A 144179-nucleotide genomic window follows, 5' to 3' on the forward strand; every position below is an offset into this window, starting at 1 on the left:
GTGAAGTGGATGGAGAAGAGTGTCAGTAGTGATTTGCGACAGCAGGGTACCAGCAACAGTTAAAAGGAAGGTTTATAAGTTAGTTGTGAGACCAGCTACGTTATATGTATGGTTTGGAGACAGTGGCACTGACGAAAAGACAGGAGGTGGAGCTGGAGGTGGCAGAGTTGAAGATGCTAAGATTTTCACTGGGAGTGATGAAGAAGGACAGGATTAGGAATGATTATATTAGAGGGACAGCTATGGTTGGACGGTTTGGAGACAAAGCAAGGGAGGTAAGATTGAGATGGCTTGGACATGTGTGGAGGAGAGATGCTGGGTATATTGTGAGAAGGATGCTGAATATGGAGCTGCCAGGAAAGAGGAAAAGAGGAGGGCTAAAGAGGAGGTTTATGGATGTGGTGAGGGAAGACATGCAGGTGGCTGGTGTGACAGAGGAAGATGCAGAAGACAGAAAGAGATGGAAACGGATGATCCGCTTTGACGACCCCTAACAGGAGCAGCCAAAAGCTATATAGACATATACATATATACCTACACACACACACACACACACACACACACACACACACACACACACACACACACACACACACACACACACATATACATATATATATATATACACTACCGTTCAAAAGTTTGGGATCACATTGAAATGTCCATATTTTTGAAGGAAAAGTACTGTACTGTTCAATGAAGATAACTTTAAACTAGTCTTAACTTTAAAGAAATACACTCTATACATTGCTAATGTGGTAAATGACTATTCTAGCTGCAAATGTCTGGTTTTTGGTGCAATATCTACATAGGTGTATAGAGGCCCATTTCAAGCAACTATCACTCCAGTGTTCTAATGGTACAATGTGTTTGCTCATTGGCTCAGAAGGCTAATTGATGATTAGAAAACCCTTGTGCAATCATGTTCACACATCTGAAAACAGTTTAGCTCGTTACAGAAGCTACAAAACTGACCTTCCTTTGAGCAGATTGAGTTTCTGGAGCATCACATTTGTGGGGTCAATTAAACGCTCAAAATGGCCAGAAAAAGAGAACTTTCATCTGAAACTCGACAGTCTATTCTTGTTCTTAGAAATGAAGGCTATTCCATGCGAGAAATTGCTAAGAAATTGAAGATTTCCTACACCAGTGTGTACTACTCCCTTCAGGAGGACAGCACAAACAGGCTCTAACCAGAGTAGAAAAAGAAGTGGGAGGCCGCGTTGCACAACTGAGCAAGAAGATAAGTACATTAGAGTCTCTAGTTTGAGAAACAGACGCCTCACAGGTCCCCAACTGGCATCTTCATTAAATAGTACCCGCAAAACACCAGTGTCAACATCTACAGTGAAGAGGCGGCTGCGGGATTCTGGGCTTCAGGACAGAGTGGCAAAGAAAAAGCCATATCTGAGACTGACCAATAAAAGAAAAAGATTAAGATGGGCAAAAGAACACAGACATTGGACAGAGGAAGACTGGAAAAAAGTGTTGTGGACGGATGAATCCAAGTTTGAGGTGTTTGGATCACAAAGAAGAACGTTTGTGAGACGCAGAACAAATGAAAAGATGCTGGAAGAATGCCTGACGCCATCTGTTAAGCATGGTGGAGGTAATGTGATGGTCTGGGGTTGCTTTGGTGCTGGTAAGGTGGGAGATTTGTACAGGGTAAAAGGGATTCTGAATAAGGAAGGCTATCACTCCATTTTGCAACGCCATGCCATACCCAGTGGACAGCGCTTGATTGGAGCCAATTTCATCCTACAACAGGACAATGACCCTAAACTCACCTCCAAATTGTGCAAGAACTATTTAGAGCAGAAGCAGGCAGCTGGTATTCTATCGGTAATGGAGTGGCCAGCGCAGTCACCAGATCTGAACCCCATTGAGCTGTTGTGGGAGCAGCTTGACCGTATGGTACGCAAGAAGTGCCCATCCAACCAATCCAACTTGTGAGAGCTGCTTCTGGAAGCGTGGGGTGCAATTTCTCCAGATTACCTCAACAAATTAACAGCTAGAATGCCAAAGGTCTGCAATGCTGTAATTGCTGCAAATGGAGGATTCTTTGACGAAAGCAAAGTTTGATGTAAAAAAAATCTTATTTCAAATACAAATCATTATTTCTAACCTTGTCAATGTCTTGACTCTATTTTCTATTCATTTCACAACATATGGTGGTGAATAAGTGTGACTTTTCATGGAAAACACAAAATTGTTTGGGTGATCCCAAACTTTTGAACGGTAGTGTATATACTATACATGTATATAATTATCCCTTGGAAGAACTACTTCGACGAAGATTCAACTTTGATCACAATAACTATATTCTGTAATGGAGAAATAGAGACCACAGATCGCTTATTTTTCTTTTGTCTTTATAGCAATACTTTTTGGTGTGACATGTATGATTGGCTTGACACAAGAATCCTTTCTATTTCCCAGTTTAACAGAAATGAGATTACGTTTGGAATTATAATGGAGGATAAGAAAATTGAACTTTTGTTAAATACTTTTTTTTATATTTTAGGTAAATGTTTCATTCATAAATGTAAACGCATTAAGACACAACCCTTATTGGTGGTCTTTAAAAGAGAACTAAAACTGTCTTGCAAATCACTGAAATTAATGGAAAAGAAAATCGCAAAGAAATGAATGAACATTATTGATGTCTTACACTTATTAGAAGAGACCCCTTAGCTTTTTTCCTTTTTCCTTCTTATTTTGCTTAGGTTGTAATTGTGTTTGCACTGTGTGCTCATTTCTCCTATACGTGATGTATCAGTTGGGGGGGGGGGGAATTATTAATAGAAAAAAATAAAAAAAAATAAAAAAAACTGGCACAGGGAAGTGACGTTACCATGACGTAGTATTACCGTCTCTAAAGCAGACGGCAGCCGGTACCTCCCTCTTGCACAGAGCGGTAGTAGCTGCTGACTTTCGGACGGCAAGTCAGCTCCGTCTCTGCCCGTAGCCAGCTAGCCTCATAGCCAGGCCACTGGAAGATGGCGACGGATAAGTCGAAGCATGAAGGAAGAGTCAAAATTGGCCATTACATCCTCGGAGACACTCTCGGCGTCGGGACATTCGGCAAGGTTAAAGGTAAGCTCCCAGGTGTTGATGGTGACACCATGGCAGCTCAGAGATAGCGGAGATGATAAGGAACTAGCCTTAGTGCTAATCCAGCAGGCTAAGGGTATTGCTAAGGCTAACTCGTCGCAACGCTGGGTATGGCTAACACACTTGTTGGTCTCATTACGTTGCGGACAGTGTTACAGCTGATGATTTCCGGACACAAACGTTAAACGACGAGAGCTTCTATAAGGCAACGTGTTTTAAGACGAGCAGTGAGTTTGTTTACAACCGTATGACACCCAAGCGAGTTGGAATTGTTTTGGTAAGAAAGCTGTCGGGAAGTAAAGCCTCTCGGTAGATGTGTTTAATGGGTAACTAGCGTTACTAAACCAGACCTAACCTGAACCCCAATCCGAGGCGGTCCAGTCTTTTTTTTTAGTTTTAAGAGTAGTGACGCTGAGGTCAGTGGATAATGCGAATCAGAAGCCGGGGCTATGCATTTTTGCCCATCGACGCATACTCTCATTTTCATTTCAGATTTTTGTATCAGTCGCTATATATAACTTTGTTAAAAGGAACACTTAACGGTAGGCAAAGTGCTCAACAAACGAGGAGCAAAATAATCCAGTGAGTCAAGTAAATTCTTTATGAGACAGTCTCATAAAGAATTTACTTGACTCACTGGATTTTATACACACACACGCACACACACACACACACACACATCTGACGGAGCGTACGGTGTAGATTTAGTTTGAAAGGTGATTTTTATAAGCTAAATAGTCTACATAACTTAATCAGCTAAGACAAGCTTCTACTTATCAACATTGCGATTCTTACACATTTTTTTCCCACATGAACCTCCTTTGTTGGACGCAGTCTTGCTAGTGACTGAAAACTTAGAAAACACTTGTGCTTTACCCTCATGAAGAGACGACTTGTCTGTCTCAATTCTCTTTGGACACAGGAGCGCGTGAGGCGATCTGATGAAACCAAACGAATTGTTGATTCTGAAAAATAGGATATTCTGAACAACTCCTGTCTCCTATAATGTTTTAAGAACCGATGGGCCAATCCTATAGTTTTTGTCTTAGTTAAAGCTGAATCGGACACTGGTCTTGATCACCAAGGGCTAGGTTAGTACTTTACCCCCAGCCTCAGTTAAATCGATAGCAGGTATTTGATTCTACCGCGCAAGCTCTCTTATACCAATTGTCCAGATTGAGTTTCTCACTCACTTTATTGTCATCAATGTAATGCTTGATAATTGTCATTGGCCCCTCTCTATGGCCCCTGCTATTGCATACATTTACATTATTTTGTTAGGCTTTTCTTTGTATTATTACCTCTGAGTCATCTTGATGGCATACATGGTCATTTTTGTTCTCTGCCATTTATGTTGTAAATCTCTCTTTAACATGCAGTTGGGCAGCATGAGCTGACCAAACACCAGGTAGCTGTGAAGATCCTCAACAGGCAGAAGATCCGCAGTTTGGACGTGGTGGGAAAGATCCGTAGGGAGATCCAGAACCTCAAGCTTTTCAGGCACCCTCACATAATTAAATTGTAAGTCCTAGATTACACCCTGCTAGCTCACTCCATAATCCCCCTGCTGCCACATTAGTGCCACCCACTGTGCTATTTCAGGGTTGGAATGATGTGTTTTAGAGTACATCCATGTAGGACGATATCCGCTTGACCCAGTCTACTTTTCTCGAAGGTATTTACCCACCCTGCCTTTTTGTTTTTGTTTTAAATCCCCATTGTTGGCAGGTTTATGTGCATTAAACATATAATTCAATACTAGAATGATTTTTGTTGTTTAACATTATGCGTTGCTTTGAAAAATGTTTGCTTAAAAATCCCAGTCCCTTCCATTATAATTTATGCCAACTTTTTAATTACACTAACCTTGCTCCACGTTAGTTTGTACTTGATCAGGGTTTTATTAGTTTCAGTTGTTTTAGTCAGAACTGTTGTAGATCGATTGTAAAAAGAAGACATAAATAATTGAGGGCTTTGTTATTTGCATCAGTTCATGTAGAGGAATAGCATTTCATGAACGGCATTCCATAATTGGCAAGCTTGCAAAAGGTACACCTAAACTAAGCTACCAACGGCATATATTAAACTGCTTTTCACACCAAAAATCTACGATTTCCTTGGCTTTTGTACCCAGGGTTTCTTGCTAAGATCCCCTTTCAGACCGCTTTGTCAAGACCCCATTTTGTCTTTTTAATCACCTCCATAATATCAAATTATAAAACAGAAAAAAACTTTAAAAAAAAGAAAAAGAGAAATTTATATCTGAGGGTGCATTTTGCTTTTAGCACCCAGTGTTTTGGATGGCTGGACCACATCTTTTGGCTTTCGTAATATTACTTAATGTGCCTCACTTTAAGATTATAGAAGAGATTACTTGTATTTCTACCACCAGCAAAGGCCGTTGTATGACAGTTTGCTGAGTATATTTTTCTGTTCGATGTTGTATTTTCTAAACCTGAACCATGTCATAAAGCAGTATTAAGTTTTTGCCCAATTACTCCAGATCATGTATATTTTTACTCCCAACCATTTTCCAAAGCATACCACTTTGTTTTAGAAAGGTTCTTAATGATAATAATAATAAATTAAACTTATATAGCGCTTTTCTAACACTCAAAGTCGCTTTACAATAAACGGGGTGAAACAAGACAACAGATAAACATAGCGCAAACATACAGGGGTGGATGGAGAGGGGGGCTACAAGAGGGAGAAGCGGCAGCCACACACGATGCCAGCAGTACTCTCCCATTTAAACAGATACAAAAGGGTAAGAAAAAAACAACAAACCCCCCCCCCCCCAAAAAAAAAAAAACAGCACTGTAGACATTGATTTTCTGTAGGGGTTTACTCCCGTAGCCCATTCCTCCCCCGAGGTATCCACTAGGCAGTGGCACTATTTAACCCATAGCATTCTTAATGAAATTTTCTTCCATTCACAGCCAATCGTTTCCATTCACTGAAGTACAGTATGAAAACCGACTTGAAATTTATTTGAGATGTGTACTCCATCACAGTGAAGTTTTTTGGTCAAAATTATGTTATTGCGGGATATGAAAGTACAGATTGATTTGAGAAGTTTGAATGCAGCTCAGCTGTGTTATCCCACAATGATAAAATTGTTGTCCTGGAAGATTGACAAAAATTATGGGTGACGAAATGTTCACTGTGATGGATTACCTAGCTCAAGGACTTTTCCGGTCTGTGCAATTTGATTGTCATACTACACTGAAATTAATGGAAACCAGTGGCTGCCTGGAAGGTAGAATAAACACATTAAAACATGTTAAAACACTATGGCAGGTTATTCTTTGGAAAGTGGTTGCGAGTAATGTAAGTACTTGTTGGGAACAGGCTGAGAACATGCCAAATACTGGTATGATCCCGTGGCAGAGGAAACAAAAGCCCATAATTATAAGATTATGTATTTCTATTTTGTCACCAAATTATCTTCTGAGAAAATTTGCAGCAGGAAATCAGCAGTGTAGATTTCCAATATTTGCCCACTGCATAATACCAGCAAGTTGTTCATCTCAAATTGTAAATTGAGTTTCTACGTGCTGTGATCTTGAGTTTGTACTCCCAAGTTCAACTTGCCAAGTGCATACTCCTGAAGAACACATGTTCACACTTGGTACTAAGAAATGCCCATACTAAATGGAACTACTGTGGTAGAAACGTCATAGCAAAAACTCGACTGGTGGACAAATTTCTACTGTCACACAGTATATAGGGCCTACTATCATACTGCCCACACCTAGCCCATAATCATGGAACTAGCTCTATAAGCTTGCGATATTTAGAGTTTGTGGTGATGCCATGGTAGATGTGACTATAATGTACGAAAATACCTAAAATAAAGGAGGTAGTGATTTGTTTGTATTTGGAGAGGTGATGTGAGTTAGCTCTCTGTGTAGCACAACAGTGGATTTCAAAAGCAAGAAAAATGGTGAAGATCCCACCTGAGTTCAAATTGCACAGTATGAGTTTGGAACATACAGTTGTAACTTGTCAGAAATGGACCCAGAAAGAAGCATTTGAGCAAGCTTCATCAGCCCTAAGACATAGGAATATCATAGGGCAACTGCAGCAGGGTAATGGAGCCTTTGGCACAAATAAACCCATGTAGAACAAAGCGTTGCTATTAGAAAAGACCAAGTTGGCAGCAGAGCAAAAACATTGCTAGGAGGAAAAGGAAAGTTGTGCCAAAGCAGTTTCTCCGTCTCAGCTTGGACAAACTTGGATAAACAGTGAATACCTTGGAGTTGCTTACTTGGAGCCAAGTGCTGGCGTGTCCAGCAACAGCCATTGAGATTAAAAATACAAAAATGAATTCTTTACCGCTTTACTTGGGAAGTTCAGGATCAGGCTTTGTAGCTTTTGTCAGGTGCTGAATGATGTTTCAGAACTAACTGAAAATATGTCAGTGGCTCCTGAACTGTTATAAAACATAAGAAACCCATTTGGCTCATTTGTATTTGGTAGTTACAGCCCTTTTTACACTATAATTGTTTGCTGGAATGATGCAGTGTCTTAATTTTTAAGGAAGACTTTTTAAGCCAGAAAGAACAGCTATCATTTCAGTTTTCATTTTACAGTAGTAGGTACAGTGTCTGTTTAGAACTGGTGTGTCCAAGCCTGCTGGGGTAAATTTTTGTCATTAGCCTGGTCTTTCACACAAAGTAAAGATTTTGTGTTGCATAGTGGAATTTAAAGCCAGAACAGTCGACTGGCTTATCAGCCTTTTGTTAATGATATTGATGAGTATTGATCATTATTAGATAAGTTGTCATGGTCTATCTAAGCCAAAGTGAAGTTACTTTTATTTGTACTGTTGATGAGTCTAATCTGATATATGATGTGTAGTCTGGATATTGAAGCAGTCATTACTGAGAACCAGAACTAACTGTTGAACCTTGAACTCACAGTGTTATTTGTAGTTCTACTTGAATCCTGTCTTCTGTTGTTCAACCATATGAGTGACAACAATAAATCACAGCAAGCAACACTAGCAAATTCAAGTGGAAAAGTAGCAGATTCATGCATGTTTCCTGACATATGCTGTTTTCAACTGCCCATGGTACATATAATTTGCTGCAACCACTGCATACTTTGCTCAGGGCTACAGGTTTGAGCCAGGTCTTTTGAGGGGTGTACCCTTAGATGGCAGCAAAAACAACTCAGCCAGCCTAGCTCCTATTTTGAATGCGGAAATCTTGGGCGTTGGGAAGCGGCATGAATCATTTCCTTCATTTCACTCGGTACCATTCAGCATCCCCTGCTGATATTTACCTGCCCAACACAACTCTTACTCCAATTATAGCCAGGATTCACAATGGGGTCGAGTATGCTAGGCTGCATATTTTTGGGCAGACAGAATGGACCGTTGGCACAGAAAATCGATAAGTGTGTGATGGGTACAGACTCTAACTTCTGGCTCCCAGTCCAGTTTTAGGCGAGTTGGAACGACTATGATTATATCAGACATGTTTGATATTTATGACTGGAATCTTGATGTAATCAAGTAGTGTATGCTTGTCAACGATCCAAATCTAAACAGATTATGTGGATAGCCAGTATAACGGAGAGCAAGGGGAAAAAAATAAATGCAGGAAATAGTAAAGGAAAGTTGGCAAACAGATGGGCAATCCATGGGTACATTTCAGTGCACAGATGGAAGAAAATTAATAGAGTTGTGGCAGGAACAAATGTTTGTACCACATGAATTACAAAACCTATCTTAGCCACACTGACTAAGAAAGAAACATGTCTTGTGTCTGTTGTGCTACCAGCATCTCATTATGTGAGAGCTAATGTTTTCATGTGAGTTTAGTGTGTAAAAGGTTGGTTTGGTTACAAGTGACAAGTTGGGTTGTGTGTGATCCCTTGTCTTATGCAGTCATTAAGTGTGAGCCCCAATTTTTAAGCATTCGTTAAAAAAAATCAACAAAAATCAGTTAGTGTGGGATGCCCAGTATTTTTATAATATGTTAGGATTGTAAAAGTCATATAGTGTATCCATAATTAATGTTATCCAGTCAGTATCTTTATATTGGGTTGCTTAGAAAGTATCGAATTACATTTGTTTCTCAAGTATCGAACGAAAAATTAATTCAGAAGGAATATAAAAATCTTTGAAACGGGGAAAATGATCTCAAGCAAAACTTAACGTGGCTGTACCCCCCCCCCCCCCCCCGCGTGCGCGCGTTTCCAAGTGTTTTTATTGATTGTACCGGTGTCGCAAAGACAACCAGATTGCTTTCCATTTATTAGCAGCCTGGCTACTGTCCAAAGCAAGAAACAACCATAAGAATCCCAATATGAACTAGGAACCCAGATCTTGGTGCTATTATAAAGGTCAAGTAAAACATCCGGTTCTGTATGGGACACGCCGCGGGGCAGGGGGAACCGACCCGCAATTTATTTATATATTTTTTTGCCCTCTGGACTGGGACTGGGGTTTTCAGTGAAACAAGGCCGATGAGGCCCCAACAGGCGGGTAAACTTGGTTGAAAGGATCCCCTTTTTAGTTTTTTTCCGCTGATCATGACTGCCTTCCTTGTCAGCTTTTGCATTTACGCTGCGGGAGTTTAAACTTACAATTCTGACACAAGCTTCTTGTGTGGCCAGGTTTAACAGGGACATGTCCCCATTTGCTATTGAGTTTTGGAGTGACAGCTAAATTAACTGGAAGTAGAAAGTGCAACAGTGGCTCTAGTTTTGGACAGTTAAAGGCCAAGCCATAGGAGGCACCTCGTAGCCTGTTTTCCTGCTACAGTGGACACAGGCAGTGCATCAATGGTCTACATTTCCTGTCTTTTAATCACCATCCCCCAATTATTTTGCCAAATTTAAATGTAGGGGAGGGGCATCTGTAGGGTTTGTGGTTGTGTCAGGGAGGGCATCCAATATAAAATTTTGCCAAATCACAGGTAGAGAACCCCCCCCCTTTTTTTTTTTGGTTGTCTGTTTATTTTCCTTTTTCTTTGTTCTATATATGTGTGTATTATGAATAATATGTATGCCAAGATATATGTGCAATCTGTGTACTAATCTATGTATATGGGTTAGGTATAATGCATTTATTGTTATGTAGTACCATATATATTCATGTGTGTGTGCATAAAAATGTATTGTGAAAATCAATAAAAATTGTTAAAGAGAAATTCCATGTAATGTGTTTTTTGAGACGTTTACTCTGTTGACTGCTGCTGATGAAAGTTTGTTTTTGTGGTTTCTGCAGGTATCAGGTCATCAGCACCCCTACAGATATCTTCATGGTAATGGAGTATGTCTCAGGAGGAGAGCTCTTTGACTACATCTGCAAAAATGGAAAGGTAATTCGATACTTGTTCTGGATGGTAACATTTATGCTGTGTTGTAGGCTGCAGTATGATGATGATGATACACCCCCTATCATTCTATGTCTTTGTTTTTGTCATACTATGTGCTGTATTGTGCATTAAGGGCTCTCAGGTTATAAGTGAGGTTGCATTGGTGTGATAGAGCAAAACAACCCAAGCTCAAAAAATGCCACCATGAATGAAACATGAAGTAGTGTTAAGTCAACTGAATTGGATTGGTGGAGCCACAAAATAAATCACACCTAATACACTGCTAATGAGTAATTTCTCACCTCATTTAAGCGTGTTTGTGCTTGTGTTTCTGCTTTGACAGTTGGATGAGAAAGAGAGTCGTCGGCTATTTCAGCAGATTATCTCAGCAGTAGACTATTGTCACAGGCACATGGTGGTACATCGAGACCTCAAGCCAGAGAATGTCTTGCTTGATGCCCAGATGAATGCCAAGATTGCAGATTTTGGTATGTCACCCCCTACTCTCCAATGCACCGTGTTGACTTCTTTTGGCTGTGGCTAAACATTGATATTGCATCTTTGAAGGCATTTCAGATGTTAATATTTTTAAAACAAAAATGGCTTGCAAAAATATAAAGTAGTAAGAGCATACTGGTGAAATGGTTTTCTACAACTCATTGCACATATAATTAATACCAACCATCTATGTATGCTGTAATCACTTTTTACAGTTGTATTGTTTACAACAATGTGAATATAGTCTACAACAATAAGAAAAGATAAATTGTGAGTTATAAAAGATCAAACAGTAACATGAGAATTTGTTCATGCAGCTCATGTATTTGAACTCTATTCCACTGTTATTTCATATCTATTATATTAATTGTATACACCATACAGCCACTGAGGATGCACAAGCAAGTGCATTCTTAGAGCCGGTTCCAAGCCTGGATAAATGGGGAGGGTTGTGTCAGGAAGGGCATCCGGCTTAAAATCTTTGCCAAATCAAATATGCGGATCATAAATCAGATTTCAATACTGGATCGGTCGAGGCCTGGGTTACCAACGACCGCCACCGGTACTGTTGGCCAGCAGGGTGCCGGTGGAAACCTAGCTACTGTTGGATGAAGGAGAAGGAGAGGGGGAAGGCATGTCCAGAGGCAGTGGGAGAGGAGGAAGGGTAGGAGTGTGGCGGTGAGAGTCGGAACTTTGAATGTTGGCACTATGACTAGTAAAGGGAGAGAGCTGGCTGATATGATGGAGAGAAGAAAGGTAGGTATACTGTGTGTGCAAGAAACCAGTTGACCAGGTGGAAGGGGAGTAAGGCCAGGAGCATTGGAGGTGGGTTCAAACTCTTCTACCAATGTACGAATGGGAGGAGAAATGGGATCAGGGTAATTCTGAAGGAAGAGTATGTCAAGAATGTACTGGAGGTGAAGAGTGTTGGACAGTGATGAGTATGAAGCTGGAAATCGAAGGTGTATTGATGAATGTTATCAGCAGACATGCCCCACAAGTTGGATGTGAGATGGAAGAGAAATAATAATTCTGGAATGAGTTGGTTGAAGTGTACTCAAGGGGGAGAGAGTGGTGATTGGAGTGGACTTCAATTGGCATGTTGGTGAAGAGAGCAGAGGTGATGAGGAGGTATGGTGTCAACGAGAGAAATGTGGAAGGACAGATAGTGATGGAGTTTCTGAAAAAGATGAAAGTGGCTGTGGTGAATACATATTTCAAGAAGAGGGAGGAACACAGGGTAACATATAAGAGTGGAGGAAAATGCACACAAGTGGGCTATATCTTGTATAGAAGGCATGATCTGAAAGGGATTGGAGATTGCAAGGTGGTGACGGGAGAACGTAGCTAGGCAGCATTGGATGGTGGTCTGTCGGATGACTTTGGAGACCAAGTAAAGGAGGCGAGTGAAGGCAAAGCCAAGGATAAAATGGTGGAAGTTGAAGAAGGAAGACTGTTGTGTGGAGTTCAGGGAGGAGTCAAGACAGGCACTGGGTGGTAGTGAAGAGTTGCCTGATGGCTGGGCAACAATTGCATAAATAGTGAGGGAGACAGCTAGGAAGGTACGTGGTGTGTCATCAGGACAGAGGAAGGAAGAGACGGAGACTTGGTGGTGGAACTAGGAAGTACAGCAACATATACAGAGGAAGAGGTTGGCAAAGAAGAAGTGGGATAGTCAGAGAGATAAAGAAAGTAGACAGGAGTACAAGGAGATGCAACGTAAAGTGAAGAGAGAGGTGGCAAAGGAAAAGGCGTATGGTAAGGTGCACAAGAGTTAGACACTAAGGAAGGAGAAAAGGACTTGTACCGATTGGCTAGACAGAGGGACCGAGCTGGGAAGGGTGTGCAGCAGGTTAGGATGATCAGGATAGAGATGGAAATGTGCTGACAAGCGAGCAGAGTGTGTTGAGAAGGTGGAAGGAGTACTTTGAGGGGCTGATGAATGAAGAAAAGAGAGCGAGAGAAGGTTGAGTGATGTGGGGGATAGTGGATTAGCAAGGAGGAAGTGAGGTCAGCTATGAAGAGGATGAAGAGTGGAAAGGCAGGTGGTCCTGGTGACATACCTGTGGATACATTGAGCTATTTAGGAGAGATGGCAGTGGCGTTTTTAAATAGAATGTTTAACACAATCTTGGAAAGTGAGAGGATGCCTGTGGAGTGGAAAAATATACTGGTACCGATTTTCAAGAATAAGGGTGATGCGCAGAACTGTAGCAACTACAGAGGTATAAAGTTGATCAACCACAGCATGAAGATATGGAAAAGAGTAATAGAAGCTAGGTTAAGAGGAGTGGTGACTATTAGCAAGCAACAGTATGGTTTCATGCCACAAAAGAGCACTACAGATGCAGTGTTTGCTTTGAGAATGTTGATGGAGGAGTATAGAGAACGCCAGAAGGAGGTATATTGTGTCTTTGTGGATTTAGAGAAAGCATATGACAGGGTGCCAAGAGAGGAGGTGTGGTATTGTATGAGGAAGTCGGGAGTTGCAGAGAAGTATGTAGCAGTGGTGCAGGATATGTATGAGGGAAGTGTGACAATGGTGAGGCGTGCGGTTGGAATGACAGATGGGTTCAAGGTGGAAGTAGGATTACATCAAGGATCGGCTCTGAGTCCTTTGTTGTTTGCAATGGTGATGGACAGGTTGACGGACAAGATCAGGCAGGAGTTTCCGTGGACTATGATGTTTGTGGATGACATTGTGATCTGTAGCGAGAGTAAGGTGCAGGTTGAGGAGAGCCTGGAGAGGTGGAGGTATGCACTGGAGAGAAGAGGAATGAAAGTCAGTAGGAGCAAGACGGAATACATATGCCTGAATGAGAGGGAGGACAGTGGAATGATTAGGTTGCAAGGAGTAGAGGTGACGAAGGCGTATGAGTTTAAATACTTGGGGTCAACTGTCCAAAGTAATGGGGAGCGCAGAAGAGAGGTGGAGAAGAGAGTGCAGGTAGGGTGGAGTGGGTGGAGAATAGTGTCAGGAGTGATTTGCGACAGAAGGGTACCAGCAAGAGTTAAAGGGAAGGTTTACAAGATGGTTGTGAGACCAGCTATGTTATAGCTATATGGTTTGGAGACAGTGGCACTGACAAAAAGACAGGAGGTGGAGCTGGACATGGCAGAGTTGAAATGCTAAGATTTCGATTGGGAGTGATGAAGGACAGGATTAGGAATGAGTATATTAGAGGGAAGGCTCAGGTTGGACAGTTTGGAGACAAAGCAAGAGAGGCAAGATTGAGATGGCTTGGACATGTGTGGAGGAGAAATGCTGGGTATATTGGGAGAAGGATACTGAATATGGAGCTGCTAGGGAAGAGGAAAAGAGGAAGGCCAAAGAGGAGGTTTATGGATGTGGTGAGAGGACATGCAGGTGGCTGGTGTGACAGAGGAAGATGCAGAGGACAGGAAGAGATGGAAACGGATGATCCGCTGTGGCGACCCCTAACGGGAGCAGCCGAAAGTAGTAGTAGTAGTAGTAGATATTAGCTGTATACAAATACTGTTGCATACACTCTTAGGTGTTGCAACAGAAATTCCACTTTGAAGGAGAGGCCTGACGGTCCACTAATATAAGCCACTAGCAAGCACATGAACTTAACTTTATTACTGTTATTACTGAGAGTATACTTTGTGATATTCTCACTTGTATACAGTGGTGGGAAAATATACATGTAATTCATAGATGTTTAGAAGAGTGCGGGCATATTGCTGTAACCTACAGTTTAGTCAGTCTGAAATTCGGATTACTTATATTTGAGATATGACTGTACAATGTTTTGCAGGTTTGTCAAACATGATGTCAGATGGCGAATTTCTGCGAACAAGCTGTGGTTCTCCAAACTACGCTGCCCCTGAAGTCATCTCAGGAAGGTAGGGTCTTTGTCCTCATTGGAATTTGAATATTTTTGCTGCCACAGTGCTGAAAGTTGTGCTGATAAACCTGCAGGCTGTATGCTGGACCAGAGGTGGATATCTGGAGCAGTGGGGTTATCCTTTATGCCTTGTTATGTGGGACACTCCCCTTTGATGATGATCATGTGCCAACACTCTTCAAGAAGATCTGTGATGGGATCTTCTTCACACCACAGTATCTGAACCCCTCTGTTATAAGTCTTCTTAAACACATGCTGCAAGTGGACCCAATGAAGAGAGCCACCATAAAAGAGATCAGGTGAGCCACAGATTCACATTTTAAGGTAAATGCTGCTTGAATCATGAAGTACTTCTGGTTGGATTGTAGTGTAATATCTTTTCTAAAAACAAGCAGATATAAGTATATAGAAGACTGTAGTCCAGACTTCTTCATTCATGATCAGTGGTTTTCTGTATCCATATTAAGGAGCTTAATTTGTGTCTTGCATTCATACAGGGAGGATCGATGGTTCAAAGAGGACCTACCCAAGTACCTATTCCCAGAGGACCCCTCCTACAGTAACAACATGATTGATGATGAAGCCCTGAAGGAAGTATGTGAAAAGTTTGAGTGCACTGAAGAGGAGGTCCTGACCTGCCTGTATAGTCGTAACCACCAGGACCCATTGGCTGTTGCCTACCACCTCATTATTGACAACCGTCGCATTATGAGTGAGGCCAAGGACTTCTACCTGGCATCCAGCCCTCCTGACTCATTCTTGGACGACCAGCACCTGACCGCCTCTGGAGCAGCTGTCGCAGGCCATCTCAAGCCCCACCCTGAGCGTGTACCCTTCCTGGTGGCAGAAATTCCTCCCAGGCCTCGCCATACACTGGATGAGCTGAACCCACAGAAGTCTAAGCACCAGGGTGTTAGAAGGGCCAAGTGGCACCTGGGTATCCGTAGTCAGAGCAGGCCTAATGACATTATGTCCGAGGTGTGCCGTGCCATGAAACAACTGGACTATGAGTGGAAGGTGAGAACACATGCTTATCGTTTACATTTTTATGCCTAGTTTTTCATTTTGTTTGCTAATGTCTGGTGTTTTTCTTTGTATCACTTTCCTGGGAGCAACAAACTCACCTTTCTCAGTACTTGTACACAGTGCAGTGAAGATGACTTCAACTGAATAATAGTTGATGACAGAGGCCCAAAGGATAGAATACAGACAAGTGTAAACTGGTATTCCTTGCATGATCTGAAAAGGCAATTAAGATTTTTATTTGTTTAAAAAAAATGCCATTGGGTGTGTTTTTAATGCCAATCCTGTCTTCTTGCAAGTAGTATCAGCATCTAAAGGCCAGAGGATGAATTTAGATCAAGCAAAACTGCTGTTTTTGAAGATTAGGCGACTGCAGAGGTATCTCAGTGAAGGATCGAAGACTTGAATTTTAACTGGAAGTTGGTCTCTTTCCTTTTTTTTTTTTAAGCTGGTATAGTTCGAGCTGACCTAGAATGCTATGTTCTCTTATAAACCAATATTGATTTGTTTTTAGATAACATAAAGATAGTAAGAACATTGCAGTTGTCTAACATGTTAACAGTGCAGTTGTCTAACATGTTAACAGTCTAGTGGAAGAATAAAAATGCAAATTCCAAGGGACATGTTGTATTTCCTGTTTTTCTCCTGGCTACAGTGCAACAGAACTATTATGTGTTTGTGTCTGTAGATACTACACTGTGGGAAGGCTGATATGGCATAGTAATTTTGATTACATTAAGCTCACCGCTCTACATTATCACCGTTAGTTTAATCCTTGCTTGAAATGTGAAAGTGACATTCTTTGACCACCTGACTTGTTTCCTTTGGTCATAAGTGGTCAGGTTGTTAAGTATTTCTTCTCACTTTTATAACACTGTCTGAGAATTAATTTAAAGATTTTATCCCAAAACAAATCACCCTTTCAGGTCTTCAATCTATGTAATATGTATTGATAGAATAGTGGTGAATAGGCTTTGTTTCATCCCCTTTGGTAACTCTTTCAGGTTGTGAACCCATACTACTTGCGTGTGAGGAGGAAGAACCCAATTACGGGTATGCAAACCAAGATGAGTCTCCAGCTCTACCAGGTGGACAGCAGAACCTACCTCCTTGATTTCCGTAGCATAGACGGTAAGTCCAAACTGTGTTGCAGACGACATCTTGTTGCCATTTCTCAGTGCAACTTAAAACTTCATACTGGCAGATTATTTCTTTTTGGTCTTCAATTAGGGTTGGTGAGTAGTTACTTTTTTGTAGGAGTTATTTATTGACATCCAACATCTCTAAGTTTCTGGTATCTATTCTTAACCTGTTGGTAGGCAGTAATGAACATCACATTCAGAACACTATGGATTTTGTGGATAAGGTGAGGGACATCATTGTGGAGGTGGTTGAAACAATATTCTCTTCTTATGTTACATCCCTTTTCATGTGCATTCTGGTTGATGAAGCAGTGGAGGTGGTCTGTATGACATTACAGGATGACCCCACCCTTAGCGATAGGGCCACCCTTAACACTGACCAAGTGTGTCTGATCCTGAAGCTGTCTTCAGTCCATGTACTTCACATACAGGGGGCAGTACTATAGGTGGAAGCATGGGTGTGCTATGGGTTTCCAAGTTTCACCTATAGTGGCCAACTTGTATGTGGAGGAAATGGAAAAGAGGGCTCTGTCCTATCCAGGGACACCAACGAGCCATTGGTTCAGATTTCTGGATGACACCTGGATTAAAATTAAATCTCAGGACATACCACATTTCACTGACCACATTAACTCAGTTGACAACCACATCAAGTTCACCAGGGAGGATGTGGAAAATGACAGGTTAGCTTCTTAGACTGAAACTGCAACTGGTGATGCGGGACATTTGATTGTTGTTTACCGTAAAGCAACACCTACTGATCAGTACATCCACTGGAGCACAAACTAGGTGTCATCAGGACGCTGTACCACTGAGCCGACAATGACCCCACCTACACAGCAGCCGGGCAAGGGGAGAAATCCCATATTAAACAGGCCGTGGTTAAGGTTGGTTATCCTAACTGCATTTGTCAAAGCCAATAAGACATCCAAGCAGTGCACCAGCTGATCAAAGAGAGCTAGACAGCTGCTGGTTAAGTGTAAACCAGTGGTGATTCCATATGTAGTGGGAGTGTCAGAACACTTGAGACATGTATTTTCCAAACATTGCGTCTCTGTTGCTTTCAAACCCCAAAACCCGCTGTGCCAGAAATTGGTCTACCCCAAGGTTTGGGTCCCCCAGCACAAACGGAGCAATATAGTGTATGCTGTTATGTGCCAAGAAGATTGCCTTGACTAGTATTGGGGGGGGGGGTGGCATCTGGCATTGCAACTATTCCCCAATCCTCTGAATAGTACACATGGCCATTGTAACTCTAACTCATTGTAACCCCCCCCCCCCCATCGCAAGTGGGGCAGATATCAGATGTCCCAAATGAACGAACCAGGAGCACCATGCAGGGTGGGTGGATGGGGTCTCGGGGAGGGTTGCCAGGACCAAGTGGTCTGGGATTGGAAGAATGGGGCCAGGGATCTCAGGTGGATGGCCTGATGGGTGCAAGACTGAAAGGCAGAGCAGCTCTGGCGGATGGGCAGGAGGATGACCTGGAGACCGGCAACGTGGACGGGACAGCCACTCGAGAGGTTGGTGATGTGGACGAGACAACTCCTCGGGGGCGGGCAATGTAGATGGGACAGCCGCTCGGGGCGGAAGATGTGGACGGGAAGCCGTTCAGGGGGCGGGCCACGTGGATGGGATAGCCACTCGGGGGGCGGGCAATGTGGACAGGACAGCTGCTCGGGGGGCGGGCGACGTGGACGGCACAGCTGCTTGGGACATGGGGAACTGAGAGCTGGGACCGGGCAACCTCAAAAGCCACAGGTAACAGCAAACCAGGAACCCAAAGGCCAAGGACCCCCAATACTTTGGATAGCTGGAGGTCGGGTTTGGCGGTGGCAAAGACAATCCTCTGATAATCTGAGAGCTCTGGGTCGGTGTAGACAGCCAACTGCTGGAGATCAGGCAGGGCGTCGGCAGGTGTGGCCGATGGCTTGAGGTCCGACTGGTCGTTGGCAAAGATGACCGGTGGCTTAAGGTTAGGCTAGGCATTGGCAAGGGCAACTGACACCTCAAGAACAGGCTGAGTGTCGGCAAAGGCGGGTAGTGGATCGAGATTAGGCCAGGCGTCAGCAAGGTCGGCTGGAAGCTCGGGAACAGGATCAGCCTGGATGTCAGCAGAGACAGCTGACAGCTCTGGAGCAGGAACAGGCTGGGTGTCGGCAGGGACAGGCTGATCACACTGGAACAGGAAGGATCTCCATAGTGCTGGGCAGCGGCGATGGACATGTCAGCCGGGGCAGCCGATGGCTTGTAGATGGACAGGGTGCTGGCTGGCGGCTGGGGGACAGAAGGCTGGCTGGAGCTGACTGAACGGGCTCCTGAACAGACTGGTCTGGTGGCAACATCACCCAGTAAAACGCTGCGTTTCCTGCCATGAAGCCCGGGAGGCTGGCGGAAACTACGGGGACCTCCTCAGGCCAGGCAGGTTCCCCCGAACGGGTTGAGGGCTCCATCATGTCAGCCAGCTCTCTCCAGTCATAGTGCCAACATTCAAAGTTCCGACTCTTACCCTTCCCCCTCCCCCACTGCCTCTGGACTTGCCTTCCCCCTTTTTCTCCTTTGCCCAACAGTAGCATAGTTGCCACTGGTACCCTGCTGGCCAACAGTACCGGTGGTGGTCCTTGGTAACCCAGGCTTCGACCGATCCGGTATGGAAATCTGATTATTATCCGCATATTTGATTTGGCAAAGGTTTTATTCGGATGCCCTTCCTGATGCAGCCCTCCCCATTTATCTGGGCTTGGGACCAGCACTAAGAATGCACTAGCTTGTGCATCTTCAGTGGCTGGCTAATCATGCTAAACTCACTATTCAACATACCCTCAAAATGCATGTACATACATAAAAAAGATAACCCAATCAGCCAAAAAATTAAAACCACACCTGCCTAATATTTTGTAGGTCCCTGTCGTGCCGCCAAAAAAAGCTCCGACCAATCGAGGCATGGACTCCACAAGACCTCTGAAGTCCTCTGGTATATGGCGCTAAGACATGAGCAGCAGATCCTTTAAGTCGCAAGATGGGCTGCATGGATCAGACTTTTTTTTCCCCAGCACATTCCACAAATGCTTGATAGGATTGAGATTTGGAGGCCAAGGCAACACCTTGAAGTAAACAATTTTTGTGGTGTAGCAGGGCACATTATCCTGCTGAAAGAGGTATACCTGATTTGCAATGTTTAGGTAGGTGGCACATATCAAAGTAACACCCAAATGAATGCCAGGACCCAAGGTTTCCCAACAGAACATTACTCAGAGCATCACACTGCCTCCGTCAGCTTGCCTTCTTCCCATAGTGCGTCCTGGTGGCATCTCTTCCCCAGGTAAACGACGCACATGCACCCGGCTGTCCACATGATCTAAAAGAAAACATGATTCATCAGACCAGGCCACCTTCTTCACTGTTCCATGGTCCAGTTCTGACGCTCACGTGCCCATTGTAGGTGCCTTCGGTGATAGACAGGGGTCAGCAGGGGCACTCCAACTTGTTTGCGGCTACACATCCCCATATACAGCAAGCTCTGATGCACTGTGTTCTGACATCTATCATGGCCAGCATAAACTTTTTCAGCTATTTGAGATACAGTAGCTCTACTGTTGGAGCCTTCACTAGCCTTCACTCCCCAAGCTCATCAGTGAGCTTCTTGCGCCCATGACCCTGTCGTCGGTTCACTGGTTGTCCTTCTTTGGACCACTTTGGGTAGGTACTGACCACAGCATACTGGGAACACCCCACAAGACCTGCCGTTTTTGGAGATGCTGTGACCCAGCCATCTAGCCAACACAATTTAGCCCTATTCAGAGTTGGTCAGATCAATACGCTAACACATTTTTCCTGCTTCCAACACATCAACTTCAAGAACTGACTGTTCACTTGCTGCCTCATATTCGTCCCCTTGACAGGTGCCATTGTAACAAGATAATCAATGTTATTCACTTACCTGACGGTGGTTTCAGTGTTTTTGCTGATCAGTGTATAAGTAGAACACATAAAAATCCCAGAAACCTATGACATTAAGAAACACCGGGAAGCCCCAAATTCAGTCTCACTCGGTTATTTACTTGGGTTTGTCCTTTTATTACTCTTTCAATGTAGAATGCACGAATAGCCTAATTAAACAGCTATGAGACTCTGAGCTTGCACAGAGATAGTATATAATCATTTTGCATTTATAGATAACCAGTGTCTCAAAGGAAGATATGAGATAGGAATCTGTTGATCGGTCATTGACATCTGGTTAACTGGTCATTAATGTCAGATAGGCAATAAATATAAAGGTGATAGACATTGACCATAGCTTATTATTATTTAGATGTGTGGCCCTGTTAGTCCCTGTATTGGTGTTTAGTGAATTAAGTATCACCTGTACTCATGCTGAGTGTGTTTGTTTTCCTCAGATGACATGTTGGAGACTAAATCTGGAACGGCCACCCCACATCGATCTGGGTCTGTAGGCAACTACCGCACAACCATTAAGAACGATATTGATGGAGGAGAGGGAAAGGGGGACGCTCCGGCTATACCCACTCCTGTGCACCCCACCAAGGCCTCAGAAGGTTCCCTAGCTTCATCATTGACTTCATCCGTTGACTCGACAGGAGGGGTAGACAGTACATCTTACCCTAGGCCGGGTAGCCACACTATTGAGTTCTTTGAGATGTGCGCCAATCTTATCAAACTACTTGCACGATAGCTCGTAAAACAATCTCTAGCCTCTTTTTCCTCTTCAAGTGTCTTTTATAGCAATAAGCATGCAGCCGATTCATGGCCCAGTTCATCCCCTGTGAAGATGAGCTGATTGTTCCATGGCACTGATGAAGGTTGGCATCCCCCAGGGATGGGCAGTATGATCCAGAAAGGGCTGGTGTGGGTGCAGGTCTTTGTTCCAACCAAGCAGTTAGACAACTGAGTCTACAAATCAAGGTCCTTAGCAAATACTGTTGGTTGACTAATAGAATCAGGTGTGTAAGTGCTTGGTTAGAACAAGAATATTGGTTGACTAATGGAATCAGGTGTGTAACTGCTTGCTGGGAACAAAGATCTGCCCCCACACCAGCCCTTTCTGGATCATGTTGCCCATCCCTGCCCTAAGCTGATGGCACAGCTATGAAGCTGACAGGGAATGATTGGGGTATAGAGAGAGATTACAAGCTACTTAATAGCTATGACATAACATCATGTAAGAGATGGTTTTTCTCATTTTTCATCATCAATTTTGTTAGCTGATTTAACAGCCTCCCCCACCCCCAACACACCCTACCCCTTACATATGCAGTCAGGTCCATAAATATTTTGGACACTGAAAAAGTTATTATTTTAGCTGTCTAGCACAGCATTTCGGAGTTGAAATTAAATGTTGAATATGAGCTCAAAGTGCAGACTTTCACCTTTAGAATACCCTCTTCACTTTCCCTCAAATGGGTCCTCATTAAAGGATTTAAAGTGTACTCTTCTTCTTCTCCTTCTTCCTTTTCTTCTTTATCTTCTTCATCTTCTTCTGTTTCGAGTTATTTGTAATCCAAGTGAGAAAAAGAGTTGTATAATGCATCTGAAAGAATGCATAAACACAGTAGAGCGAACAAACACCAAACATTAAAAAATAATTTTAAAAAAAAGATTTCTAGTAAAAAAAAAAAAAGCGTAGCTAAAAAACCGGCTGAAGTAAACAGCATTTCCTTCAATTGTCATCCCTCATACTACTACTGTGTTTTCTTTGTCCTCTTTACTTGCCCTCCAATGGGTCCTCGTTAAAGGATTGAAAGTATTCATCATTCCGGTTTCCCCACCATCAAAAAGACATGCATGTTAGGGTTTATGCTCCTGTCTGTGACCCTGACCGAGGCATGGCAAGATGAACTGGAGTTGGTCCCCGGGTGCTGCACGGCGGCTGCCCACTGCTCCTAGCTACACAGCTAGGATGGGTTAAATGCAGAGCGTAATTTCCCCACGGTGATCAATATAGCATATCAAAAGAAAAAAAAGAAAAAAAATCCAATTACAGGGCCTCGAAAGAGTGCTGTATTTTTCGTCACTACATCCCCGAGTCAGGAGTGGGTAATTTGCGCGCTTGCTGCCTTCCTTAGATGTGGTAGCCGTTTCTTGGGCTCCATCTCCGGAATCGAACCCTGATTCCCTGTTACCTGTGGTCACCATGGTAGGCACAGAAAGTACCATCGAAAGTTGATAGGGCAGACATTCAAACGAGATGTTGCTGCTGCGGAGGGCAGGCGATCGGCCCGAGGTTATTTAGAGTTAGCCAAGTGGTCCATGGCGCTGTGTTACAGGGCGCCCCGCGAGGGTACTACTTCTACTTCTTCTTCAAGTAAGCAGATAAAAGGTCTAGATTTGATTTCAAGTGTGACATTTGCACTTGGGATCTGTTATTAACTCTCAACATGATGAAGTCCGAAGAGCTGTCACTGCAATTCAAGTAATCCGTCATTAAACAAACCCGTCACAGAGACACAATATTTTTGACAAAAACCTTAAAGCTGAAAGTCTACACTTAAAGAATGTCTTGATTGTTTCATTTTAAATCAATTGTGGCGGTGTACAGAGCCAAAGTGATGAAAATTATCACTGTCCAAATACTTAATGGACCTGACTGCATATATGTCTTGGGTGATTACACTGAAATTTCTGTGCTGGACCCAGTGCACATTGTGCATTTTCAGTACACAGAATAGAAGCAAATATGTTGAGGCTGGGTTACTGAGGCGACCATGTTGTAGAATCCAGGAAGCACTTTTGCACAGTTTGTTTTATTTCCTGCTGCTCTGTTTTTTCTCTCAGTGGAGATCAGAGAAGGGGTACAGATGTTGTGGCACACTGTACTAGCTCCTATAATGAGGCTGATCATCCCAGTTATGCTTTTTAGACTCTGAAGAAGTGCAATGACCCCTGTAATTTGTACAGTGTGTGTCGGGAAGGGAAAAAAAAGAGCTTCATTGGAATTGTTTGTTTTTTTATTTTTTGAATAGATTTCCATGCTATTACCCTTGTTTGTAAACTTTTTCCGTTTGAATTTGTCCCGTACCTTCATATATATATATATATATATATATATATATATATATATACACACACACACACACACACATATATATATATATATACATACACACACACACACACACACACACACACATATATATATATATATATATATATATACACATACATACACACACACACACACACACATATATATATATATATATATATATATAAAAGAATTGAGTATATTTATCAGTGCTTTAAGTGGGGGGGGGGGGTGTAGGTTGTATTGGAAACAGAATTTCTATCTGGTATCTTTTTTGCATTAAGAAATATTGCTGGATGATGTTTTCAAATCAATATCACGGTTTTCATTTATCTTCAATCAGTTATTCTTATGAGCTTGATTTTCTTTCCAGATGAACATACAGTTATGCCTACTTAAATACTTGAGATAGAGGTATTTGCCATGACAGTCAAATTATGGCTATATATCATTTTCAGTGTCTCATATTGAAATGACAAATTGATATTACTGTTTTATTAATTTACTTTTTTTTTCTTTTTATGAATGGTAAGGATTAGAGATAAATTACTGAGTGACATGCCTTTTTACCTACATTCACTTTGTGTATGCCAATCCATAACAAACGTATAGGGCTCAGGGCTCAATTTGATAGTGATGAGTAGTGGTGACATGCAGTGCATGTGTTTTGGCAGGTGAAAACATAACATCGTACAAAGCATATGAAATATTGTCATTGCAGAGTTTGTTAGTTGTTCACTCACATTCCCCTGTGGGGTAACTCAGAATAAAGGTTTACATAATTGTCTAAACCTGAAACATTATAGGACAAAAAAAAAAGTGTTTAATATGTCTTGTAATCATGAATATGAGCTGTTGCCCTCAAGTTCCTATCCGGACAATACTTTTGTAAGTCTTAAGTTGTGTTTTTCATTTGGCTGCCTTATTTTAAGTACTGTTCATCTATTATATATCAGTAAAAACAAAGACAGTCTTGGACAAAATTATTGACATCCTTTGCAATTGTATGTTTTACTTGGCAATTTTGTTAATGATATGATGTCTCTGTGAAATAAAGCTTACTATCTGCACATTTTTTATTCTAATTTTCAACTTTGGATACCTATAACCAAAAACTATTGTGACCAAGAAATATCTTGGACGGAAATATTGCCACAGTAGACGTTAGTTAAAGCTGCTATTTCCTACTGTTCGTAATACAGTATTGCTCAATGCTTTTTAACAGGTTCTCATTCTACTTTGAGATCTTCATGGTTACAGACTTGTTTTTTTTTCAAGTACAAGTTTGCCCATTATCTGGTTTAGTTGCTGAAACCCATTGTGGAGACCTAGTATCTGTATTTTCGGATTAAATCAGGATAAAACAAAATTTGCTTTGAGTTACCACATCTATAAAAGACAATTTTGTGTTTATGCCGCTATTAAGATGTTTCAAGAGTCTAGCGAGTTGATAATGTCTTGAGTATATATGAAAAAGAAATGGTGGTGGCTATTTTATGGATTACACAGAAATCTTTTATTCACAAACAAGGAATTAATAAAGGAATATTAATTTAACCATGACTGTTCACCATGGTCTTTGGTTTTTAGGGCAGGTATCAACTGAAATCTTTTGTGTCAAAATCCAATTGCTTGGTTTCCGTTTTGAGCTATGGTCAGCTATTATAATGATCATAACAAAATACAATATGGCCTTGTTAGATCGAAATGTGAATGGCAGGTAATGATTACTTTTATTTCATAATGTAAAATCATAGGCTTATTTGGAAAACGAATGTATGTGTGGAACCATGATATTTGATCAGCTTATGATGTTATGAGTGGTATGTCGTCAGAGTGGACTGTGTAGGAAATTGTAATTTATCTGTCTGAAAGAAATAATGTTCTATTTTTGTTTGGGGTGTAAGGGTACCTTCCAGAATGACCAACATAAATTTTGTGGACATTGTTAAATAATTTGTATACACAACTGCCTAATAAATAGCTTAATTACACACCTATATGCACTTAATCAGTTATTTTTGTTTATTTAGTTATTTATTTTTACCTACTGCGCAGCTATTGAATAAAAACCTAGCTAAAATCAGCATGTCCGCCCATCCTGAGCCTATCTCACGTGAGGCGAAAGTTGAAACCACTAAACCGCTGTACCACCTGAGCCCTCAAGTATAGTAATTAAAGTGATAGTAAATGTAAAATAGTCGAAGAGCCTTTCCCCGCGGCAACTCACAGTCTTGTAGAGGCGACCCTCTCATTGCCCGGGGAGAACTTCACCATGGTGGTGGTCAACCAGGGACTTGTGAGTATCCCCACACCCGCCCGGCGCTTGTCACCTTGGCCAGCTCCGGAAAAGTAAAGAGTCCAGCCCCTCTCCAGGAATTTGATACCACGCATGCTATGTCTGGAGGTCAGCCCAACTGTATCTCGGTGGTACCGCTCCACCTCCCGCACCAGCTCAGGCACCTTCCCTGCCAGAGAGGTGACATTTGATGTCCCGATGACAAGTCTGCGATGCCGGAAGTCGGCATGCCCTGGTCCCCGCCTTTGCCTGCTGCCCGGCCTGCATTGCACCCTACCCCAATGCTCATCCCCGTGGGTGTGCTCTAATTATCGGGGCATCACACTCCTCAGCCTCCCTGGGAAAGTCTACTCGAGGGTGCTGGAAAGGAGACTCTGACTGATTGTCGAACATCGGATCCAAGAGGAATAATGCGGGTTCCGTTCAGGCCGTGGAACAACGGACCAACTCTACCCTTGCAGAACTGCTGAGGGGGGCATTGGAATTTGACCAGCCAATCTGGGTATGTGTTTTGTGGACTTGGAGAAGGCTTACGACCGTGTACTCCGGGGCACTCTGTGGGGGGTACTGCGGGAGTATGGGGTACCGGGGCAGTTGCTACAAGCCACCTGGTCCTTGTATAACCATAACCGCATTCTTGGCACAAAATCAAACATGTTTTCGGTGGGTGTCGAACTCTGCCAAGGTTGTCCCTTGTCTCCGATCCTATTTGTGATATTCATGGATAGGATCTCAAGGTGCAGCCAAGGTGAGGCGTGTGTCCGTTTTGGGAACATCAGAATTGCATCTCTGCTCTTCGCAGATGATGTGGTTTTGTTGGCTTCATCAGAACACAACCTCCAGCATGCACTGGGGCGGTTTGCAGCTGAGTATGAAATGGCTGGGATGAGAGTCCATCCATCCATCCATTAGCTTAACCGCTTATCCTGCTCTCAGGGTCGCGGGGATGCTGGAGCCTATTCCAGTAGTCATTGGGCAGCAGGCGGGGAGACACCCTGGACAGGCCGAGTCAGCATCTCCAAGTCTGACGCCATAGTTCTCTACCGGAAAATGGTGGATTGCTCCCTCCGGGTTGGGGATGAGTTGTTGCCTCAAGTGAAGGAGTTCAAGTATCTCGGGGTCTTTTTCATGAGTGAGGGTAGGATGGAGCGGGAGACTGACAGGCAGATTGGTGCAGCATAAACAGTAATGCGGACGTTGTACTGGACCGTTGTGAAGAGGGAGCTGAGCCGCAAGGCAAAGCTTTCAATTTACCAGTCAATCTTCGTTCCAACCCTCAGCTATGGTCATAAGCTTTGGGTAGTGACTGAAAGGGTGAGATCCCCGATACAAGCGGCTGAAATGAGTTTCCTCTGTAGGGTGTCTGGGCTCAGCCTCAGAGATAGGGTGAGGAGCTCGGACATCCGGAAGGAGCTCGGAGTAGAGCCGCTGCTCCTTCGCGTCGAAAGGAGCCAGTTGAGGTGGTTCGAGCATCTAATTAGGATGCCTCCTGGGCGCCTTCCTTTGGAAGTTTTCCGGGCACGTCCAACTGGGTGGAGACCCCGGGGTAGACCCAGAACTCGCTGGAGGGACTACATGTCCAATCTGGCCTGGGAACGCCTTGGGATCCCCCAGGAGGAGCTGGAGGGCATTGCTGGGGAGAGGGACATCTGCCCTACTTAGCTTGGTGCCACCGAGACCCGACCCCGGAGAAGCGGCTGATGATGAGATGAGATGACATGAATACATCCGGGTTCTTCCACCTACGGATAGCAAAATTGTAAAATACACTACAGTGCACATAATGATACCAAACAGCACAGCGACTACTTTTCTCCATTTATGTATGCTGAACGACTGATTACAAAATTGGAGACATGTTTGATGCTAATTAAAGAAACTAATTAGTTTGAAATATCACTGTAATCTAAATACCTGTTAATTTTTCTAAGGGGTACCAACAAATATGTCCGGGCCATTTTAGAACATCTTGGTAGAATCAGCAATAATTCCTCTCTTTTCACTGCTTCTTTGCTTTATTATATGACATATCAAAGGCATACAAGTATACAGGACCAAATAGCTTTTCATTTCTTCCCTTTTCAGAGGGAATGACGCATTATTTCAATGAGCTGTAAGAGCGCCAACAAATTTGAGCATGTCTGTTCAAACAATGCGAGCGCAGCTCGTAGCGAGTTGCCGTAGTACGGCGCCATCTTCCCTGCAGATGAAAAGCATTTATTTTATTCAACACGTTTGCAGAACTTTACTATGTGCTAATTTAAGAGGATGCACGAGCCACATGCGTTTTTCCAGGTACAAACCCCCTGTGTTCAGTATGCCACAGTTAATAATCTAAAAATATTGAAATAAAAATGACCTGCATGTTGCCATTTTCCCATTTCCTTATGTGAAATAAAAAAAATGTATTGAGGTACGTATTTATTATAATGTGCATATTCTTTTGGAGATACAAATTTGGCATGGCAATTATGTGCACCTTTAAAACGTGTGCTTAAGTTGTGCCAAATTTCCTTGTGTTTTCTCGGTACTTGTGAATAGAGAAAACCATCTGTTTTTGGTGCTCTCTGCTAGTTATAGCTGTGGCATTCTGTTATGGCGGCACTTGTCATGAACAGAGATGAAGATGATGGCCCAACGGTAAAATTGCTTCGGTGACCTGATAGGCTTCTATGTTTACCTGAGAGTATGACATAGGTCAGTGGTTCTCAACCTTTTTGGGGTCCTGGACCCCCTGCGTATTTTTGATCTACCCTGAGGACCCCTCCACCTGATCTTGGGGGAGGGGGGTTGCAATTTGATAGAAACAGTAGAAACTGCATTTTAAATTGCATTATAGCATTTATTCACTCTTTGGGGCAAAAATAAGAGCTTTCATTTGTAACTTAGATATAGTTAACGAAACAGAATTCTTATGCAGTAACTTTCAGATATATGTAACAACAGAATTTTTATGCAGTAACTTTTAACAATGCAAACGGGAGCGAGATCTCTTATTAAAATACAATAAATTACACTTGTGAAACAGATGTAATTAGAGAAAAAAAGTCCTGTTACCCTTTATAGTTTAGGTAGATAAAGGTCTCAGTCACATTTGAGTAAAATAATCCTATTTCTATAAATGTCATAGGATCTTTTTTTTAAAGATATTTTATTTTCACGGACCCCTTGCAATTACACCACGGACCACTAGGGGTCCGCGGACCCCCGGTTGAGAAACACTGATAGGTCAACCCTAATGGGAGCGCAAGCTTCTTCTTTTTTTCCAACAATAAAAATATAAACCGCAGGCTTATCTTTTCCCCCCTTTTATTTTTTGGAAGTGCAATTCTTTTGCTTAGGTTTTAAAGTAGCGTCATGAAACGCAACTTCTTCAGAAAATTAATATGAAGTAAATATCCGTTCGTGTTCATGTCAATGGTAAAGTCATGCGGTTGTCGGCGCTGTTGTCAGATATTGAAATAACGCGTTCCTTTAACGGACGTTGTCAATATACTCATGACTTCCGGGTCAGAGGTCAGAGGCTGCACCAAAACATAGCTACTGGTATTTGCAACGCAGGTATCGGCCGTTGGTAGCGCATATACGTATGTATACGCAGTGGTCCTAATATCATATGGTGTATATTTTCGAATATTAACCGGAAAGAGATTCGTCAGCATCGATTGCAGTTTTCGCTCATCGACTCGAAATGACCATAAACGACTCTTCCGAGCAACCCAGCGTTAACGTAGTTGCCAAAAACGGTTAAACTTTAATTACCTTACTTTGTGCTCTTGAAGAGGATATACTTGTCAAGCAGTCGCAAATAATTATTGTGTAACAGACTTAGCCATACATTTTACCTCACTCCTCTCAGTTGATTTGCTGCTTATAATAGCACGGCAGATTTGTGTACGAGCTTTGTAGGTCTCATCCCTGTTCACCGTCCGATAACAATGTTGTGTATATTTATATGTATGTATGTATGTATGTATGTATGTATGTATGTATGTATGTATGTATGTATGTATGTATGTATATGTTGTCAGTGCTCAATTACAATTCTCTTTCCCACACAGGATGGCCTCATTTGGTTGGAAGAGGAAAGTCGGTGAGAAGGTCTCAAAATCAACAATACAGCAGTTTGAGGCTGAAGCAGAAGGTGCCGATGATAGGGCTTACAAGGACGATGAGGTGGACTGGCTCCATGCAATCAAAAGACGTCGGGAGGTGTTGCTGGGAGATTGTGCACATAAGAGCAAGAGACTCAAGGATGAGGGTGCATTGCTGGCTGAACAAGGCAGGTAAGGGAGGAATCACAGTTTGATCGGATGAAAATATGTGCATGTGAATCTGATTTTCACAGTGCAGCACTGTAACCCTATTCTGACATCCTGACCACACACACAAGATGTAAACACAATGCTTACACGGAGGCAAGCGTTTGAATCTTTTTATTAATACCTGATAACATATAGGTAGAATGTATTTTTTTCGAGGTTGGTTTTTATTTAGAGTGGCACTATTTTTCTGGCGGTAAATGTGGATGCAGTTAAATTTCACAATGGGCTCTCTCTGACATGACCACAGTGAAAACAGGTAAGTGAATGATTTCCCATTAGATCAGGCGAGGGCAATCTTATCCAGACAGGGCTAGTGTGGGTGCAGGTCTTTGTTCCAACCAAGCAGTTACACACCTGATCCCACTAATCAACCAGCAGAGTCTTTGCTGAGGAACTTGATTAGAAGACACAAGTGTGTAACTGCTTGGTTGGAACAAAGACCTGCACCCACACCGGCCCTTTCTGGATAAGATTGCCCATCCCTGCATTAGACCCTTGATCTGAATGAAGAAAAACATCCACTCTCATACTGTGTGTGATAGAATCTTTGTTTATAATTGTCATAATTGTATTTAAAAGGATGGTGGCACAGTGGTGCAGTGGGGCGGCATGTTGGCGCAGTGGTTGGCGCGGTCGTCTCACAGCAAGAAGGTCCTGGGTTCGATCTGCGGGGTAGTCCAACCTTGGGGGTCCAACCTTGGGGGTGTGTACTTGCCCTCGTTTATACCATCCAGCGCCCAGGCGACACAGTAACTAGCCAATTAGCATTATAGCTAGTCATGGTGAATGTAAAGAAACGGAAAGGTCGTGTCGTAATTGACTCTGACTCAGAGGACAGTGCTAGCGATGATAACTTAGACCAGGAACTTTTGTCTTTGGCAAAGAGGAAGAGGGTAGACTTTGGTGAGCAGGAAGAGCCAGTTAGTAAACCTGCTGCCTCCACAGACTCTGAAACATCTGACAGTGATGATAAGTGGACTGTTGGGGGCACCGAAGGCAAAAAGAAGGTTAAACAAGGGAAGGGGTCCGACAAAAGAATACACAAAAAAGAGGGTCACCAAAGCAGCGGCTTCTGGTAGCTCTGATGGAGACAGTTCAGCTGAGAGCTCTGCTCCAGAGGAAGGCGAGGTGTCAGACTCGGAGAGCAACAGCTCCTCTTCCAGCTCAGACTCGGATTCCTCCTCTGAAGACGATGTGTTCCGGGACGGCTATGATGACGACCTGATGGGGGATGAGGAGGATCGAGCTCAGCTGGAGCAGATGACAGAGAAGGAGGAGGAACAAGAGCTGTTCAACAGGATTGAGAAGAGAGAGGTGCTGACGAGACGGTTTTTACTTAATTGTAGGCTACTGACGTTGAATGTCTGTGGAACCGTTTTTACTCCTGACGTGTCCGTGTCGTGTCTCTTCTTATACAAAATACTGGAGTTAAGATATAATTTCACTATTAACAAGTATACAATCAAATCAAAGTCTTAAAATCTATTTGTTTCAAGTCTTTTTGCTTTCACGGACACATTCATGCTAAAAACCGTGTGTTGCTCCATTGTCTCTCCAGCATGAACTGAACGCGTGCACTCCTCACGTCCTGTGGCAGCTCCTAAGTTTGTCAAAATAAAAGTTCTCATGGGACAACGTCCGTACACCATAACAAACTGGCATTTATACTAACCAGAAATATTACCAAATATGGCTCTTACACTAGGTGTGAATGTGTGTGTGTGTGTGTGTGTGTGTGTGTGGGGGGGGGGGGGGGCCCGTGATGGCCTGGCGGCCTGTCCAGGGTGTCTCCCCACCTGCTGCCCAATGACTGGTGGGATAGGCTCGAGCATCCCCAGGATCCTGAGAGCAGGATAAACGGTTTGGATAATGGATGGATGGATGTATTTAAAAAGATACTATGTGATGGTATGATATGATGTGTTGCTATATGTGTAGTGTTTGCTGTGAAAATAGAGCTGAAACCTGTCAGATGTGAAAGACATATTTCACCTGTAACACGTCAGTGTATTTCTGTCATTAGGTTGGCTAATAACCGAAGTCTGTGTACATTGAGGCAAATGGCATGCCACTGCAAACTGAGCAATAGGCATTGTAATCAATCACTTTAAACAAGTGAATGGCTTTATTTTCAACTTTTATCATGAGTAAATGATGGAACGTTCCCCAAGAAATTGATGAAGGCAGAATTCACAAATATATTAGACTGCAAAGAATCTTGGTTTTCATCGTATATACTGCTCTAGATGCCATAGTGCTTTTACACCAAGGTATTATTATTATGAATGGGCGTTTGTCCAAACGTTAATATTTGAATATTCTAACAAAATACTGAAATGTAATCAAATATTTATTTTGCAGTTAATGACTGAATGAGTAAAAATTATTAACAGTTAAAAGGTTAATGAGTAACAATTATTGAGGATTGGCATGGGAAAAGGTGTATTTCCTTACCTTTGAATGAAACTTAAAAATCCCTGTAGATATCCAGTAATTGAGCTAAGCTAGGTTAAATTCAGTTTACCTTTAAACACATAGGCATTAAAAAGGTATCCACGAGTTTGTCTGACTCTGTGTAAGTAACATGCAAAGTAAAAACCCGGGACATCGGATCATCCCTTTAAAGATACAGTTCCATACGTCACCACGAGACTCTTATCAATAAATTATCGTTCAACTCCTGAAAATTAATCAAGTAGACAGTCAGGAGGAGCATATGCAACTAATTTCAATTTTTGTTCGGTTTTGTCTTCCTTGCTTTCAATGATTTTATGATATATACGACATAACACATTTAATTCGTTATGTAATTGAGTTTGCCATTGGGTTTGAAAGGCCTATGAACTGTCAGGATTTGTCCAGCAGGTGGTGCCGTTGTAAAGAATGCAAAGCTCGGTGCTAATATTGTGCCCTTTGGTGGTAATAAAGAGGAATATTCTGAAAAAGGTAACGAGGTTGGGAAGACTCATATTATTTAATGACATTTAACATTTATTAATGTAAAAGTCATTGGTAAATGATGGATGATATCGCAAGGTCGGCCTTTTGTGCCAGATACCTGTCACCCTTTCTGACATGTTTCTTCATAGTATATGGCATTTATTTCTCTTTAGATCAGATGTTGTGTGTCTCAGTTGACATAAAAGTAATGCAGTCTTCTCTGACTGCAATATGATATTATGCAACATTATAACAAAATAACACCTCTTAACATGTCTGTCAATCCTATAAATCAGATGGTGCTAATGGATTATAGATATAGCAACCCTGACATCTTTTCATTCTACACAGCCTGGATAGTGTACTCTTAGTGCTCAATAGTGCAAGACCTATTGAAGTGTCCTCCTATGGATGGTCTATGTATTGAAAAATGACTTTATGAACAACATGCATTTTAGATATAAAGACTTATACTAATCTTTTGTGTCCGCATTTGATCTGCCAGCATACCAGGATGCTAAACAGATTGAGTCTCACATATATGTCTATTTCTTCTATAGACAGAAATTGGAGAAATAACTTACTATAGAAGCTGTTATTTATTATTTCTCCCATGATGGTGAGCGCCTCCATAGCTGAATGGTTACTGTGCATACCACATGGCCACACAGTCGCAACTGTGGTCGGTTCCAATCAAGCTGGTGACCTTTGTTGCATGGCATACCTCTCTCTCTCTCTCTCTCTCTCTCTCTCTCTCTCTCTCTCTCTCTCTCTCTCTCTCTCTCTCTCTCTCTCTCTTTTTCCCCATTTCCTGTCTGCCTCCACTTTCACTTTCTAATAAAGTATAAAAATACAAAAAAAGAAAAAAGAAAAAAAAAGAAATTCTCCCATGATAATTGACCTTCAAATCACAATCATTTTTAAAGACCCTACATCGTTGGAAGTAATGCTGTTGACCAGGGTCGTCATCTTCTTTCAGCTTGTTCCCCGTTTCTCAGGGGTTGCCACAGCAGATTTTGTAGTTTCTATTGGTACCCTGTGAGGGTACAGCACTTACTGGGGCGGTCGTTGTTAACCCGGGCCTCGATCGATCTGGTAGTGAACCTCGACCGATCATTCTATGGTCCGCATAAGGATTTGGCAACAGTTTTATGTCGGATGCCTTTCCTGACACAACCACCAACATTATGGATGGGGGCACAGGTAAAGCACTGGTTGCCATCCCAATATTCATGGACTTGCGCCCATGCCTGTTGCATGTATGCTGGTGACCAGAGTAACTGGCCATAATTGTGTTTGTGAGATATAAGTGGATTGTACTACGGAAATGTTGTCTTTCTGGTTCAGAGCGGCTGTTGAGGGGTTTGAAAGGACAAGGATGTTAGACAGTGCCTCTTTGCACTCCCCTAACCACATTGACCTGTGATGTCAATCTGCTATTGCCGTTGCTGATATAATTGGAGATTCAGTTCAATTCAATTCGATTCAATTCAGTTCAGTTCAATTCAATTCAATGTATTGTCATTAAAAACAATGTGCAGGCACATGTTAAAATGAAATAAGGGCTGTGGCTTTGCCAAACAGTGCAAGACAGACATAGACAAACACAGCAAACACAGTATAAGATATACATAGATGAAGACCAAAAGCTAAAAATAAGTTAAAAAAGAGCAGGAGTACAAAATATGTAAAAATATCCACAAGATATTTAGTGGGTAGCCAGGTTCAGGTGGGCAACAGCTTGGGGAAAGAAGCTGGTAGTGCAGGCTCTGAGGCTCCTGTCGTGCCTCCCAGAGCGCAGGGGGGAGAACAGTCCATGGTTGGGGTGGGTGGGATCTCTGCTGATACTGAGACCCCTTCAAAGGCAGCGTTTGTGATAAATGTCTTTTACGGCTGGGAGCTGGGTACCGGTGATATGCTGGGCAGCCTTGATGACCCGCTGCAGAGCTTTCTGGTCTACTGATGTGCATTTGCTGTACCACATTGAGATGCAGCTGGTCAGGATGCTCTCTATGGTGCAGTGGTAGAAGTTGGTGAGAATTTTGGGGGGTAGATGGGCGTTTCGCAGCCTCCTCAGGAAATGCAGGCATTGTTGGGCCTTTTTCACAAGGGCTTGGGTGTTTGATGGAGATACGTGCCACTTCCACCCCATTGATGTGTATGGGGGAGTGTCTGCAGCTTCTAGACCTCCTGAAGTCCACAATCAGCTCCTTCGTGTTCTGCACATTGAGAACAAGATTGTTGGCCGTCTCGTCATTGCTAGTGACATGGCCAATGACTGTGGTGTCATCTGCAAACTTAACTATTACATTTGAAGGTTGAGTTGACAGGCAGTTGTCGGTAAAGAGGGAGAAAAGGAAGGGGCTCAGAACACAGCCTTGAGGGGCACCTGTGCTGAGGGTCAGGGTGGAGGAGGTGTGGTCACCTAACCTTTGGCAGGCAGTCGTGGGTAAAGAGGAAGAAAAGAAGGGGCTCAGAACACAGCCTTGAGGGGCACCTGTGCTGAGGGTCAGGGTGGAGGAGGTGTGGTCACCTAACCTAACAAACTGAGGTTTGTTGGTCAGGAAGTCCAGCATCCAGTTACAGAGGTAGGGGTTGAGGTCAAGGGAGAGGAGTTTGGTTGTTAGTTTGGCGGGGATGATAGTGTTGAAGGCAGAGCTATAATCTATAAACACCATTCGGATGTATGTGTTGTTAAGTTCAAGGTGGGTCAGAGCAAAGTGCAGGGCAGTGGCATTGGCATCCTCTGTAGACCTTTTGGGACGGTAGGCGAACTGATGTGGGTCGAATGTGGGGGGATAACGTTTTTGATGTGAGCCAGAACCAGTCTCTCAAAGCACTTCATGGCAATGGGGGTGAGTGCTATGGGTCGGTGGTCATTCAGACATGTGGGTGTTGATTTCTTGGGGACAGGAATGATAGAGGTGGTCTTAAAGTATGCCGGGACTATGGATTGGCACAGTGAGAGGTTAGATAAAGTTGTGAAGACCTCAGCCAGCTGGTTGGAGCATTCCTGGAGGACCTGACCAGGTATGCCGTCTGGTCCGACAGCCTTCCGTGTGTTCACTCTTTGCAGTGATTCCCTGACTTCTGCGATCGATAGAGTTAGCACCTGGATTTCTGTGTGGCTGGGGATTTTTGTGGCTGGGTCAGTATTGTTCTTGTTGAAGCGGGCGTAGAAATGATTTAGCTCGTCTGGCAGGGAGGCATCATGGACAGTGGGACTGCTATTGGAGCTTTTGTAGTTTGTGATGGACTGAATGCCTTGCCACATTCGCCGGGGATCGGAGTTATTGTGAAAGTGGTACTCTATTCGTAGGGAATATTTATGTTTGGCTGTTCTGATGCCCTTTTGGAGGTTGGATCTGGCTGCGCTGTAGGCCTCGCAGTTACCTGATTTGAACGCTGCATCCTGGGCTTTCAGCAGCTGCCGAACCTCACTGGTCATCCAAGGTTTCTGGTTTGGAAAGGTGCGGATTGATTTTTTTGTTGTGACACTCCCAGTGCAAAAGTTAATATAGAACAGTATGGCACATGTCTGTTCATTAATGTCTATATGGGAGCCAGCCTGTGTTGTCAAAACAGTCCTGGAGTCCAGAGTCTGCTCCTTCTGGCCAGACAGTGATTGTCTCTACTACTGGCTTTATCCGTTTTATGAGGGGTTTGTAGGCTGGGACCAGGAACAGGTAGAGGTGGTCAGACTGCCCCAGGTGGGGACAGGGAGTAGCTTTGTATGAGTCCTTAATGTTTGTATAGAGATGGTCTAGGGTGTTTTGTCCCCTAGTGGGGCAGGAGACATGCTGATGGAATTTGGGCAATACAGCCCTGAGGTTAGCCTGATTAAAATCATCACTTATGATAAAGGCATTGTCTGGGTGTTTGGTCTGTTGTCTGCTGATGGCACATTGTCGCTGTTTAAGTGCTACCTTAGCATTAGCATGTGGGGGGATGTATACAGCTGCAATGGTAATGGCCGTTAGCTCCCTAGGCAGGTAAAAAGGCCTGCACCGAATCATAAGGAGCTCGAGATCAGCAGAGCAATGCCTTTCAACGACGTTTATATGGTTGCACCAAGAGCTTTTGACATAAATACTCAAACCTCTGGCTCTTGCCGGAGTCCGCTCTCCTGTCGGCACGGAAGGCTGTGCAGCCCGCTAGCTCGACTGCCAAGTCGGCTATGTTGCTGTTGAGCCAAGTCGCTGTAAACATCAGCAGACGGCAGTTCTCCAGCCTTTTCTGGGAGGCTAGCCTGAGTCTTAGCTCACCCATTTTGTTAGCTAACGATTGGACATTAGCCATGAAGATACTGGGGAAGGAAACTTTGAAGGGAGCGCTACTTAGCTTAGTATGTAGCCCGCCTAGTTTCCCCCTCTTCTGTTTACATTGCCGATGGGAGCAGCATTTCCACTACGAGACCGGTGCGCAGATAATGTCGATGGGGTAATTGTCCGTGTTGGTAGAGGGAAGTGAGTAGTCCGTTCTGAGGTTTAAAAGTTTCTGACGGCTGTAGAAGAGTGCATGACATACACTTGTAAATAAACTTATACTAACATGGAAATAACACAGAAAACATAGCACTGAACAGGGAGCCGCAGTAGCCACTGCATCCAGCGCGCCGCCATCTTGGTCAGATCTACCCCATTCCCTGTTTATGAGCCCACACTTGAACTATGCATCTTAGAGAGGAGGAGTCTATGAAAGGGTAGAGCATTATGTTATCAAGATACTGAATTGCAGTTATATGGGTCACATTTATCTATTTGTGGTGTGGCCCTATGGCAGTGGTATTCTGTCATGTACCATGGAGAGCCATGAGTATGCAGGTTTTCTTTCCAATCCAACACTACACTAGCTGATCTTACTGATTAACACATCCTCAACCAGACTAGTTAGTGAAATCGCATGGTGTAGTATCGGATTGAAAAGAAAACCTGAATATACTTGGGTCTCATTGGCATATGGTTGAATATCACTGCCTTATGGCAATGTCAGTTACAGTCAACATTTAGCAGCCATGGTCTTGATGGTTCAGAACTGGAGGAACGCTGGATGAACCAAAAATAATTTGCCTTATTCACCATACCGCAGACACGGAAGTGCCATAGTCTCTGGTATTTCGAATCCCCGTGTTACCGCCAGCTTGGTCAGGCCTCTACAGACACAATAGGCCGTGTCTGTGGGTGGGAAGTTGGATGTGGGTATGATTCCTGGTCGGTCACTAGTGTCTGGTCTGGTCGGTCGGGGCACCTGTTCTATGGGGGGAATAGCGTGATCCTCCCACGCGCTACGTCCCCCTGGTGAAACTTCTCACTGTCAGATGAAAAGAAGCGGCTGGCAACTCCACATGTGTCAGAGGAGGCATGTGGTAGTCTGCAGCCCTCCCCGGATTGGCAGAGGGGGTGGAGCAGTGACCGGGACGGCTCAGAAGAGTAGGGTAATTAGCCGGCTACAATTGGGGGGGAAAAGGGGGGGGGGCAACTCTGCTATAAAAATACAGTTTCAAGAGTAGGATTAATTACAGTCACAGCCAGAAATCATCTCAGTAGCAACCATAAAACATTTCCCATGACTAAGCTATGTTTTCTTACCATTGCTTTATGAATGAAAGTTAATCAGCAGAGCAGCCATTTACCTTCATTCATTTTATATCATGAAAATGGCGACGGTTAAACACATTTGAAGTCATTTAATTAGGGCTTTGAAATTATGATAGCCTGATCTATGACATTTCATGTCAGACTTGATCGCATCTGTGCAAGGTTCCGCCTAGGAGGCTGTACATCCACAGACTGACGGGCAAAACGTTCTTGTCAGGTAGATTTTTTTTAGCTTGGGCACTGCATAGCAAAAATTTTTTTTTTGTTTTTTTCATATTTCCCATTCAATCAACTTGGATTCTTATAATGGCAGTAAAAACACTTTTAGGAGAGAATTAATGTTCTTCAGTGATATAAATAATCATATGAGTAAATGCAGCATATATACACTCACCGGCCACTTTATTAGGCACACCTGTCCAACTGCTCGTCAACGCAAATTTCTAATCAGCCAATCACATGGCAGCAACTCAATGCATTTAGGCATGTAGACATGGTCAAGACGATCTGCTGCAGTTCAAACCGAGCATCAGAATGGGGAAGAAAGGTGATTTAAGTGACTTTGAACGTGGCATGGTTGTTGGTGCCAGACGGGCTGGTCTGAGTATTTCAGAAACTTCTGATCTACTGGGATTTTCACGCACAACCGTCTCTAGGGTTTACAGAGAGTGGTCCGAAAAAGAGAAAATATCCAGTGAGCGGCAGTTCTGTGGGCGAAAATGCCTTGTTGATGCCAGAGGTCAGAGGAGAATGGCCAGACTGGTTCGAGCTGATAGAAAGGCAACAGTAACTCAAATAACCACTCATTACAACCGAGGTATGCAGAAGAGCATCTCTGAACGCACAACACGTCGAACCTTGAGGCAGATGGGTTACAGCAGCAGAAGACCACACCGGGTGCCACTCCTGTCAGCTAAGAACAGGAAACTGAGGCTACAATTCGCACAGGCTCACCAAAATTGGACAATAGAAGATTGGAAAACGTTGCCTGGTCTGATGAGTCTCGATTTCTGCTGCGACATTCGGATGGTAGGGTCAGAATTTGGCGTCAACAACATGAAAGCATGGATCCATCCTGCCTTGTATCAACGGTTCCTTGGCACACTTTGGGCCCCTTAGTACCAATTGAGCATCATGTCAATGCCACAGCCTACCTGAGTATTGATGCTGACCATGTCCATCCCTTTATGACCACAGTGTTCCCATCTTCTGATGGCTACTTCCAGCAGGATAACGCGCCATGTCATAAAGCTCGAATCATCTCAGACTGGTTTCTTGAACATTACAATGAGTTCACTGTACTCAAATGGCCTCCACAGTCACCAGATCTCAATCCAATAGAGCACCTTTGGGATGTGGTGGACCGGGAGATTCGCATCATGGATGTACAGCCGACAAATCTGCAGCAACTGCGTGATGCTATCATGTCAATATGGACCAAACTCTCTGAGGAATGTTTCCAGTACCTTGTTGAATCTATGCCACGAAGGATTAAGGCAGTTCTGAAGGCAAAAGGGGTTCCAACCCGGTACTAGCAAGGTGTACCTAATAAAGTGGCCAGTGAGTGTGTATATATATATATATATATATATATATATATATATATATATATATATATATATAATCAATAAATTGTGAAATAATTCAATAATACTAATTTTCACAACTTTATTTATTTAACTTAATTTTAACTTCCTACTAACAGGTTTTATTTCATGTTGTGATCATCTATAAGTCAACACAAGTGGGTCCGGGTCAGGCAAGATAATTGGTTGCCCTTACATCCAGGTCCCAGCAACAGCACACCAGATATGATCATCAGATGGCCTGCATTCTTTTCACATTGTAGCCTGACAAAGAATTATGTGACAGCATAGCTGAAGGCGAGGGGTCCATTTTTGAGCCACCCAGAGAGGCTGTCAGCTGTGTGGGTGGTATGCGTTTGCCTCAGCCTCAAAGGCGATTGCAACACCAGACTGTTGCTGCCAAAGGTGGCACCGGTCCAAAAGTTTATCAGACTAGTTTAGCTGTCACTAATGCTGTAGTTCAGTTTGCCCAAGGCCACGAACCTCAAGACCCTCCCAGAAAGTGGTAGCACAGGATAAGCCTGTCACTGAATAGGTTCAAACCCACGTGCTGATTGACAAGTGACCACATTAAATAAAAATGTCTCCATAATGAAAAATGATGCCATGAAATAGATAAAGGAAAAGAATAAAAAGGTGGGTACTTCCTTGCTATGTGAAAGAGAAACGTATGAAAATAAAAGTAGGGGGTGTCCGGGTAGTGTAGCAGACTGTTCCGTTGCCTGCCAACACAGGGATCGCCAGTTCGAATCCGCATGTTACCTCCGGCTTGGTCGGGCGTCCCTATAGACACAATTGGCCATGTCTGTGGGTGGGAAGCTTGTTGTGGGAATGTGCCCTGGTCGCTGCACGAGCGCCTCCTCTGGTCAGTCGGGGGGGGGGGGGGGACTGGGGGAAATAATGTCATCCTCCCATGCGCTATGTCCGCTGGCAAAACTCCTCACTGTCAGGTGAAAAGAAGCGGCTGGAGACTCCACACGTATTGGAGGAGGCATGTGGTAGTCTGCAGCCCTCCGCGGATCGGCAGATGGGGTGGAGCAACAACCAGGACAGCTAAGAAGAGTGGGGTAATTGGCCGGGTGCAATTGGGGAGAAAAATGAGGAACAATTATAAATAAAAAAGAAAGAAAATAAAAAGTATTTTTGAAATAAAATTAAAAGAAAATTTTCAAAAAAAAATAATTTGAAATTAAAATGAGTTTAAAAGTAATTTTCTGAAAATTAGTATGATGACATAATATTTAACAGGGAGTTAAGTATTGTTTAAGCCAGGGGTCGGGAACCTTTTTCACTGGGAGAGCCATAAAAGCCAAATATTTCTAAATATATTTCATTGAGAGCCATATAGTATTTTTAACGTATAATAAATTAAATATGTCTTACTTTTAATGCGACTTCTGGTGCTGCATGGTTTTGCTGATGGCCTTGTAGTCTGGTTCATACGTGGTGAGGTTGAGCTTCATGCAGGCGTTGAGGCTTCCATCAGTTAAACGTGAGCGTAGGTTGGTCTTAATGTTCCTCATATGCGAGAATGACTGCTCACATGCATATGTAGAGCCAAACATGGTCAATACGGCAATACTAACACGCTGCATTGTGTGGTATGTCACAGGAAGCTCGTTCCAAGTTTTAAGAATCAGCTGGTCTTCAGGTTGAAGATTTTTAATTTCTGTCCACTTGTGTTCCCTCGCCAGCTCTGCTCGCTGTCGCGCAAGACTTTCCAACTCTCCATTAAGTGACTTGAACTTACTCATCCACATGTCTGATGCCTTCAGGTCAGCAACTTCCAGCTCAAAGTCTCCGATAGAGACCCCGGGGATGCATGTCAGGTCGATTTTGTCCACTGCACACTCATGTGGATGAGTGATGAACTTGAAAAGACCAGTGCGCACACGAAATTCTCCAAAACTTGCTTTGAATGACTGCAGGAGATTGAACGTAAAGCCAGCTAGCTGCTGGAGATCCAGATGTTGAGTGGAGTCACTTGCTAAGCATGCATCTCTAAATTGTTGCAGTCTTTCAAAGTGCAGAAGACGACCTGTTTCAATGTCCCTGAGAAAGACTTCCAGCTTGCTTTCAAATGCAAACACTGCTTGTTGAAGGGATGAGATTGTATTTCCAATACCTTGCATTTTCACATTGAGCTGGTTCAGATGGCCAGTTATGTCCACGAGATAGTGAAACTGCAGGAGCCAGTCAGTGTTGTCTAGCTCAGGATGCTTGACGCCTTTCATTTCAAGAAAAGTCCGGATTTCACTCAGGCAAGCTGCAAAACGGCTGAGCACCTTCCCCCTTGACAACCAATGCACGTTGCTGTGTAAAAGCAGACCGGGATAATGATTCCCAACTTCTTCTAACAGAGCTTTAAACTGGCGATCATTTAAAGCTCGGGCAACAGTAAAGTTGACCACTCGAATGACCAGAGACATCACCTCGCCAAGCTCCTGGCCACACGTCTGAGCGCAAAGCGCCTCCTGGTGCAGGATGCAATGAAAACTTAGGATGGCTCTCTTTTCATGTTCACGGAGAAGCGCTACAAATCCTTTGTTCTTCCCCAACATACAGGGTGCACCATCAGTACAGACAGAAATAAGTTTATCCATCGGTAGTTTTTTTTCTTTAGCAAACTCCATGAAAGACATGAATAAATCCTCTCCTCTTGTTGTCCCTTTCATTGGCAAAACAGCCAAGCTTTCCTCACGCAGTGTGTCACCTGCAGCATACCTGGCAATGATACTGCACTGAGATAGATGGCTAACGTCTGTTGACTCATCTAACGCGAGAGAAAAGTATGTCCCGGCGTTTATGTCCTTAATTTGTGTTTCCTCGACTTGATTTGCCATCATGATGCTACGATCGTGCACAGTTCTTGCTGACAGGGGCATGTCTTTTATTCGTTTGATTATCTTGTCTTTATTTGGGAAGTCATCAAACAGTTCATTGGCCACATCAAGCATGAATGTTTTGGCATACTCGCCATCTGTGAATGACTTTCCATTCCTTACTATTGCCAAAGCCCCCGCAAAGCTAGCGGAATTCCCGTCCCCTTGCTTGGTCCACACACGTAGTTGCTGCTGACTCGTCTGCACTCTCCGCTGTAGCTCCTCGCATGCCCTTTTCCTGCTGTCCCCCGCTGGATATTTCGATGCAAATGAAGCATGGTGCGTATCGAAGTGCCGCTTTATATTTGACCGTTTCATCGATGCAATTTTATCATTGCATGTTAGACATACCGCAGATCCTGCTCTCTCCACAAATGCAAATTCCTCTGTCCACGCAGCCTGGAATGCACGGTAATCATCGTCTTTTTTTCTTTTCGCCATCTTTTCCGTTACAAGGGTTGAAGCGGATAAACTAGTTGGCTATCTGATAAAATTGATTTCTTCACCTTTACAATGACCCGGACATGCTCGCGAGCCATTGGTTCCCGACCCGACCCACGGGTGACCCGTGACCCGTGAAATTTATCTTCAAAACTAATTTCTGTTTACTTTAAAAGGACACAGTATTATTAAGAAATATCACAAGTATTTTAAAATCAGTTCCAAACTGATTTTTTTGAAAGAAAAATAATTTTCAACTCAAAATTGTCTGGGAGCCATATGCCGTCACCGGAAGAGCCATATATGGCTCGCGAGCCATAGGTTCCCGACCGCTGGTTTAAGCAGAAAATTATGTTTGTTTGACTCATATTTGTCAGCTTTGCATTGTTGTTTGTCACAACTGTTGAAGGTAAATTTACTTTGCTGTTTTTAAAAGGAAAATGGTCCGCATTTTATCAAAGGCTGATCTGGGTGTTATTACATTTCTATTTTGAGGTTTGTGACGCAACTAGTCGGTGTCAGTATTATAGGTGGCTTTAATCCATAAGGATATCCGTCTTCATAAAGCAATAATTGACACGACAAACCCACATTGTCAAACAAGACTCACTATTTAATCCTGCTAGGCTTGTTGACCAGGCCATTCAATTCAAATGAAACGTTGGTCAGTTAATATTGACTTTAGCAGGCGGTGCCATTTGGGCTACGCCAGTGTGTATCAGCTTGTCCTTGCTAAGTACATAACCAGAGAATCAGTTACCCTACAACACAAAGACTTGCTCTGATTAAGTAGTCCTCACAGGTGAAAATAACTTCATTTGAGATTGCAGCAACTTGTGTTGTCTTTAAAAATAGAAACAAATTGGGCATCCAGATAGCATAGTGGTCTATTCTGTTGCCTACCAACACGGAGATCGCTGGTTCGAATCCCCATGTTACCTTAGGCTTGACCGGGTGTCCCTACAGACACAATTGGCCATGTCTGCGAGTGGGAAGCTAGATGTGTGTATGTGTCATGGTCCACTAGCGCCTCCTCTGGTCGGTCGGGGCACCTGTTCAGGGGGGAAGGGGAGATGGGGGGAAAGCCTGATCGTCCCACGCACTATGTCCCCCTGGTGAAACTCCTCACTGTCAGGTAAAAAGAAGCAGCTGGCGACTCCACATGTATCAGAGGAGGCATGTGGTAGTCTGCAGCCCTCCGCGGATCGGCAGTGGGGGTGGAGCAGTGACCGGGATGGCTCGGAAGAGTGTGGCCAGATACAGTTGGGAAGAAAAGGGGGAGGAACCCTAGAATTGTGTGATAGAGGCTGATTTCTTGAGATAATATTGGATTGTGCAATTGAATGACTGCATGTGATGTGGACGTTTCAATCCTGTAATTTTGAATTATTTTTCAAAACATATTCTAAATAGACTCTGCATCTGGTGTCATTATTTCATAATTTGGTAGTCCAGCTGCATTACTACATTCTTTCAAAATAAGAGACTTTTAAAAGCCTACCACCTTTGTGGTGTATACTATATTGCCTTTATACAGATTCAGTATGTATTTATATCACTCCTCGGTACTGCTGAACCTGCCTTATTGGGTAATTGGCTGGGGCACAATTGGGGGGGGGAAAGGGGGGGGGTCAGCACCCGTTTCTTCGGGAGATTTCTACATTAAAGTGCGGCAATAAAAAGGGAGCACCGTGAGGCGCAGAGTTATGTTGAAGGAGACTGGAGTAATGGAGGAGAGAATGAACGAGACGGCCGATTGAATCTTGAATCTTGAATCTCTGAGGAGACAGACTAAATTACAGACTTCCTCTGGAAAGTCGTGATTGAGTGATCTGTGATCAATTAGCAGAGCTGCTTGTGTTTGGATGACCTTCCACTGTAACCCATGCCTGCTCTGCGTCGTCAGCCTGACGGGGACTTTGACAGGTGCTGGAAACTGCCCGAGAAAATCCATGGAACCAAATGCGCTGGTTGCCAATTCCCCCCCTCTCTAGAGACAAAACAATAGATTGCAGACCGTTCATCTTATTTTCCATTCCATTCATTCTTACTTTTGTATAGAAGGAGAAAAAAAAACTACCATCAGCGGGATATTGAGCAGAGTAAAAAATGAACTGAAACGTGAAATCAGTTACTTTCCATTGGCAAAGTTGTGTATTGGTGTCAGCCTTTAGAAAACTGTATGCGGTAATGGGAAGTCACCAGGAACAGTTCAAGCCTGGTTTGTATTCATTGAGAACACATATCCTTGTGTTACATAACACATTCATGACCACCTCAGAACGGGGACAATCAGACAGAGAGTGTCTGATTTATGACTTCTTTTCTCTGTCAACTCTTGATTTGATTGTCATTTAAGTATTCTGATTTATTTTATTTTTATACAGCAGTAATACTGCTGAAATATTTAAAGTCAGCGAACTCGCTATTTGTTGGGGATGGCGGTGCCAACATCCAAACTGTGCCTTTTATCATCCAGGCTTTGTCAATAAAGTTAAACCTTAGCCTAGCTGAAACCAAGCTAATCTTTTTTTTTTTTGGCGCTGAAAGAAAAAATTAATAATTGCTGGAATTAATGGCCCTGTGATGGACTGGCAGCCTGTCCAGGGTGTCTCCCCGCCTGCCGCCCAATGACTGCAGGGATAGGCTCCAGCATGCCCACGACCCTGAGAGCAGGATAAGCGGTTTGGACAATGGATGGATGGATGGACGGAGGGATGGATGGATGGATGGATGGATGGATGGATGGATGGAAGGATTCAATGGCAGTGTTGGGTCAGAATCTCTTATCTTTTACACACTAAAGTAAAAAAGTCTGCTATTATTTTTGTATCAACCAGTTTACTGCAGGCAGCACCCCCCCCCACACACACACACATGTGCAACATATGTGTCTGCAATTAAAATAAATGCACAATGAAAAATTACTCATGGTATTTACTTTTTATTGGAAATCCACTTGCCCTGTCAGTTGTATTTTATAAAACGTTTATCATCATTGTGTGTGTGTGTGTGTGTTTGTGTGTGTGTGTGTGTGTGTGTGTGTGTGTGTGTGTGTGTGTGTGTGTGTGTGTGTGTGCGCGTTGTGCTCCGTAGGCACTGGGAGGCCATAAAGAAGTGGGATGAGGCCATTCAGCTCACTCCAGACAATGCAGTACTGTACGAGATGAAGTCTCAGGTATATTGCTCTTCAACACTGTCCAACTTATACTATTCCTGCTCCCCTTCCTTTCATCCCTAAAAATATAATTACACTGAGCTCAAACCTTAGAATCATGAATCATAACGTCTCATGTTTTTCATTTTTCTTGTTGCAGTAAAAAGTGTGATGAAAATCTGAATAGATGTCATCCAAAAACTGCCTTTAGTGTTTTTATATGTTTGATGTTGGGACTTTGTGTGGGAATTTCTGTGTCAGGGTTTTTTTTTGTTTGTTTTTTGTTTTGTAGTTGGAATGCTCCCTGGAAAGCATAGCCAGCATAGATCAGTCACTTGTGGCAACATGTTTTGAGAGACCGATGTTTGCAGCTGGAGATTTCAAAGATAAACCCTTATCTGAAGCTGTAAGTGAAAAAAGGGATTATAGTCCTTGCCTTTTGGCAATGTAAATGAGCACCAGCAATTTTTGGTATGTACTGTGACCATGATGTGTATGTGTGTGCATGTCCTCATCCTTGCTGTTTGTGTTGTGTGTCCATGTGATGGTGCATCAGCCATCATGGTCACCAGAACCCCCTTTTGTGTAGCCACTCTGGTGCTTTTAAGTGAGATGGCTGTTGTCATTATGGCCTTAGAGAAAAACCACATGAAATTCCCATGTTTTCCACATGTATCCCTATGTGGAAAACATGTTACCACACGGTGGCACAGTGGTTAGCGCGGTTGCTTCACAGCAAGAAGGTCCTAGGTTCGAGACCTGGGGTAGTCCAATCTTGGGGGTCATCCCGGGTCATCCTCTGTGTAGTTTGGATGTTCTCTCCATGTGCTCTGATTTTCTCTCACATTCCAAAGACCTGTAGGTCAGGTGAATTGGCTGTACTAAATTGTACCTAGGTGTGTGTGTGTGTGTGTGTGTGTGTGTGTGTGTGTGTGTGTGTGTGTGTGTGTGTGTGTGTGTGTGTGCGCCTTGTGATGGCCTGGTGGCCTGTCCAGGGTGTCTCCCCGCCTGCTGCCCAATTACTGGTGGGCTAGGCTCCAGCATCCCCGTGACCCTGAGAGCAGGATAAGCGGTCTGGATAATGGATGTATGGAAGTTATCACATGTTGCAACATGTGTAAATCATGTTGCCACATGTAACATGTGGTGCCATGTGGAACACATGTGGAGAACATGTTACCACAGTTTATTGCATGTGAAACACATGGAAAACATGTTTCCACATGTTGCAACATGTAACATGTGAAACACATGGAAAACATTTTACCACATGTTACAACATGTGGGGCAGACATGCACAACATGTTACAACATGTGGAAAACATGTTACCACATTACATCCTATGGAGCACACATGGAAATCATAATACTACATGTTGTAACATATCACAAATATTGCACATTGATTTCACTGTAACATTTTCAACAAGTGCAGTAACGTGAGTGCTGACAAACACAGGTTCAACAGTACTGAGAAGTGATATCAATACATATTGAATCTATATAAAGGCAATACATACACCACAAAAGGTGGTAGGCTTTTAAAAGATTCTTATTTTGACAGAATGTACTAATGCAGCTGAACTACCAAATTATGAAATAATGATATCACATGTAGAGTCTTTAGAGTATGTTTTGAAAAATAATTTAAAATTACAGGATTGAAATGTCCACCCTAGGGTGTCTGGGCTCAGCCGTAGAGATAGGGTGAGGAGCTCGGATATCCGGAGGGAGCTTGGAGTAGAGCTGCTGCTCCTTTGTGTCAAAAGGAGCCAGTTGAGGTGATTTGGGCATCTGATTAGGATGCCTCCTGGGTTCTTTCCTTTGGAGGTTTACCGGGCACTGCCAACTGGGAGGAGACCCCGGGGTAGACCCAGGACTCACTGGAGGGACTACATGTCCAGTCTGGCCTGGGAACGCCTTGGGATCCCCCAAGAGGAGTGGAGGGCGTTGCTGGGGAGGAGGACGTCTGGAGTGCCCTACTTAGCTTGCTGCCACCGCAACCCTACCCCAGAGAAGCGGTTGAAGATGAATGAATGAACGAAACGTCCATATAACAAGCAGTCATTCAATTGCACAATCTAATATTACCTCAAGAAATCAACCTCTATCACACAATTCCATACATTTTTTTGGGAGGGGAGATTTTTTCCCCCCTTATTCTACCCAATTTTATTCGGCCAATTAGCCCACTGTTCTGAGCAGTCCTGGTCACTGCTCTACCCTCTCTGCTGATCCGGGAAGGGCTGCAGACTACCACATGCCTCCTCTGATACATGTGGAATCGTCATCTGGTGTTCACCTGACAGTGAGGAGTTTCGCCAGGGGGGCGTAGTGCATGGGAGGATAACGCTATTCCCCCCAGTACCCCCCCCCCGAACAAGCGCCCTGACCAACCAGAGGAGGCACTAGTGCAGCGACCAAGACACGTACCCATATCCGGCTTCCCACCCTCAGACATGGACAATTGTGTCTGTACGGACATCCGACCAAACCGGCGGTAACATGGGGATTCCAACCAGCAATCCTCATGTTGATAGGCAACAGAGTAGACTGCCACGCCACCCGGACACCCTCAATTCCATAATTTTTTTAAAGCGTATTTATACTCATTCTCTCTACTACCACTTTTGGCTGCTCCCGTTAGGGGTCGCCACAGCAGATCATCCTTTTCCATCTCTTCCTGTCCTCTGCATCTTCCTCTGAAGGACAGCTCAGGTTGGACGGTTTGGAGACAAACGAAGAGAGGCAAGATTGAGATGGTTTGGACATGTGTGAAGGAGAGATGCTGGGTATATTGAGAGAAGGATGCTGAATATAGAGCTGCCAGGGAAGAGGAAAAGAGGAAGGCCAAAGAGGAGGTTTATGGATGTATTGAGGGAGGACATGCAGGGGGCTGGCTTGACAGAGGAAGATGCAGAGGACAGGAAGAGATGGAAACGGATGATCTGCTGTGGCGACCCCTAATGGGAGCAGCCGAAAGTAGTAGTAGTAGAGACTTATATTGTTCTGCTGTACGGCTTGACCACATGTCCGTGGTAGTAGCGAAAAACTCCGCTGTGACACTCTGCCTGCATGTTTTTTTTGGTTTTTTTTAATAAATTTATTTCTGATTTTTCCCTTTTTCTCCCAATTTAGTGGCCAATCAATCTCTATTTTATTTCAAATACCCACCCTCGTACTACATGCATTCGCCAACTGCATCTCTCCGGCCGGCAGTCTCGAAGGAGACGCCTCGCCACTTTCGTGACAAGGCGAATCCAGGCCGAACCACTGCTTTTTCCGACACACACAGAGACGCGTTCATGTGACGAACACAAGCCGACTCTGCCCCCCGCCTGAAGAAAACGTTGCCAATTATTGCTGCTTCATCGAGTCCGGCCATAGTCGGATCTGACGAGATCGGGGCGTGAACCCCGGTTCCCAGTGGGCAACCTCATCGACACAAAGCGGATGCTTAGACCGCTACACCACCGCAGACCCCTACCTGCATATTTTATATAGCTCTGATATGGCAACCTGGCTAAAATAGGTGCGGGATGGCATGCTGTGCCGTTTCTCCGGTGTCTTTACCCAAAGCTGTAAACTTGGCCTTGGTCACCATGTTGAGGGGTGTCGTATCTTTCCCTATGAACTCCACTATCTCTGGATTAATTTCGTGGTGCCGTTGTGAATCTTGTTAATATGGAGATTTGCTCTCGAACATTTCGATCAGTGATCCCTGCCAGGTGGTATTCGGCCTACTTGACATACCGGTGGTCGGGTTTTTAGCAATGCAATTGTCATACATGGCCATGTGATGCTTTCTTAAATGCTGGAACAGATTTGTAGCATTGCCCTGTGTTGTAGCTACGGTAGCAAGGTGCAGCATCTACTTTGCTAAATCCAAATCGGTCCAGACAACCGACGTACTACGCCTCTTTGATACTAAAGTCACCTCTTCAGTGTTCGGTCCCGCTCAGGCCATTTTCCCAAGATAGTGACGTTACTGATAGAATCAAAGCGTAGCGTGGCAAGTTGTTTTCTTCATTACCACTCTCACTCGCAAGTCATGTGAGCGAAGGGTAATAAGCGTGTGTATGTGAAACCCACATGGCCAGGTGTTTCTGATTGGTTGGATTGTGTAACATAAAAAGGCCAACTTTTTTTTTTTTAACTCGCAGCCTTTGTGATTTGAAAATTCTGTTCTATTACATTGTGATGTCAGTTTGTTATATTGTACACATGCCCATTTGGAGGTACACGTATTTACATGGGTTTCATGTGAAGTTACAGGTTTGCATGGGGTGCACATAACATGGGTTTTACATTGTTTTTACATATGTTGTTGATCACATTATGAGATACTGGATTTTTTTTCACAACTTTTTTTATTGAAATTTTACAATCAAAATATTGTACATACATATGTAAAGTCAATGTTTATATTTACATAGAACCCCCCCTCCAGAAAAAAAACAGCAACCAAAATTCAACATAGAAAAAAAAGACAAAAAACAAAAAACAAAAACAGATATATAGCCTGGCCACCTATCCAATTAGAGAAAACACAGATTGTATACTCAAGACAAATAAACAATATTATAAAATGAAGTTATAGATTATACAGAAAAAAAATTTAATGGTGAAAATATAGTTAAGTGATACACCCATATCACCACACATGTAAATAGATTGCCCCAAGTTTATGGGGTGTCAAGTGACTGCAGTTCCTTAACAATTTTAAAGAAAGGACCCCATGTTTTGTAAAATCTGGTTGTTGAACCCTTTGTGACACATCTTATTTTCTACATCTTAATAAAATAAAAATGTCCTTGAGCCACATAGAGTGAGATGGAGGAGTGGGTGATTTCCACTGTAATAAAATGCCAGCAGCTGTTAAAGCTGTTGGCCTGATTGGGATCTCAACACTATTGGAAATTGTTATAAAATTTCTGACCAAAAACTGAATAGGGAAGGACAGGACCAAAACATGTGACTGTATGTGGCCGGAGCCTGATGGCATCTGTCACAGATGGGATCAATGTTATCATAAATCTTAGCTAACCTAACTTTAGTTAAATGTGTATGGTGTGCAATTTTACATTGAATCAGTCCATGTCTGGCACAAATTGAAGAGAAGTGTACCTGCCGTAGAATTACCTCCCACTGGTCTCCTGTGATTTCTACTCCCAGGTCCTCCTCCCATCCCCTCTTAATATGTTGTAATGAAGAGAGGTGCAGCAAGGAAATCAGACCATAGATAGCAGATATAATCTCCTTTGTGCAAGGTGAGGGTCTTAAAAAGGGGTCAGTAGGAGTGGCATCTGGGAGATTGGGAAATTGACAACTAATATTACAGACAAAACTATGGATTTGCAAGTATCTAAAAATATGTGGTTTTAAAAGTGAATATTTCTTAGATAGTTGTTCGAATGACGCAAATATGTTTCCCATGTATAAATCTCTGAAAGTTCTGATACCCAGAGTAGACCAGTGGAAAAAAACCTCTATCCATCAGGGAGGGGGGCAAGACAGGGTTCGCTGCAACTGGAGCCCATAGAGAAAAGACTGTAAACCAAAATGTCATCTAAACTGGTTCCAGATCGTTAGTGATGATTTAACAATAATATTTTTAGAGTAAGAAGAAGAGAAGCTTAAAGGTGCATATGCAAGAGCTGTCAATGAGGCAGGACTAGAAGAAGAGGTTTCTAAACCCAACCATGCAGATGATGAAGGGGAGTATTCATACCGAGTCCAATACTGTAATACTCTTAAGTTGGCTGCCCAATAATAAAATCTAAATTTTGGCAAAGACAAGCTTCCCAAAGATTTTGGTCTTTTGTAATAAAGTTCTATGAAGCTTAGGCAGGGCTCCAAACTAACTTTTCCCCTGGTAGCAGTGGTGCTACCAACTTTCTCAGTTGGTTGCACCAGCACATAATTTGGTCACACCCTTTTTTCTGTCGGTAACACATGGTATTACTCAATGACCTTGCATGCTGATGAATAGTTGTGTTAATTTGCATACCACAGTGACTCGAAACTTGATATTTGCAAAAATACTTCAATCTGAACATGAAGTTGCTCTGCCACAAGCAGTGGCTGACAAAATACATCATCTTCTAACAGAATTTTAAAAGAAAACATATCAAAAATTTTATCAAACAAAAGCAAATATCAAGTCTCTTCCCCGCGTTATCGCCCACTTCACTCTCCCTCCCTTTCATGCTTGGCGTCTCTCTCCCTGTCTGCACCTGCACTCTCCCTGCAGCCATCAGTGTCTGAGTCAGGACTTCTCGGTTCCTCCCCGTCGTCTCCACAAGCCCCTCTCTCTGTCATCTCCACCAGCTCCCTCCTCTCTCTCATCTCTCTCCTGTCTCTCATCATTTCATTTTTTTAAATAATCAGCTATAGACCGCTTCATCTTTGGAACATGGGAACTGCTAACGTTAACACTATGGGGTTTTGTTTTGGATATTTCGAACATCCCATCAGCGCACACACACACATGCACATTGACGATGACACTGTTGTCAGGCAGATAATTGACTAAGAATGCAGGGGGAGAAGAAAAACGTAGCCTTTTACTTTTATTTCAACCACAGTGGCGTAGCAGTAGCCAGCCCGTGCAAGGCACACCAAAACACTGAGATAGTGATGTGAATGAATTGTGCACTCACACCAATGAGGCCATGTAATTTTTTGACTCGCACACTCTAAAAAAATGGTCACATATGCGACCATTTTGGTCATAGTCTGGTGCCCTGCGCCTTGGGACTTTTTTTGTTCCAGATGAACTCTGACACCAAGCTATCAGTTTTGCGAAAAAATGATTGCGTAAGAAAAATGGGTAAACACTGAAAAAGGTATGAGAATTTTGGTAGGGAGTTCATCTTTACTGAATTAACCCATGCAGATAGAGACAAGGACAATAATGATCAGCGTTCAAAGTCTTTATGCAGTTTGCTCAATAAAGGGGAACATTTTGATTTAAATAAGTTCTCAAATTTATCTGTGAAATGAATGCACAAGCTTCTACATTCAGAGGGAACAGCTCGCTTTTATCTAAGTTAAGTTTATAACCTGATATTCTACCATCCATCCATTCATCCATTATCCAGACCGCTTATCCTGCTCTCAGGGTCACGGGGATGCTGGAACCTATCCCAGCGGTCACTGGGCGGCAGACAAGGACACACCCTGGGCAGGGCGCCAAGCCAGGGCAGCTGAAATAGAAACAGAGATTAGATACACCCTGGACAGGCCGCCAGGCCAGGGCAGCTGAAATAGAAACAGAGAGATTAGATACATATAAAAGTAAATCATCTGCATAAAGGGAGGTCTTCTGTTCAATACCAACTCTGGTAACACCAGTTATAAGAGGGTTTGATCTAAGAGCAATGGCCAGTGGTTCAACTGCAATTGCAAATAGTAATGGGCTCAAATTGCAGCCTTGACGAGTAGAGCGAAAAAGAGGAAAGTAGTCAGAGTGGGTGTTGTTAGTTCTGACTGAGGCTGTGGGAGAGGTATAAAGCAATTTCCACAACTAATAAAAATTTTACCCAAGCCAAACTTTTCCAGAGTACATAAAAGATAGCCCCACTCAATCTCGTCAAAGGCCTTCTTTGCATCAAGTGAGATCACAGCCTCTGGCACTGGTGAAGCGGAGGGTCATACATGACAATGAGAAGCCAGCTAATATTGAAGGACTGTCTGTTTTGGATAAAACCAGTCTGGTCGGGAGAAATGATAGATGGTAATACAGATTCTAAACGCATCGCTAATAATTTGGAGAGAAGTTTCAAATCAGCTGACAGTAAACTTATTGGATGGTAACTCCCACATAAGAGAGGGTCTTTGTTATTTTTTAAGATTCGAGGGACTGAGGCCTGAGTAAGTGTATATGGCAATTTCAGAGAGTGGAAGGATTCATTATACATGTCAATAAGAATTGGTGCTAATTTATCGAAAGAACTTCCCGTAAAATTCAATTGTGTAGCCATCAGGACCTGGGCATTTACCTGCCTGCATAGTGTGAGCAGCCTTCTCAAGCTCCTTTATAGTGATAGGCTTGTCCAGTCTCACAGCTGAATCAGAGTCAACCTGAGGAATATCAAGCGAATCGAAAAAAACTGAAAAGCAGAGGGATCATTGGATTGCTGTGCAGATTAAGGAGAAGTATAAAACTGTTTAAATTGCTCATTAATTTGTTTGGGATCTGTGGTTATGCCTGTCGGAGTTTGAATTTGTGGGATTTGATGTGAAGCTGATGCTTGTCTTAATTGATGGGCTAATAGTTTATGTGCTTTGTCTCCATATTTGTAGTGAGTACATCTGGATTTGAACAATAATTCTTCAGTGTGGGTGGTAGAAAGAGCATCAAATTCTGCTTATAATAAAAGGCGTTCTTTATATAAATCTGGCGATGGAGCGACAGAGTAGACATCGTCGATCTGTGTAATCTGTTTGGTTAAATTAGCCAATCTCCTCCTTCTGATTTTGGTCTCATGAGCACAGTAAGAAATAATTTCTCCCCTTAGATAAGTCTTCAATGTCTCCCACAGGAGTGAAGCTGAAACCCCCACCCAGCAAATATGCCTCTTTGGGGCCCGTGTGGGGCCACTGCGGGCCCACTGTGGGCCCCGTTACCGGCATGAAATGCGGGGCATGTGTGGGCCCCAGTGGGCAGCCCACACTCAGTCCAGCGTGTGGGCTGAGTGTGGGCTGCCCACACTAAGCAGAGTGGGCCCTCAGTGGGACCCATTGTGGGCCTGCAGCATGCCCATAGTATGCCCACACTTTGGGCTTGGAGCAGTGGTCCCACATGGGCCCATATTGCCCATGTGTACCTGGTATGCTAGTGACATTTATTGATGGCCAGCTCAAACAAAAAAATGAAGAAAATATAAATTATACAAAGAAAGAATTTATTGAAAATTGGAAACAATTGGAATTGAAAAACAAAACTATATACCAAATTAAATGCTTTTATAAAACAGAACAACAAACATATACCACATTTGAACACAATAAGAACATTAAATCTAAAAAAAAAAACCCAAAATTGAATCTGTTCATTTTTTGCTCCTTCTGCTCCTTCCTCCGTCTCTATCCCTGGCATTTCTGAGCCACATTTTGATGGCAGCTTTCACCTCGGATGCTGTGGTCCGGCTGCTTTTTGTCACAGCATCTGAAGAAAACAACAATTAACAATAATTAACTATAATATGAAACAGCTGTGACAAACCAAAAAAGTTGAGACGATACTTATCTTGTTGGATGGGCAGTTTTAGTTAAGTATGGGATGGACCGGTTGTACCTTGGACAACTTGTTTACATTTTACTGTCATTTTTGCAGAGGTCTGACTATATGCAGAATTTGGCATGGGCGGTAAATAAAATGTTTGAGTACCGCTTGCCCTAAAGCAGTTGTAATCTTAAAACGTTTTAACTGTACTGTCAACAGGGGGTTGACCTCAAAGGTCAAAACTGCTGTGGGCCCCGCATGGGCTTACTGTGGGCAAGACCACAGTGGGTTGCCCACAGAAAACCCTCATGGAGGTCTCAAAGGGCAAAACTGCTGTGGGCCCCGCATGGTCTGATCCACATGGGGCCCATATGGGCTTACTGTGGGCAAGAGCACAGTTGGGCTTGCCCACAATAAGCCCACGTAGGGGCCTCAAAGGGCAAAACTACTGTGGGCCCCGCATGAGCTAACCACATGGGGCCCATGTGGGATTAGTGCGGGTTTACCCCTGCCCACATTGCCCCCCAGTAAACCCACACCTACCCACAGTGGCCCCGCACGGGCATGTTTGCTGGGCAGTGTCTTATTAACGCTCATAAAAAAGTAAGTTTGCCAGAAAATAAAAGCGACAAAATCTTCACTTGACAATATAGAAATATTCAAACGCCAGGGTTGTCGGGTGTTATCACATCCCCTACTTTCTGATCCCATTAGAACTGGAGCATGGTCTGATATAGCAATAGCATTATATGAACAGGACAATACTGATGGGATGAGCCGATTGTCAAGTAAAAAGTAATCAATACATGTGAAGGTATGATAAACGTGAGAAAAAAACGAGTACGTCCTACCAGATGGATTAAAAAAGTGCCAGGGATCTGTAAGCAAGAATTCTTCCATAAAAGATTGAATGGTTTTAGCTGAGGTTGAAGGTACTGCGTTTTTGGTTGATGAGCAATCCAAAGATGGATTAAGCCAACAATTGACCCCCACCCCCCCAAAAAAAGATAAGATGATGTGTGGACAGGTCGGGTATTGAGGAGAACACTGATCTAAAAAAAGCAACTATTGTCCCAGTTAGGGCCAAAGATATTAAGCAGAATCACTGGGGTACCATAAAGTGTCCCGGTTACAAACACAAATCTGCCATTTGGATCAGAAGAGACATCTAAGTAAATAAAATTAATTGAATTATGAATTAAAACTGCCACACCTCTAGATCTGCTCTGAAATGATGAGTGATACACTTGTCCGACCCACCTCCTCCGCCACCTGGTATGATCCAATACTTAAAGGTGGGTTTCCTGAAGAAAAGCAATATGAACTCCCAGATGTTGAAGATGCCCAAGAACTTTACTGCGTTTAATTGGCTGGTTTAAGCCTTTACAGTTCCCGCTGGAAAATTTTACTACTCCTCCAAACTGCTGTGAAACCTTAAGTTGGTTCATAAATTGGTGCTGGGTGTGAAATGAATAGTAACATTGTAAAAGGTGCCCTGAGAAAGATTTTAAATGCTGTGACCAGGCTATAGACACAACAATACAAACAACATCACACAAAATAAACTGTAAACATACCCGCCCCCCTCCCACCCCAGCTGATGCGTCCTCCCAAGCCAGACACGCGCATACCCCACTAACACTAATACACATTAACATACACCTGAAGTCATACCTCTTCTGGAGTTGAGTGACAAAATAAAAAAATAAAATAAGAAACCTGGCTTCAGAAAGTAGAAGTACTAACCCTGTATTTGCTCCACCCATGGACTAAACCAGCTGATTTCACTAATTAGTTCTCCTACCTGGCTGAAGTGTTGTGCTAAGTAGAATCAGCTGGTTTAGTGCATGGGTGTAGCAAATACATGGTTAGTACTTCTATTTTCTGAAGCGGAGTTTTCCACCTCTGGTAGGGGGAGTCGCGGGCGATTTTGCTGGCTCGACATAAAATTTCATTCAGGACATGGAAGAAATGGACCCTGATGATAAACGGACGAGGTGCCCCCCCCTTCACCCATAGGGTGCGATGAGCTCTGTCGAGTAGAGGCTCCTCATCCAGGCTTAACAAGTCTTTCAGTAGTCGGCCAATGAATTCCGTTGGACGCGATCCCTCCAAACTCTCGGGGATTCCCACCAGTCGAAGGTTGTTTCTCCTCGACCTCCCCTCCAAATCTTCATATTTGTCTGTCAGTAATCTCACTTGTGCCTTAAGCACATTAACAGTGGAGTCGAGTGAGAAGAGCTGGTCGCTGTGGTCACTCGACGCACGTTCCAACTCGTGAATAATTTGCCCATGGTCGTCTATTTTCTGCAGCAATGGTTCAGTAGCACTCTTCAACTCCATGCGTACTGAGTGAATTTTGGCTCTTAAGTTAGTCGCCAAAGAGTCAATTCTACCACATATGTCCTTCTTCAATGAGTTCAGCATGGACTGTAGGGCCCGTAGATTAGACGTGTTGCCACATGAGCAGCTACATCCGGAGATGGTGGTGTTTCAGTTGAATGAGAAGTTTTACTGCAGCCTGTACACATGGAATCAACTTTCTGTTTAGCGGAAGACATTACCTATTTAAGGTACAAAAAAATAATCCAAACCCGTTAATGAACAAAAGTAAATCACCCAGTGTCCTGAAATTTTGTTAAAAAAAATATTTATAAATGAAATTTGTCACCAAACAACAGGGAGGCAGAAAAGCACGTCTCACATGCTCGGTGTCCGGCTCCGCTGAGATGCAGGATTTTTGATGAATTTCACATGGGAATTTACATGGGTTTCACATGCAATCCCATGGGTGTCACATGTAATCCCATAGATTTCACATGGGTATTTGTATGATTTCACATGGGTATTTGTATGGATTTCACAGGATTTACATGGACTTCAAACACTACGTCTTGAAAAGGTTCCAAAACCACATTTCCCATGTGGTTTGCACAAATTTCACATGTGTGCCACATGTTTCACATGTGGTTTTTCTGTAAGGGTGGTGATGATACCTAGAGAACCCAGCAGCCTTTTACCATCAGAAGCATTTGCCCTGCTTTTCATCTTCCGCTTTCTCTTGGTCTGTTTCTCACTTCGTTTCTGTATTAGCACCAACTAAGGGTTTCAGAGGAGCAGTACAAGGTTTAGTGGCAGATAGGAAGCACTCTGACCAACTTTGTAATTTATAATTATTCCACATCTCTGTCTCAGTTGAATTTCTCATAACCTTAACCATGCAAATCAAATTTTCTTTAGCGTTTTGTGCATGATATTATACATCATATACCATCTGAGGAGGAAATCATTATAATAACATGTTGGAAAACTAAGCTGCCATCCTTATTTCCAAGAAGTCGCTGACATTTTTTGCCACTCCCCAGTGTAATTCATTTTTATTTAGGAGCATGACATAAATATAATTACAAAGTGCTTTACAAAGAAATGAAACCAGACAAGGCAAACATAAGAATGAGACCAAATAAGTAAGAGTAAAAATAATAGTAATAAAAAAAAACTTTATGAATAAATAAATAAAATCAACCATTTGTAAAAGCTTTCACAAAAAGAAAAATTTTAAGACAAAATTTCAAAGAAGCTAGAGACTTGGTTTGTCTTAGTTCAACAGGAAGATAGTTCCATAGTGTGTGGGCTTTAACAGCTAAAGCCCGATCACCCTCTGTAACAAACCGAGACCTGGGAATAACCAGCAGGGCTACATCTGCAGATCTTAATGGTCAAAGGGGCATGCCAGGTTAATAAATCAGAAATGTATGTAGGAGCAAGACCGTTTAAGGCCTGAAAAGTGAGAAATAAAATTAGTAGTGGTTGTGGTGGTAATAGTAATAATTTAGGCCTGGGATTCTTAAAGCCTGTGTTGAGGGTCACAAGAAAAAAATGCACTCTTGAAACAAAATAACTCCAAAACCAACCATTTAATTATGGACAAACGGACAAAAATAAACTGATGTTTTTTCACCAATCAGTGAGAAGAGAAAGCGATGGGATGAGGCAATCCTTCTGATGTCTGGCCTGGATTCTGTTGCGACAAGCCTGAGGCACTGGCCAAAATGTGCATTGGAGAATCTGTTTCTTGCCTGGTTCTTGATCGAGTTCATTGAAGAAAATGATGAGTCACATATGTACGTGGAGGGGAAAATTGTGAGTAGGAGCATTGCAATGGGAACTATGTTGATCCAAAATTCACTCACCCCAATGTCCTTGTGTTGTGCTTGGAGCAAATCAGATGTTCTCATCTCCAAGACTTCCATCTGAAGAATTGCCTCATCTATGTAAGACGCCAGCCTTATGGCCTCTGCAATCCACTGGCTGTCATTCGAAACGGGGAATGGCTGTCTCAGGGAGAGGAGGATATCACCTGAGAGTTTAGGGGAGCTTTCAAATCATTCCTTGAAGTTTTCTGCCAGGCTCATCATGAAATCCATCATTTCTGGATTCACGATGTCATGTTGCTGTAAAGCCCCCTGATGCAAATTTGTAATTTGTGATATTGGGCTATACAAATAAAATTGACTTGACTTGACTTGACTTCCATATCTATTCGGTCACAGGACGAGTCTATGGCTAGTAATATGGTTTCTGCTTTCTTCAAATTGGTGAGTAGATTGGAAAAACACTCCGCTAAAAGTTCTACTCTTCTTGTTGCTGTGTTAGCCAACAATGGCACTTCCTTTAATAGCACCACAACCGTTTTCTTGTTTTTTTCATCATGATTTCATCATGATTTATTTTTCAACCATGTCAATTGCACATGTTTTAATCAACTCAGCATCAGTGAATGGCCTCTTTGCTGTAGCAAGGTTCCATGAAACATTCAATGATGCAGCTGTTGCACTCTCGTGCCGATGTTGATTTACAGATAGTAGAAATGGAGTGCTTGTATGATGTTATCATATTTGCTAGTTTTTGTTTGCAGTGATCTGATATTGTAGGGTAGTTTGCATTAAAACTGACAGCATGCATAGTGTTGAAGTGCTGCTTGGTATTATCTACTGTGCAGACAGCTACGGTCTGCATGCTATCAAGCATGGTGGTATCACATTGGCGTGGTCTGGTAAAATAAAACGAAACTGAACAGTCCAGTCGGATTTGAACTGACGGTTTTCCTGGTCGGCGTTGCACTTTTTTGCGCTGGCCATGTTCTTGGTTTAGGACAGTTATTGATTTTCTGTGACTTAGCAGGTGAGTGGCTCTGTCTAAGTCAAGGACTGTAGAGAGCTCAGAGTACGTCTTCTGTCTACGTGCGCTCTACAGCATAGGTCATGTGCACGGTGTGGGACAAAGTCAACATAAAGTAGAACAGCACACACTTATTTCACATGTTGCACACTTTATTTCACATGTTATGACAGGTGTGTTAGTGCCAATGGGTTGGCGCAGACCAGACATTCGGCTCTTGAGGGCTGGATATGGCCTGCGGGTTGCTTATTTGGGTTCAAGGCCATGAGGCATAAAACCTGAGGATTAAAGGGAATTATCAATTGAAACAGAAATTTCTATTGCACAGATAGGAGGAGAATCAATCAAAGGCTGTGCCTGAGATACCAACCCATTGCTTTAGGCAGTAGAGTAAGATGTTGGTCTACAGTTTCAAAGGCAGCACTGAGGTCCAAATTAGAATGACCTTTAGGATGGCCCAGTAAAGTGACTTTTTCTGAGGGTAACGTTAATACCATACTTGCCCTTAAAACACACACACTAAAATCAAAGATACCTTAAAGGTCTTCCATGTGTCTGATCCACAGGTATTGACCATCCTCCAGGAAGTGTTCCCAGCTGTGGAGGCAGCAGAGATGGCAGTGAAGCTGCGTCCCCTCTGGTGGGAAGGTTTTCAGACTCTGGGTCGTGCCCAACTAAGCCTAGGAGAGATTGATCTGGTGGGTATGGGTGCTACCACTTAAAATGATCCCCAGCTATTAGGACTTGTAGGCCTTAATATGCTAATTGCTCTCTCCTACTAAAATACATGGTTAGAAACACATGAAATATTCATTATGTAAAAATCCTCAACATTTAATACATATTTTGACCTATGGAGGACGCCATTATTGTATGTGCGCAATGCACTCTGGCTCGATGGCATAAATTGATGGTGCATGGGAGGTGAGCTAATGGCACTACCGTTACTTATTTTTGTCAGCTGACAGAAGAGAAAATACAGATACAGTGCCACACTGTGCTGCTTTTGGTTGTAGTTTCCAGTCAAAAGGCAACAAGAAAAGTGATGTAAGTCTTCACAGCTTTCCTAATGATAAGAAGAGAAGAAAGGAGTGGGATAATGCTTGTGGACGAATACAACTTCCTTAAGGCCTGTAGCTATGTTCTCGCCACTTCTCTCTTGATGTGATTGCAACTATTCCACAATCCTCTGTGAATAGTACACATGGCCATTGTAACTCGAGTTAATGGTCAGGGTTAATGATCATGGCAATTTCCATATGAAACCGATCGTTGGTTGTGGTCGTTATGAAACTGTGCTGTTTAAAGGGTGGGGATACCTGCAGTCAGTTGAGACAGAAGAGGTCACTTGGATGGGTGATAAAGTGTTTCTCCCTATAAATGTTGTGTTCAGATGAATTGATTAAACTTTCGTCTTTTTGCCTTAACCTGATTTGTACTGCATGGCGGGTCGGTTTCTGTCTTAATGAATTTACCAAGCATTGTACTGCTGATGAGATTATAGAGCATAGATTATTGACTATTGCAAAATGTTCTCAGTTTAAGATTCAAAATTAAATCTCAGGACAGTTTCACATTTCACCGACCACATTAACTCGGTTGACAACCACATCAAGTCCACTGGAAAGGATGTGAAAAATGACAGGTTAGACTTCTTAGACTGTGAAATTGCAATTGGTGATGGGGGACATTTGATTGTTGATGTTGCTAAGAGTACATCTGTCACCATCTTACAGTGCTGTGATTGCAACTATTCCTCAATCCTCTGTGAATAGTACACATTGCCATTGTAACTCTAGCTAATGGTCACGGCATTTTGCGTATGAAACTGATCATTGTTTTCGGTCTGTATGCCAATGTCTTGTTTATAAGGGTGGGGATGCCTGCAGTCATTTGAGAGTGACGAGGTCACCTAGATGAGTAATGAAATGTTTCTGTCCAGATGAATTGATTCAACTATCTGTGACTTTATGTTGATGGTTTGTCATGCAGTGAGATGGTAAAGATATAACTTGTTTTCCCCTCATCCTTAAACCCATTAAGTCAACTTATTTATCACCTTTTGCCAACTCTTTGCCGCTGAGATAAACTGCTTCTCTCAAAGTACACCCAAGTGCTTCAGGCTGTGGAGGATTGCTTGAAGTGCCTCAGAACATGCCAGAACTTGTAGATGTATGAAACCTGCTGATCATAGCTACACTGCTAACCCATTTAGAACACGGTGAGCTGGGTTGAACTCACAAACCTATGGCTAATGATGCTATGTGTGGATCCCACATGTCCTGGAGCTGTCAGAGGCCTACCCAAAACAACAATGGGAAGTGTTGAAAGTTACCTGAGCTAAAGCTAAGCCAAATATAGACACACCTCCATATGTAAATGAAGGTATTTGGAAGGAAGAAAAAAATGCTCGTCTATTTTTAGTGAGGCTTGTTGAGTCGAGTTTTGGAACTTTGTGTGCATCAACATGTTTGAGTAGTGCTTGTTTGCACAAAGTTGAGTGCAGAGATTCCCTTTTTTCTTTTGACAGACTTTGTCAGGCTTCTCATTTCTCTCCCTTCTTTCCTTTCCCCCTTTCTTTTTCTCACTGGGAAAATGTAAACGTACATAAGCAAAACTGGCACATAACCTATTTTTTGTTTGTTTTACGTTTTCGGGGTTTTTTCCCCATCTAAATGTTTTGTGAAGATAATACTTTAAATTGCACATTAACAGGGCAACATGCGGACTGTCACCATTAATGTGTCCCTTTCTCTTAAAATGGCCCTTTTCGGGTTGGGATTATTGGATAGGATGGTCATTGTCCAGAAGGAACATCATTTGGTTGGAGATTGCCTTGAAGTGGCACTTAAGACTTCAGCCTATCCAAGATATAACATGTAATTTATTGTTTTACACATAGACTTCTTTTCATTTTAATTGTTAGTAAAAAAGGATCTCAGCTCTTCTGCCAATGACTTGTCAGCTGCACTTCACCGAGACTGTTGCCTATTGGGTTTTGTTTACTACTAGTTGGTTAAACCAGTCAATTTGCATATAAAGACCCAATCTGTAACTTTGAAAAGCACCATAGTTAAGTGGAGTATTACGGTAATACGAGTACTCCACTGTAAACGATCCAGATGTTAAATCAACCACCAAGAGTCAAGCACCCAACTACCAACTGATGAGAATCAGTTAACCTAAGACAGCTGACCACCACAAGACAGTAACCGATTGGTTGCATTTTGTGACCCATTTTTTTTCAAAGTGTGAGTGATTTTTTATTTATTTTTTTTCCAACGGTAGTACCGGTGCAACTGCAGAAGTAATGGATGTTTAGGGGAAAAAAAATAATTTTTTGCCATCTGATTGAAACTGTTCTGGTCTGATTGGGACTTTCGGACATCTACAATAATCGAGTCATTGTAGAAATGGTACCGAGGCAACTATGGACAACGTCAGTAGGCTATACCCCTCCCCATCTGAGTTGTTATAGCAATGTTTACTCATGAGCAATTTGTGCATTATTGCAGGTAGGCTAATGATGGCAAACATTGAAACTAACGTGGACAATAGCAGTGAATGACGATGAAACGTACTATCATGTCTTGTTTTCTACCAAGCACATCAAGTGCCGTACCCATTTTTACAGCAGATGATGCAGATGGGGCACCAGGGGAGAGACAGGATGAGACAGATGAGCCGGAAAATGCTACGAGAAAAAAAAAATTTTCCAATAGGAATGGCTATTTGAATTTTCTTGGTTGAGGTTCAACAAGAAAAAAAAAACAATTGCACTATGTGCACTGTGCAAAGTGTGGTGTTTCCACTGCTGGCAGCACAAAGTTCGCTACAGCCACAACCAACTTCAAATATGAGACATTACATTTGCAAGTCTTTATTTCCTATAAAGTCTCTCTATCATAATTTCCCCATAATTATACACACATCTGATGGTAAAGGAATATTAAAACATTTCTAGGACAATATACATTCTTTCTTTTACATTATGCTGCAAAACTGAAGTGGGGCCACCAAACTAGGCACTGGTACTACCATCTGAGAAGCTTGGCGGCGTGTGAAATTTTAGTATGGAGCCCTGCACCATTCATGACAAGCTATCTGCCCACATCAGGGAAATTTTCTCTGAGATAGCCTTATGACTGCTGATGTGGTAGTGCATGGGGGGGGGGGGCTTCAGCTCACTTGAGTAGCTCTAGACGCAAAATCAACTCAGCCAGTAGGCCAGGATCTGTAACGCCATGCGTTTGGACCCAATCACAGAGAAGAGGCAGAGGCAGTTGTCAAGTAATAAGTCGCTTTACTGGACCCCGGGAAAACATACAATAACCAAAAACCACTGCCAAACAGGGCAGGCAAAAATGCAAACACGAATTAACACAAAATACCAAACATGGGAAGTACTCTCTCACACAGGAGGCGGGCGAGGGTTCAGGAGACACGGGCATCCGCAGACCGACGCTAAGCTTTTCCAAGACTCGACGACGAATGTTTGCAAAGCACCCGGTCAAATAGTCCCCAGCACAGGTGCACCTAATCACAGGCCAATCAAGGGCAGGTGCCACTCATACTGGCCGACAGGGAGATGTCACACCTGTTGGCTGCTGACCCTCTGGCCAGTGATCATGCCAGGATCATGCTCACCGGACAGCTATGTTATAATCCATCATGATATTGAGATGCTGGAAAATCCTCTAGTGGCTTTCAGTCGTCTCTATTTCTCAAATGCAGACCCAGTGTTGATCCGAGATCTATCAGCCTTTTTTTTTTTTGGTATCCCATAAGAAGTTTCCTTTCCATCACTTGTGCATCCAAAGTCGACTCAGATGATGTGTTTACAGAATTTCTATAGACAACAGAGACTATAAAAAGATACTTAATGACTAACGAGACTGCTACTAAGTCGATTTGAGTTGTGTTGGTGTACGATGATGTTTGCTTTGTTGTCATATCAGCAACATTCATGTCATCATTCATGTCATATTTTGTAGCATTGATCAGTATTGATAACCCACCTAAAGCCATTCAGACCATTTTTGTGTATTGACCTTTGGAGGTGTGTGCACCCATCTTTTGATAAGGAGCTTATGATTCGCTTTTTCAGTATTTTATAATTCATATTTCATTACAAGCAGATCATTCAAGTTGGATTAACAGAAGTTTCAGCAACCTTCAGTCTTTATCAGTGGTGGTTTATAAACTCCATCATGAGTATCACTTAGAGAGGCATTGTTTTTATAAATTTTCCTGGCTCCAAATTGTTAAGGCTGATATGTTGTCCTCTTACTGTTTTTTGGGGTTTGTACTTCTCTGCGATATGTTTGTGTTGGAAATAATCTGCAAATGAGGTTTGACTGTTGCCTGCTAACATAGATCCATCATCTTATTTAGATCCACTATTGCTACTCTCACAATTTGTTAGGCTAACCATTTATTCTGATTTGAAGTGCTACTTGAGATACTGTTATGAACCCCCCCTTCACTGATATTTGGAGTGGTGGCTTTAATGGCTCCCTGTCCACAACTGAATGCCACAGCAGTGGCTATCGCTCTGATTTAAATGTGCACTGCAAAAAAAACATGAGCTTAAATACAAGAAATAAACACTGAATTTGAGGGGAAAAGTACTTAATACTAGTGAAATTATCTGCCCATGCAGCAAGATAATTTTACTTGACAAGAAATCTTAAAATAAGTTGGTTCCAGTCTAGAAATAAGTAGGCTCGGATGAGTGTTCAAAGGCTTGAAATAAGAAGAAAATGCTGGTTTTTAGATCAAATTACTTAAGATCAGACTTGCTACAGCACAGTAATAAGTGAAATACACTGAATATTAGCAAATAATTCTTAACTCCGTTTTTTGCATTCTTAATTTTAGCACACTGAAAAAGCAACAAGAAATCAAATCACTAATTTAAGTGGAAACTACTTAATACTAGTGGAGTATGATTATTCTGTTACTTGAAACAAGTTGGCTCATCTTGAAATATGTAGGCCCAAACTTAAAACTAGTCCTTAATCCCAGAGCGTACATCTTAAAACAGGAAACTTGATTTTACTGAAATCACAACCAGGACAAGTGACATTTCTGTCAACATTTATTGACAACGCTTTCCAAGTTTGAGCAGTGAAAATCAAAGTGTACTTTCATTTCGTGATAGGTGGGTGACGCATGTTGGGCCATTGAATACAGAGGTATATATATATATATATATATATATATATATATATATATATATATATATATAAAAAGCCTTGTGTCATTCTTAAATCCAGTAATTGAACTTGAGTTTGTGTCCCTGAAACTTGAAACAAGTTATTTTTTGCGAGAGCATGACACAAATTGCTATGCTAGCTAATGTAGCTTGTTTTAACAATAAGTTACTCAACTGTAAGATTTCCTGACTAACTGAGGCATAAAATACATATTCAAGATCAATTTAAGAATATACCATGAATTTGAAGATAGAAACTAGTAAATAACTTTTAAAACAAGATAATTAATCTCATATTTCCTGATCTAAGATTTTAAATCTTGGCAAGCACAGAAGAATTTGCAGTGGTATAGGAAATCCCAAGAGATTTTTCGAACAGTTTAGGGCATTTGAATTGCCCTGTCAGAGATGTGTTGCTATTTTTATTGTGTTGATTTTTATTGGCAATCAACAGCACACACAGAAGAACCTTTTTTTATTTAAGAATTTTACATTGCTATGACTGCTGGGATAGGCTCCAGAATCCCTGGGACCCTGACAACAGGAAAAGCGGTTTAGATAATGTATGGATGGATGTCAGGACATTGCCAGGTATATAGTTCTCAGTTGGAATTACCTTAACAGTCAGATCACATATGGTGTGGTAAAATAACTGTTGAACTGGCAAGTTGTAAAGATTCTTTTGAATTCCTCTTGATTTTCATTTCACTGTAAAGATCTCAGTGATCAGATGTTTGACTTATTTGATGGACATTTTTTAAGTCTTATATTTTGACATCAGTTCATGCATGCTGTCAAAAATGTGTAGCGGTTGAATCCTAAGCTGATGTATGCCCTCTGCTTACAGGCTGTGAGGTCCTTCCAACTTGCAATACACTTGTGCCCATCAGAGCTCACCCTGTGGCAGGAGGACTTGGCTTGGGCATGGAAGCTGCAACAGCAGAAACAGGCAGCAAAAGAGAAGAGTCAACAGGAGGAAGAGATCCAGAAGCTGATACTCAATGCTCCCGAGTTGGACCAGGACTATGACTTTGAGTCTGATGAGGTTATAGCCGCATGCACAGCTGTAGCTGAAAGACAGAAAAATTATGAGGAGTTGAAGAAGGCTACTGTGGTCTTAGACACTGAGGGGAAGATTAAGATTATTTAATGGAAGGAGATGGATCACTGGACACAGCCTCCCCATTAAAGCAACAGTTTGTCAAAGCACAAGGATTTTGAACAGCTCTCAGATAATGAAAGACTGTCCTGGTTTTATTGCAAAACCAAGGATGCATGTAATTTCTGAAAGAACTGTTGCGAACTGAAAACAACAGGAAAACCAATTTATTGTAAATGTTATAAAACAATCACTAGTTTGAGTCCCTGTCCCAGCTGGAAAAATGGGAAATATGAAAGACTAGCACACTCGGATCAGTTGCAAAGAGTAGGAGCTGGTAGTTGGACAACACAGTTTCTGAAAATGAATGTGTTAATGTACAGTAAAGCAGGGTGTTGCTAAAAAATAGAATGCATGGTCAATAAACCCACTCTTGTAAATAAAAGGTGTTCCGTCCTCGCTAAGTGTTGTCCCCATTAGCATATACCCAGCTATACAGACAGCTAAACACTCTCCTAATAAAGCTCCAAGGAATGGACAGGTGTGTTGAATTTGGCTGTTTAATCAGGATTAAGTGTGAAACTGTGGACAAAGAACAGGGGTAGTAAAAACGTTAATAACTTTATTGATATAGCACTTTTCTAAAACAATGTTACAAAGTGCTTTTCAAAGAAATAAAGTCAGACAAGCCAAAAATAAGATTAAGACCAAATAAGTAAGAGTAAAAATAAATACCGTATAAATAAATAAAAACAAATATCCAACATTTGTAAAAGCTTTCATAAACAGAAAAGTTATAAGATGAGATTTAAAAGAAGCAAGAGACTTGGTTTGTCTTAGATCAACAGAAAGTGAGTTCCATAGTGTGGGGGCTCTAACAGCGAAAGCCCAATCACCCTTTGTATAAACAAATGAAAATATTACACTACTGCGCAATATCACACATAGCTTATGGTAAGGGCAATATGTTATCTTTAACCACCACATATGTTACAGGCTAAGTATAAGGTAAATATGTAAATACAAAACAAGACCATTTACTTACATGTCAGTATAACAAACAAACATTGATTTTCCTGTACTAAACAACAAAGAACAGTCAACCGTTGCTGACTTAGACAAGCCATGGCTAACTAAACATCATACATTTTCATACAAATAATGATGCTACTATGTTAATTTTATGCTAATAAACAATGCAATTTACAGATGATGCCATGTATAAGTTACGAAGGAGAGGATGGCAATGGATTGTAGCCAGCATTAACATGCGGCTGTCTGGCAAGATCCTGAGGGGAAGTGAAACACATCCTGTTTCAGGGGTTAACAAGAGGAACTACTCAGAACAACTACCAGGAGGTGGCAAATGCAATATGAAACAAGTCTGGTTCCATCACACTCCCCATCTGGCATCTTTAGGATGTCAAACTGAAAGGTAAGCTAGATAGTTTATAACCCCCTGTCAACTCCCTTGACTGAGTCCCTTTATAAAAGAAGGAAGACTTCAGAGACTGGCCTTAAGAACAGTTTTGGTACACCGTCTTTGACAATTTTCACTTCAACCTTTCTGACCTTTCCATCATCACTAGGAATGGTTCTTGTGATCAATACTGTGGGCCAGTCATGTCTCTTGACCAGGTTGCCTTTTAGCAGGACAATATCCATCCAACAGATTTGGTCTTTCCATTCTCCATTTCTGTCGACCCTGGAGACCACTGTGTACTCTCTCCTCCATCTTTCTCAGAATGTGTTGGTTAAACTTGGAACTTGTCGCCACTGATGTATGAAGAGTTCACCATCATCAAACTTCCCGGGGGGGGGGTATGCCAACTTTCTGAATCAGGAGCATAGCAGGGGTGAGGATAAAAGACTCATCTGGATCCATAGGTACCAAGGTAAGTGGTCTAGAGTTGGCTATAGCAGGGACCTTAGCCATTAGGGTCATCAGGACCTCGTGTATGAGATTTGTAGACCTGAGCTTGAGGAATCAAGGATCCGACATGTGAAGCCGATCATCCTCTCCCAGCTGCCTCCAATGTGTGAGAAGTGTGGGATATTGAATAGATAGCCGCACACAACCCTGATCAGAGAGGTAGTTGGTCACTTCCTTATTGTTGCAACCTCTGGAGTCGATTTGAAGTTCTTTGCAGGCACCTATAAAATCAGTTCTGCAGTCAGACCTCAGTTGTTTAACAGGCCCCCCAACTGCGAAGAAGTATCTAAGAGCGTTAATGAAACTGGATGAATCCATCAATTCAACAACCTCATTGTGTATAGCACGTGTGCTCATACATGTGAAGATGACCGCCCAATGCTTGCTGTATCTGAGGCGTCCATGCAGCCGTCTTGAAGTAACACACCATGACCCAAAGCCATCTAATCCTACAGTGGTGAATGGAGGATCTGTGCTCAAGCGATCAGCAGGCAGGTCTACCATCTTCTGCTCTTCCTGTTTGCCACACAGCCTCCAACATATCACACAATTGTAGATCAAGCTGCTGACAGACCGCTTTCCTCCAACAACCCAAAAACCTGCAGCCCTTAAAGCTCCTTCCATCAAGTGCCGTTCTAGATGGCAAACTTGCTCATGGTAGTGTCTGATGAGCAGGGAGGTGACATGGTGTTTGCCAGGAATGATGTTCGGCTGACTTTCCTCTGGTGTGAGTTGTGTCTTCTTCAGCTGTCCCCTGAATTGATGAAAGGGCAGAGTTTGCTGAGGGGGCACTGTTTTGAGACAGGTTCTCCCTTTTGGATATACTGGATTTCCTCCAAATAGATCTGTCTGTGGACAGCAAGAATGATTCTGACCTTTGCATGATCTAGCTGCTCTGTACTGAGAAACTGCTTGCAGATATGCTAACCATGGCAAGGGCCTTCTTTTGCTGCTTTTGTGAAGGAATGAGCGACGTGCCAGAGTCAGGCAACAGCTCTAGAGAGTGGCGTCCAACTTGAAAAACGCTCAAAGCATGCACTGCCAAGCTGATGTTACAAATGTATGGCACATGTTACTATCTTTGGACATAACCCCACATCTGATCCGGGGTCAACTAGATTGAAAGCTTCCTGTTGCAAATGACGCTGTTGCTTGTCTACAAGGAAGGCTGGTCCAGTTAACCATGAGGAAAGCACAAGCTGGTTTGCTGGGATGACTTTAGTTGCATGGTCAACTGGGTTGACGTCAGTGGGAACATAGTTCCATTAATTTTTGTTGAACGTCTGATTTGTTGTATTCTGTTATGGATGTAAACGTATTACCTTGCTATCTGTAAAAAGCCTGCTGTTATCAAACTCTATATCCAGCTCTGTAGATATAGCCTCTGCCATTTCCACTGCTAGAATGGCTGCACAGAGCTCAGGCCTTGGGATGGTGATATCAGGCTTGAGAGCCAGCTTTGCCTGGCCAAACAGGAATCCAACTTCACTATATCCTGCAGCATCTGTGACCTTAAAATAGGCAACGGCAACAATAGCTTTAGTTGATGCATCACAAAACTCACAGATCTCTTTCGTCTGAGCTGCGCCGAGTGTAGTGTAGATTCATGGGATCTTCAACCCCTTAAGATCTCGAAGAGAGGTGCACCACCTCTGTTACTCCTCGAGCTTCTCCTGCGGGAGTGATGCATCCCATTCACAAGTGTCAGTGATTAAGATAGAGCGGCCTTGAACACTGATAGGAGTGGCAAATCCTAGTGGGTCAAATAAGCTGTTGATAGTAGATAACACACCATGACATGTAAAGAACTTTTCGGTAGCAGCCATTTGGAAGATATGAGGCCATCGTCAATGTAGAAATGTCGATGTGCAAAGTTCCTCACTTCAGGTCTAAAGTCCTCTTCGGGGTACGGCAGAGTGAAATCTGTCGGCTTAGGGCTTGCTTGCTATTATTTGGTAAACGTCGTCTCGGAGCACGAAATGGAAGAATTCTCACACCATCTGTTAGAATCATCTCTAGAGTGGCCGAAGACCAGCTTGCCTAAGTCTGGTTGGGCAGAAACCAGTGTGCTAGGAGGTTCGTACCACTCACTCACTGTCTTCTCTTCAAGGAAGATTCTGCTCTAAAAAAAGGCCTTAAGTAACTGGGATGCCTGTTCTCCAGGACATTGGTCTTGGGTGTATTGACAGTTGGCCGGTGGGCCCCGCCAAGGCAGATGTCACCAACTCTGACCCAGCCTAGATCCAGTCATTGGGCATAGGGTACATTGTGATGACCATTGTGCTGGCTGCGCACTTTGTGTACATGGATGATGTCTCTGCCAAGTAACAGAAGGATCTCAGTGGAAAAGTCAAGAGTAGGAATCTTGTCAGCTATCGGCTTGAGATGCATATGACCATGTGCAGCCTCTGGTGTTGGGATTTCTTCCCTATTATTGGGAATTAGATTGCACTCGATAAGGATTGGCAGTGGTAGGTGACGTTCCCCATCAGCTGACTCTATCATGAATCCAGTGGCCCTCTTTCCAGCAGTGTCTGTAGTTCCTGAGCACGTTTTGAGGGTGTAGGAAGAAGTGTCACTCTGGATATCAAACATGTAAAAAAAATGCTGATCTAGCTAGCGACACATTGTTTTGATCATCTAGTATCATGTGTGTCCTCATCTTTCACTCAGGGTGCTTCTGCGGATAGATGTTGACCAGACAAATATTTGAGCAGGATTTGTCTTGAAGACCCTTACCACAGACCCCTGTGCATGAGGAAGTTGCTACATTTGGAGTGTGTTCAGTTGGTTCCCTACCATGTTCTGCAGTAGATGCATTGGAACTCGCAGTGCAAGGTGCTGGTCCTGCATGAAGTGCTGAAACGTGTCGGTCGCTGTTGCATTCTGAGCAGTGGGTGACAGCTTTACACTCCTTAGGCTGGTGTGTTGTCGAAGCACAACATTTAAAACATATGGAGTTCTCTGTCAGGAAGCGCCTTCAGTCAGCAAGTGATTTTTCCCAATAAACCTTGACATTTCTTGAATGAATGGGTTTTTTGTGTGGAGAGGACACTCTATCTGGATCCATGACAGGCCCTTTAAAGGCGTCTGAGGAAAAGGGGTTTCCTACTTCAGTTTTACTGACTGATATACGAGGTTTGATTTTCCATTGTTTGGATGAAGACCCGTCACCTTTGAACAGAGCTTAGCTGCAGATAGGGAGAGCAAAGCTAGGCGTATTCCTCATCTCTGCATAGTGGAACACGAAGTCTGCGAAGAATGAGAAAGGAGGGTATGGAACGTGATGCTCCCTCTTGTAGCAAGAACCCAAAATTAGGAGTAGATCTCCAAGTTCTTGAAGTCTCTGGTGAGCTCTATTTGAAAGCTTTTGGAAGTGGTCCATTCTATTGAAAAGAGAATCTTAAACTGCCTCCGGTAAGCCATAGCACCTGTCCAGCCTCCACCAAAGCATTTCCAAACCCAGAGACGGATTGTTAATATGAACTGCTCTTATCCTCTTGGCATGGTGCAGTGACTCACCACCAAGCCACTTAATGAGCAGATCCATTTCTTCATTAGGTTTGAGGTTTAGCCCCTTTACAGCATAATTAAAGCTAGATTTCCAGGAAAGGTAACTAGCAGGCTCTCCAGAGGCAATTGAAGCTTCTCTCTTCAATAGATTGGACCACTTCCCAAAGCTTTCAAGTAGAGACCACCAGAGGCTTCAAGAAACAGAAGAAGCATACAGTGAATATAAAAAGTCTACACACTCCTGTTGAAATGGCAAATTTTTGGGAAGTAAAAAAATGAAACCAAGATAAATTATGTCAGAGCTTTTTCTACTTCTTTTTTTTTAATTGCAACCGATAAAACATGTGAAAAACAATCAGAAATATTTTCAGGGGAAATAAACTGAAAGAAAGCAAAACTTACAATAACCTGGTTGCATAAGTATGCACACTTTTTATATTTGGGGACGTGGCTGTGTCAGAATTAACCAATCACATTCAAACTCATTTTAAATAGTAGTTAGTATACACCTGCCATCAATAAAAGCGACTGATTAACCCCAAATAAAGTTCAGCTGATCCTGTAGGATTTCTTGACGTCTTCTTTGTTGCATCCAACTGCAAAAGCCATGGTCCACAAAGTTTACAAAGCATGAAAGGGATCTCATTGTTGAAAGGTAACGATCGTGAGAGGGGTACAAAGTTCCAAAGCATTAAGTTTCACAAAAGAACTGTTTGTTAACATCCCTAGTGTTTGCACTGCACAGTTTCCGTGGGAAATAAACTGGAGATGTCTGCCAAGGTGACATTGCCCACCACCAGGACACATCGTCAGTTGTGTACCTCAGCATCACAGGGTGTTTCGGCCTTTTATCACAAGACACCCTCCGCTGAGGCAGGCCCACCACAGGTTGATCGGTCCTGGGTGTGTGACCTGTGGTTAGCTGTTCACCCTGGCAGCCCAGACGGCGTCTCTCCTTTTGATCCAGATCCGGTGGCTAGTCCTCTCAGCAGTAGAGGGGGGAGATATACCATGGAACATAGTAAAGACAATCATCAACAAGTGGAGAAAATATGGCACAACAGGGACAGCACCAAGAACAGGACGTCCCTAAAATCGATGAGACGAAAAGGAGAGAACTGGTCAGGGAGGCTACCAAGAGGCCTATGGCAACATTAATGGAGCTGCAGGAATTTCTAGCAAGCAATGGTTGCTCCTTACCTGTGACAACAGTCTCCCGTGTTCTACATATGTCTGGGCTATGGGGTAGGGTGGCAAGACGTACGCGTTTTCACATGAAAAAACAAAACAAAAACAAAAACAAACACCCGAGCCTGGCTAAATTTCACAAAAAGATACATCCAGTCACCCAAAACAGTTTTGCCATAATTCCAAAATGTATGTTTGGCGCGGAAACAACACAGCACATCACCAAAGGAACACCATACCCACTGTAAAGCCTGGTGGAGACAGCATCATGCTTCGGGACCATTTTTCTTCAGCTGGAACTGGGGCTTTAGTCAAGATGGAGGGAATCATGAATAGCTCAAAATACCAGACGATTGTGGTGCAAAATCTTCAGGCGTCTGCTAGGAAACTAAAGATAAAGAGGAATGTCACCTTTCAGCATGACAAGGACCCAAAGCATATATCCAAATCGACAAAGGAATGGCTTCGCCGAAATAGGAAAACCATTTTGGAATGGCCCAGCCACAACTCATACCTGAATCCAGTTGAAAATCTATGGGGTGACCTGAAGAGGGCTGTGCACAGGAGATGCCCTCGCAATTTGATGGATCTAGAACCTTTTTGCAAGGAAGTGTGGGAAAATATTATCAAGTCAAGATGTGCCAAGCTGATAGAGTCTTACCCAAAAAGACTGAGTGCTGTAATAAAATAGAAAAGTGCTTCAACAAAGTATTAGTTTAGGGGTGCACACACTTATGCAACCAGGTTATTGTAAGTTTTGTATTTTTTTCCCTATTTTTTTCTGATTGTGTCTCACTTTATTTTTATAGGTTGCACTTTCAAATTAAAGGTGGAAAAGTTCTGACATAATTTATCTCTGTGTCTTTTTTCTTTGTTTTTTTTTTACATCACAAAACCCTGCCATTTTAAAAGGGTGAGTTGACTTTATAGCCACTGCATGTCAGATTCTGTGTTTTCTGTACACTTTACTGTCTGATTTTATCATTGTATGAGCATTAGTTCATATTGTATGGCGAGTTTGTAGAACTTTACATTCATTCCACAGTCTCAGTTTACAACCATCGCTGAACCGAGGGTGAGGTGTGTGTGTGTGTGGGGGGGGGGGGGCTAAGACTACACCTGTCACATCTTATAATGCTGTGATTGCAGCCACTCCCCAGTCTTCTGTGAATAACACACATGGCCATTGTAACTCTAGTTAATGGTCACAACCATATTTGCATATGAAACTGATCGTTGGTGTCGGTCGTTATGCAACTGTATTGTTTATAAGGGTGGGGATACCTGCAGTCAGTTGAGACTGAAGAGGTCACTTCAGTCTAAACTGAAGAAGTAAAGCATTTTTCAAGCTTTTGGATGAGTGCTTTACCCCAGACCATCAATTGAGAAAGACTTTCAACAAGAACAAGGTCAAAATGAGCTACAGCTGTATGCCAAATGTTCAACAGGTTATTTCATCCCACAACGCAAGCATCATGGCCACGGCACAGACCCCCCTCACCGCAACCAAGCACCTCCAACTGCAAATGCCGTGTTAAGGCATTGTGTCTTCGTGAAGGAGAATGCCAGACAGAGGGAGTCATCTACCAGGCATCAGTGACAAGAGAAGACAACTGCAATGTGGACGCTTATGTGGGATTAACAGAGGGCCCTTTTAAAATGAGGTTTAACGCCCATATGAGTAGCTTCAGAAAGGAATATGCAAATTTGGTCATTGGTAGAAAGAATATAAATTACTCTGTCTCATGGAAAATCCTTGCAAAGAGTAGTGCATATTCAATTGGGGGTAAAAGATGTAACCTGTGCTTGGCAGAAAAGTATTTTATTATTTGCAGACCTGACAATCCACCTTGAATTATAGGAACGGATTGGCCACCAGCTGTAGACACCGAAAGAAATATCTCCTTTGTAACTATAAGTAAAACGTCTTTATTACCCCCCCCCCCCATTAGATGATACACATGTGACATTTATTACAGGTTTTTTCATATATATATATATATATATTTTAACTGCCTGTCCTTCCAACTGTGCCCCAACACCACTCCACTATATGATTTACATAAATTGCCTTGTTATATTTTATATGTATGCCATTTCAACAGTGCCCTGGCCCCTAAATGCTTTGCAAAACAAGCCCCAGTCCCTTACCCCATTAGTTGTAATGTTTTCTACCCCACCACTGGTTGCTGTGAATCGTAACTACCTACCCCATTGGTTGTTATAGTTTAAATGTTTCCTCCTCTAATTGGTCGCTGTCCAACCGAAATTAGGGGCGTGATGCTGGGCAACGCAAACTGTATGATTCTTTGTTGAACCACATAAGCAACTGATGAGTGCACGACACACAGAACAGGCCTGTACTGCCATGTATTAAAATCTTTTCTCCTGCATCTGCATTGATATTTATATATATATGGGGGGGGGGGGATGTATTGCTCTCATGAGTGCAGGACTTTCCAGTCACCAAGTGACTTTTCTGTAACACTTCATTTCAGGCAAATGTTGGAGAATAAGACCGCAATAATAATAAGGATAATGTATGAAGAAGAATGAAAACAATAAGAATAAACTTTTATAGGCTACAAAATATGAACTTAAGTTCTTTACAGATAGCATAGAAACAAAAAAAGTAGAAGTATGTAGTCATAAAAAAGACAACCCATTAAATAATAATAACAATAATAAACTGTGTTCCTCAGGCAGCACTTTCCACAATCTAGAGGCTGAAGTCACTGGCTCGCTATGAAACTATGTGTGTAATTTAAACTGCTGCCCGTCACTTTCAAAACCCCCCTCTCCCACGACCCACACACACACACACACACACACACACATTAGACACACTATAAGTATATATATATATATATATATATATATATATATATATATATATATATATATATATATATATATATATATATCTCGAACTGTAACAGTACTGCCCGGGTGGAAGGATGACACGCAAACTTATTATCAAACTTGGTAAATAACGTGTTGACAATAGTGGATAAGTTTAAGATAAAATAGAGTACACTACGTCCCCAAACAACTGTTATGGACATTTGGCTGAAATATAAAACGTTGTAGAAAAGTTCTCAGACATGTTGAAGAAAACTATATGAACTTTTTCCGCCAGCTTTCATTCATTCACTGGGCCTGTCATTCCGCTGAAGCTGCTCGAACCGAAAAGGTGAATCACTTCATCTGTAACACAATGTTGTGTCCAGATGAACTGATTCAACTTTCTGGTATTTCAATGATGTTTATTATTCATGGCAGCACCAATTATGCTGGGATGAAGCAATCGGAGGTCACAAGAGCCGGCCTAGTCAGGACGCTTGAGCTGGGCAGAAAGACGTGTCGGCATCGATTAATTGTGTCTGGTCCCTTACCTGTGAGGGGTAATTAGAGATGTACAGTAGGCTCACCTCAATGAACCCCTGGCTGGCTCATCACTGTAATAAGCAGGGATTCAGTTTTGTTGATAACTGGCCTTCTTTCTGGGGCTGCTCTTACCTGCTGAAAGTGGACGGCATTCACCCTGCTGGGGACAGCACTGCTCTAATGGTATCAAAAGTGTGACCACATATCGTCCAAAGTGTTGGTCATCAAAATTGTCATAATAATACATGGTGTCTAATTCCAAGACATTATACACAAAATAGGAATCTCTCTCTCTCTCTCTCTGACATGCAAACTTAACTCTGGTGCTGTGTTAAAAGTGTCTTTTTTTATCTTTTGGGTGATGACTGGGTAATGACGAAACCGCCCATCATTGTCTTGTTGTAATGTGTTCAAAGTAAAAGTAGATTAGAACTTCTAAATGGTAGCTGGTAACTTGCCAGAGTGACGCAGCTTAGTAGGAAAACAAAATCCAAAATTTACGAGCATTTGGCTAGTACTAATTTGACAGCCTGCATAGAAACATGAATTGCATAAGTGGTTCCTATGTGAAATTTGTAAGTGACCCAATGTGCTCGGAATTTGTTGGCAAATTACATGTTCACAATAGTGGATAAATTTAAGATAATATAGATTATGCTAGGTCCCCAAACAACTGTTATGGACATTTGCCTGATATATAAAATGTTGCAGAAAAGTTCTCAGACATATAGAAGAAAACCATATAAACTTTTTTTTTCAATCAGCATTCATTCATTCATTCATTCATTCATTGGGCCTGTCATTCCACTGAAACTGCTCTGACCAGGAAGTTGAACCAGCTCATCTGGGCACAACCTTGTGTTCAGATGAACTGATTCAACTTTCTGGTATTTCAGCAACATCTGTTATTCATGTCATCACCAATTATGCTAGGATGAAGCAATCAGAGATCACAAAAGCCAGCCTAGTCAGGACCCTTGAGTTTGCCAGAAAGACGTGTCGGCATCGTTTAATTCTGTCTGGTCCCCTACGTGTGGGGGGTAATGATGAGATGTACAGTAGGCTCACCTCAATTAACCGCTAGCTGACTTATTACTGTAATGAGCAGGGATGTGGTTTTGTTGATAACTGCACAACCACTACCACATGGACCATGCATTGACCCTGCAATGACAGGGTCACACACACACACACATACACACACACACACACACACAAACACAAAATAGGAATCTCTCTCTCTCTCTCTCTCTCTCTCTCTCTCTCTCTCTCTCTCTCTCTCTCTCTCTCTCTCTCTCTCTCTCTCTCTCTCTCTCTCTAATGAACTGAACTGTAACAGTTTTGTCCAGGTGGAAAGATGACATACAAACATAACTCTGGTGCTGTGTTAAAAGTGTCTTTTTTTTAATCTTTTGGGTAATGTTGCTTTATGTGATGAAACTGCCCATTATGGTCTTGTTGTAATGTGTTAAAAAAGTAAAAGTAGATTAGAACTTCTAAATGGTAGCTGGTAACTTGACAGCGTAACTGCGGCTTAGTGAGAAAACAAAATCCAAAATTTACCACCATTTGGCTGATACTAATTTGACAGCCTGCATACACAATTGCTCCTAAGTGAAATGTGTAGTTGACTCAATGTGCTCTCAATTTTTTGGAAAATAACATGCTGACAATAGCGGATAAGTTTAAGATAGTATAGAGTACAATAGATCCCTGAACAACTGTTATGGACGTTTGCCTGAAATATAAAATGTTGCAGAGAGTTTCTCAGACATATAGAACAAAACTCTTTGAACTTTATCAATTAGTTTCCAGGGCCTGTCATTCCACAGAAACTGCTTTGACCAGAGTCGTAAATGATCTTCTACTTGCTATGGACTCTGATTTCACCTCTGTGCTTGTACTACTGGACCTCAGCGCAGCCTTGGACATCACTAATTATTGTATGCTATTAGACAGTATAAATTGTAATTTTCATGCCTCTGGTTTAGCTTTCTCTTGGCTTATAAGTCCTTCTTATTTGGAAGAACACAGTTTGCTATAATAACATTACAACCAAATTCTCTGACATTAAATATGGTGTACTTCAGGACTCGGTTCTTGGCTCTCTACTTTTCTCTCTTTATATTTCTTCTCTTGGCCAAATTACACACAGTCATGGAATAAATATCCATTGCTATCAGATGATACTCAGCTCTGTGTGCCTATAAGTCCTGATGATCGTACTCAAATGACTACGTCAGAGGCCTACCTGGCTGCTGTGACAATTGAATGTCACTAAATTTCCTCCTTTTAAATTTGGATAAAATTGAGATGGTGGTCATTGGCCCTGCTAGACACAGACACCAATTTGATCAAGTAACAGTAACACTCAACAACTCTGACTTCACATTGTGGCAGCCAAAAATCTTGGTGTAACATTTGATCCCACCCTTTCATTTGATAAGCACATTAAAGAAATCCCAAAGACTGCCTTTATACACTTACATAACATAGCTAAAATGCGGTCTTCCCTGTCCATGGCTGACAACAGAAACTCTAATACCCAAATTTGTTTCATCCAGATTTGATCACTGTAATGTTCTGTTCTCATGTCTGCCACTTGCTGGTACTAAACGTTATCAGATGGGTCAGAATGCTGCAGCTAGAATGCTAACTAAAAAAAACTAAAAAATTTGACCATATTACACCAATTCTTGCCTCCCTTCATTGGATTCCTAGCCCTGTTAGATCAGAATACAAGGTGCTTCCGCTGACTTGTAAAATCCTAAATGGGCTTGCCCCATCATACCTGTCGGATCTCCTTAAACCATACATTATCTCGAGCTCTCCACTCTCAAAATACAGGGCTCCTGTGTGTACCCAAAGTTAAAAAGAAGTCAGCTGGTGGCAGGGCCTTTTCCTATCGGGCCCTGTTCTTGTGGAGTAACCTGCTGGCTGCTCTCAGACAGAGACTTTGGAGTTCTTTAAATTCAAACTTAAAACTCATCTTTTTGCCTTAACCTACAATCAGTTGCCTTTAAACTGAGTACTTCAAGACTTGTACTGCATGGCGGTTTGGTTTCTGTCTCAATTAATCTACAAAGCACTGTTCTGCCGACGAGATCATTGAGAACAGATTATTGACTATAACAGCTGTTGTCATTTCTTTCATGTCTTTTCTCTCTCTCTCTGAATGATGTCTACTCCCATCTCTTCCCCCTGTGTATGTAAATGGTGGGATGTGAGTCTCTCTTGGGTGCATGTGTAGTCTGTCCTCCTGTCAGATCTGCATGGTGATATTGGTCGCGTGGCTCAGATCCTGTTCCAGAAGTATCTGGACACTGCTTGGCATCCTCATCATATTCTTCTTATATCTTATAATTCCATTATAATTCTGTTATCCTCTTTCAACGTTGTTTTCTGTAAATTGTGTTTTAGTCATTGCACGTCTGTTTGTATTGGGACAGAGATCCCTCTCCTCTGTTGCTCTCCCTGAGGTTTCTTTCTATTTTTTTTCCCCCCTGTTAAAGAATTTTTTTTAGGGAGTGGTTCGTTATCCGATGCGTGGGTCTAAGTACGGGATGTTTTATTGCTTTACAGCCCCCTGAGGCAAATTTGTGTTTTATGATATTAGGCTATACAAATAAAACTGACTTGACTTGACACTATTTTCATTCAAATAGAAATAGCGTACGTAACATTTATTGAAATTAAGTCTGACTATCACCAACAAACAATTGACCATCGAGCTGCGAGCAGCCCATACTTCGGCTAAAACTCTTAATGACAACTGTGTTGTTGTTAGTGTAAACTACTAATAAGACACGTTAGTCCCTAACTAACGGGTCTGACCCTGTAGCCGATCGGTTAGTGATGTCGCCTTGTGGTGCAGTACAACCCGTATCGAATCCCGCACCGGGCAGTAAAATAACCGGTGACATTAGCTATGGTTACTGTCTGCTTAGAGGAAGACGGGGACACTACAGAGCTATTACTCTGAAATTCAGACCCTGTGTATTGCATGCCCCCACTTCCTTTTTAGCATTTTTGAATTGAAGAATGAAAAAGTAACAATGAACATCGCTACATTATTCACAAAATTCAGTTGGCTTCATCAGACGAGCTGTACATATGATCGTTGTGTACACAGACCCTACTGCGGATATCAACTGTATTCTGTCTTTACACTTTAAAGCGTGGTTTGCCATTACATTCTGCTGTTTAGGTGGTACTCATTGGAAAATGAGTCATAGTGGTCCAAGATTAAAACAAATACATTAATAAATTGTTCAAAACTGTGAAATTTTCTGCCAAAGTGGAGATCCCTTTCTGTTTGGAACATGCTAGGCATTACACAAGCGCACCATTTTTTTCTTTCGTTCATTTTTATTATTATTATTATTATTATTATTATTATTGCCTTAAGTTTCCAAATGTCTTTGTCAGAAGAGCGGATGACTGGAAACATTAATGTGGAAAACTCCTTGCTATAAAGCAGAAACACAGCGCTAGTCCTTAACAAGCAATGAACTTGTCTTCTCCGCTGAGAAGCTTGGTCCCACTTTAATTGACACAAGTGATGACCTCAGACAGAGCGAGTACTCAGTGAACATTTCCGTACCACCAGCTAGATCTTGTTTCGTGCTGGGAGCACTCTGAGCTGTTAAAACAGTTAACACCAGCGCCTGGGAGAATACTTGAAAATGATCAGGTGAAGAATCCATTGATAATAATCCCCTATCCAGCCATATTCAACTATTTCAAAATTTTTCGTATCGTACAAAGTTCAAATATATATTTAGTTACCTCATTTTGCTTCTCATTCAATTATTGAGTAATCATTGAAGCATGCCATTCGGTATATGAAAGCATGTATACATTGACAAAAGCATTGTGCGCCGCCTGAAAAGTTTCCTTGAAAGCAGCATGCTTATTGCAGATTTCACATTGGCCAAACAATCTGCGTGGTCATATCATGAGTTAGTGTGTTTGTATGTGTGCGGATATGTATGTATACTTAATTTTAAAAAATGAAAGCGAATAAGGGGGAACACACGAAGCAGGATTTGAGTCTGTCTATCTAGTAATAATAATAATAATATTAATAGGCGGCATGGTGGTGCATTGGTTAGTATGGTTGCCTCACAGCAAGAAGGTCCTGGGTTCGAGCCATGGGGTAGTCCAACCTTGGTGGGTCATCCTCTGTGTGGAGTTTGCATGTTCTCCCCGTGTCTGTGTGGGTTTCCTCCGAGGGCTCCGGTTTCCTCCCACAGTCCAAAGACATGTGGATCAGGTGAATCGGCCGTACTAAATTGTCCCTAGGTATGAATGTGTGTGTGTGTGTGTGTGTGTGTGTGTGTGTGTGTGTGTGTGTATGTGGGCCCTGTGATGGCCTAGCGCAGGGGTGGGTAACCAGGGGCCATGGAGAGCCATGTGTATGCAGGTTTTCATTCCAGCCGGACTCCACACCAGGTGACTTCACTGATACAATCCTCCTCTTTGGTTGAAGGGTTGCTAATCAGTGAAGTCACCTGGTGTGGAGTCGGGTTGGAATGAAAACCTGCATACACATGGCTCTCGATGGCCCCTGGTTACCCACCCCTGGCCTAGCGGCCTGTCCAGGGTGTCTCCCTGCCTGCCGCACAATGACTACTGGACTAGGCTCCAGCATACCCACAACCCTGAGAGCAGGATAAGAGGTTCAGACAATGGATAATAATAATAATAATATTCAGAAACCAGGAACACTGTCATTTCCTTTCATGCACTTGCACACACGAAATGAAATGAAACATAATTTCCCCCAGCCCACAGTAGTGCAACACAAAGACAATAACACAAGTCCAAAAACTACAAGAACTACAAAAACACATATAGCTAAACTAACACAAATATCCAAACAAAAACAAAAAAATCATTGTCCAGGACAACGGACACCAGCCAGGATGAGTGTCGGAACTGCCGGTCTGCATGGGCTATTAATTAGCCTGCCCCCCTTCCGCGTCATGTCGGACCACCCTCGGTGGTTTCTCTTCAGGCGCAGCACGAGGCAGGGCTGTGGTCCTTGGGCCCACCGGATGCAGCAGACCAGACTCCCTCAGCAAATCCAACGCTAGCTCTCCCAGCCAGACACCTTCGACACACCTCCCCGCACTCCACACAACGACACTACAAACACACTCAAGGCTAGGTGAGGCCGCCGCCAGACCATCCTCGGTGTAATTGAAACTGCCGGTCTGCATGGGCTAGCAGTTAGCTTAGCCTGCCCTGCTTCTGCGTCCTGTCAGACCGCTCTCGGTGTTATCTCTTCAGGCACAGCTCCGGGCAGGGCCACGCTCCCTGGGCTCACAGGATGCAGCAGACCAAGGTCTCCTTGCCGATCCAGCGTCAGCTCTCCCAGCCATCAAACGAAGACAAACTTAGAGGCAGATGTGGACAAAGACACTGCATGGACAGTACTGGGTGAGGCCACCACAAACATGAATTTGCGCCGCCATCTTCCCACACTGGTACTGGGTGAGTTGCTGCAAACTTGAATTCGCGCTGCCATCAATAAGAGGTAATAATAACAATGTGAGTGGGTCCCAGGGCCTTGTTATGCTGTGAGGGGCATTTTCCTGGCATGGTTTGGATCCACTTGTCTCCTTTAGAGGGAAGCGTCACTGCAACTCAATACAAAGTTATTCTGAGCGATCATCTTTATCCTATGATGAAACATCTCCATCCCGATAGGAGTGATCTCTTCCAGGATGACAATGCCCCCATCCACAGGGCACAAGAGGTCACTGAATGGTTTGATGAGTATGAAAATGATGTAAATCATATGCTATGGCCCTCACAGTCACCAGATCTCAACCCCAGTTGAACACCTATGGGAGATTTTGGACCAACATGTTAGACAGCTCTCTTCACCACCATCAATTAAAACATCAAATAAGGGAATATTGTTTGGAAGAATGGTGCTCATCCTTCCAGTAGAGTTCAGAGACGTGTAGAATCTATGGCGAGGCTCGTGGTGGCCCAACACCTTACTAACACACTTTATGTTGTTTTTTTCCTTTCATTTGTCACACGTCTGTATATATTTAGACATAAAATGCATGTGTGATATGTATGTATTTTTAACTGAATCAAAAACACTAAATGTTCAGTTTTAGCTGCTGAAATATGCTGGTTAAAAAGCTGTGATGTATGGCTTCATAGATAATTGAACACAAATGTGGCCGGCATGGCAATATTGAGATGAGAAATCGAAAGAGAATTTCTGATTTACTTAATCACTCATTTTGCCATTGCTTTGAGACGTTGTCATTTTATTGCTAAGATGATTAAGTTTTTCCAGTGTAAAGGTTCATCAAGACTTCACTTCTACGTGTTTGTTAATATTGCTTAAAACGAAGTAACTTCTATCCTTTCGTGACTTCGTCTTTTTGTATATTGACTATTTCAGTTTCTTGCATCGCTCCAGTTTATATTTAACCCCCCATGTACAGAATGATTGTCTCAGATCTGAAGCTCTTTTAATGTTACAAAGTTTGTATCAAAGTCACGAGTTGTTTGAGCATCATTTATCATCAGGGCTGTCAGATGTGTTTTGTTGAGAGATCCTTAATGAGCTTTAGGTCTACATGGAAACACCAGCGTAACGCTTTTCCTTATTACATCTATTTGCTTTGTCATGATGCATGTTCAATAATCCAGGTAATAAAATCAAAGAAGGTTGAATCAGTTCATCTGGATACAAAGTTTGACAGATACATTTGTATCTTCAATAAACATTGTATCCAGATGAACCGATTCAACCTTCTTTGATCTATTTGCTTTGCTATTTGTGCTGTTGTTAAGTGTAATAATATGCAGACATAGGCTATTATTACACCCACCTTTCTCTGTAATATCCATCCTGAAATCTCTGTGCTTTCCACTCCGCAGCTTTTCTGGAAGGCAACAGCTTGGACACTCATTCACTTCTGAGTGGCATTCTCCCCACTGTTTTCTCCGACCCTCTTATGAAAGACTCAAGCGAGCTATCTTAAGATTTAATGCAATATTGACGTTAGCTAAGGAGGCGGTGAAAGAGAAGACAAGTTTCCAAGTGGATTCATTTTTCCTTTTCCCTTTATTAAAATTATATCGTGACGCTTTTGTCGTTCACTTCCCCCTGTCCCCAGAGAGACTCTACAGCTGTAGCAGAGCTCTCTGGCTGAGGTCACGGCCTTCCTCAACAGGAGACTGTTCACAGAGGGAGGTTTTATGACTCACAGTAGGCTTTGGACATCAGGCACACTGTGTCACTTGGATCTATTAGATGTGAAGAAATGGCCAGGCTGCATGTTTAAATTGAGTTGACCTGCGCGAGCTGTGCCATGCCATCTACAGTAAGCTACTGGTTGGAGAAATGTCGTAACCATCAACACTCATGTAGAGCGTATAAAGGAGGCGAAGAAAGACTGAAGTGCCCTTTATTTCCTTATTTTACTGCCTTAGTTCCTTATTTTACTGGCTGCAAACTAAATAGACTTTGACCTTGACTTTGACTTATTTTCCCTTAAAACACAACAACATCGAGTGTGCCCCGCTTGCTAAAGCAAACGTTAAGAGAGACCACCTATTTTAGAGAAAAGGCCGAATTTCAGCGAGGACCTGTTTCAGCTATCATGTTATATTCAGATGCTAAATGTCAAAACCAGAAGGCAAACCCACACCTGTTTTACAGGAAACTGCAATAACCACATTGCACATGTTAATATTGAGCCCATATGCTGTAATTCACCCTAATCATATGTTGTCAAAGATAATACTTAAAAACTAATTCTGTTTGGTGTGTACTGGATGAAATGTTGTCTCCTGATAACTTACTATCAAGTTTTGTTTTAATTTTCTTCTTTTTTTTTTAAACCTTTTCAACAATCTGAGCATTCCCGTTCACGTTATGCAACAACAGCCTCAGTTGATGTGCGTGACGATGACGTATTCTCCAACCATTTATCTCCTGTAATCAGTATTGATTTTCATTTTGAACATTGAAGCTGTTGGACAAATCAATATTCCATCCAAACCTTTAACAATGGTGATCACTCATGATATTCTCACATGGGGTTAGGAGCATTTGCTGACGTAAGACACTTTAGTAATTTGTGCTGAGCAAAGGCAATTTCTGGCGGACTCCGGTTCACGTGTCGATGATGACAACCTAATGTATGACAACCCCGCACAAAAAGGTTTGAATAAGAGTAGATGTACAAGTATTGGCTGAAAAGGCCAATCTGAATGGTGTATAATATTTGAATCAGGTGTCTGCATTATACTCTAATATAATGTTGTGTCTGAGTTTCCAAATACTCATTTCAATGTCGTACCAAATCTGGTAATGAACTCTGTATGTTGGATTGTAAAAGAACCTTTTGCTTAAGATGAAATATTGTGTTTCAGCATAGCCGTCTATTCCGTTGCCTACCAACACAGGGATCGCCGGTTTGAAACCTCGTGTGACCTCCAAGCCGGAGGTCACACGACGTCCCCACAGACACAACTGGCCGTGTCTGCAGGGGGGAAGCCGGATGTGGGTATGTGTCCTGGTTGCTGCACTAGCGCCTCCTCTGGTAAGACTGTTGGGGGGGGGGGACTGGGGAGAATTGCGTGATCTTCCCACGCGCTACGTCCCCCTGGCGAAACTCTTCACTGTCAGGTGAAAAGAAGCAGCTGGCGACTCCACATGTATATAAGAGTGGGGTAATTGGCCGGGTACAATTGGGGAGAAAAGGGGGGGAACCCCCCCCCCCCAAAAAAAAACCAAACTGTTTTATTTTCATGTTTATTTACGATTTAGGTACAACACATAGTTCAAAGGTCACAAAGAATTCGCTGCAGTAACGTACAAACTGATACTGGTTCTTGACACAAAAACATCAACACCGGCATATCAACAACTTTTTTTATACACCTGTTCGCATTTTAAAAATGCCACATTGGTTCAGGAAATTCTTTTTAACAAAAGGCACAATATCTATGATTACATCCCTTAGTTCATATGACTTGTTTTCTTTTATTTTATGAGAAAATAAATTTCTTCTTTCAACCAAAATCTTGCCTGTTTATTCCCCCTCCGTTTCCAAACAAATCTGATTCGATGGCGGTAAATAAAATGGACACAAAGGTAAGGTTAACTTCATTGATACACAAAGGTCATTTTGGGTAAATTGAAAGGCATTAATGCCAACAAAACAAAACAATTTGGAGGCTATGTGCTGTGGCAAATAGCTTTTTTTTTTGGGCTTTTTCCCCCTCTCCCCAGTTGTACTTGGCCAATTACCCTATTTTCCGAGCCGTCCCGGTCGCTGCTCCACCCCCTCTGCCGATCCGGGGAGGGCTGCAGACTACCACATGCCTCCTCCCATACATGTGGAGTCACCAGCTGCTTCTTTTCACCTGACAGTGAGGAGTTTCCCCAGGGGGACATAGCGCGTGGGAGGATCACGCTATTCCCCACAGTTCCCCCTCCCTCTCCCGAACAGGTGACCCGACCGACCAGAGGAGGCGCTAGTGCAGTGCCCAGGACACATACCCACATCCGGCTTCCCACCCGCAGACACAGCCAATTGCGTCTGTGGGGACGCCCGACCAAGCCGGAGGTAACACGGGGATTCGAACCGGTGATCCCCGTGTTGGTAGGCAACGGAATAGACCGCTACGCCACCCGGATGCCACAATTATATTGTAAAGTTATAACATAGCTGCCTTTTATTGTGAAGACCTAAGGGATGATATTTTACAGACTTGGTTTTTATACCTCAGACAGAGTGGCAGCTCTGCAAAATCAACCACCGTGGTCAAATTATCTGCAAATGTTAAAGGTACCGAACAAACATGTTTGTGTTGTACCAAAATTTGATTAAGGTAAAATCAAACTGAACCTTCTCACAGAGAAGACAAAATATAGTTTCAATTTCAAAATAATTTAAAATTATGGGACACAGTTCACATTTTAACATCAACTGTAGTCAAAAACTGCTAAAAAAACAATCATAGCTAATGACAATGCAGTGGTTTTAGGATTCAAAAAGTGCAACAAAGTCTCTCCTCCAGAAATGTTGGCTGTTTTCTGTGTTTATGTTTATATACTTGCATATAAATCTAACATCTAAATTTGAGTGTAATTCTAATGAGGTGTGGTAAGTGATAGGATGATTTTTTTGGTTTTTCTTTTGGTGTTAGGCTATGACTGACGACTAATACATAGATAGTGGATAAGTACTTTGGCATAACACATCCGTTGAACACAGCTTCAGCATGGCACACAGATCAGACATCTACAAACTCGCTTGAATAATTCTTCAGTCTTAAGTTCCTGCTGCTCTTGCGCAAGTCTCTTCAGTGTCCTCTCAATTCCCTATCCACTGTGCTGAGATAGTCCAATTACACTGATGCACACTTTCTTATATGGGCTCAGTGGAATTTCCCGCTTCCTCTTATATATATACACACACACACACACACACACACACACACATATATATATATATATATATACACACACACACATATATATATATATATATATATATATATATATATATATGTGTGTGTCTTTTTCCCCCCACAGCTGCATATCCTGACAGTTATATGCATTTCTCCTGTAGGTTTAAAGCTTCGTCTGTGAAGGTCACATGTAAAGTCTGGTCCTCATGATCTGATGGAGCCCTTTTGAGCTGTGAGACTTCTGTCCTGCCAAACAGTTGGCCTGGTGGCACTATAGCCTCTAAAATGCCAAGCACCTGCTCCTTCTGAGGGCCCTCTACCCTCTGGATGTCCATTAACAGCGATTCTTGCACTGGTGGACTGGAGCTGTCCAAGCTCCCAACTTGAAACGATCCTCGTCTGCCGCCACCTGTCTCTGGTGTGTAGAGAATGGTCTGTGAGGTGCTGACAACCTCCCTCAGCTCACGGGAAACTAAAGAGGGGGAGTCTCGAGAAACGATGGAGGAGGAGGACAGGACGCCGTCAGCACAGCGGAACTGCCCTCTGCTGCCTTGGCCCCGCACGCCCATTTTACAGAACAGGCACTTAATCTTCTCCACCAGCTTTAGGACCACTGTCTTTCTGAGTAAGATATAGATCCAAGGGTCCAGGATGGGGTTAACAGAGGCCATGCGGATTGCCAGCAGGTCTGGGTTCTTCTCTATAGGCTCATCCACCTGATGTCTGTACAGCTGGTTTACAAAGATCCTCAACTGAAAGCAGAGAGGGAAAAAAAAGTTTGATTATCCATTTTCTGCAACAAAAAAAAAAAAACCCAAAACAAAACATACCCATAAGATTTTAATATCAACAAATGCCTTGTTTCTCATCAGGGAGTTGCTGTGAGCATTTCCACTGCAATAAAATGTTTAAGCAAGCAACACAGATTGCATTTTAATAATGATAACCACCAAAAAACTACATGTTTTTCTATCATTTTTTTTACATAAATGAAATTAAGTGGTCAACTCTAAATGGGCATTTGGCTTTACTCGAACTTTTCTGTAACCAGAGCACAGAAGCAATGGCAAAGGTCCAATAAAACCGAGGCAAGTCCTCATAAACTCATCCATCATAAGCGATCCCTTGGCTGTTGGGCTTCCCCCGGGCTTAATCAACAGTGGTGCTCTCACAACGCAAGAAAACCCATCTCTGGTCAGGGGGTAGGGCGATGACAGAAGGACTTGAGATTTTCTTTTTTTTTTATTATTATTCCTGGAATATGGGATTGAGGTCATTGGATCCCTTGATTTACTATGTATAAAGGAGGCCGAAGATTTTTTTTTTTGCTTTTCATTTTATATTCATTTCCCATTGAGATGAGCGAGCATAGCAAAATCTCTATCAGACGTCCACGACAGCTCGCTGAGCGTGAAATTGGGGGTTGAGTGGCCCCGGTTGAAAACCCAAGATGGAATTAGAGCCAGTCGATTGAACCGAAGCCAATACACATGTGGAAAACCGTTTATTGATTTATCCTCTCAGCGGAGCAGACAGCTGTTGTGGAGCTTGATATGTGCAGATGGTTTTCCAAAATTGATTAAGAGGTGAATTATATGACTATGGAGTTGGAGTAGATAAATCCAGGATGTGCATCAGCAACACGTTTTTCACTAACCCATCATCTGGCCGCAAATATCTGACACATGCAATTAAAGTTGACATTTCAGAATGGCTGGAGGAGAAGATTTTGCCCAATACATTACACAGAAAAAGAGGACATTTATCTGCTCTCTCTGCTTAACAGTGACCATAGCTTGTGTACCTGTACATCGATTCTATTCTATTCTATTTTATTCTCTTCTATTCTATTTGACTCTGAAGGTCAGTGACAATGTTAGAAACGAGGCTACATTAATCCACGTGTTGCCATTTAAAAATACGAATGAATTGTTCCGTTTGAATATCAATACAGTCTTCAGGGTAGTTTCAGTTTGCCTTGAAAGTGAAACCTGGGTTGTAAATTTCTGTTAAAACTGTTTTATTGTCTGGCAATCCCATCTTTACGCACTGGTCACTCATTATTGCGCAATACCCCAAACGAGAAAAAAAATACTCTGGCTGTCCCGTTTCGTCTGCTTTTTTTGTTTGTTTGTTTGTTTATTTATTTATGTTTTTTTTTACCTACTCACCACTAAAGGTATGGAGCAGATGAGAACAACAGCAGAAGTGGCTATGAGCAAGATGACCATCTGGATCTCCGCTCCGGCCAAACGTCCGAAACTCCTTCTGCGCCTGGAGTCAGCCATGCGCCTGTGGTCCGTTCCCAGGGACGTGCGGCGGATGAAGCGCTTGTGCATCAGGATCAGAGCCCCGCACACCATCACGTTGCACACGACCGTCGCCAACACGAGAAAGGAGTTCACCCCCGCATACATCAGGTTAAACGTGGCCAGCTTTGTGTCATTGGTCCGCCAGTCAATGAAGCACCAAGTCTGCGGGTACTGGAGCTTCACCTGCCCCAGCCCCATGCTGGGCAACGCGCAGAAGATGACGTTGAAAATGTATATGAAGACGAGGGTCACCGCCGCGAGTCTTTGGTTGACGTACTCGTTGTAGAAATACGCGTGGTTTATCGCCAAGTACCGTTCAACCGACATGGCGAAGACGATACTGAGCTGGACCAAGAAAAAGAAGAGGAGGATGAACCCCGAGTACTGGCACAGCGGCGGCCCCCCGGGCCAGGCGCCCTTCATGTAGGTGGAGATGGTGACGGGGCTGGCCAGCAGGGTGCCCAGCAGGTCTGTCACCGCCAGGCCGCAAACCAGCGTGTAAAACGTCGTCTCCTTCTGCTCTTTTCGGGAGATCCGGAGCACCACTATGGCGATGACATTTCCCACCACCCCGAATATGAACATGATGACGGGGATGGTGGGCTGCCGAGACCGGCCCGCTCCCTCCGTGCTATTCATAACTGCGGCCCCTTCGCTCACTGTCTCATTTCATTTACGCGCGCACGTTTCAGCCGAAGTGCCACCTCGCGATTCGCCCCGCAGTTACCTTTCCCCCAATTTCCTCGACAATGCGAAAATCCATACTTCCCCAATTTCCATGTTTACGCGCGCGGTCGAAGTTCTGTGTCCCGAGCGGCTCTCGTTGCAAAGTTGGGTAATCCACTGGAGGGGGGACGGGGACGTAATTCACCTTACTGGACCTACTACTTCCAAACCGGATTCTCGTCGGGTCTCAGACGTTGCGCTCCGTGTCGTTGCCCGACGCTGTTGACAGGGGAAGTTTCTTGTGGCACTGAGATCAACTCCTCCTACGCAGCTCATTTAACCACTGAGGATGTGAGAAACCAGGTCCCGAGACGTAGGTGTTACCCAGCACCTATGCAACATGAGGACACATGTTAGGAGGCTACCGGTTTTACCTCCAAACTACAGCTTTCTGAGGATCCTTTTTTCTTCTTCTTTCTTTTCGCAGTGCACCTTTTCCAAAGACTGTAGTTCAGAGGTCTTGCTGCCTCTGCCAAGTAACTTTTCCTTCTCGTTTGCATAGCTGAAAACGGGAAAGTCTAGTTTTGAGGTAACCGACTCTCCTATTTCTAAAGGTTGCCTTTTTCTTTAACAACCAGTTTCTGATATCTGCAAATAAATAGACACGTCCGTTAGGGAAGATCCTTGTGCACTGCTTGCAATACTGCAGTGAGATTTACAGCGATGGAATCAGGGATCAGGATCGGAATCAAGAACACTTCAATTCGCATTTGTCATAATGGGTTTGTTGAATCACGCACGGACGAGGAAAGTAAAGGTCTCAGGCATGACTTGCAGATTAAATCATTTTATCTATAAGGAACAACTTCCAGAGAGCATGCTGCCACTTTGATGGGTCATCTAGGCCTTTTTTCCCCTTTGCCATCATGTACCAAGACATTAACAGGAGTTAAATGCCTATATGTTGATTATATATATATATATATATATATATATATATATATATATATATATATATATATATATTCTGGAAGTGGAGGTAGTAGTTCCCTGTTTATTGTTTCTGTCACTTCTGGGCAAAGTCGCAGAAAAACCTGGCCTCCCTTGCTTACTTACACTTTACTCTAATTTAAAGTTGTTTTTTTTCTCTCTCTCTAAATCTGACAAAATTCTACTTTGCTATCAAATTGCTTTGGATAATGCTACATAACCGAGTGGTGTAAACACACACACACACACACACACACACACACACACACACACACACACACACACACACACACACACACACACACACACACACACACACTAAACATAGCGGGTACTCGCTGTGAGTGATGTTACGATTCTAAGTGTAACTGGGATCACTGTGTTATGATTCTCAGTGTAACTGGGATCACTGTGTTATGATTATCGGTGTAACTGTGATCACTATGTTATGATTCTCAGTGTAACTGTGATCACTGTGTTATGATTCTCAGTGTAACTGTGATCACTGTGTTATGATTCTCAGTGTAACTGTGATCACTATGTTAAGATTCTCAGTGTAACTGTGATCACTGTTATGATTCTCAGTGTAACTGTGATCACTATGTTAAGATTCTCAGTGTAACTGTGATCACTGTGTAATGATTCTCAGTGTAACTGTGATCACTATGTTAAGATTCTCAGTGTAACTGTGATCACTATGTTAAGATTCTCAGTGTAACTGTGATCACTATGTTAAGATTCTCAGTGTAACTGTGATCACTATGTTAAGATTCTCAGTGTAACTGTGATCACTATGTTAAGATTCTCAGTGTAACTGTGATCACTATGTTAAGATTCTCAGTGTAACTGTGATCACTATGTTAAGATTCTCAGTGTAACTGTGATCACTATGTTAAGATTCTCAGTGTAACTGTGATCACTATGTTAAGATTCTCAGTGTAACTGTGATCACTATGTTATGATTCTCAGTGTAACTGTGATCACTATGTTAAGATTCTCAGTGTAACTGTGATCACTATGTTAAGATTCTCAGTGTAACTGTGATCACTGTGTAATGATTCTCAGTGTAACTGTGATCACTATGTTAAGATTCTCAGTGTAACTGTGATCACTATGTTAAGATTCTCAGTGTAACTGTGATCACTATGTTAAGATTCTCAGTGTAACTGTGATCACTGTGTTATGATTCTCAGTGTAACTGTAACTGTGAAGATGAGTGGAGCCACTTGTCACACATGACGTGAGTCAACAGAGTGAGAGGGACGAGACGTCTTAAATGATTCGTCGTGATAAGGGTAAATATCTGTTTTGATCAGAATGTAAAAGTTGCCCCCCCAAACAAAAAAGAAAAAAGAAAAAAAAAGTCAAATGTGCATCAGAGCAAGTTGCAGCTTTTCACATGCTTTCCTTGCGAGGCTTTGATTTGTCAGATGTTTACATTTTTCTATCATGACGAACGCTAATACAGCTTAAGGCCAATATGTGCCTAACGTGAACCGAACGGTGGCAACCTGGTAAAACTAAAGGGCTACTGTAAAGAAAGAAATATACTTGCCCTGCAATAATTGATTCAGCTTACTGTTCTGCTGTATTATTTTTTTTAAATTAATTACTATAATGAGACAAAATGGGTGACATCAGAGATAGCGTTGTGCATCTGCATCACTAGAAAACAGTGATTCTAATCTATGTAATGAGTCAGACTAGTGAGAACCGAGGAAAGACCGTTTCAGCATTTCCAGGGCTGAGTAAGACTGACGCTGGTAAACACTTTCTGTCTCTCACTGAAGAACAAGTGGCTGTGTGGGGAACTTTTCAGTGGTGCTTTCTCTCCATCTTACCCAGCTGACCTATCACTGGTTTTGATCCACGCATTGGAGCAAATCTTTGCATTTAATGAAACAAATACCACGATATGGTCAGTTCTCTAAAGAAAATATTACACAAAATCCTGCAGAATAATTGGTGTAAGAAAAATCAAAAGGAAATTTTCTTATTCTTTGTCTGCTCACCACAGGAAATGCAAAGTTGTTGTGACAGTCCACGAAGGCTGCAAGCATGCTGAACTTTGCCTTATCATGTAACCTTTGAGTAATATAAATGTACCTGAAACCCTTTCTAACCATGCTTCTTCACCACAATTTCCTGCTCTGTACGCGCAGTCAAGCACGTCGTTAAAACAACTCGTTCCAAATGTCATCTTTTTATTTTATCACATGAGCCCCACGCTTCTTATGACGCAGATTTCATTTAAAGTCGACCTAGGGTCAATTAAGTAGAACAGCTTTCACTCCATATTTAACTCTGCAGATTACGCATATGCAAACAAGCCGCTAAAAGTTTTCTTCCTCTTTTTTTTTTTTAAGGCACCGTGTTGACTTGCATTACACAGATTAGTAGAAGTAGGTATATTTCAGATCTTTGTCTGTGACCCCTTCATATTTACAATTAGTTGTGTGGCGCAGCGCAATCCTGTGCACTCCGAAGGGCATTACTCACATAACAAATATGGTCACGCACTGTGCGAGGCAAAAGCCATTCTGCTTGTTTTCAATAGAAGCAGCTGCGCAGGATAAATACCTAGTTATTTGTTAGGGAGACGGTCAGGAAGTTGACAGTGTGTTCATTTTATCAAGGATACAATAATCAACAAATAAGCCCTATGTTATTTATGGTCTATAAACGAAACGTTTTTTTCATTGGAGGATGTTAGTGTTAATTAGCATATGTGTTTGTGTGATACCTAAACATCAGAATGTATGAGTTTGAGCCAGTACATTAGTGTGTTTCAAAATGTACTCGCTGAACCGGGCTACTCCACTTAACCCCTACACAGGGGTATCTGTTTCTGTGGTTTGAATTAAAAGTCCTTTCTGCAATGAGCAGGAAAAATCACTTTTATGCCCTGAAACAAATTTCTATTGGTTGTCTTTTGCTGACGTGTAATGTCACATTGAATTTTATTTGTATTTTTTTTCTTCCAAAATTGGCTGGGATCCTTATATCAAGGATGACCGTTACAGTGACAGGACATGTCATGGTTACAAAAGGCCGCACGGTGGCTCAGTGGTTAGCACTGTTGTCTCATAGCAAGACGGTGCTGGGTTCGAACCCCGGGCTTGTCCAACCTTGGGGGTCATCCCAGGTCGTCCTCTGTGTGGAGTTTGCATGTTCACCCCACGTCTGCGGTGGGTTTTCTCCGGGTGCTCCGGTTTCCCCCACCATCAAAAAAGACATGCATGTTAGGGTTGATACTCCTGTCTGTGCCCCTGACCGAGGCATGGCAAGACGAACTGGAGTTGGTCCCCGAGTGCTGCACGGCGGCTGGTCACTGCTCCTAGCTACACAGCTAGGATGGGTTAAATGCAGAGACGAATTTCCCTACGGGGATCAATAGAGTATATCAAAATAAAATTAAAAAATAGTAATGGTTACAAAGGTACCTATGGCTCTGTGGATTCCTTTGAAAACTGCCTTTTTTTACTTTATAAAATGAATTTATCCACTCGCACTTTGCACAGGTTAAGAATTTACCCCAACTAATTCAAACATATGTGAAAACAATGGATTGTGTGCATTCTCTCTGTATAAATGTCTGGTAGCCTATGCTCTGTTTCCTAAAATCTTCTCATCCTCAGATCTGACATATCAAAACCATCAATAGCTTCCAGGGAATTTATAGGATCTGTGCCTCCTCATAGTTACCTCAATTATGAATTCTATGATGTTACATTTTTCCTGACCATCAGTTGCATTATATAAAGCGAATGTTTGAAATACAATGAATCATGCAGGCTGATGCCTGCATCCAGCAGGAACTGACACTGAACCTGTAGGGTCTGGAGAACATGAGAGGCACAACTCCAGACCACCATACAAACAGTATATTTTGTGACAGCTGTCCAGGATGTGACAACCACACACCAAGTCAGAAGGGCGCTGTCTCTGTGCAGCCCTACAACATGGTGTCAAAAGCACAAGGAGAGAGCCTCTTCTTGGCCTTCTACACTCTTGTTTACCCTCTACAAATAAATACCCAAGTATCCTTAACATCCACTTTCTAGAATTTACATTATTAAGCAAACATTTCCTAGCAGTTGTAAAAGACTTCCCTTAGCAAAGAAAGCCTTCCCGCCAATGTGTTCTGCGTTCAACCATGGCAGAAGGATTACGGTTGGTTAGCAGTGCTAGCTCAACTCCTTATCACCCTTATCTGAAGATATGGAGCCAAGTGCTAAACAGTCATTGGAGTATGCACAGGAGAAACCCATGAAACCTGATTACAGCAGTATGAGTGTACTGGAGGAACATTAAGAAAAAAAGATGTTTAGACAAAAATGAACAGAGGCCTCCATGGGTTATCTCTTGCTGCCAGGCTGCTGCAAAGTGCCAAGAGGCAGTATTCCCCACCTCGTGTCTCTTGGGTCAAATGTCTTTTGCAGCTTATGACACCACTGTCTTCTCTCTGATGAGGTTTGTACACGAAATAATGATAGGCCTGTCTTCTGCCTTCTTTCAATTCACACAGGTGAATACGGTTAACCAATCACTGAGCCTTTTAGGAGGCAGTAGTCAGTGTCTATATGGAGAGTTGGAGGTTTATATGGGTCCACCTCTGCAAACTAAAGTGACAAAAATGGCACAAAATTTAATGTGTCCTATGCTGTGCTCTGTTGCGCTTGTCCGGTGCAAATCCCAGCGTTCTTGGCATCAAATTGCAGTGTACCACTGGACTGCCAATGACAACCCCCTTACCGCACCTCTCCTCCCACTTCGGTGTATGGCAAGTCACCAGACTATCATAGGCGAATACATCACTGGGCCTCAGGAAAATGATACTATTTTCATGGCACTTTTCTAAAACAATGTTACACAGTGGTTTAGAAAGAAACAAAACCAGATAAGGCAAAAATAAGAATAAGACCAAATAAGTAAAAGTAAAAATGATAAAAAAAAAACTTTATGAATAAATACAAAAAATCCACCATTTGTGAAAGCTTTCACAAAAAGAAAAATTTTAAGACGAGATTTCAAAGAAGCTAGAGACTCAGTTTGTCTTAGTTCAACAGGAAGAGAGGTCCATAGCGTGGGGGGTCTAACAGCAAAAGCCCGATCACCCTTTGTAACAAACCGAGACCTGGGAATAACCAGCAGGGCTCCATCTGCAGATCTTAATGATCGAAGGGGGCATATACCAGGTCAATAAATCAGAAATGTATGTAGGAGCAAGGCCTTAAAGGTGAGCAATAAGGGCACCCGGGTAGCATAGCAGTCTACCAACACGGGGATCCCGGTTCAAACTGGGCTAATAGTTGAAAATACCTCCTTGAGCAGCTTGGTGGGAATGATGTCTAAGATGCAGGAGGAGAGGAAGGAGTTCATATTGGAGACTGTACTGTTCTGCCCTTCGCGCATTTAGGTTAAGATTTATTATTTCAACATGTAGCAATACTGCTATCTCTTGGCCATTTTATTTGTAGCGCTTTAGTTCCTAACCACGTGGTGTGCAATACTGCAAAATTTGGTTTCAATCCAATGCCAAGTAACTACAGGGCCAGTATCCCGATACCGATACTGATCACCCCCCCCCCCCTTAAAGCAGCTTATGTACTTTCATGTAGGGGAGAGTAGTGTGTCACGATTTATGAGGTGAATGAATCATCAATAGGCTAAATCTGAATACATTTTCATGACCACTAAATGATTTTTTGATTTACGATTTGAAAGATTTTTTTGCCTCACACTTAATCACATGCATGGTATAACACGGCAGTTTTTAAAGGCAAATAAAAATATTTTTTATTACTGTAAATTGAATGTGCAATCATGAAAAAAAGTTTTTGAATAAACAAAGTACACACAATTATTTGAACAATGAATGTCTTAAAACTGTTGTAAACAAGCGAAGTGCAAACAACCAAATAAAGGCACAAACTAGCCTAAACCATTATTCTCTCCTTCAGTTACAGCAACATTCTCAACCTTTGTACCCCCAAGGCCCTGCTGTGACCAAGGAAATATTCCCTGAGGCCCCCTTTTGGGTCCCAGTCCCCATGTTGGGAACCACTGATTTAGAGGTTTTTGTTCAGAAACAATAAAATATTTACAGGTTTCCCTTTCATTGCACTTCTTTCTGGCTTACTAACTGTCCTGCCTTAGAGAAAATAATTTCTGCAGGTACAGAGGATGCAATGACTCCCAGGTGTTTCTTGGCAAGCTTGCTTAGAGAGGGGAATGTTTGTTCATTTTTTCCCCACCAAAGTAGTGGTTGAGCCCGTGGAATTGGCTTCTCTTCTGAGAACCGGCGCATTTCAATTAAGGCATCAGTGACAGTTGTGCAATGCTGCTGGGATGCAAGCACTTGAATGTCAAACTCTGTCCTACCTTTTGCTGCAGGTGGGGATGCAGCAGCCACTGCAGGGAAGGTTGAGCTAGTCGCAGTATCCATTGCTGAGGTAGAGCTTGGGGGCAGATTCAGGAGCTGACACTGAAGTGGATGAGGTCTGGCTCAGTAACTGCATTTCAGTGATGAGTTGCCCTTTTACAGGTTCAACATTTTCTTGGTCGCAGAACCCAAGGTTTTTAAATCTTGTGTCCAGGAAGGTGCTGACAGCACGACCATAAAAGGTTTCAATACCTTTGAAACAACGTTGGCATTGAACTAACAGCAGCTTGCTTGCTACCGTTGTGCTCATAAGATGCAGTTGCTCTCCTAAGGAGTGACATGACGGGAAACACTTTCGAAAGTGAAACGTGTTTTTCACTTGATATCTCTCTTGTCACTTCCTTAAATGGTCTCCAGGCATCAATGGAGAGACTGATCTCCGTTGATGCCCACCAGTCTTCCACTTAAGCACAGTGAGCTCTTTCCAAGAAGACAGAGGACTGTTGTAACAGCTTCCTTCTGCTCACAGGGTCTCTCGAATATACAGAACACAGAGTTCCATCTTGTTTCAGCTGACTGTAACAGTTTGTGTTCTGGAAACTTCAGCTGTTTCTGAATTTCTTTGAGCTTCTCTGCTGCTTTTGTGCTGTGGTGAAAGAAAGCTACTATAGCACTGCCTCTCTGCTGGATGTTAAGTAGATCAGGAAGAGCCTTAATGGAGTCTTTTACCACTCAATTTAAAGTGTGTGCAAAACATGGATTATGGACCCAACATGCTTTGCACACTGCAGCAACAATATTGGCTCCATTATCTGTGACTACAGCCTGAACGTTGTCAGTTATGCCCCATTCATCAGAAATTCGTTTTAATTCTGCGCAAATGTTGTCAGCGCTGTGTTGTCCTGCAAAACTACAGGTTTCCAGGACATAGGCTTGCATTTGCCAGTTCTCATCAATGATATAGCATGAGACAGTTAAATAAGCCTCTGTGGCTCTTGATGGCCACATGTCTGTTGTGAGTACAACAGTGTTTGCACCATCCAGAGATTTTTTAACTTTTGATCGGCATTCTTCATACATTTCTGAAATGTTCCCTTCCGTTAAAGTTTTCCTACTTGGAATCTTGTAGCGTGGCTCAAGTGTCTTGACAACATTCCTAAAAACCTCATCTTCAACAACAGAGAGAGGTTGCATGTCTTTCACAATCATTTCGGTAAGGCTTCTGGTTATATTGAGAGCTCTTGGAGAATCACCTAGGTGAAATAACAAAATAATGAGGTCTATAGCCTATATAGACTACCTACAGGAATCCTATAGTCTCCCTTTCACAGTTACACAAAAAGGTAAATATATTCAGCCATTATTATAATTCAGCTTTGAGGTTTTTTTTTCAATTCCATTAGAATAACTAATTTCGCTAAGTTTCAGTGGGCTGAATATATTTGATTGCCTGAATATAGTCTTTATTTAATCAGTCTTCTAAAGTAACAGCTAATGATGTACAATTGCAGTTTGAAAATCTTAACATTAACCAATGCTGGAGATCCGACTTGACTTGAAATTGAAATTTGTTGAAACTGGGTAAAAGAGGCAGAATTAACACGGGGAATGGAACAAATGGTCCCAAAGCCGGGCTGAATTTGGGACCTGATATTCTCCACCTTATTTACAAAATGAGTGAGACATTTTTTGGACAATTCAACAGCAGGTTCAAAAAAAGAAGTGGGGGAACCATTAATAACTGAGTCAGTTACCCTAAATAGAACTTTAGGTTTGTGGTTATTTCTTGATATCAGTTCAAAAAAGTACGCTGATTTCGCATCCTTAACTGCATTCTGGTAAATTAACATTTGATGACTGGAGAGACAGTTGACAGCTCGGAAAGACAGTGATTGGGGCAGGGAGGGGTAGCACCTCATCCTGCATCTTTCATGAGAAAGGACCCCCAAAAAAGTTGCAGAACACACAGGGATATACCCCCAGGGGAGGGTAGGGGGGGTGGATTAGCACCCCAATAGGATGCACCTAACGATGATGACCTTGGCAAATGGATTATCAATGACAACAACTCAAAGATGCATTTGTGGTAAGGTCTGCAAGAACAAGCACGGTCTTAAAATCCATTAGGCCCAAATGAAATGCTTGGTGTGGAGGGGAGCAGTGCAGCATGCAGGCTCCACTCCTGGTGAGATGCAGTAGGAGCCTGGCCCGGAGACACCCCACAGAGCCCAGAACCTACATGTCCTAAGCTCTCTGACTCCCAGCAGAGTAGTTAAGCAGAGTCGATTCAAGTGGCATCCAGCAAGCTAGCACAGAGAGTGATGCCAGTTTGACGAGGATGTGGCCAGAATCATCATGTCAACAGTAAAGGGAAACACAAACAGATGACTTCTGGAGGCCAGACATAGTGCTATTATCAGCCTCTTCAAAACAGGTGCTCCTTAGAAAGCTGACAGTTCCCTGGGAGGACCAGATGGAGGAGACAAATGAGTGGAAGCAGTCCAAGTACCAGGAGCTGGTTGATCAGTTCCAGAGGAGAGGCTGGAAGGCACATTGTGAGCCCATTGAAGTGGGCTGTAGAGGCTTTCCTGGTTGCTCACTGTGCAAGGTCTACACTACTTTACATCACTGGGGCTACTAAAAGAAAAGCCATCAAGTCTTCCATGGAGGCTGCAGAGAGGGCCTCCAGATGGCTTTGGATTAGAAGGAGTGATCTGCGGGCCAATGTTGCTGGGACACAAGCCAGGGCCTGATAAACCCTGGCTGGGTCACCTGAGAGGGTGTATGATGTTGAAAGACCCAAAACACCCGAGGGCCTCAGGAAACATCACTGATGATGTGTCCCAGTGCATCCTGGGATTTATCTTTGAGTCGGTGTTATGTGCTAATTCGGATTTGCTGACCTTCCATTGTCATTCTGATTTCCCACAGTCTTCTAAGGGCACAAGTGTGATGGTTCAGCCAATGGAGGTTGTTTAATTTTTGTTTCCTAGTTGTAAACGGTGCAATTTGGTCAAAGATGGATAGGCACTGATCATCGAATGAATTTAACAGTGCATCTGGATTGAGGGGGGATACAGAGGGATTAAGGGATGATGAAGTAAAAGAATCAAATAATTTAACTGCAGAGCCAGTGTTGAGAATCAAATCAAATCAATTTTATTTGTATAGCCCAATATCACAAATTACAAATTTGCCTCAGTGGGCTTAACAGCAACGCAACATCCTGTCCTTAGACCCTCTCATCGGATAAGGAAAAACTCCCTAAAAAACCCCTTTAACAGGGAGAAAAAATAGGAAGAAACCTCAGGGAGAGCAACAGAGGAGGGATCTCTCTCCCAAGACGGACAGCGTGCAATGGATGTTGTGTTCATGCAATTTACATAATACAACATTGAAAGAGGATAACAGAATTATAATGGACATAAAATTTATGAAGAACATGATGCCCAGGATGCCAAGCAGTGTCCACGTGCCAACGGAGCAGTCCAGGACCCAAGCCACGCGACCAGCATCATCATGTACTAAGAAAAACTTAGGTGAGTAGTGGAAGGGCAGGCAGCATCCAAATGGCGGCCACCATCACCATGGAGATGTAGGAGGAGAACCGACCGCACATGCATGCAAGAGAGACTCACATGACACCATTCAAACACAGAGAAAGAGAAAGGAGAAGACATCATTCAGAAAGAGAGAAAAGACATGTTAGAGAAGAGAACAGTTTGCAATAGTCATTAGCCATAATCAATTAAGTCATCAATTCGTCATAATCTATACTCGATAATCTCATCGGCAGAAGAATGGTTGGTAAATTCATTGAGACAGAAAACCAACCCGCCATCCAGTACAGGTTGCGAAGCACTCAACGTAAAGGCAACTAATTGTAAGTTAAGGCAAAAAGATGAGTTTTAAGTTTGAATTTAAAGAACTCAAAAGACTCTGTCTGAGAGCAGCCAGCAGGTTACTCCAAAAGAACAGGGCCCGATAGGAAAAGGCCCTGCCACCAGCTGACTTCTTTTTAACTTTGGGTACACACAGGAGCCCTGTATTTTGAGAACGAAGTGCTCGAGATGTGAGAGCGTGTTTTAGGATAGTGGCTGGGAATAGAAACCTGTAGTGGAACATGGAAAACGACAACCTTATGGTCAGTTCCAAGCATTTCCACCAGATTAAGACACTCGAGAGAGAAACCAGATGAGAGCACAAGGTCTAAAATGTGACCGTTGGAATGTGTGGCCCCTTTAACAGATTGAATGAGGCACAGGTGTCTGTACAGAAATAGGACCCTTAAGGACGTTATGAATGTGTATTCTTACTTCATGGAACATTTCTATTTTCCTACAACTGGGCATATCATGCATAACATCTTTTTTGTTCTTTTTTCTTTTTTTCCGGGATCGCAGGGCCACAGGTCCACAGGTCCTCGCAGTGCTATCAGGGGGGATAATCTACTGGTTTTGTACTACTTGAAGTTCTGTCATAAATTGGACATTTTTGTAGTTTTTAGCAAAAATGTTATGTTCATATTAACGTTTAACAACTTTTAATAACTTTTAATTGGATTAAGGTTAGGGTTAGGGTTGTGGTTTGCCTGGACTACTTTCTGGATTTTATCCGATCATCGATTGTTGCATGGACTTGATCACACTGGAGTCTCCGACTCTACTGCTTGCTCCGTATGTGGTGAGAACTTTATGGACTCAGCCTTCTGCCGTGGTCGTAATCGGCGGTTTTATTTTTATTTATTTATGCTTCCTCGCTGACCTTTTTTGTCTGATTTCTGGAAATACAGCTGTGTTCCCATTTTCCGTCTTCAGGCTTTGGGAAAAATGCCTCCCATCTCTTCTCCCTCTACTGAATGCACCAGCTGAATGAAAGAACCAGCTGAATGTACCAGCTGTGCCACACTTAGCCAGAAAATCACAGAGCTTGAAAAGAGAATCTCTGTGCTCTACCAAATACAACAGGATCAACAATCATTGACACTGTTTTCTGCTTCCCGAGCTGATGTCCCGTAACTGACTGATGATCAGAACCAGGGACATGAAACATGTTGCGAAATGGCTTTCAGACATAATTCCCAGATAGCACCCAGATGTGGGCTACTTCAGGCAATGATGCAGCACTAGTGGCCTTCCTCTGGCCCTGAAAAATGGATGTTAGCCTGAAGGGACCCACATGTATAATAGCAAATATGGCCCAAATATGCCAAATCAAATATGGGCCTTTTTTGGCAGAGATGCGGTGCTCTCGGCAACATGTAATCTGGATGTGACCCTGAACTGGCCTGTGGGGTAAATGGTGAATATGGCCCAAATATCACAAAACAAATATGGGCCACCTTTGGCAAATATGTGGCAAATGCGGCATTGTTATGGCTTGGTTCTGGCCCAGATCTGGCAAACAGGAGTTGACCGCTCAAGTGTCATCATTCCACACGGTATTTGGACCGGATGAAGTGTCGGGTGTGGGACGGGTCCAGGCCACAGCAATTTTGCTATCTTGGAATGAGCCCCGCGCTGATGACTACCCAGAGAGCAAAATGAAACTGGGCCAGATCCGGGCCGGATGTATCACAGCATCTGGCGCGGATCCGTTTTGCGGATCCAACCCATTGTCTTTTTGAAAATGCATTGTGGCATATTCCAAGATTCAAGGATCGTAAACGTTCTTTCTCTTAAACAGTCCACTGAAATCTGTTTCTAAAAAAAAATGATGTGAAAAATGTGGAATTTAGGTGCTGATTCTTGACTCATTTTAGACCCACAAGGCCTAATTCAAAAATGGGTTCAGACTTTCGTAAGGAGGCCACACTCTGGCCAGAGGTGCGGGGCTGTCTAGGAGTGGATGTGATTCCTATGCAGATCTGCTGAACTGTGGGTGGATCCGGCCCAGTGTCAGCTGCTGTATGGATGCAGACACTATTCCCTGGTCCGGCCCGAACCCACTTGAGACTGACATTACATCGGATTTGGAAATATGCTATTGGCTTAATCAAGGAGCAAGACCAAAACCTGTTCTACCCCCGCAGTGTCAAACCCCGAGCTCTGGACAGAAGTTGTCCAGGGTAAAAGAAGAGTCAGACACAACAAGCCCAGTTTCACTAATGTCTCGCCAGAGGTGCAGCTGAAGAACAGGTTTATTATACTGGATGAGCTGCCTGTCAGTGAGTACAATGGTAATACCACACCTAGCGTTAGCACTGCTAGCTCAGAAGCTAACGTCAAGACCCATGCAACCATGACCCACGATACAGCTAAGCCCTCGAGGAGTGTCTCTCGGCGGCACCCAGAAATAAACAACGTCAATAGCCACTAAAGCTAATGGCACATCATAAAAAAAGACAGCATCACAGCAGAACATGCACTGGACATTTGAAAAAGAAGTTAACCAAGCTAGACAAGAAATCAAACCAACGGCTCTGCTGGTGGGTGACCATATGATAAGAGATGCCAAAAGTAAAGTTTTGAAAACTGCCTGTCTACCCAATGCTATGGTTAGCTTCATGGTCCGAACACTGCAACAAGTGTTATTCGACCATCCGGGCACAGACACACTTATTGTGCATGTTGGAACAAGTGACACTTGTCCTGGAATGACACATGGCTCAGAGCTGTTAAAAAGAGACTTCATACACCTAATAGGCATTCTACAACAAGTCCCAGCTCAGATATTTGTGTCAGGTCAAATCCCAACTACAAGGAAAGGAATTGAGCGTTTCAGCTACTTGTTGGCATTAAATACATGGCTTTCCTCCGTATGCACTGCTCAAAAACGGAACTTCATTGACAACTTCAACCTGTTCAGTCGGGGTTCACATGCTTACTGCCAACCTAACCTACGGCCTCTGGCACCTCACTGCTGGTATTTGGAAAGGGTCAGAAAAAACTGGGAAAAGTAGAGCAATCTTTTATACCCAGGAAAACAAGGACTACACCATGGATCATTCCCAGCATCCCCCCACCCCCCCTAGTCTCTCAGATATATCTCACACAAGCTAATGATGCGGATAAAAGGAACTGCACCAAAAGTTCCCGCTTATCCAAACAAACCATGGCAATTTCCCCACGGTCAGAATTACAGGGCCTGCTGACTACTAGGAGCGACTGGGTCTTTACACCCCCCCCCCCACACTTTCAGCTCATGTCTGCTTGACGGCGAGGAGCAACCCCAAAGTTTGAAATTCCTGTTTTGACCACGCAGTCTCAATCGGTAATGTTAAAAACCACAAACCAAGCCAGAAAATCTTGGTGTAGTCCAGTGCCGGAATTAGATGAAGGGGGGTCCTAGGTTATTCCACTTGTGAAGCCCCTCCCAATCCCCCACCCTCATAACAAGAGGAAGACGGAAGAGTGTTTTAAACAAAACTGAGTAAAGTCGAGGATGATGACGGCTGTTTAAAATTCTGCAATTCACAATTCCTCCTCTAAAGGACATAAGATGTTATTTTTAAATACCGTAATGAATGGAAAAAATGCACAAATGTTAAAATTAACACTGTAAAAACCTGTTGCAGTAACCAAACTCTGTAAACATTTTGTGGAATAAACAGGATTTTTTTTTTTAGGAAAATAAAATTGTACGTTTACTGTCATATTCTTGAAAAAAAACAAAACCTTAAGCTTGGGAAATGTTAATAAGATGATCATGACTACCTGACAGTGACAATGTGACAATTTTAGATCCTACTTTATGTTGTCATTGCATAGGCGCTTTCAAAATAAATATTAAGAAATTAAAAAAAAACAACAATCATCAAGTACACCACGACTAAAAATGTTTTATCTAGCCTTCCTCATAGCAAAATCATCCAAAAGTTCATCAACCTTTGTTCATCTAAGTTTGTCACCTTCAATGCACAGAATGCTTGAAAAACTGTGGCCCTAAATTCATTTTTAATTATTTTGAGTCTTGAGAAAGACCTCTCTCCCAAGCAGTTAGTGACCATTAAGCTAAGAAATAGCTGCAATACTGCTTCCACATTAGGGAAGGCCATCAGCATTTTTTCCTGGCATATAATTTGATAAAGGTCTGTATGAGACAGAGCGTGCTCTTCTGTAGGCCTGTGGGCACAAGTTCATCAGGTCAACAGTTTCAGGTCAACATCTTCTGAGTATGCTTCCATCAACAGTTCAACACCTTGCAGAATTTCTTGTTTAGATGCTGTGAGATAAGCAAGAAAGACAAACATCTGCGCAACATCACTGTACACAGTAGCTCTTCTTCTTAAACTGACTTCAAGTGCATCTAGTATAGGAATAAAGGATTTTATCCTAAACTTATCTCTTGAAGAGAGTTGATCAAAGGCATCAGGACCAGGCGCACTTCCGTCATTTCCTTGCCGTTTCCTTACTCTTTGTCTCCTTGTGATAGTTCTGTAGTTAACATTTGGCAAGGTGGCTTTTGCTTGTTGCTCGAGCTCATCAAAATCTTCTCTAATTTTGCTTAAAAAAACCCTGAAGTGAGCTGTACAAGCTTACGCAAGTACTCAATAACAGCTCTGATTTCTGAATGGCTTTGCTGACCTTGTGAAATTGACCTATAGTACACGGGTCCAAAAATGCAGCCTGGACAGGCCGCCAGGCCATCATAGGGGCGACACACACACACACACGCACACAAGCACACACACACACACACACACACACAAGCGCACACACACACACACACACACACACACACACACTAAAAAAAAATCTCAATCCTCCAGTGCAGTGACGGGGACACTGATGTAGGAGATGCTGTCCTTCCGATGAGACGTTAAACCGAGATCCTGACTCACACTGTGGTCATTAAAGCTCCTGGCAAATTTCCCAACCTGGCTCTCTCCATCTGGCCCCTTAATCATCCCCCCATGTAACTGGCTCGGCGATTCCTCCCTCTCCACCTCAAGCTGATGTGTGGTGCGCGTTCTGGCGTAAAATGGCTGCCGTGCATCACCCAGGTGGGCGCTACACATTGGTGGTTGTTGAAGGAAGTTACCCCCTTCAATGTGAAGCGATTTGGGTGTCTAGCGCTATATAAACTTAGCACAAAAAGTAAGGAAGTGTGTGTTTGGTAAATTATTTCTTTGTTGTAACAATGCTTCTTGGCAATAAATCTTATATCAGGCACCTGATTGTCAGCACCTGGGGTACCAGAAGCTCAAAACAAGAGTCAACAGCAACAGCAAAATAGGCTGTTTGGCAATGGCAGAGAAGATTTGGCAAATTATTCATGGGCGCAACCCACATACTCAGCTCTGCTGCTCATCCCACAAAGGCATGTTCCTTACAAATGTGGCCCCATTTAAAAGGGAAATAAACAGGCTTTCCAACGGTATAAGATTTATTGCCAAGAAGCATTGTTACAACAAAGAAATAATCTTCCAAACACAAATTTCCTCACTATTTGTGCCAAGTATAAATGTAATGATTATTATTTTATGATTATTGTTACATAGCTGGACCAAACTTCTGGAACGCTGCAGGACTGCTACAACTCTCAGTTCTTTTGAATCTAGGCTGAAGACTTTCCTCTTTGCCGCCGCCTTTTATTAAATAAAACTTGAAGCTTTGGCTTTTCATCTTACACTGCACTGTAATTGTTACTCTCTTTTTATCTATCTATCTATCTATCTATCTATCTATCTATCTATCTATCTATCTATCTATCTATCTATCTATCTATCTATCTATCTCTCTCTCTCTCTCTCTCTCTCTCTCTCTCTCTCTCTCTCTCTCTATCTATCTATCTATCTATCTATCTATCTATCTATCTATCTATCTATCTATCTATCTATCTGTCTGTTTGTTTGTTTGTTAGTTTGTCTATTTTTTATGCCCCTCCCCCAACTGTACCCGGCCAATTACCCCACTCTTCCGAGCCGTTCCGGTCTCTGCTCCACCCCTTCTGCCGATCCGGGGGGGGGGGGGCTGCAGACACATGCCTCCTCCGACACATGTGGAGTCTCCAGTCGCTTCTTTTCACCTGACAGTGAGGAGTCCCCCCCCCCCCGAACAGGCTCCCCGACCGACCAGAGGAGGCGCTAGTGCAGCTACCAGAACACGTACCCACATCCGGCTTTCCACCCGCAGACACGGCCACTTGTGTCTGTAGGGACGCCCGGCCAAGCCGGAGGCCACACGGGGATTCGAACCGAAGATCCCCGTGTTGGTACGCAACGGAATAGACCGCTACGCCACCCGGATGCCCTTTTGTTTGTTTTTAAACGTCTTTCTATTGCCTTATGTGGTTTCTCTTAATGCCTTTTATGCTTTATGTAAAGCACTTTGAATTGCCTTGTTGCTGAAATGTGCTATAGAAATAAACGGGCCTTGCCTTGCCTTACACACCAAGCTTTAATAGTGGCCGTGGGACACGATTTTCATTCGAAGTGACCGGCGTAATGCTGTGTTTGCGTAGATATTTTCATAAGACTCTACTAGAGATCAACAAGCTTTTAAGAAGTCCGAATTTTGTGTCTGTGGGGTTGCAGTCTTTCCCAAAACAGGATGTACACATCTATTTTCCGAGATGAATCTTTGCAGTGATGCAGAGGTCCGTGCAAAACCATAAAGTGTCATCCCAGTTTACTGACACTCACTACGGTCTTTGGTATCAAGGGTCCATATAGGGCTGAAATAACATTCAGAAGATAAGGATGGATGATGGGTTGTGCGAATGCCGAAGGAGAGTAAATGCTGACTGTAGCAAGTCCTTCTATCACAGCCTGGGAAAACCAGGAAAAATGTTTTGCTCCCTGGGGGGGGGGTGTAAGAAACAAGCCTACCCTCCCACCCTTTCTCCACACAGGTCCACTTAATGCCAGTGATGTCATGGGAGGAGGCCCGTGACCTCAGTTACCCTGCAAGTACCTCCTCCTCCTCCAGAAAACCTTTAAAAACACATGAGCCAGGGAGTCTTATTGGCTAGTAAAAGGGTGACCTCCACACTCCATGTTGTTAGAGGACCATTCAAAAGTTATTTCAATTGTCTTGAGAGATGTTTATGATTTTGCTTCACAATTCATTAGTTCAGCCATTAAAACAATGACATTTGGCTTTTATTTAAAAGCACACAATCAGGGTTTAGTGAAATGCAATGCAGGCCCGTGTTGTCCTTCATCGCCGATCCGCGTTTTGCTGGATATCATAATGTTGTGTCTTCTGGCTGCAAGTTTCACTGACACAACAGAAAACTCAAACCGACTCAGTGATCGTGATTAAAATTTGACAACCTTGCTTTTGATAGCCAAGTGCAAAACGAGCCACTGTCAGACAAGTCCAGATTTGCACGTCCTCCCCTTATCGATCATGCATTCCTTCAATCACTGAGATTAATTAATGCATCAAAAAAATAATAATCTGCAACCGACACTATCTGAAACTCAGAGGGAAGCTAGAGATACGTAATTACTGTGTTGGTTGGTTTGAGGCCATCGTTGCATCCAATTTGTTTTTCTGTTATCACAGTCCAACTTTGTTCAGGACTACATAGTTATTTGTTCAAGGATACATGGGAAAGACTTGTGTGTGTGTGTGTGTGTGTGTGTGTGTGTGTGTGTGTGTGTGTGTGTGTGTGTGTGTGTGTGTGTGTGTGTGTGTGTGTGTGTGTGTGTGCAGATTAATATGACTGCTTTGTGTTTGTATGTCTGAGTGTGCATGTGTTTGCGCAAGAGCTCCAGAGAAAATCCAGCTGATCAATCCCGCTTCACAAACTTCCCATGTCGCCAGCAATGCCCATGGGGCCCAATTCGAAGATTGGTCAAGGTCTAGTCAGGGTTGGAGGTGGGACTCTCCTAACCAAAATTAAATCTGGTTTAACTACAACAAACATTCCTACAATTAATTCAGCAGGGGGATCAGATGGTTTTAAGAAGATGAGAGGGGATTCCATAAATGCTGAGAGTCAACAAAGAGGGCTAAAACTATAAGCTTCCTGACAACAACAAAAACTGAAAGAGATCTTTTTAAAATTTGCATGGTTAACGATACCATAGAAATCAACGGTTGCAATCTTAAATAGAGTGATATTATCTAAAAGAAAAAAAAATGCTCAAAGTATTATGACGTCAAAAAATCAAGATGTAATATTTCCAAAAAGAAATGGTTCATATCTTAAACAGCATCTCTGAAAATCAGTTTCACAATATTATCCTTCCAAAAGTTAATAATTTTCACATTGACCTATGCCTGATGTGACATGATAGAACGACAGAGCTATCTAGTGTCTTTGTCCACGTCTGCATCTAAGTTTGGGTCTTTGTATGATGGCTGGGAGAGCTGGCGCTGGATCGGCTGGGGGAGCCTGGTCTGCCGCGTCCCGTGGGTCCAGGGACCACGGCCCTGCCCGGAGCTTCGCCCGTGGAGGAAACACCGAGGGCGGTCTGACAGCACGCGGAAGCGGGGCAGGCTAAGCTAACTGCTAGCCCATGCAGACTGGCCGTTACGGCAGTTGTCCTGGCGTTCGCTGTCTTGGACAGTGACATTATTGTATTTAGAAATCACTTCAGGACACAACCTCTCCGTGGCAGTCTTTATTTAGACTGACACAGCATCAAAGGCAGACCCGATCAAACAACCCAGAGCCCGCAGGCATCACCAATCGATCCCAGCACAATAGAACAGCACCAAATCAAATGCAGCACTGTCGATGTGTGCAGACATAACAGACATCTTTTTTTGTTGTTGATATGTTGGATATGTGCGTTCTTGTATTTTGGATGTGTGTTTGTGTCTTTGTGTTGCACTACTCTGGGCAACACGCACGTGCGTACATTTCATGTACGCACGTGCATGAAATGAAATGTTCCTGATTCCCGATTCCTGATGTTTTTAACACAACTAAAGGATTTTTTTTTTCTTCTGTGCAACATTATTGATGAAATACAGGCAAAATTTAAACCTGGAAATTCTATTCTACTGCCGATTCATGTATTTGCAATATGTTTTGGATCCAACAAAAACTCGCAAAGGGAATATCAAAGTCATAATGATAATAATTTATTGACTTACATGTTACTACATTTGTCACGGCGCTGCAGATCAGATGTTTCTCAACACCTGACTCACCCTATAATCATGACTGTTGAAATGCACTACATGGTGTGTTACCTGAATGTGCAAGCTTACAATGAAGACAGCAGAATTTAATTAATAAGATAAAGCTAACCAGTAAGATGATGAAGTGAAGCTACTTGTGTGCACGCACATGTACCTACACGCCTGTGTGCATATATGTATTAGAGATAAGGTGCACCATACATCGGGGGGGGGGGGGGCGTCCGGGTAGCATAGCAGTCTATTCCATTGCCTGTTCGAATCCTTGTGTTACCTCCGGCTTGGTCGGGCGTCCCTACAGATACCATTGGCTGTGTCTGCGGGAGGGAAGCCGGATGTGGATATGTGTCCTGGCTGCTGCACTTGCGCCTCCTCTGGTCGGTTGGGGCGCCTATCCGGGGGAGGGGGGGGGGGGAACTGGGCGTGATCCTCCCACACACTAAGTCCACCTGGCGAAACTCCTCACTGTCAGGTGAGAAGAAGCGGCTGGTGACTACACATGTATTGGAGGAGGCATGTGGTAATCTGCAACCCTCCCCGGATCAGCAGAGGGGGTGGAGCAGAGACCAGGACGGCTCGGAGAGCGGGGTGATTGGCCAGTTACAATTGGAGAGAGAAAAAAGGGGGGGGAGTCAAATATCTTGCCTTTCACTGAATCTTTAAAATTGAGAACATACCCTAGGAGTACTGGGAGTACTGGGAGTACTGGGCCTTCTATGGATATGCAAAAAGTTGAAATTCGACTGTACTGTTGTGAATTCAGGGGGCAGCCGGGAACCGCCACAACCGGGACGCGAACTCGGGTCTCCCGCACCAAGGGCGACTACGTTTAACCAGTCGACTAAAGGCTCGGACCCGTTCGCCAACCGGCTACAGCGGGTCTACTCATTCATAACACGCGCTTCAGCGTGTCAGCTCCCTCACGCGCTTCCGATGGCCTCACCATCCCACTTCTGACACGAAAGGAGCGAAATCAGGGCGCAGCCGGGAATCCGCCGTAGCCGGGACGCGAACCCGGTCACGTTAACTAGTCCACTAAAGGGTCCCGCCCGGTAGCAAACCGGCTAGCGAGTCTACTCATTCATGATCGTTACACTGCGATACCCCCCCCCCCAAAACAGAGGCATGATCAGCGACGTGACTCCCTTGCTAGGGTATATGTGTGTGTTTCTGTGACTACGTGCACGCGCACATGTGTCTTCCATTTTGTTTTCGAGGTTGATTTTAATCTAGACCAAAGCCTTTTCTCTTAATTAGTGTGCTCATAAAGAGCCTGAGACAGTTATAGCCGTAATTATGCTCTTCAGCTTTACACTTGCAGGTACAGTCTTAACATAAGCTTTAGAGGAACAAGTCTCAACTACTGCAAACTATTTCCCTTAGGCAGTTGGCAGGACAAATTACAGGCTCTACATGTCCCTTTGGCGCTGCTTTTCCAGTTTCTGTGTGTGTGTGTGTGTGTGTGTGTGTGTGTGTGTGTGTGTGTGTGTGTGTGTGTGTGTGTGTGTGTGTGTGTATGTGTGCGTGTGTGTGTGTGCGTGTGTGTGTACGTGTTTGCCCACGTGTGTGTGTCTGTGCGTGAAAGAGAGAGGGTTTAGACGGAAGAGGAGATATTAACATGTGTTTTGCTAATGACTTTGCATGCCAGCACATTCCTTCTACTGTCTCGCATTGTCAAACAAATACACACACACACACACACACAGAACATTTATGTGTCTATGCATTAAACTATCAGCGCCTCGTTTCAGAACGTGGCTGTGAGAACGGCAGCACAGATGTCAGCTGCCACTGCCGAAGCTGCTGTGGCGAGGGTGGGGGGGGCGGGGGCGGTGCGGGAATGTTGCGTTAATAAATGAACACCTTGCACAAGCACCGGCTATTGTGCAACAGATGCTATTTTGGTACCGGTTTGAAAGATATACATACCTGTTTAGCTTCCATAGAGCGTCCTGGCATCTGGTGAAATACCACAATACCACACCTGTCTTCTGCTGCGTTCCACGATATTAGATGTGCTCTGATGATGATTCATGCACTCAAACACCCTGGCGTGCATGCCAGTGAGAGTGCCTGTAGTGTTTAGAGGTGTCTCTGTGTGCGCGCACGCGCGCGCACGCGTCTGTGCGCGCGCGCGTGTATGTGTGTATGTATAAGGATGTGTGTGCACTGAAGGTATGCTCGCTCACAGTTTCGCTTAATTATATGAGGTTTAGATAAACATCAAACGCACCAATATGGCACGGAGTACAGACAATCTCCACCTCACACGCACACGCGCACGCACACGCACACACGTCTCAATTCTTGTTCTTTCTCTTTCACTCTCTCTCGCTCTCTCTAGCTCTCGCCCTGTGTCGCTCGCTCATTCGCTCTCTCTCTCTCTCTCTCTCTCTCTCTCTCTCTCTCTCTCTCTCTCTCTCTCTCACACACGTCTCAATTTCTGTTCTCTCTCTCTCTCTCTCTCTCTCTCTCTCTCTCTCTCTCTCTCTCTCTCTCTCTCTCTCTCTCTCTCTCTCTCTCTCTCTCTCTCTCTCTCTTCTCCCCCCCATTCTTCCCTCTTTTTCACTCAAACCACTCAAACAGACATTCACTTGTTACTGTGTTAATGTTTTCATCTTGGTATTTCCCCCCAGTACTGCCCCACAGGCATATCACACACAAAGAAGAAATCAAAACAAATATCAAAACAGCTACCTGCAGTACACGGCTGCAATTATACCATCGTCCAAGTAAACAGGTAGGAACTAATCTGAATGCCAACTATCCTTTCAAACACATTCATTTCTGTTTTATATTTCTCCCCAAGGTTGCCTCGGGTGGTTGTCTTTTTACACACACATTCATTACCTAGCAAAAATAGAAAAAGATAAATCTGATCCTTCTATCAGCAAACAGTGTTGCCTTTAGTATTGTTGTCAAACAGACCAGACTGAATTTATTTAGCTCTTCACTCTGCTTTATGCATAACCCAGCCACTGAGGATGCACAAGCCAGTGCATTCTTAGTGCCGGTCCCAAGCCCGGATAAATGGGGGGGGTTGCATCAGAAGGGCATCTGGCATAACCTCTTTGCCAAATCAAATATGCAGATCATAAATCAGATCGAGGCCTGGGTTACCAACGACCACCACTGGTACTGTTTGCCAGCATGGCGCTGGTGGAAACTATGCTACTGTTGGGCGAAGGAGAAGGAGAGGGGGAAGGCATGTTCAGACGCAGCGAGAGAGGAGGAAGGGTAGGAGTGTGGAGGTGAGAGACAGAACTTTGAATTTTGGCACTGTGACTGGTAAAGGGAGAGAGCTGGCTGATATGATGGAGAGAAGAAAGGTAGGTATACTGTGTGTGCAAGAGACCAGGTGGAAGGGGAGTAATGCCAGGACCATTGGAGGTGGATTCAAACTCTTCTACCATAGTGTGGATGGGAGGAGAAATGGGGTAGGGGTAATTCTGAAGGAAGAGTATGTCAAGAGTGTGCTGGAGGTGAAGAGAGTGTTGGACAGTGATGAGTATGAAGCTGGAAATCGAAGGTTTGATGATGAATGTTATCAGCGCCTATGCCCCTCAAGTTGAGTGTGTGATAGAAGAGAAAGAAGAATTCTGGAGTAAATTGGATGAAGTGATGGAGCGTGTACCCGAGGAGGAGAGAATGGTGATTGGAGTGGTCTTCAATGGGCATGTTGGTGAAGGGAACAGAGGTGATGAAGAGGTGATGGGTAGTAGGTATGACGTCAAGGAGAGGAATGTGGAAGGACAGATGGTGGTAGATTTTGCGAAAAGGATGGAAATGGCTGTGGTGAATGCATATTTCAAGAAGATGGAGGAACACATGGTGATGTACAAGAGTGGAGGAAAGTGCACACAGGTGGACTATATCTTATGTAGAAGGTGTGATCTGAAAGGGATTGGAGACTGCAAGGTGGTGACAGGGGAGAACGTAGCTAGGCAGCATTGGATGGTGGTCTGTAGGATGACTTTGAAGACCAAGAGGAAGAGGAAGAGAATGAAGGCAGAGCCAAGGCTCAAATGGTGGACGTTGAAGAAGGAAAACTATTGTGTGGAGTTCAGGGAGGAGTTAAGACAGGCACTGGGTAGTAGTGAAGGGTTGCCGGATGGCTGGGCAAGCACTGCGGAAATAGTGAGGGAGACTACTAGAAAGGTACTTGGTGTGTCATCTGGACAGAGGAAGGAAGACAAGGAGACTTTGTGGTGGAATGAGGAAGTACAGCAAATTATACAGAGGAAAAGGTTGGCAAAGAAGAAGTGGGATAGTTAAAGACGTGAAGAAAGTAGACAGAAGTACAAGGAGATGCAGCGTAAAGCAAAGAGAGAGGTGGCAAAGGCAAAGGAAAAGGCATATGGTGAGTTGTATGAGAGGTTAGACACTAAGGAAGGAGAAAGGGACTTGTACTGATTGGCTAGACAAAGAGACTGAGCTGGGAAGGATGTGCAGCAGGTAAGGGCGATTAAGGATAGAGATGGAAATGTGCTGACAAGCGAGGAGAGTGTGTTGAGAAGGTGGAAGGAGTACTTTGAGGGGCTGATGAATGCAGAAAACGAGAGAGAGAAGGTTGGATGATGTGGGGATAGTGAATCAGGAAGTGTGGTGGATTAGCAAGGAGGAAGTGAGGGCAGCTATGAAGAGGATGAAGAGTGGAAAGGCACTTGGTCCTGATGACATACCTATGGAGGCATGGAGGTGTTTAGGAGAGATGGCAGTGGGGTTTTTAACTAGAACGTTTAACAAAATCTTGAAAAGTGAGAAGAGCCCAGAGGAGTGGAGAAGAAGTATACTGGTACCGATTTTCAAGAACAAGGGTGATGTGCAGAACTGTAGTAACTACAGAGGTATAAAGTTGATCAGCCACAGCATGAAGATATGGGAAAGAGTAATAGAAGCTAGGTTAAGAGGAGAGGTGATGATTAGCGAGCGGCAGTATGTTTTCATGCCACAAAAGAGCACCACAGATGCAACGTTTGCTCCAAGAATATTGTTGGAGAAGTATTGAGGAGGTCAGAAGGAGTTACATTGTGTCTTTGTGGATTTAGAGAAAGCATATGACAGGGTGCCGAGAGAGGAGGAGTGGTATTGTACGAGGAAGTCGGGAGTGGTAGGGATGTAGGAGTGGTGCAGGATAAGTGGTGTGACAGTGGTGAGGTGTGCAGTTGGAAAGACAGATGGGTTCAAGGTGGAGGTGGGATTACATCAAGGATCGGCTCTGAGCCCTTTCTTGTTTGCAATGGTGATGGGCAGGTTGATGGACGAGATCAGGCAGGCGCGTCCGTGGACTATGATTTTCACGGATGACATAGTGATCTGTAGCGAGAGTAGGGTGCAAGTTGAGGAGAGCCTGTAGAGGTGGCAGTATGAACTGTAGATAAGAGGAATTAAAGTGAGTAGGAGTAAGACAGAATATATGTGTGTGAATGAGAGGGAAGACAGCAGAATGGTGAGGAAGCAAGGAGTGGAGGTGACGAAGGCACATGAGTTTAAATACTTGGGGTCAAATGTTCAAAGTAGCAGGGAGGCCAGGAGAGAGGTGAAGAAAAGAGTGCAGGCAGGGTGGGTTGGGTGGAGAATAGTGTCAGGAGTGATTTGTGACAGAAAGGTACCAACAAGAGTTAAAGGAAAGGTTTACAAGATGGTTGTGAGACCAGCTATGTCATATGGTCTGGAGACAGCAGCACTGACGAAAAGACAGGAGGCGGAGCTGGAGGTGGCAGAATTGAAGATGTTAAGATTTTAATTGAGAGGACAGGATTTGTAATGAATACATTGGAGGGACAACTCAGATCGGACGGTTTGGAGACAAAGCAAGGAGAGGCAAGACTGAGATGTTTTGGAGATGCTGGGTATATTGGGAGAAGGATACTAAATATGGAGCTGCCAGGGAAGAGGAAAAGAGGAAGGCCAAAGACAGGGGTGGGCAATCTTATCCAGAAAGGGCCAGTGTGGGTGAAGGTTTTTGTTCCAACCAAGCAGTGACACACCTAATCCCACTAATCAACCAGTAGAGTCTTTGCTGAGGAACTTGATTAGGAGACACAGGTGTGTAATTGCTTGGTTGAAACAAAATCCTCCACCCACACTGGCCCTTTCTGGATAAGATTGCCCACCCCTGGCCAAAGAGGAGGTTTTGGATGTGGTGAGGGAGGAGGTGCAGGTGGCTGTCATGACAGAGGAAGATGCAGAAGACATGAAGAGATGGAAACGGATGATCTGCTGTGGCGACCCCTAATGGGAGCAGCTGAAAGTAGTAGTAGACTCTGCTTTATGCATTTTGCGAACAGAGTGTCATAACTTTTGTTTGGCAGAGAGACAGGAATCACTTATTATAGAGTATAGATTATGGACTATTGCAAACTGTGCTCCTCTCACACATGTCTTTTCTCTCTCTCTCTCTGAATGATGTCTTCTCCTTTCTCTTCTTCTGTGTGTGTGAATGATGTCCCCCTGTGTGCACATGTAGTCTCCCCTCCTGTCAGGTCTCCATGGTGATGGTGGTCACCACTTGGACGCTGCTTGGTATCCTCCTTGTGGTGTTCCCAACACAGAATATTAACCAGTGTGGGTTGGTTGGTTTTGAATGTGCACATTCAAATGTGACTGGTGCTGAATGAGGTGGAGGTCAGCTATTGGTTGTTCCTGAAGAGTATATAAGGCAGAATCGCCACCAGGGCGTTCTCTTGGTACTCCGCTCTACTCGGGATAGCTAGGTTGTTACAGCGCAATAATAAATATACTACGTTACTGTCATAAGTCTGCCGTGTGCACTTTCCAGTTATCTACTTAAACAGTTTTAGAACAGTATTTGTGTTTCATGCACGACAGTTTGGCGACGAGGATGGGATGTTTAAGTTGGAAGTCACAGAGTTAGCATGTCAAGCAGCTCCAGCGAGGCAGAAGTAAACGACGAACAACCAGGGAGACGTTCGGTGAGTGAAAGGACCGTCGAACAGAAGATGGCATTCGGCAAGCCAGAAGATTTCCACTTCGAGGAAAGTGAGGAAAGTTTTGATAGATATCGCCAGCGGTTAGAGCAGTACTTCGCAGCAAATGGATCGGACACTCGAGATGAGAAAACCAAAGCGGTATTTCTTACGGTGGTAGGAAAACGGGCACATAGCTTGCTGATGGATTTGTGCGCGCCAGATAAGCCATCGGGTAAAACATATGAAGTACTGGTGGGAATGCTGGAAAAGCACTACATCCCGAAAACCAACTTTATTGCCGAGAGATGCAAGTTTCACGGAAGAAACCAAAAGGAAAACGAAACAATAAGTGAGTACATTGCAAGCTTGAGAAAGTTAGCAGCCACATGCAAATTTGGAACATTTCTAGATGAAGCACTGCGTGATAGGTTGGTCTGTGGAGTTAAGAGCAGTGAGCTAAGAGATCGGTTACTCAATGCTGCTCATACAAACGACTTAACGTTACGGCTCGCAGTTGAAATGGCGTTGTCTTTTGAGGTAACAAAAGGCAACAGTGCGCAACAGTTTGCAGAGAAAGGCTATAAAGCTAATGTGGTAGAAAAAAAGGCTAACCTAACCTTGTCGCAGGCTTATCAGCAAGTTCTGTTAGAGGACAATTCAAGACATTACCTAACTATCAACACACACAGAGGGTTGTATCACTACAATAGGTTACCCTACGGTGTTGCTAGCGCCCCTGCTATTTTTCAAAAGATTATGAATGAGGTTCTTCAGGGCATGGAAGGGGTCATCTGTTATTTAGATGACATCTTAATTACTGGAAAAGATACAGAAAGGCACCTGACTAACTTGGAAGAGGTGCTTAGTAGACTTGAAACTTACAATCTCAGGGTTAAAAGAGAGAAGTGTGCATTCATGCAGAACAGCGTTTCATACTTAGGGCATGTCATTGATGCCATGGGCATACATCCAATGAAGGAAAAGACAGATGCTATTCAGAGGGCTCCAGTTCTGAAAAATGTAACTGAACTCAGGTCATTCTTAGCTCTGTTAAACTACTATGGGAAGTTTATCCCTAATCTATCTACTCTGATTCATCCAATGACAGCATTGCTGCATAAAGATGCAACCTGGGAATGGTCAGAGAAATGTCAAAGTGCATTTGATAGTGCAAAGAAGTCTCTTCAGTCAGATAAATTGTTAGTACATTTTGATGCAGAGTTACATATCATACTAGCATGTGATGCTTCTCCTTATGGAGTTGGTGCTGTAATCAGCCACAAAATGAAAGATGGAAGTGAGAGACCTATCGCATTTGCATCCAGAATGTTAACTTAAACAGAACAGAATTACTCTCAACTGGAAAAAGAGGCACTGGGTCTTGTTTTTGGAGTTATGAAATTCCATGAGTATCTTTATGGAAGGAAATTCTTGTTATTGACAGACCACAAGCCACTGTTGAAAATTCTGGGGCCTAAAACAGGTGTGCCAACACTGGCCACCGCTAGATTACAAAGGTGGGCTCTAAGTTTGGCAGCGTATACATACGAAATCCAGTACAAGAAGTCAGAGCAGCATAGCAATGCTGATGCTTTATCAAGATTACCTGTGAAGCCTGATGTAGATGTGGTGTCAAACCCAATTTGCAGAGTGTCTTACCTGGAAGACTTACCTCTTGCTGCTAGAGAAATAGCCAAAGAAACAGACAGAGATCCTGTGTTAAGAGTGGTTAAACAGTTGGTGTTAACTGGATGGCCTAAACATGTACATGATGAGTCACTGAAGCCTTATTTTCAGAGAAAATTAGAGCTTAGCATTGAGGATGATTGTTTATTATGGGGTTACCGTGTGGTAGTGCCTGATAAACTAAGAGACAGGCTATTGTCGGAATTACATGAGCACCACTGGGGAATAGTTAAAATGAAGTCCCTCGCCAGAAGTTTATTCTGGTGGCCTACATTAGATGTCAGTATTGAACGTGAAGTGAATCAGTGTACTATTTGTCAGCAGCAGCGTAGTATGCCTGCTACTGCACCGATACATACATGGAAATGGTCTTCGAGTCCATGGGAAAGAGTACATCTTGATTTTGCTGAGGACCACAAGCAAATGTTTTTAGTAGTGATGGATGCCTATGCTAGATGGCCAGAGATAGTTCCCATGACCACTACTACTTCATCTAAGACAATTGAAGCAATGAGAAATTTATTTGCAGCTTATGGGTTGCCTAAAGAGGTTGTTACTGATAACGGACCTCAGTTCGTATCGCAAGAGTTTGAGTCATTTTTGACTAAAAGTGGAGTAAAACACATCAAGTCACCTGCATACCATCCTGCAAGTAATGGTTTAGCTGAAAGATTGGTACAAAATCTTAAGAAATCCCTTGCAAAGAATAGAGCCATTGGTGGTATGACGCTTGAGCACTGCGTAGCAAATTTTCTGATTGGGTACAGAAACACACCCCATACTAAGACAGGAAAGACCCCAGCTGAGCTATTTCTGAGAAGACAGGTGCGAACCAGGTTGTGTCTTATCAAACCAAAGTTCTCTCAGAGACTGCAGACCGAGTCTTAACCAAATCTTCCCCGTGTTAGGTCTTTTAAGGTTGGTCAACACGTGTTGGTAAAAAATTACAGGGGAGGGGAGAAATGGTTGAATGGAGTTATAAGTGAAGTGTTGGGTCCTGTCACATACAGTGTTGAAGTAAATGGAAATTGTGTGAAAAGACATGTGAACCAGATGTTGGGTGTCAAGGGAAATCCAAATCAGACTATAATGGACTCTTGTGATAGAGCTTCTTGGGAGATTGATGATTTCAATGCAGACACTGATGTGTCAGAACATCCTGAACCACAGGTTGTGGAAGAACGACCTGTCGAACCACCACCGCCAGTTGTGGAAAGGAACACTCGTCCTGTGAGAGACAGACGTCCTCCTGATAGACTGAACTTGTGACTGACATGCAGATTGGTTATTGAAAAAAAAGAGAGAAAAGAAATCTGTAATGTAATGTATGGTTACTGTTGAAGAAATACTGTACGTGGTTATGAGCTTAAGAGCAAAAAGGATATGTTAGAATCCTAGAAGAAAAAAAAAAGAAGTTTGAATTTACAGGGGAGGAGCTGTGGTGTTCCCAACACAGAATATTAACCAGTGTGTGTTGGTTGGTTTTGAATGTGCACATTCAAATGTGATTGGTGCTGAATGAGGTGGAGGTCAGCTATTGGTTGTTCCTGAAGAGTATATAAGGCAGAATCGCCACCAGGGCGTTCTCTTGGTACTCCGCTCTACTCGGGATAGCTAGGTTGTTACAGCGTAATAATAAATATACTACGTTACTGTCATAAGTCTGCCGTGTGCACTTTCCAGTTATCTACTTAAACAGTTTTAGAACAGTATTTGTGTTTCATACACGACACCCCTCATCACATTATTTTTTCATATATCTTAGAAATCCATATCCTGTTTCAATGTTATATCCCTCTTCACTGACCACCATTATGCCAATATCTGTAATTTGTAACTTAATTCTCTTATCACTCCCTCTTTATCTAAGGCGCTCTTACACTAATGCTCTTTCCACGATACAAACTTTTTGCAATGCTAAGGTTATTGTGCTAGGATATTTGTGGTCAGTGATACATGTTGGTCACTTTGGATAAATGCATCTGCTAAGAATATGTGTAAATGAAAATGTAATGAAGTGCAATGATACATAGGAAATTTGTGCAAAAAATAAATGCACTTTATTCTGGACGACATTTCTGCTTGTGTGAGAGAATTCAGTAAACGCCCCCTGAAGAAGTGTGAAAAATAACAGTCTGGTACTGGGTGTAGGCGTATGTGTTTGTGTGTGGTATGAGCGAGAACAGGATGTGTCTGTATTGTGAGTTTTGCCCTGCATGCTCTCTGAAGTCATTTGCCTGCTAAAGAGGTAACGCTCTACCGGCCCATTTCACCCTCTATACCTCTGACCTCATATCCTAAAACACAGGTGTATTTCCTCTCCACCTGCCCAAAGCAAGGCTTCTCTATCCGTTGGAGTAACTCTGGTCACACATTAGGCCTTCACACGCCCTTGAATAAAGGGAACTTGGTGTGAATTTCTATCTGCAGTGACACAACCCAACTTCTCGCATTTTCAACGGAAGAGGATGAACAGAGGCCTTTCAGTCTCAAAGCAGTTGTGATTTCAGGAGTATTTCCTTTTCCACTCCATCATTTGCAATATTCAAGAGCCACTACAACCACAACCAACTAATTAAATATATTCCACTAACTACTAACACTCACTTGTTATATGCTCCTCTCCTATCCAGTGCGTGTGAATGGATGGCATTAAAGAAGTTTCACAGCAAGAAGGTACTGGGTTCGAACCCCAGGGTTTGTCCAACTTTTGGGGTCATCCCAGATCGTCCTCTGTGTGGACTTTGCATGATCCCCCTGTGTCTGTGGTGGCTTTTCTCCGGGCGCTCCGGTTTCCCCCATCATCAAAAAAGACATGCATGTTACGGTTAGTACTGCTGTCTGTGCCCCGGACCGAGGCATGGCAAGACGAACTGGAGTTGGTCCCCGGATGCTGCACGGCGTCTGCCCACTGCTTCAAGCTACACAGCTAGGATGGGTTAAATGCAGAGAAGAATTTCGCCGCGGGGATTAATAAAGTATATAAACGTAAAAAATTAAAAAGTTTTATGTGATTGCCCAGATATTCTTGGTTCTGATTGGCTGAACACATAATGATCAGCCTAAGAGTAATATGGGCCTATGGGGGGAGGGATTTTTTTTTAAATTTTTAATTTGACTTTATTTAGTGTTCTGTGTATAAATTTTATGTTTGACTTGCTCTAATTCTATATTTGGGCAGCTGTGCATGTCTGTGTGTTGTGTTGGGTATTTTCTTGTCTTTAGCTAGTTCCAGAAAACCGAGCACAGCTGCACCTACTTGCTTATCACCACTACTTCAGACCACTACTGGTCACAGGCAGATATGGGGGGGAGAAAGTCCTCAACTGAAATGCTTGAGCTGGCACCATCAGGACTGGCACATGACTGTTTGAGCTGCAAAGCTTGCAACCAGCTTCATCCAACAGCAACTAATTCATCTGGAAGCTTATAATGGAAAAAAATATATCAAATGAAAATGTAATCCTGTTTTTTACACACACCAGAGCTAAACTACTACCAGATGAGACGGGTGATCAATTCTGGAGCTCATCCACTTTGTCAACCATCCGTACCGCCAGCTGAAGCACTTCACTGAGAGGTGAGAAGGGCCAGCAGAAAAACAAGACTGACGCCAGAAGGACAGTGTGACATATGTGCTCACACATATTACACAAGGAAGGTCGGTGACCACTATTTCCTGTGGTTGAAGACTGGGGACTCACCCGGTGATGAACTATTAGGGCTGCAAGTTTTCAGTACACAACTTTTTAGTACAGATGTTTTTTGTTTTGTTTTACTCAACACCATAATGTCAGGTGCAGTCCTTGGCAACTGTGTGCAATGGGTGGGCAAAAATACGCAGATTTTCCTTAACCAATCACTAGTATCTTTAGTATTTCCTCTTTGGCTTACTGTGTGCCCAAATAGTGAAGTCACGTGGGTTAACAATTTGTTGAAAGGAAAACCTGCATACCCTTGTTTACCTGGGTTGTCATAATAATGCTGCTGGATATGGCATTTGAAGGATTAAGGTGTTACAGCTGTTCTATAGTTTAAAGGTGCTTTGGCTCATGTGTTTACATTCTGGTATCCTTGCAATGCTACAGTAGGAGCTTGCATGACTGTCGTAATGTTTTTATGTTCTGCTTTTGTGGCTTTCACCGTATGTGGATGTTTCTAACATGCTGCAAGTAAAGATACCGTTCAGTTAAACGCTGGGTCATGCGTATTATTCAAATGTAACATTTGGTGACAATTATGTGTACTATGAAACCGGCCCCATTTTCCACCCTGTCCCTACCTCGCCCAAAGCCATTTTTTCCGACATGCTGGTGACCCTGCAGTACCATGGGACCGGTGGATCCTGTTGCTGTAGGCATACCTTGTCAATTGAATATATGAGGTACGTGACAAGGAGAAACGTGGAGTTCTGCATTGCCTCAGCACGGAGGGACTTGGGGTTCATCGCTCGCCAGTGGCGGATCTACAGGGTGGCAAGGGGTGGCAGCTGCCACCTCTGGGACACAGTCTTGCCACCCCTGTTGCCACCCCATTTATAAATCAGATAATATGTTTTTAAAGTATATTTTATGTACATGCATGGTGAAGGTCAATGAGACCCGCACCAAACTCATCTCAAACAGAAGTCGCCGATTTAGAATCCCCCTCCCCCTCACAGGCGCGGATCTACAGGGTGGCAAGGGGTGGCAGCTGCCACCTCTGGGACACAGTCTTGCCACCCCTTTGCCACCCCAGGAAAAAATCTCTAGATCCACCACTGTCGCTCGCTGGGATCTGCTACTACATACTGTAACGTGCATGGATAAGAAGACGCGCTGGCCGCTGGCTCGCGGGTCTGACCCTTTAGTGTAGTGGTTAGAGATGTCTCCTGCGGTGCGGGCGATACAGGTTTGCTTCCCGGCCGCGGCAGTTCCTGTGGTTGCGTTGTCCCCCGAATTCGCTACAATACTATGCTGCAATGGTTAGAGTACTAAAGGTATTTTTCTTTCGGATTTTTCCCTTTTTTTGCCCCAATTGTTTCCGGCCAATTACCCCACTCTTCCGAGCCGTCCCTGTCGCTGCTCCACCCCCTCTGCCGATCCAGGGAGGGCTGCAGACTACCACATGCCTCCTCCGATACACATGGAGTCGCCAGCCGCCTCTTTTCACCTGACAGTGAAGACTTTCGCCAGGGGGCGTAGTGCGTGGGAGGATCACGCCATTCCCCCCGGTTCCCCCTCCCCTCTGAACAGGCACCCCGACCGACCAGAGGAAGCGCTAGTGCAGCGACCAGGACCCATACCCACATCCTGCTTCCCACCCGCAGACACGGCCAATTGTGTCTGTAGGACGCCCGACCAAGCCGGAGGTAACACGAGGATTCGAACTGATGATCCCCATATTGGTAGGCAACGGAATAGACCACTACGCTATGCCTAAAAGGACATTTTGACAAAACTCATGGTGTTTTTCAGGCAGAGGAGCCAAAGGGCAGGTTTGTTGCTGACCTCGAGTCTTCCTTAGCTGTCTAAATTTGGTACTCTACGCGACGAGCTGATTAAAGTCCAACTCATTGAAAAAACAAACAGCATACATGTGAGAGAGAGGCTGATACTGTAGGATGATGAACTAACCTTGGGCAAAGCTCTTACACTAGCACTTCCAGTCACCACAAACACAGACAATGACGAGTTACCCAAGTTAGCTGGTGCTCTCATTCAACAAACACAGAGCCGGTTACTAACCTTAATGCTTTCTTTGGTCTACATTACATACAACATAACCTAGCTAGCATGCAGCAAAGTTTGCATGTTGTTTAAACATCCTAAAACAGTATTGACATCTCAAATCATCATACCTCTATAAATAGTAGCAATAGACATTTCTATCTTAAAGAAGTAACTGTCGCTACTGGTATATTTTGTTAGCCAAAGTTTAGATTAAAGCACTAGCCATCTAGCTAGCTAACTGTGCTAGCTGACTTTAGCTCACCATACCTTGGCTCATTTGATGCATCTATTTAACTAACGTTACTGTTAGTGAATGTTCATGATAACATGCCGTAATTGGTCATGGAAACATATCTTTATCCTGCTGTTTTTTGTCCTCTTCTGCTTTCCTCCTGTTTCTCTTCTCTGTGCCAGATGGATAAACCCTTTTAGGTGACATACTGTCACGATGTACCTGCTTACAGTTATAATGCGCATGAACCTGACTCCAGCTCTGACATAGTTAGGAAGTTATTAAACCAGTAGCATTACTTTGTCAGTCTGTTAACAACACGATATCAAAATATTTAGTTTTTGTTTTTTGGTGATTACTACTGATATGATATATCACACACACAAATATATATATATATATATATATATATATATTTATCAATTTGTCATGTTTGACATTTCAAGCGCTCTTGGGGACCTCCTGCTGGCATGGGGGCCCTAAGCGAACGCTTAGGTCGCTTATGCCTTGGGCCGGCTCTGAACAAACATAGCCCCAGTCAGGCTAACAGAGATGGAGGTGTGGCAACAGTGGATCCGCTCGACATGCTACCAGGTCCCCAGACTGTCCAGCTCTCGCCACAATTGCAGACAGCGCAGTGAGCTGAACCACTTTACCAAGTGATGCCGCTCAGGGCCTGGCCCAGATCAACCTCAGATACCCTTTTCCCACTGGCCAAAAAACCCATTAACACCCGCTAACATCCGGCCTTTTTGGCCAGTGGAAAAGGTTACAATCGGCATTCAGTCCCGGGTCAAATGACTCTGATATAGACACGGGTTTTTATCGGCTCCGGCTCTGTTTGGCATTGATGGGAACAGGACCTTATAGACCAGATATCCCCAGCAGTGATTCACACAGTCAGGCCCCATTTAGTTGACTTTTCTACATGTGGCATGTGGCTGAAGAGCTGTTGCATTCCCCTGCTCCTTGACACAGGAGCCAAAGGGTTACGACTCAACATGTTGACAATGTACAACCACCATCTACAAGCCTGTGCAATTATGGACAAGCCAACATTGAAATGGTCGGTGTAGTCATGCTACTAGTGCAGTATGACACAAAGACTCTGGAACAGTTCCTGTTCCATGTCACCCAGCATGGTGCCAACATCATCCTGTGTTTGGACCTTTTCATGGGCCTAGGTTTCTCACTATCAACGGTGCAGCAGCCTTCCTCCAAGCCGACATTCTGCAGCAGGAACAGTTTCTTGCGTTCTTAAGTGGATTAGGCTGCCTCTCAGCCTTTTTGCCTACAAACCTCTACTAAATCTTCACATTCCCCCTGTCAGGCAGCCACTTCGCAGGGTAGCCTTCACAATACTTGACCAGGTTACCACCAAACTACAGGGCACGGTTGCAGACAATCTCAGTGAGTCCATCAGTACTTCCCCATGGATCTGGAATCTGTTGATTGTGAAGAAAGAGTCAGGCAACATACGTCTCTGCCTCGACCTACGGAAACCTAACCAAGCTGTGGTGGACAAATGTCCTCTACCAACGATATAGGAGCTCACCACATTGTACCATGGATCAACTGTGTTAATGAATGCCCACGCTACAGGATGACAGGTTAATTTGTGTGGCTCTGCAACACTATCAGATCCTGTCCAGATAATTTGACAAGTGAAATCGCCAGGCATTTTCTCGCTTGTGTTATTTTAGGAACTGATGTTAGTTGAAGAAGCTACAAACAACATGACAAATTGTAGCTCTAGCCAGCCAGCCAATAGATACTTTGCATAGGCTACAACTATAGTAAATTATACCAATATACCATTTACTAACATCCGGCACTCCTCAGATGGGAGGCTGATCAATTTCTGGTTTGTATTCTGAGTCCAATTCTCGCTCATTTTAATATGGCTGACTAACTGCCATATTTCGAAAAACACAAGATAACAGATGTTAACACACCAGTGCGTGAACCCATGTGGCTATGTTTTCATTTTGCCTCTCAATTAGGGTCTTATCACTTTGTACATGCACACTGTTCAAATGGGGTTTTGGCACTTCCCTGAAAGCTGGGTACGTAAACTTGTTTATTTAAATGAATTCAAACTGAAATGTTGCCAAAGCAGACGAATTGCCATAAGGAAACTTCACTGCATCAGTGTTTAGTAGGATCAATCCTATTCTAAGCCGCTAGAACAGACTGACTTGGAGATATCAATTTACATAGAAAATTGGGGGCTTTATACAAAGTGCAATAAATCCTGAACAGAACTTTTGATTTGTATGAACGTGTCCTCAAATGAAAGCTGGCAGTCTTTACTCCATGCCCACACCAAAGAAATCCTTTCCAAAGTAAAACGTCAAAAGTCAGTGCAGAGCTGAATTTGGCAATTTTCATTGTGACGTGCCAGCTGTTGCCAAAATTCGTTTTGTGCTCACTATCATTCAATTCAATAACTTCCCACCAAGTATCATGACTCATGACTGTCGTCATTACTTAAGAGAAACGCCCAATAGGGGGGGAAAAATCCAGTAGTTTGTGAAGGAAGAAATGTATAAAACATTAATTCCTTTCATGTCATATCACTGCAAACTGATTGAATCCAGACCTACATTTTATGTCTATGTTGGTGTGAAGGTGGTCAACATGGCAGGTGGCATATAATTGATGCTACCCACATCTGTCATGTCGGACGTCATGGTCACTGTTATTGTTGTTTTTATTATGTATCTGTGCATGTTCTCATTCATCCAGGTCATGGTTATCCAAAGGAGTTGAATCAATTGCAACTGGACTTGGTATATGTGGTGGGGAATGCTTCATTGGTAGGTTGAGTGGTTGTGAATGCAGCTCCAGGCCTGACTCCTCCCTCAGCCAATCTCCTCATCAGGGCCAGGTTATCTAAGCCACCTGTGACCACCTGTGCAGTCCTCTTTTTTTTTGCCTTCTCTCTTCCTCGTTCTCTCATGTGTCTGGTAGTTGGTGCTGCGGTTCCTGAACGTCTAGCGTGGAACCTCTAGTGTTTGCTGCCACTGTTGTGCTGGTTATCAGGAGTGTTTCCTGGTGTCAAGGTTCCCTTCTAGAGGTGGCTCACCTGCTGCTGTTTTGCCTTAGTTTCTTTTGATTACTAACTGGGTTGACCCTTCTCTAGTTTGGTTTTTTTTTGTTGTTGACCTATTTGACTTATTTTGTTACTTATTCCCCTCAGCGGTCTGCGTGTCATCTTGTGGGAGGCTAGGCACTTGTGGTGAGGTCCCTGCATGTGTGTGTGTGTGTGCGTGAGTAGGAGCACCGGGACACGTGTGGAGAGTTCACCAGTCTGCTGTGAGGTTTGCTGTGAGGTTTGCTGTGCTGCACGGAAGGTGAGTATTGGTAGCACCCCTGGACACTCCTCAGTTAGTCTGCCTTCCACAGTTGGCCTCAGCCTAGCTTTCTAGTTTGGTTACCATTATTTGTGTAGGTTGGGCATTTTTGGTATTTTAAAGTGGGTTTTTTTATTTTCTTAATTGTATTAAAAGCTCCTTTTTACAAACTATTTGTAATAAAGATTCAATTGCTTCATGTTGGTTTTAATCGTTTTTTTTCTTGATTTCCTTAGCAGCTCCAGTTCCAGTCCTTTCTTGTTTTGATTAAGTAAACAAAGTATTTATATTGTTGAACCACGTCTCTGTCCTTTTTCAGTAGCGAATCTGTTCACCTGGTTAAGCTCCAGATCCTTAATTCTGGTTTTAAAGAGAAATAGTATTTCCTGGGGTGCAATTCCCCAGGTGGCGTTGTTGGCCCTTTTCTTCGTCTTAGCCCTCTGTCACATATATATCCGTGAAGATGTTTCGCCTCTCATCCAAGAGGCTTCATCAGTTCGTGCCTTCCTGACTAGACCAAGCTAGTCTGACTGGCTGGTGATGAGACTCAGATATTTATCCTCTTTGGAGTCGTTATAATAATATAATAATTCAATAATATAATAATGTAATTTTTATTATGTAGCACAATCATTCACAAAGTCCACGTTGGCAACCAGAATCCACATACAATGATCAATAAGAGATGCATCCCCCATGAGATACACGTGACATCTAATGAGAAATCAAGAGAGTGTTGACACGATTGCTACTTAAGCAATGTCAAAATCACATCAAGTTGAACACACGGACACAGGGGGCGTCCGGGTGGCGTAGCGGCCTATTCCGTTGCCTACCAACACGGGGATCTCCGGTTCGAATCCCCGTGTTACCTCCGGCTTGGTCGGGCGTCCCTACAGACACAATTGACCGTGTCTGTGGATGGGGAGCCGGATGTGGGTATGTGTCCTGGTCGCTGCACTAGCACCTCCTCTGGTCGGTTGGGGCGCCTGTTCGAGGGGGAGTGGGAACTGGGGGGAATAGCGTGATCCTCCCACGTGCTCCGTCCCCCTGGCGACACTCCTCACTGTCAGGTGAAAAGAAGCAGCTGGCGACTCCACATGTATCGGAGGAGGCATGTGGTAGTCTGTAATTGGCCAAGTACAATTGGAGAGAAGAGGGTTGGGGGGGGGGAGCACAAACACACACTGACACAGCTCAGTAAAGAATTAACTTTGCTGAGGGTGACATGCCAGCATTCTCACATTTTCAAGTCAACATCTGACAGCTGTCAGTCTCACAGAATGTGCACACAAATAAATGCTGTTCTATAACCTCAACAATGATCCTATGGAAAATTGATACCACACTCTTCTGCTCTATTATGAATAATCTGAACAGAAATTAAGTAAAGCTTAACAAATGTTGCTTATACAACTTCCTTGCACACAGCAGAATGCAGCAGTGACTCCTTAAAACAGTCTCTGCCAACCTTTCACATTGTGTGCTCCAAACACTTCCACATTTGGTAACCAGGAAAAACAAGAAAAGCCCAATAAATCAAACCCAAGATTAAGAAAGTCACTTTATGGAGGTATCAATGGAACTGTGCTAGCTCACAGAAATGTGGAGAGTTTGGTTGGAAAAACCTGATAAGGTATTTCATTACACCCTCTCAGAAATCCCATTATGATAGCATCCGCCCTGTTTGCTGGGGAAACTGTGGGAACCAAAATGCAAAACATGACCATATTTTCTGGGATTGCCCCGTTATCAAAGACTACTGGAGAGCGATACACAATGCCCTACAAGTCATTTCTAAATGTGAAATACCCCTAGAAAGTAAGACCATATATCTTGGGTATACACGTCAAGAATGGTTGAAAAAAAAGAAAGAAAGACATTTAGTGAATGTACTGCTGGTGGCTGGTAAAAAGACTTTTACCAGGAAATGGTTATCACAGGAGAGCCCAACTTTAAACGCATGGATGGAGGATACTTATAAAATGGAGAAGATAACAGAATCTGTCAATCATGAATTGGAACAATCTGCTTTATACTGGAAAAAAAGGTTTAACTACGTTGCACCCAATAGGTGTGATTTTATTTTCACAAATCAATGATTATATTGCAAAGAAAAGGTCCCTCCCTAACTGTGCATAGTTTTATATATATATATATATACCATTTGTTCTTTCCTTTCTGTAAGTGCATAAAAAAAACCAGCATATAGAAAAAAGACCTTCTCAAAATGCTTTCCTAAACGAACCCGGTAAAGAATATTCACATTTATCTGCTCAGTCAGACCAGCTTGAATAAGATGTGTCGTGGATTGTGTGTGGATGTGTTGTTGTCCCAAAGCGAAACATCAAACGAAAGTAATTCTGGATGTTTAGTTGTTTGTAGCAAGATTATTTATTTATGGATGCTGGCTATAAAGTCATCTTTGATAGGTTGTGTTTACCGAAGATATCCAAATGAGCATCTGCTCTAGCTTTAACCCAGCTCTTGTTTTTGCCACAGGGACTTTTCTTCGGTTTCCAGGTTTGGGCTGTAGCCTGGGTCACTTGGTGACTCTTTCACAGACTGATGATGTGCTGACGGACTTTTGAATAATTAATGTCACGCATGTTGCACATATGATGTTGTGCTTTTGTTAAGTCATTGCTGTTTTAGTTCTTCTTTGGGTTTTTGGTTTTTGTTGTTTTGTTGTTTTTGTTTTCTTTTTGGTCTTTTGTAATTTTTCATTTGTATTAATGCTCCTTAAAAAAAGAAAAAAAACAAAGAAAGACACTTTATTTTTTTCATTGTTTTTTTTTTTTTGGTTACAATGAAATTTGTCTTCTGCATTTAACCCATCCTATTGTATAGGAGCTGTGGGCAGCTGCAGCGACGGGGGAAGGCGCAATCCCCCATGATGTGGAGTCCTGGAAAGGCAGAGAAACAGGCTGCCACTTAATCAAAAGTTTGTTAATCTCTGCCAGATAGGTACCCGCCGGGTCTACGCCCTTAGCCAATCTCACCTCACATCCCTGTCGTCATTGCAGGACCATTCATGGTGGTGCTTTTAAGAGTGGGGAGTGGCATGATCTTGATCCTCAGGGGTGAGGTTGCATAACACTGGACTTTATAAATGTCAACTTTCCTTGTCTTTCCCTGAAGAAGTTTGATAGTTTCCTGATCCTGCCAGATTCTGGTGACACTCTTCTTGCTCCAATAGGCATATCTTGTTGCCAGAGTTCCTCAACCTAAGTATAAAGTGCACCAGCTGCTGACAAATGCTGCTGTGGGATGAACTTGCGTCTGACCTCCCGGGAGAGCACCTTATACTTGTCCTCATTTCCACTTGTCCTCTAGGCATTCAAGTCGTACAAGGAGCGATCAGATGTAGGCTCTATGGGAATGATCAGAAGAGTACAGCAAATGCCTGTAAACTTCAATTTCCATTTTTGAGTTAAACCGTACTGACTTCAGCAGCACCTTATGGCTGTCAGTATACAAAATATAGTACCTTACTTGTGGTGTAACATTCCTCTCTGGTCAGTTTTTTACCCTGTACAGCACAATCAGATGTTTCCTTCTGCACGCCTTGCACAGAGCTTTCAGAGCTTATTGGGCTGCCTGATGTCCTTGGGCTCAAGCCAGCTTCTTCTGTTAATCAAGATTTGTTTTGTGCTTAGCTGCTTGAAACTGGCACATTGACTCAGAAAGTGTTGTCACAGTAAGGGCAATAAATTCTCATCATATCCCTTTGGCTTTGGTTTGGACTGGATCTCATGTGCTGGGGCTGGGGCTAGGGATTTGAACTCTGCTACAGTCTCTTTACCCAGAAGAAAGGGAGTGCTTATAGTTGACTGACATTTTTTCCAACCACCCCTCTTGTGTAGGAATAGACACTGAATAGACCTCTTAAAGCTGTGCCTGTGATAATATGGCAGTTTGCAGAAGACACCAGACAAGTGAAATCCACATACAGTTCAACATTTATTTTCTCTACCAACTGTTCCTGCATACTGACTAGGGACCATACACAGAGTGCAAACGTGTGGAAGGCCTTCAACTCCCCACTGCCAACATCATTGCCATTCATGAGCTTTAAAATGCATTTTAAGGAAAGCTGGATAATCTATCCATGCAAACACTGAGTGCAAAGCCCCATCTGCGAGAGAGTATCTTGATTTACTGTGGAAGCTGATCATCGCTAATTCCTCTGCAAAGTTAGGGTGGTCGGTGAGGATTTGAATTTGAGCCTTTTAGTGTTATTGTCAGGCAGGATGTTCTCCAGGGAAATCTGTAATCTAGAGAATTAACCTAGAATATTGGGATGTCAGGTTTGGAATAATGTGGGTTGGTCAAAGTCCTGTACAGTTTTCTTGAGTAGAAGGATATGAAGGGCACCATTTGGGCCATGTAATTCTGCCCTGAACCTGCTTCAGGGAATATATTTTTTTCCTGCTTCCTGTGTGGAAGATGGCGGCGCAAATTCACGTTTGCAGCAGCCTCACCCAGTACCGTCCATGCAGTGTCTTTGTCCACGTCTGTGTTTAAGATTGTCTTCGTTTGATGGCTGGGGGGGCTGGTGCTGGATCGGCTGGGAGAACTTGGTCAGCTGCATCCTGTGGGCCCAAGGACAATGGCCCTGTCTGGAGCTGTGTCTGAAGAGGTAACAGCAAGGGCGGTCTGACCTCTGACCGGACACGGAAGTGGGGCAGGCCAAGCTAACTGCTAGCCCAAGCAGACTGGCAGTTCTGATAACACAGAGGGTGGTCTGGTGGTGACCTCGCCTAGCCTTAACTGTGGGGAGGTGTGTCAAAGGTGTCTGGCTGGGAGTGCTAGTGTTGGATTGGCTGGGGGAGTTTGGTCTGCTGCATCCTGTAGGCCCAAGGACCACGGCCCTGACCAGAGCTGCATCCGAAGAGGAAACACCGAGGGCGGTCTGACAGGATGCGGAAGTGGGGCAGGCTAAGCTAACTGCTAACCCATGCAAACCAGCGGTTCTGACAGTCATCCTGGCTGGTGTTCGTTCTCCTGGACAGTGACTTTTTTTAAAAAATTTAGATATATGTGTTAGTTTGAATATACTCGTTCTTGTTGTTCTTGTAGTTTTTGGATACGTGTTTTCGTCTTTGTGTTGCACTGCTGTGGGCTGGGGGAAACGATGTTTCATTTAGTTTCATGTGATGAAATGAAATGACAAATAAAGTGTTTCTGATTCTGATTCTGATAAAGCGAGGTGAAGCATTCTGGTTTATGATGTGGTTGGCTATATGAGCTGAATGAGTGTCATACGGGTGGAGAATGATGAGACTCGACTCTGCATGGTAAATCCATTTGTTACATCAAACTAACACATCTGAATTGGGAGCAAATTCAGCAAGGGGTGAGTGTCCTCATCTCTGGTGCTCAACAGACTGCCCAACAGCCTTTCACCACAAGCAGAAAATGAATGGATAAGATCTTGCTGCAGCTTGACTAATTGGCAGGGCATGTGGAGTTGTGATGGTATTAGTGGTGGTGAGGCCTTTAATTCCAGTACAAGCTTCTGCATTCTCCTCTTTGATGTTATTGAATGCTGACTTAGTTTCAGGCATCTAGTTGGTCTTGCGTTGCAATGCCTCATGCTTCTCCTGCTGCCGGGCTGACATAGTATCTGCGAGCTAACTTTAGGCCAATGCTCTGTGTTGAAGCTCATATCTATCAGATCTTCTCTACTCGTTTCTCAATTGTCTCCGAGGATGCATTCATGAGCAGGGAATTGTCTGATTGATAAAGCAGACCTGGAGCAAATAGTTTCATCTTCTGGTTTTCCTCTTTGTTAACAATAGCCGGTGGTGACATTCACGTCAAAGATTCGGGCCTGGAGAGATCTAAGTCTGCTTCTGCTGACTCAAAATGCAACACTGCTGCAGATATTTTTGATCCACTTGAAGTAAAAATAAAGTTGTTTGTGGTAATTACTAAATTAATTCTGTACTGTTAGTTTGGTCAGAACTTATGGCAAGATATACACGTGTACATGGTGTTGGAAAAATTGTTCCATTTAAAAAAAAGTTGTATATTTTTGATTCTGCAGCAATACATGAATACATAGATGCATACACCATATATCAAATACAAACCTATCAAAATTGCAAGTACTGTGTTCCATTTCACTAAGAACTCTTGCTAAGCAGCTGAAATCCCAATTCCAACATTTGGTTGACACTCACACAATTTCTGCAATAGTGCTATAATGATAAAAGCTAGAGTTGTCAATCGCTTAAAAAAGTGATTAATCCCAAATTTGCTGTGATTTATCACAATTATTCACTTTTATTCTTGACTGAAGTTTGTGATAATGGATATTTAAATGTAAAATCATCAATGAAGAATCAACAAACAGGAATTCAAATGTTATTGTTTGATAGCAACTTTTTAACTTCGAACACAGATTCTGTCCTTTGAACTACAGATTTCCAATAGGCCATCAAAATTGACTGTCACCTTGAAAGGCCTACTTCTATATACAGTAACAGAAATGATAGCAAAACCCAGGCCTATATGTTAAAGTGCCACCTGAATTTCAAAATCATCAAGGCCTTTAAAATTAGATATCAACTTAGAAGGCAATTTCCCCCTTTTTCTCCCCAGTTGTATCCGGCCAGTTGTATCCGGCCAATTACCCCGCTCTTCCGAGCCTTCTCGGCCACTGCTCCACCCCCGCTGCCTCCTCCGATACATGTGGAGTCGCCAGCCACTTCTTGTCACCCGACAGTGAGGAGTTTCGCCAGGGGGGGCGTAGCGCGTGGGAGGATCACCATATTTCCCCCCACTTCTCCCTCCTCCCTGAACATGTGCCCCGAACGACCAGAGGAGGCGCTAGTGCAGCGACAAGGACGCACACCCACATCCGGCTTCTCACCCGCACACAGCCGCACACAGCCGCACACAGCCGCACACAGCCGCACACAGCCGCACACAGCCGCACACAGCCGCACACAGCCGCACACAGCCAATTGTGTCCGTTGGGATGCCCGACCAAACCGGGGGGCAACAAGGGGATTCGAACCGGAGATCCCCGTATTGGTAGGCAAAGGAATAGACCGCTACTCTACCCGGAGGCCCGAAGGCAATAATTTCTTGTATGCACTGATTTAAAGGATAACAGCTCAAGCATGTTAATCCCCCGTGCCCTCCTGCTGCCATACAAAGTGAGTATTCTTGACATGATGGTTCCTCTCAAGGGTAGATTATAGGAGGTGTCTCCCGATGCAGTTCGAATGATTTCTCTCAGTTCATTGTCTTCTGTCGCGGGTGGCAGTTTTTAGCTGTCCATTTAACCAAAGCATCAGTTGCCCTCTCGCTTACAGGTTTCATTTTTCGTCCACGAGTAGAAAAACACTCCTGTAATGCAGAATGGCGAAGTGCCGGTGCAGTGTTTAGCCTTGATATGTACAAAGATGAATTACTTACACTACCGTTCAAAAGTTTGGGATCACCCAAACAATTTTGTGTTTTCCATGAAAAGTCACACTTATTCACCACCATATGTTGTGAAATGAATAGAAAATAGAGTCAAGACATTGACAAGGTTAGAAATAATGATTTGTATTTGAAATAAGATTTTTTTTACATCAAACTTTGCTTTCGTCAAAGAATCCTCCATTTGCAGCAATTACAGCATTGCAGACCTTTGGCATTCTAGCTGTTAATTTGTTGAGGTAATCTGGAGAAATTGCACCCCACGCTTCCAGAAGCAGCTCCCACAAGTTGGATTGGTTGGATGGGCACTTCTTTGAGCAGATTGAGTTTCTGGAGCATCACATTTGTGGGGTCAATTAAACGCTCAAAATGGCCAGAAAAAGAGAACTTTCATCTGGAACTCGACAGTCTATTCTTGTTCTTAGAAATGAAGGCTATTCCATGCGAGAAATTGCTAAGAAATTGAAGATTTCCTACACCGGTGTGTACTACTCCCTTCAGAGGACAGCACAAACGGGCTCTAACCAGAGTAGAAAAAGAAGTGGGAGGCCGCGTTGCACAACTGAGCAAGAAGATAAGTACATTAGAGTCTCTAGTTTGAGAAACAGACGCCTCACAGGTCCCCAACTGGCATCTTCATTAAATAGTACCTGTTAGAGCCTGTTTGTGCTGTCCTCTGAAGGGAGTAGTACACACCGGTGTAGGAAATCTTCAATTTCTTAGCAATTTCTCGCATGGAATAGCCTTCATTTCTAAGAACAAGAATAGACTGTCGAGTTTCAGATGAAAGTTCTCTTTTTCTGGCCATTTTGAGCGTTTAATTGACCCCACAAATGTGATGCTCCAGAAACTCAATCTGCTCAAAGAAGTGCCCATCCAACCAATCCAACTTGTGGGAGCTGCTTCTGGAAGCGTGGGGTGCAATTTCTCCAGATTACCTCAACAAATTAACAGCTAGAATGCCAAAGGTCTGCAATGCTGTAATTGCTGCAAATGGAGGATTCTTTGACGAAAGCAAAGTTTGATGTAAAAAAAATCTTATTTCAAATACAAATCATTATTTCTAACCTTGTCAATGTCTTGACTCTATTTTCTATTCATTTCACAACATATGGTGGTGAATAAGTGTGACTTTTCATGGAAAACACGAAATTGTTTGGGTGATCCCAAACTTTTGAACGGTAGTGTATGTGGTAATCAAATTTTGCATTGAAAACTGTGCAGATTTCTTTCTCCAAAGATCTGCCGGGCAACTTTTTAGCTGGAAACTCTCCACCTAAAACTCCATCCTTGTCCTTTTTTCCTTATCCATCTTTAGCCAGGATGGTTCAGTTAGGCTGCGCATGTCCTCGCATGCATGTCCTTTTTTTTTTGATGATGGGAGGAAACCGGAGCACCCGGGAGAAAACCCACGTAGACACGGGGAGAACATGCATGCTCCACACAGAACGGACCTGGGATGTCCCGGGGTTCGAACCCAGGCCCTTCTAGCTGTGACGCAACACCACCAATGGGCCACCGTGGCGCCGCGGTGTTTTAGTATTACATTTAATTAATGTCTACACACATCAATCACATGGTCATCAAAAAAATAAATACAGAAATAAAAAAACCCGCCAACTTTGCTTAAAGTGACTGACTGCTTACAGTGATGGTGTTGGCCTGATTGGATTGTGATAAACCCCTTACAATAACTACCTTCTGATTTACCACCACATTACTGATATACTGATATACTGATATATATATATATATATATATATATATATATATATATATATATATATATATATATATATATGCTTTTATGTGTGCGTAATCCTATGTCTTTTGCTCTGCCAAGGGGCCGTTAAGGCCTGCACCACAGTGATGAAATATTTACACAGAATAATAAACCACTTCCTGTGAAAGCCGGGCAGCTTGCACAGACAGCTTCCTGTGTGTCAGAATAGTTTGGCCCGGGTATTAAGTCAAAGTTGACCGGAACACGTAAACCTCTTTAAGGTTATTGTTTGGGCAGAGGTAAAAGGTGAAGGTTTGGCACGCCATTGATTTTTTTCCCATGGATCTGAAAAGCATTGCAAAAGAAAAACAAAACTGTTGCTTCATAACAAATAGTCGGTGGAAACAGGTCGCCGGTCTGTGTTGATGCATGCTCAATAATCCTGGTAAGAGAAATCAAAGTCGGTTGGATCGGTTCATCTGGATGCATCGTCTATTGACAGATACGTTTCATCACTCATCGAAGTGACACCTTCAGTCGCCATTCTGGTTTGAACTCCATGCCTAGTGTGACTGGAATCCAGGTGTGTCCAGGACTGACAACTGAGATGTGTGCTTTTATCGTGGGTTTTACTTATTCACCCTAATTCACCTCTTAACTATTTCTTCCTCCCCCATTCCCCTTCATCTTTCTCTTTGTGCTTGACTGTTCATCTGGCTGTCTATCTCTCTCTCTTTCTTTCTTCTTATCTATCTATCTATCTATCTATCTATCTATCTATCTATCTATCTATCTATCTATCTATCTATCTATCTATCTATCTATCTATCTATCTATCTATCTATCTATCTATCTATCTATCTATCTATCTATCTATCTATCTATCTATCTATCTATCTATCTATCTATCTATCTATCTATCTATCTATCTATCTATCTATCTATCTATCTATCTATCTATCTATCTATCTATCTATCTATCTATCTATCTATCTATCTATCTATCTGTCTGTCTGTCTGTCTGTCTGTCTGTGTGTCTGCCTGCCTGCCTGTCTACAAAACCTTGCTCTTGTCTTAAAAAAATGTTTTAAAAATGTAGATGACTGTATTAATAATGTTTTCGGCACACAAAAAAAAAGCCTTTTCCTGAGAAGGCAACCCCCAAGGAACGGCTGATTAAAGAATTAGAAGTCATGGCTGGTTCCCCAGCAGTTACTCAGTTGTGTGGGTTGAATATATTCAAATTCCAGCTGCGGAGTCATCAATGGCAAGCAAAATAAATACATTTTTAAAAAATAAAATAAATAAAAACAGGGTTCATTGGAAACTTATGGACGATCACATTCCATTACTCTTCTTAAGTGTGGGAAGGCTAAAAAAAAGAAGATCTTTCCACATTTTCTGCCTAGTTTCTCAATGTTTCATAGCCCTATAGTCCCCCCCCCCCCCCCTCTCTCTCTCTCTCTCTCTCTCTCTCTCTCTCTGCCTCACTGCCTCACTAAAACACACCAGCATGCCTGCATACATAAATGCTTGTTCACACACGCGTGCGGGGAAAATGTGTGCGTGCTCGATTTATTTTGTAATTTTCCACAAAATATAGCACAGAGATGTTTATAAATGCAATGAACCAGACAAGGGAACGGAGATGCTGTCCAACAAGACAACGCTTGCAATTACATGCAACATGGTACATCAGTCCCAGAAAACTGCCTGCTTGAAGCTGGTGAGAGACCCCCCCCCCCCCCCGGAGAAGAGTAACTATTGAGAGGGCACAAAATAAATTGCCCCCCAATGTTATTATAGGTTAAACCAACTTCCTGTTATCTCGACGTGCTTAGCTAAGTGTCTGAACATAATTGACGACCTTGCCACGTGTTGAAATTTCTACGTAAATTCAGCATAATGATCAATCAAAAATGTAGATCCTGCCATTTTCCCAAGTTATTTTTCTTTTTCTTTCCTTCTTTCTTTCTACATTACAAGCCACCTGCAGTGGCTTGTAATGTTCCTGTCCCTGCACAGCTGGAGATGTTGGTTTAGAACATTTGGCTGCTTGCTCTTGATGATATCCTGATTTTTAATTGTACTACCAATGGTGCCAGAATCAATGCCTCTCTAAACCTGTTGCCCTTTCCCAACAATATAACAGAGTCTGGGTATAATGGTGCCGCACTTCAATAGGGCAATCAATTTCCACAGAGCTGCTAGTTGCTTGCTGTTGTGTGTCTAGACTGATTGCTTCAACTGGATGCCTCGCATCCATCTTGTAATATATAAGGTCATTATTATCTGTAGCAGCTTCATACATTGCACACTGATATGTTGGTTACGCTGATTTTTGATCTGCCCTTTCTCCTGCAGCTGTTATGCACTCACTGGCCGCTTTATTAGGTACACCTTGCTAGTACCGGGTTGGACCCCCTTTTGCCTTCAGAACTGCCTTAATCCTTCGTGGCATAGATTCAACAAGGTACTGGAAACATTCCTCAGAGAGTTTGGTCCATATTGACATGATAGCATCACGCAGTTGCTGCAGATTTGTCGGCTGCACATCCATGATGCGAATCTCCCGGTCCACCCCATCCCAAAGGTGCTCTATTGGATTGAGATCTGGTGACTGTGGAGGCCATTTGAGTACAGTGAACTCAATGTCATGTTCAAGAAACCAGTCTGAGATGATTCGAGCTTTATGACATGGCGCGTTATCCTGCTGGAAGTAGCCATCAGAAGATGGGAACACTGTGGTCATAAAGGGATGGACATGGTCAGCAACAATACTCAGGTAGGCTGTGGCATTGACACGATGCTCAATTGGTACTAAGGGGCCCAAAGTGTGCCAAGAAAATATCCCCCACACCACTACACCACCACCACCAGCCTGAACCGTTGATACAAGGCAGGATGGATCCATGCTTTCATGTTGTTGACGCCAAATTCTGACCCTACCATCCGAATGTCGCAGCAGAAATCGAGACTCATCAGACCAGGCAACGTTTTTCCAATCTTCTACTGTCCAATTTTGGTGAGCCTGTGCGAATTGTAGCCTCAGTTTCCTGTTCTTAGCTGACAGGAGTGGCACCCGGTGTGGTCTTCTGCTGCTGTAGCCCATCTGCCTCAAGGTTCGACGTGTTGTGCGTTCAGAGATGCTCTTCTGCATACCTCGGTTGTAATGAGTGGTTATTAGAGTTACTGTTGCCTTTCTGTCAGCTCGAACCAGCCTGGCCATTCTCCTCTGACCTCCGGCATCAAC

General features: G+C 43.1%; 3 protein-coding genes and 1 long non-coding RNA gene across 6 annotated transcripts; 2 read left to right on the forward strand and 2 right to left on the reverse strand.

The window, feature by feature from the left end:
• The first annotated feature begins 2928 nt into the window (after window positions 1-2928).
• Window positions 2929-24016, forward strand: prkaa1 (protein kinase, AMP-activated, alpha 1 catalytic subunit). Of its 2 annotated transcripts, XM_056290399.1 has the most exons (9): window positions 2929-3096; window positions 4494-4635; window positions 10355-10448; window positions 10789-10933; window positions 14723-14810; window positions 14887-15111; window positions 15310-15829; window positions 16840-16966; window positions 21375-24016. In XM_056290399.1, the coding sequence occupies exons 1-9, from the start codon at window positions 3000-3002 to the stop codon at window positions 21668-21670; spliced, it is 1734 nt and encodes a 577-aa protein (XP_056146374.1). In that variant the 5' UTR covers window positions 2929-2999; the 3' UTR covers window positions 21671-24016. The 2 variants fall into 2 exon arrangements, with proteins under 2 accessions (XP_056146374.1, XP_056146375.1); XM_056290400.1 differs by lacking the exons at window positions 2929-3096; window positions 4494-4635; window positions 10789-10933.
• A 5815-nt stretch (window positions 24017-29831) lies between these two features.
• On the forward strand, window positions 29832-69417 carry ttc33 (tetratricopeptide repeat domain 33). Of its 2 annotated transcripts, XM_056291001.1 has the most exons (6): window positions 29832-29905; window positions 30380-30604; window positions 47186-47267; window positions 47539-47652; window positions 62223-62354; window positions 68721-69417. In XM_056291001.1, the coding sequence occupies exons 2-6, from the start codon at window positions 30381-30383 to the stop codon at window positions 69021-69023; spliced, it is 855 nt and encodes a 284-aa protein (XP_056146976.1). In that variant the 5' UTR covers window positions 29832-29905; window position 30380; the 3' UTR covers window positions 69024-69417. The 2 variants fall into 2 exon arrangements, with proteins under 2 accessions (XP_056146976.1, XP_056146978.1); XM_056291003.1 differs by lacking the exon at window positions 47539-47652.
• A 21098-nt stretch (window positions 69418-90515) lies between these two features.
• Window positions 90516-93816, reverse strand: ptger4b (prostaglandin E receptor 4 (subtype EP4) b). The gene is made up of 2 exons (XM_056290493.1): window positions 92625-93816; window positions 90516-91205 (listed from the first exon to the last, which is right to left on the reverse strand). Exons 1-2 carry the CDS (start codon window positions 93402-93404, stop codon window positions 90594-90596), a joined length of 1392 nt encoding a protein of 463 aa, XP_056146468.1. The 5' UTR covers window positions 93405-93816; the 3' UTR covers window positions 90516-90593.
• Window positions 93817-103948: 10132 nt separating this feature from the next.
• LOC130122077 (uncharacterized) lies at window positions 103949-125378 on the reverse strand. Its single transcript, XR_008811108.1, has 3 exons — window positions 125072-125378; window positions 122438-122492; window positions 103949-104340 (listed from the first exon to the last, which is right to left on the reverse strand). It is a non-coding gene; the product is annotated as an uncharacterized LOC130122077 (long non-coding RNA).
• Between the last annotated feature and the right edge of the window lie 18801 nt (window positions 125379-144179).

This window comes from Lampris incognitus, chromosome 12 (assembly GCF_029633865.1).
Source record: "Lampris incognitus isolate fLamInc1 chromosome 12, fLamInc1.hap2, whole genome shotgun sequence".
Classification (NCBI taxonomy): Eukaryota; Metazoa; Chordata; class Actinopteri; order Lampriformes; family Lampridae; genus Lampris; species Lampris incognitus.

Coding starts and splice junctions, on each gene's coding strand:
- ttc33 (XM_056291001.1), top strand. CDS start 30,381: ATGGCCTCATTTGGTTGGAAGAGGAAAGTCGGTGAGAAGGTCTCAAAA. Junction 47,653..62,222: donor ATAAACCCTTATCTGAAGCT/GTAAGTGAAAAA, acceptor TCTGATCCACAG/GTATTGACCATCCTCCAGGA. Junction 62,355..68,720: donor GCCTAGGAGAGATTGATCTG/GTGGGTATGGGT, acceptor CTCTGCTTACAG/GCTGTGAGGTCCTTCCAACT.
- ptger4b (XM_056290493.1), bottom strand. CDS start 93,404: ATGAATAGCACGGAGGGAGCGGGCCGGTCTCGGCAGCCCACCATCCCC. Junction 91,206..92,624: donor TCTGCTCCATACCTTTAGTG/GTGAGTAGGTAA, acceptor CTCTGCTTTCAG/TTGAGGATCTTTGTAAACCA.
- prkaa1 (XM_056290399.1), top strand. CDS start 3,000: ATGGCGACGGATAAGTCGAAGCATGAAGGAAGAGTCAAAATTGGCCAT. Junction 10,449..10,788: donor ACATCTGCAAAAATGGAAAG/GTAATTCGATAC, acceptor CTGCTTTGACAG/TTGGATGAGAAAGAGAGTCG. Junction 10,934..14,722: donor TGCCAAGATTGCAGATTTTG/GTATGTCACCCC, acceptor AATGTTTTGCAG/GTTTGTCAAACATGATGTCA.